The sequence below is a fragment of the Argiope bruennichi genome, chromosome 9, assembly GCF_947563725.1.
Source record: "Argiope bruennichi chromosome 9, qqArgBrue1.1, whole genome shotgun sequence".
NCBI classification, from domain to species: Eukaryota; Metazoa; Arthropoda; class Arachnida; order Araneae; family Araneidae; genus Argiope; species Argiope bruennichi.
The window spans coordinates 51,552,740-51,696,918 of record NC_079159.1 but is presented as its reverse complement, the minus strand read 5'-3'; the positions used below and the strand labels follow the sequence as shown (position 1 = coordinate 51,696,918).

Here is a 144,179-nt window from a genome sequence, read left to right as displayed (position 1 = left end):
TTTTTTATCCTTTAACCACTTTGCCTCGACGTGTGGCGAATTTTACATCCTGTAGTTCATCCTAAGTGGATAAAAACATGTTGGTAAAAATAACAGGAAAATAGCAATCATTATCATTGACTTTACAGGATACGGTTTATAATACTTTTTAATATCTTAAAAAGTTATTATTTACACAAAATTACCACTAAAAATGTGAGGAAATTAAAAAAAGGGAAGTAAAATTCCTTACGTTTTTAAGAAATAAATACTCTGAATCTTTTTTTTTTTAATTTTATTGTCGCCCAGGAGACAGCGGCTTGATACCTTGCAAATTCTTTTTATCCATGCGACCTTTATTTTTTGATTTTTTTTGTTTCACATTCTTACGAATAGGTAATATATATATATATATTTGAATTGAATTTGTTTATTTTGAAAATGGGGCAAGTCCATTTTTTGTTATTGCGAGATATTTAAAGGTTTGCTTTTCAATAAATTTAAAAATATTGGTAAGTATTAATTGATATATTTTTTTGTATTTTGTGGTACCAGATAATGTAAGTTTATAATCCAATAGTGTTTACAGTGCTGACTAAAAAAATAAGAGTTTTATTATAACTAAATAGATTTGCCTCACTTTCAAAATTAATGAATTATTATAAACGTTCATTTAATTGAAAATATTTCAGTTACATCAGTTTGCTTTTTTTTGATAATAAAAACAAAAATACTATTCAAAAATTTATAATTATTTATTCATTTGATAAAAAGCGAAACAAAATAAAGAATATTCTTGTAGAAAATATTACATAACAAAAAACAATTCAGTTTTATTAAGAATTTTAATGAAATTCTACATTTTCAGTTTATACGTAGGTATAATTAAATTGAATTTTAATCAGGATTTAACATTTTGAAATGTTCATGATGAACAGGAGGTATATATGGTAATACATCCATCATGTTCTTGCATTTTTCAGATGTAATAGATCTCCCTTTTTTCATACATAAAAGATAATTTTATATTTCTGAAATGACTTGGTCTGCCTCGTTGTGGTGGCAAATCCATAATTTTAAATTCAGTATCTCGTTCTATCAAAGTTTTGTAGAATATTTTGTATAATGTAATTTTGTCCCTTGTAAATCTGATCCAGCATATAGTTAAACAATTCACGGTTTTTCCATCGGTATTTTTATTTCTTTTTAAAACCGCTTTTTCCAGAGGTTGGGTTGAAAATAAATATCCGCGTTTCATTTCATGTATTAAACATTTATTATATGTTCGACAATTTCGTATTACTTTATAATAATCCTGGGGAATATACAAAGAACTGGTTTCCTGACTGCCAGTTCTACCACTCCAAAATCACGATCGTTCGGTAAAATTGAATGTCCTGATAACACAAATTTGTGATCAATTATATTTATTTCATTTTCACTGGACTGAACATTCGGTGTTGGAAGTAAACATATTATTATCGAAACACAAAATTAAGATATATATTTTTTAATATTTATGAACTACTGTACAACCACTGATTTTCATTATCAAAGAGAGATAGATAGAAACGATAGATTTCAGACATGATATCAAACGGCCACATTTGCTTTACCATACAGCAACCGGAGCTAAATTTTGCCGTAATATATTCGGTCAAAAATAATTTCAATCTATGATGGACTTGCACCACTTTCAAAATAAACAGATTTTCAATACTGTTAAGAGCTAAAACTTCCATCTTCATAATACTAGAATCTGATTATTTTTTTTTTACTTTAAATTGTTTAAGCATAAAAAGATCGTAACAAGTTTTATCTATAACCATCATTATCTCCATTTTTTCCAAAAATGGACTTGCCCCACTTTCAAAATAAACGGCTCATATATATATATATATATATATATATATATATATATATATATATATATATATGTAATATTATTTGTTGTGAAGCATGATGCAGTTTGAAGACAATGAAGATACTTTTAATTCTGTGACGTCGTTTTATTTCATTTTGAAGAAGCAAGCGTATGTACAAGCGACGAGCACACAGAAAAGAATGTGGGAAGAGCTCTGGGACATTTTATCCCTGGTCTTATATAACCTATGATTTTGATAGGGAAAATATTTCTTCATAGTACTACTATATTACGAGATTTCGATAGGGATTTTCGTTACATACGCGGAGAAGGTAGGGGAAACACAGGGAGATTTTAAAAAAGAATTTGCCTGATCAGCGGTATTTTATCTCTTCATGCGTAGTGTGGGAAAGTTAGTTTTAGCTGATTCAACAATTTAACAAAGCTTCTCTTGAATTAATTAAGTAGAGACAGTGGAATTGGATCACGAAATAAGAGAATATTTTTAGAATGAAGTTACTATGGGCTAAATTAAGATAAAATCTTGAAAATTAATTAAATTGAAATTAGAGTTAAAATATCATTACATATATATATTTGATAGAAATCTACAAATTAAGAAGAGAGATCGAACACCATATTTCAATAATCATTTTAAGTTATAATATTCACAGACAAACGGACAGACAGACATAATTCCAATAATTTGTTTTTCTAACTCAGGGTGTTCTGGAACATGGAGATTTGTCTAAATTTCCATATTTCTATTTTTTTTTTTTTTTTTTTTTGACGATTACAATGCCTTTTTCTTGTATACTTTTATAAAAGAAAGTAATACAAACAAACTATTAGGAAAATAAAATTTAGAATGCAATTTTGACACAAAAATTGTTAAATCAGAGTTTATAAGAAATCGATGAAAGAGGAAAAAATCCAAAAATCCAATTACTCCATCCTTTATTCCTCCATGTGACGAAGCTAAACGAAAAACACTTGTCATTCTGTGTACATATATAACTAAGGAAGGAAAAGAATCCTGTCACTAAATAAGAGATATATCATGATCAGACTGCAATGTTCTACGATAAAGTTTCTTATTTGAATTTCTAAAGTAATTTATGTCCACTCGACTATATAATTAAAGCTTTGAAGACCGGCATTACAAATGGCTGCGGCCTCTTTCTATGTACTCAAATAAATTGTTAACATGAAGCAAAAAATATGATTCTATCATTGAGGCAAAATATTCGAACTGGTGAGAACGATTCCAATAGTATAATCAAAATTTAATTATTCTAATTAAAAGTTTATTAATTACTTTCAGGATGATGGTGAAGGCATGGTCTACAATTACTGATGTTAAACAAAATTTAATGAATAGTGAAGCGGATTCATAAAAACAGTGGAAAAACTTCAGTTGTAATTTTAAGAAAGAATTTATATTTAAGAAATTGAACATCTGGTCAAATGAATCATGTTTTATAACAGCATGAATAAATGAATCAATATATAATTATATTGTCAGGCTAAAACAAAAACAAAAAAGCAACGAATGACAAGGATTGATGTCGTTCAGACTTACGCGTTCTTTTCTCTCTATCTCTCTTTAATTTTCTTATATACGAAACAAGGTTAAAGAGAAATATTAAAAGTATCAAAAAAGAAATCTCCGTATTTTGGTGAATTTCCTTGCTTTCAACATTATTAATTGAAAAAAAAAAAACCTAGCCTCCTTGTGATTACATCATCTAACTATCAAAAAATAAAGAGCTAAACAAATTTAATATCTTCTATCTTATACTTTCATTCAGTATGAAGATGTTGTGAAAATCAATATACGATCATCTATATGTTTATAATAATTAAGAAGACTCAAAGAATCAGCCCCCCATTTCAAGAACATGGGTCTGATTTCGTCAATTTTTTTTTTAATTGAAAGGGCATGATCCTTAGATATGTCAATGGGGATTACCTGCCTCACACCCTCTCTTTTTCATTTTTCGAGAGCAATCTCAAAAATATTTCTCGTTTTATATCCTCTATGTAAAAAAAAAAAATCCACCATAGAGCTCCCCAGTTCCATTCATAACATCGATTTCAGCGATTTTTAATTTCATTTCAAAGCTCTGACATTTAGATAAGTCATTAATAACAGCCCGTCCCTTCTGTCCTCCCTTTTCCAACAATACCGCAAAATAAAATCTTGACCAGCTTCAATAACTAGACCGATTTTGCCAGTGGACTTCGTCGTTTTGCATGCATAGTTAACAAAGCAGAAAGTTTTCTGACATTACTGAATTGGTGAGGTGAGCGAATAGTTGTTAGTTACAAAAAAAATTCTAAATCTGCCTCCAATCTTGGATCAAATGTTGTAAAAGATCCATAATGCCTACTGTCAGAAGTATATCCTTTTTCCAACCGATAAGATGTGCAATGGATTCCAAAATAAAATAGCTGTGGTATACATGAAGTACATTATGCTAAGAGGAATCTTTGGATGGGTATATTTATTTAAATTCTCCCTGTCAGAAGTATATTATTTTTTAATTATTAACTTCAAAGAGTCTATAATTTTTTTTTATTTTAGACTGAGAATCTGCTATTATGTACAATACTTTGCTATGTAAAAGCTTTATATACTTTTTTACAAATTAATTTGAAATGAAGATAATGTACTGTAATAATAAATAAAATTCAGATTTTTTTTTTTTTTTTTTTTTTTTTTTTTTGTTATTCTATAAATAAAATAATTTCGAATTATTTATTCCGGGCATATTTAAATATGCATCATATTTTTTTAACAGTTTTTCGACTAAATTTAGATTTTTGGCAAGTAAGTAAATTCTGAAGGTTTATGATATAATAGTTTTGTTTTAATTTTTATGGTAATTTAATAATCGTAGACGCTTATTATGCTTCTTATAAAACTGGACCAGCTGGAGTGGCCTCTTGAAATTTTCTAGAATTCTTCCTAATAGAGGCGTAATTTTCATCCACGAAGTTGTAGACCTTGGTCAAAGTCAGGCAAGTCACAAATGCTCAGATTTTTATTTTCAGAGTCCTTATTTAAGGATTTTGTGCCTCTAAGTATCTGAAGAAAACCAAGAATGCGTTTCGGGTTTCTTTTTTTTTCCAATCGAAAGAAAAAGAAATTTGACACAAAATTATAATTTTAATAATAATATTACATACCGAATTCCATTTATCTTCGTTGTTATGTTTTTGAGATTCGCACGTATATGCATTCAATAATACAGGCCGATAGATGGTGAAACCTTGTCGGCTTCAATTCAAAATTTGAGATAAATCTACACTTCAGATGATAAATCAGTGTATCTAATTTTTATTCAACTAATTCTTTACGTTTTAAAGTTACTGTGTTCACTTATTCTCGGACAGCCAGACAGACAGGGTACTTGTGAATGGATTTCTTCCAAAAATTGATGTAATGACCAGATACAGAATGATTGAAATAAGGAGGTTTCGATCTCGAATTCTTGGCTATTAAAAATAATTTCTTTTATTTATACTTCATATGCGACAAAAAAAAAGTAGTAGTCAGTTTTTATTTTTTAATTTCAAATAACGCTGAAAAGAAGTAGAAATTTTTTCTGGTTACTTAATAAGATTAAAAGGGTTGCTGGCAAGTATTATACAGCACCCGATCTCATATTATATACAAGGGGTGTTCAAATGAAAAGATACGAAACAACACTGTGGGTATAAATGAAGACTTTATTAAAAGTATACACCATAAGCCTCAGCACAACGATCCCATTGATTAACGAGCCGCAGGATTCCTTGTTCCCAGAATTCCTGTGGCCGTGACGAGACCCAGTCCTTCACAGCATTGAGTTCGCCCTCCGGGTTGAAGCGCTTCCCTTTCAGATGTTTTTTCAGGGGACCAAACACATGAAAATAGCAGGGTGACATGTCCGGGATGTTGGGCGGATAGCCGAGTTGCTCCCACTTAAACTTGGTCAGTTCCCGTGTGTGACCGTGGAGATGTGTGAACGCACGTTATCATGGAGCAGAACCACACCCTCCGTGAGTAGCCCGGGTCTTTTGTGCTTGATGGACCTGCGAAGTCTTCGGAGTGTCTCACAGTACTCATCGGAGTTAATGATTCTGAAAAAAACATCTGAAAGAAAAGCGCTTCAACTCGAATGGCGAACTCAAGGACTGGGTATCGTCACGGTCACAGGAATTCTGGGAACAAGGAATCCTTCGGTTCGTTAATCAATGGGATCGTGGTGTTCAGGCCTATTTTTTATTTAATATTTATAATTTCTAAACAGTTTTCTTAATAAAATCGCTTGAATTTTGTTCTTAACTTCATTTTTTGAAGAAGGTACATTGATTTTTATATTTGCAGAATTTGCGATTCAGTGCAATTTAACATCGTGAAATGTTATCCTCCCAAAGTCTAAATTTCGGTAAAATATTACGAAAAACCTCATAAATTAAAATTTAAAGCACTTTTAGTTCAATTTTGATTTCAAAAATTTTCAATATTTTTTTGCAGTTTTTGAATTAAAGAACAAGAAAGAGTTCAATTAGAAATATTTTATAATTATTTTTAAACTTCAAAATGCAAAAAAAAAAAAAAAAAAAAAAAAAAAATTGAAAGTTTCATATTATTTATCAGAAGAACACCACTTGATAAAGATCGGATTGAAATGCTGCTTAAATTTTGTGCAGAAACTAGATGATATATTTTTTTGTTAGCTACAATATTTTGAACAGATTTTGATCAATTTCTAAACTATCTATAATGAGATATGATGGAAGTTTTTACTTCATATCTATTTCTAACCATCCTTCATCCCAAAAATTTATATATATATATATATATATATATATATATATTGTTTCATCGGTGTTTTTTTTTTTTTTTTTTTTGAATTTTGACGCAAAAATTTAAAAATTTAAGGATTTATAATATTTTTTTTTTTTAAATTCTTCCTGAATATAATCATGTAGAACGTAGTCACCTTTTAAAGTGATTTGATGTGTAGCTCTATCCCATGCTTCTTCTACGTGCTAATTCATTTTTTTTTGTCTTCTATCCTCGTTTTTATTTATTCATTTTAATTGATCTTCGACTTCTTCATGTGAAAAGGTTACAAAGCAAAATTAAAAAGCAAAGATCAATTTTTTAAATAATATCAGGTTCAGAGCTAACTACAGGTCTGTAGTTCTAATGGATGAGATTCTATTGATTGAATGCAACAATTCTAACGAAATAAAAGGTAAAAAGGCCTTTATTAAATATCTTTTGGAGCACTGTTCATTTCAGAATTGACGAACTGCCACTGCTTCCACGAAGAACCCTTTTTTGCGAACGAAGTTCAATCACGGCCCATTGTTGTCGCGAACACTGTGAGGCCGGCCGATCGTGTTTTCCAGAGATTTGTCCTCTTCCTGAAACATTCCGTTGCGGTTAACGGATGTTCCTCTTCCATTCATCCCTCGCGTTCATTTTGTGGGCAAGAGCCACCCATCGGAGCGAGCATTTTGTCAATGACCTGCCCGCCGCCTGAAAAATACGTCTCACCAAACAATGACCACTGACGATAAAAAAGGCAAGAGGGAACCGACAAAGAGCTGCAATTATTTCGATTATACTCATTTTTTAAAAAAAAGAAAGAGGGACCACACAAAAATAAGTTTGGAATGCTTTGTATTCGAATGACAAATTTCAATTTGGCCAATTTGTCTATCTTTAAGTTGAGTGCCCACTTTTTTTTCCTTTTTTTAAATTGTGGTTCAATGCTTTGACAAGAATTTTCAGTCGGTTAGGTTAAAATGGTTGAGGACTATTCATTTGGAATTGTTGCAAGAGAGTCATTGAGAAAATTATTTTCCGTTGATAGACTTAATGGTGGATAGAAATGAAAATAGGTTGAATGCTACAAAAGAAGAGAAGTTAAAATTGCGCACTCGCATTAAATTTTGGGGCAATTCAGAAGGTAAGTACACAATATGACTGTCAATGGCTCCAAATCGAGAATACGGCCCCCAAAAAAACTATTTTCTTTTTTGAAATTATACTCTGTCTTACACGTTAGCCACTGGTATAAAGGTTCCCAACGAACGTGGTACACTCCCCTTCCCCCTCCAGTGGTCGCAACAGCTTTCTGGGGGGGGGGGGGCTGTGGAGGATCTGAAGGTAAATGAGGGGCGTTAAGAAGTCAAGGGCAACCGTGGCGTACATCCATGTTTAGAAAATTAATATAATAAAATGCTTGAACTAGTAGACTTGCGTGTCAACTACTGTTACATGAATATACAGAGATGGATTTTACAAATACAGAATAGCAGAATCCATCAAATTTAGAAAAGCAGTTGGCTGATAGAACACACCATCAATGAAGAAATAAAAGTAAAATTCAGAAATGGATGCCAAGAGTTGTGGTTTCAAAAATCAATACCAACTCTCTGTCTTAGACTAAGGGCCAAATTCAGAAATTTTTAACTGCTTTTCCTCCTTCACGTTTGACTGAAAGATGATTAAGTTCAAAAGTCAACCAAGGGAACAGACTACGCAATTCTGAATGCAATAATTTGCGGTTGATAACGAAATCGCAACCTGAGATTAAGAAACTGTTGAAAATCCTCAGCATCAATCAACTTATTAACTTTATTTTTGATTGATTATGTGTTTATTTTTCAAATTTTAATAAACAGTTTCTTACTACATTTGATGATCATTTTTATTTGTACATCGTGATTTTACTGATATTTAAATGGACAGATAAAAAACTTACAGATAATATGCAATAATATTTTAATATCGGGTATTTTTAATTGTCACGGAAAAGACGCGGGTACCAGTTTTTTTCCCCCGTAAATGAGGCAATTGTCTTAAAAATACTGAGAACATCTGCACTAATGTGATTTTGACAACTTCTTTCTCTTCATAAATGAAATCAGTGATTGACTTCCGCGAGCACTACGACAATAAATTTTAATATAATAAATTTTGGGATAGGTTAGTCGCATACTGAAACGAATTCAATAAATATTTTATATCGCTTCGCTTTGAAAAATGAGTCAAAAATTTGGTGTCAATATTGTTGCGGAAAATCGAAATCCTGTGGGGGTACGGGGAAAAGTTCAGCAAGAGTTCATTAATGGATTTCTGAGCTTTATCCCATGCGAAAACATACAACACAAGCAAGAAAACACAGATGATGTGTATACAAAACAACACTTGCAGAAATCAATAGTACATAAACAGCATCAAATTGTTATTAAACAATGGCAACAGCACGAAGTACATAGAGAAAACTCGTTGGTGATCAGTATTCTAGAGAGAGAATCAATGCGACAACTCGTTTGGGCTCAACTCAATTGACTCGATTCAGATTTTTATAGCTTCTGTAACAGGGCATCAAGCATTCTAAAGCAAGCATTAGAACTCAAGTCTTAAGGGAGGTATCACAAAGATTCTAGAATACTCTAATATCAATACTAGTAAAGTAATTGCTCAAAGAAGTGACAATACAAAATCATTACAATATGCGATTTTAGTATAAAAAATCGTTCAATCAATCAGCACGTTTTGGTTATGGGTCATCATACTCAGGTTAACAAGGTAGACAAACAAACAGGCAATCTTTGTTGATGGATTAATTATGATGGAATTAATTTATTTAAGAATTTCGTGTGAAGACTGAAATTAAAATTCCATCTATCCAGTTTGCTATATTTTTTAGTCATCTGTTGAAAAATAGTCAACCATTTGATGGATTTTGTCTAAGATATGACACAAATCTAAACTTCTAGAGCGGGGGGGGGGGGATGTTCATACAAACTTCATCTTTCTTTCCCAATATACTTTTGAGTACTCGTGTTTAAATACAAGCTGACGAATAGGAAAAAAGACTTCCATCGAATTGTAATCTTCCGAAATTCGAAAGATACTTTGAATAATGATACTAAGCTCATAAGTGAAGCTACATCAATTCTGCTTATTATCAACTCACAATCATGTAAACCGATATATTCAAAAAAAAAAAAAAAATATTTATTCGATCTCGACTCAAATTTTCCTGACAGAATTCTTTGAAAAAATTCAGAAATAGAAAAATATGTAAAATAAAAGTACATTCTTCTGATTTTATTAATCAATCAGTATAATATCACTGCAGTAACAACATGTTATAGATTATATTGGCTAATTATGATGGGTTTTTTCCATCAAAATAACATTCGATATTCAAAATTAAATTTTATCAAGATATAGTAGTTAAAGCAGTTAAATAATAATAGTTAGAGCCGTTATTTTAAAGTGGTCATCTTTTTTGTGATAATCCATTTATAGCCATCATAATGAAAACTAATTGTACTTTCGTAAAATGACTATTTGCTCATTTATAAAAAGTAAGAGCTTATTTTCTTCTTACGGCTTTATGATTTATTGATATCGAATTTTAAAAAGTTGACATTACTATTTCGCAGGGAATTTTTAAAACTTGTTTAAAAAAAACTCTTCGATGCGAAAATCCCAGACTATGATAAACAACAACAACAAAATGTGGCTTATAACCCTCACATTACAATGAAAAGGTAACATCTAACTGATTTTTTTTATCGATTCATTCGATATACACTCATATCTTCCTTTAATCGATATTATTTTTATAATACCAACATCAAATGGCATTTTATTCCTTTCAAATGACAACATTTAGAGACTTATGAACTATCATTTTATCGCCACCTGCATTTGATGGCTCCTAACTCCAACAGAAAAGTGCCATCAACTTATGTAACGAAACTGTTAAAGACCCACTAACCATCATCGCTTGTTCTTTTCAAAGCCATGATGACTGTCGAAGAATACTTTCTCCAGTTTTACTTTAATTCATCAATAGTGAGCATGAAAAAGATACGTCCTGAATGGAGTCATTAAATGGTTACTACGCCTTAAAAATTGGACGCCCATTAATTGACATTACGATACTAAGATGAAGATAGCATACAACCATAAGGCTTAAAAAAAGTCATGTGGTTTTCTAAGTAACGACAATAATCCGCTTTGCTACTTCAAGGCATACCCTGAAAGCTGCCCTCACTGGAAACACGTTCCTTTCTATACCTCCCATCAATTACCTCGTTTCTTTTTAATGGTGATGGATAAAGGCTATTTCTATCGAAGGTGAACGTGCTAATACCTCGTGATAAAGGTAGAATGACCACCAGCTTAGCGTTAGGATTGGTCCCGAAAGTAAACACGTGGTGGGGTTCTTGAGCTGTTAAGATAATTTAAATGCTGATTGAGAGTCGCAGAAAAATAGATTTCACCCTCACCTTATTCTCGATGGGGTCGATTCATGGACACGAGATATATTCCAAGCACTCCAAGTTAATTTAGTTTTGTAATTTATTAAAAATGCTGCAAAATAAGGAAAGAGTTGCTATAGTTAATCGATTTAATATAATGACAACACGCACAGCTTCAGTCCGTCCTTTTACTCTGCAGTTGCCATAAAATTTAAATATTAACTAAATAAATCTTTTGCTAGTGCACTCAGTTTTCCACACTAGAGCCAATAGATGTAAGCTTATGATGTAACATCCCTTTTTTTATTCTCCACTAAACAATGATGAATTAAAAATAGAGCAACTAATACTTGAACACAAAGCCAGTCATCAAAATATGAACATCTTGTAATGATGTGCAAGGAATCAAACAGGTTTGATTTAACTGCCTCTAAAACCTAATAACTTTCCAGTTATATATAGGAACCCTATCAAATAAAGGTTATTTAACGGCAAATAAATTGTGAAATTCTTATATTTATGAATAGGAAACCAAACCATATAAAGGTATTTAATAGCAAATAAATTGTGAAAATCTTACAAAGATGAATAGGTGTCTGAAGTGACGGTCCTTTGTGTGTGTTTTATGCTCCGCTAAACAATGGCGGGTAGCAGCAATTGCAATAGCAAAGTAGAACAATTAATACTTGAATATAAAGTCAAACATCAAAATATGAAAATCTTGTAATGATATGCAAGAAATCAAATAGGTTTGATTTAACTGCATCTAAAACCTAATAACTTTCCAGTTATATATGGGAACCCAGGTTATTTAACGGCAACAAAAATTGTGAAAATCTTATAATGATGAATAGGAAATCAACCAAGTAAAAGTATTTGATAGTAAATAAATGTGAAAATCTTATAATAATGAATAGGTAGCTGAAGTGGCTGTCCTTTATGTGCAAACACACAGGACAGCCACTTCAAGTAGCCTTTTGATAGCGAATCATAGCGTGGATATAACTAGCGAGAATGATCTCTCGCTCGTTATATTATGGATGTGTATCATTAATCAAATCTATTGGTGATTGCAAAAATGACTTGTTTTTGCACTTCTGACTTACTTTTAATGTTTGTCCCAAGATTTTAGTAAAAGCCTGTAGGCTTTCTTCCAGACAAAGATAACATATTTTGTTGAGTTGAGTCAGTTTAATTTTCCTCTCTGAAATTACACGAAACCTACATTAAGATAGATTACATACTTTTGAACCTTGGTGAAATAAGAAAGACTAAAACTGAGTCAGTATCTGCTTAGTAAATTTCCACACATGATTGTGATAGATTTAACCGTCACCAGGCCTATATTAAGACAAATCTCATACTTCTGAATCTTGGTGAGATGGCAAAGACCACAAATTGAGTCAGTATTTGCACACCAAATTTCCTCGACTGATTCTGATAAATTTAATCGTCACCAGACATACATTAAGACAGTTCTCATGCTTCTGAACCTTGTCAGTATCTGCACACCAACATACACACAGGATCCAGATAGATTTAACCGTCATTCGGCAAGTGTGCAAAACGGATGTTTGGGTAATCGGTTAGTGAATCTGCGTTCTTCAAGCTTTGAAATCGAAACTGCCCAGAGGTGAGTCTAGATGTCATAATTTTTGAAAGATATATCATCGATGGTATAAATTAAAAGTCTTTATGACTACGTTATATTTAAATGTCATGATATCGGACGATAAAAACGATCCTGTAAAGTAATTAATAGATCCTAATGATCATATCATTATATACTTCATGCCAATGACATTATAATTTGCTTGAGAGAGGGATAGAGTTAGTATCAGACTGGGGGGTCCCAAGTTTGAGACTGGATTCCATCAAATATCCATTTTTTTTATAAGTATAGCAGGTATTAAATCTGACATCGAGATTAAATGTACTTCCGCTGATATGACATGGAAATTTTGAAAAGTATTGCCAGCTCAGATGAATACGTCATCATTCTGCTCACAGTGCAAAAAGACGAGAAGTCCAAAAAGAACACTCGTGCTGTTCTAAACAAGGATGAATTTAATACAATTAAACTAAATAATATATTCCATGTCCATCGTTTCTAAAAAAGGGCTAATCATTTTAAAATACATACATTTTTTTAAAATTTTTAACAATAATATTCCACTGCTATATACTATGGTAATTAATAAAAAAATATGCAGCTCAAATGATGCGTTTAACGTTCGGATAATTTACTTCATAAACACAATTTCTAAGATCGCTTAATCATTAAAAAATGTAATTATTAAAGAAGTTAATCAATAAAATTTTTCTTCAATAATATTCTCTTATTACAAATTGCAATGAATGATTTTAAATTATTCAAGCTCAAATGACGAGATTATCATCCCCCCCCCCTTGCCATTGATCATTATTAAATCCCCAACAAAATGGCTTATCTATTTTCTGCCTTCCTTATTATTATAAATCGATCTCAATTCACCGAATTCTCATACACACAAAAAAACTTCTAATGAATCTCAAGACTGATTAGTCAATTTAAATATTTTTTAAGACCCACGAGTTACTGCATTGAAATCAAGAAAAATCCATTTCATTAATTCAAAGTCAAGGCAAGCAATGAAAAAAAGTAGCTGAGAGAAAGATGGGGATTTTTCCTAGAGGCAAATTATTTTTTCTTACCCTTGTCCCCATTTTTTATGAGACGAGTTTCATTCAGGATAATGATATATGCAAATGAGAGCGCGAAAGTCAATGAGGGAGTCTTCTACAGCTATGCTTTCTCTTTGAGACAGAGTTCCATAAAATTGAAGTATGTCCTTTCCCCGTAACAGCAATAATAAAAGCAGCGACATAAAATTCTGATGTAGCTTCGCTGCTGCCGGTTTCGAGTAAGCATATGCTTTATTTTTATGATGAGTATTTTAAAAGGAAAAGAAAGGTGTTCCTTAAAAAATAATAGCTGTTTTAAAAAGAGTTTTAGGGGGGAGTATAGCAAGCGCGGTACCTATTCTAAAGAAACGCTTTGAAGCATAGAAAGTGGTTAAAAAACAATGATCTTGATATTTAAATTATGTAATTTTGATATATATATATATAATGATATTTCTGAATCAAAATTAAATCCTAATTTAATTTCCTAATGTTTATCTTAAATTAGTCCATGCTAACCTCATTCTAAAATATTCTCTTATTTCCTGATCCCATTCCACTTCCTTTTTTACTTGATTAAGGCAACAGAGCTCTGTAAAATTGCTGAAATCGACATGTTTCCACACTCCGAGTGAAGGGATAAAATATTTGTCTATCTAAACAAATTCTTTTAAAAGATCCCTATAATTCCCTTACCTAAATCGACACGTGTAAAGAAATCCATATTAGAATCTCATAGTATATAATTAAGGGGATAAATATTTAGTTGGTGCTTTTTGCTCTTGTCTTGTGATGCAGATGTACCTTGTCTCTTCTTGCTTGTACATAAGTTATACCTCCCGGGGTGGAATAAAGTGAAATTTAAAAATTCGAAGTATTTTCTCTCTTCGGCTACAAACTGCTTTAAAATATATGTTTTACACATACACACACACACACACACGCGCACACATATATATATATGGAGAGAGAGAGAGAGATTTTATATATATTTTAACAGATGGCATGGGCCCCATATAAACGAGATTGTATTATTTGGTTAAGTTAATCCGTATTTCGTCAGGTTAAACTAATCCTACCTAATTCTAATTAGTGTAATATCTGGTGGGCAAAGCTTTTGTTTTGTTTTGATTATTTCTTTGCAAATGTTTCACTTTTTTATATATATACAGGAAGATTGTAAAATCTTCAACTATAAAAAAATATTGTGAAAAGTTATTATATTATAGCATACGCTTGTTCCGATATATTGCAAAGGCATTTCCAAAGTTTTTAATAAAACCACTTATGTCAGTAAATTTCAATAAGAGCACTTTTGGTACTTCAAGAATGGCAAAGCGGTATTTCGACTTTCGCGAAGAACCATAATGCATTTCGATTGTCATACCAGAAAAAGTATCTGTGATCCCAATTTTGAGTGCACCAATGTCTTCAACAAATATTACAAATTCTCTGTTTAGCCCAAAAATTCACACTGAATAGTAACAGACAGTTTGAATTTCTTGAACCAATGAACACATTGAGCGTTTTCATTCGTTGACGTCATTTTGATGACAATTGAATGGAATATCTTTGTTCCTACATTAGTTGAGTTATTTGTTGGAATAAAAAAAATAAAGAACGCGGCAATTAAATGGTAAAATTTTGATAATATTATATTTGAAAATTTTTTTCTAAATATATATATATATTTTTTTTTCTTTTCTAATCAGGGGGGAAAAAAACATTTTCTGTAGTACGCATTTCAGCTATCAATAACAACAGCATTGTGTAATTCTTTCTAGTTCTTTTAAAATCCTTTTCGATAAACCTCAACTAATTCTACTCAAAGGATGTTGACAAAGACCCTGAAAAACTCGAGTGATTTTTTTAGGGCATCCCATTTAAAACTGAGCAGGAAGCCACCTTGAGTGTCTTTATTACAAATCAGCGAAGTATTCCCTTTCTCAGGAGGGGAGTGATTGATTGACCACTTGTTCGGGCATCAAGGTCGAGAAATATACCGTGAAGACAGCTGAAATTTTTAATCGAATAAATGGCATGAATACATGTAGTGGAGATAAGAGGGAAATCCAATGATCTCTCTTTCAAATAGAGTCTTAAGCAACTCTAGACTTTTCCTTTTCTTTTAAAGGACAGCTAGTCGCTATCGATGCCTGATAATTCCTTAAAAAATTAATTTTATTTTAAGGAATGACAGACAGTCGTTACTAGTACCTTGCTTGCTTAAAATGATAATTCCTTAAAAAATTAATTTCCTTTAAGTGATAAAAGTCGCTACTACTCTTTTTTGCTTGCTTAAAATGATAATTCCTTAAAAAATTAATTTCTTTTCAATGACAAATAGTCTCTACTAGTACCTTGCTTGCTTAGAATGATAATTCCTTATTTTTTTTTAAATGATAGATTGTCGCTACTAATACCTTGCTTGCTTAGCATGTTAATTTCTTTAAAAAATAATTTCTTTGAAATGACAGATAGTCGCTATTAGTATCTTATGTGCTTAGAATGATAATGTCTTTAAGAAATTTCTTCTAAATGGCAGATAGTCGCTACTAGTACCTTGCTTACTTAGAATGATAATTCCTTAAGAGATTAATTTCTTTTAAATGATAGATAGTCTCTACTAGTATTTTGCATGCTTAGAATGATAATTCCTTAATTTCTTCTTTTAAATGACAGATTGTCGCTACTGAAACCTTGCTTTCTCAGAATGATAATTCCTTGAAAAATTAATTTCTTTTAAATAGCAACAACAGAACCTAGAGGATGAGATATTAGAGGTTTTTTTCTGGATAATCGAGTTTATGCTTCTAGAGCTTTCCAGTTTAGTGCTGCCATTTGAAGAAATTGCAAAATATGAACATGCTTATCTATCTGGAGGCCACAATTAAATTAAGAGTAGAATGAAGGCCGCTGGTAGTGATCACTTTTAAGTCCAAATCAAAGCGACTATTGCATCCGAATGACCAGCACTTCCAATATGCTTTAAAAATAATATAATCCTCTAAATATATATAAAAAAAACAGCAAAAAAACCATGTCATCATTTGTATTATTATTTATTTGTTTTAATAAGATGCAAAAAACTCATTACAATGTACATGATTGAAAAATATTCATATATATTTAATTGTTAAAAGTTTCTTACTATTGAGTTATCAAGCATTCTTTGGGCATATTTCATAAGACTACTGCTCAGCAAAAGATTTAGCACGGTATCAGGCTGATATTCTTAAAGTTTGAAGGGCTTATAAAATTTCGTGGGCTGATGATAGTTTTACTTTTAGTTGTTCTTCATTGTCATTGTCTTCATGCTGTATGCCATTATTCCGTCAGTGCATGACAAATTGTTCCATCTATAATGTTTTAGTTATCTCTGAATTTATTCCAGGTTTCATTATTCTTCGCCGATTAAGTCTGTAAGTTTTAATGAATCAGGATCATCCTCTTGATTGATCCTAATGAAATCTTCATACCGAAAATATAATTCATCGAATTTGATCACTACAACGAATAATTAATCACAAGAATCGGCGGATTTTCTATGTATAAAGATATGGAAGTTTCGTTTGTCATTATTTAGATCAGTAGTAACGATTGATCGTTATATTTGTGATCTCTACAAGCGGTGACTACTGACCGAAAATTATACTGTTTATTTAAAATTAAGATACATATATTTCTATGTTAAAATAAAACAACCTTTAAAAATTACTATACGTGTTGCCACATGAAAGATTATTTGCCTGCCTGTAAGATTTTTTTCAATATATATATATGTGTGTGTGTGTGTGTGTGTGTGTGTGTGTGTGTGTGTGTGTGTGTGTGCGTGCGTGTGTGTGTGCGTGTGCGTGTGTGTGTGTGTGTGTGGATTCTGAGTCTCAATTTTTTTTTTTAAAGTCTGGAATCCTCCATCCGTTTTTTTCCCGCGTGTTTTCTTTATCTTCATCCTCTTCCTTCTTCTCGTCATCATTTCCAGTTTATGTTCAATTATTATTATAATTATTTGGCCATTTAGAGACAGTATAAAAGAAACCGGATTATCAACAGTTGATTTCAATAGCTTATATCATTTCTTTAATAACCTGATAAAGTCGCGATTGTCTGATGGTAAGGTTTCGGATCCAGAGAGTTTCAGGTTCGAAATCTGATTCAATTGATGAACCATTGCATAAGTGGACTTGGTGAGAGTTAAATCCGTTGTTTAATCTATCCTGTAAATAGAATTGGACAAACAACTGCTCGCCCATGGTTATAGTTATGCCAAATGGGCAATAGATCAAATTGATATTGTTACGATTGTAACTTTATTGCTACCCGTTATCATGATTTTGAAGAGGAAATGACTGAAGTTGTACGCCAAAATTCAAACTAGCTTGTTCAGTGTAATAATATTATGCTAATTCTGACGCCAAATCTAGAATAATACTTGCAGAAATACCGGATATTACTCACTGATAAGAGTAAGAGCTTATTTCAGGTTAACTCGAGGCAAAAAATATTTAAAAACTGGTTCTTAAATTTGAGTAGAAGCATGCTTTCATTAAGTAGTGTATCGAGCAGCGATGTGAACGACTTTAAATCTGAGATTCTTGCTAAAATCTTCGTCAGAAAGTTAATACACTCAGTCAAATTGCTGACAGCAATTTATCTTAGACATAAATTTTTACTTCCTCATATACCAAGTACTCAAATTTAGCTTAGTTATATTAACGTCTCTTTTTAAAGCAGCACTAAGGCTATTTTGGGACGAAACTCGTAATTTTGAATAGCGGTCAGATAACGAGGACGACACCTGACCAAGTACTCTGAAAGAAATGGTATATTAATAGACAAAAAATTCAAATTTCGAGATTATGACGAATCTCCACGTTCAGACCAAAAAACGCAATTTTGGTATTATATCTGTCTGTCAATCCGTGAACATGATTATTCAAATCGCTTTGAACTAAATGGTTGAAATTTCGTATATAGAATTATAACCAAATTTGTAGATTACCGTCGTATTTTGAACGCAATATATATTAATTGGTCTATCTTTTTTGCTGTTTGAAGTGAACTCAATAACTTCAAGATGCAAAGAGATAAATAAATAAAATTTAGCACACAGGTTTCATCTAAAGTATAGATACTTATCAAACTTTGAACCAAATCTATTAAACAGTTGACTTCTTTCGGCCAGTATCTTAGCAGGCATGTAAAAGCAAAAAGTAATAAGTCATAAACATAATGATTTAAATCAATGACATTCGGTATGGTACGACTACAACTGTTGTTTTGCGAACATTTTAGCGCCATTCAACCAACAAAAAAGAAGACCAAAATACATATTTTTTCCACAGATTTTGTAAAAACGCGGGATTCATTCCATGGATTCATATTTCGTAACTATCTTTCATCAGTACCATTCGAAGAGGCCTTATCCAAGGTACATACTTTTATTTAGATAAAGGGGGATCTTCATTAGAGCTGCAAGAAAGTTTCGTGGAAACCACTTCCATTGGTATATTAAGTATCAACTGCATTTTGAAATGCCTACTTTTAATAGTTTAAAAGTTAGCTATTAGTCCACGATTAGATTGACACCCCACATAAGACTCAAGCTGAAGAAATATGATTACAATTAAATTCGTGAATAAATATTTAAAAACGCCCGAATTTTTTACAATGAAAAAAAAACCCAATCCAAATATGTAAAATAAATAAATACAAAATATTTAATATTTTGTATAAAGTATAAAGAGGAATATTTATTTATTATTTTGTTCAAATATTTTTTTTTTATTTAGTATAAAGAACAAGAAGAAATAGTTTAAAAATCACAAAATAATGCTCACAGACATTACTGTCCTAAGTTATATAAGAAAAATTGAGTCCGTATCAAGTATTCATCTCTTCCGAAATTATAAATGCAACACACGGATGTTTAAAATAAGAAATAAGTAGCATAATTCAATAAAAGTTGAAGAATTTAAAGAATACTGGACACTTAGAATAAAACACTGTTATTTTTAGTAGCATCAATTGGGGAATTTAACCTCACGCTGTAAAGTAAAAAAAAATCATAAATATAATGTGGCTCGTTTCCAAAATTCTCAAGTGACTGTAAAGCTTTCCCACGTATTGTGAAATACTTTCACGTACAAAGGCAATTTTAAATTCTTGAAAGGTTAGCAACGTAGGGTTACATATCTAAAATAAATATGAAAAAAATTTCAACTGAAAGAAAATCCATCATCTCGAATGCTCTTTATTTAAAAGAATGTGTGAATATCACGAACAATAACAAATGATGCTCACATAATCTAATGTTTCAAAAAGTAACCACTTTATTCATGGCCTAACGAAAAGAAGTTACTTCTTTCAGGGAGGATGGGAAAGTCTGCCTCATAACAATCTTAGGAATTATAGCTACCCTAAAATATTAAGCTGCTTAATGCCTATTCTCAGATCGGAAATCCCCAATGCGTTTGCGCATGCGTCAATAGTCCTTGATTTCATTAACCTGTTAACTGGTAAATAACTCTTATTCAGTTCGTTTTGCGTTGAAATGTTCTGTCATACCCAGTTAACAGGTTAAAATATGGATGGGATGACAGATGGAGGAGTCTATGCATTGTTTCAAAAAAGAGATTCCGATCAAAGTACATTAAATCAATTAATTTTTTTAGCGTCACTTATGTATAAAGACTTATTTTAAAGAAATCATATCACATTTGATTAATTATTTACCATGTTGCATATTAAAAGAATGCATCAGTTTTTTTTTTTTTTTTTTAAATTTTGGTTTCAATAATTGCTTTTTTTCTAGTTTCTTGCTCGATTTTCGTGGCCAATTGTCTTGACTAAGCCAATTCCTAAAGAGGATTCGCGCATAATTGTAGAATCGCTATACAAATTTTAAAATAAAATTCAGTAAAAAAAAATACTGTCTCAATACTGTGGACGATACTGAGGGCATTCTAGTGCCAAAGAATCGTTCGGAATCATTTTGGGAGTAACTCCACATACTTTTCAAGGTTTTAGGCCAATTATCTAAGTAGTAGAATTCTCGTTTTTTCTCCAACAACTCTCGTTTTTCCTCATCCCAGGTGGCCAACCCTCTCTTCCCCCCTTTTCGGACAACTTCTGGACAAAAGTCATTTCTCACTTGCGAGCCCTCCCGTGGATAAGTCGTGTCCCACGAGAACTTGTGTCAGGTCGTCCACAAAAGAGGGAAAGAAATGGATGAATGCAGGTGTGTCACATTCCTGCCCAGCAGCCTGAAAAGGCAGTGAAATACGCAATGCCCATTAAGCTGACGATGCCTCAACTTCGCTTTCAATAGAGGACAAGAATAATTAGTGGAACTGCCCCGTGGTATCAATGGAAGAGTCGTGAACAGGGCGTAACGGCGAAATGGAAGAACTTTCTGACAAGGGTATAAATTTATTTACAGCTATGCGGCATATATATATATATATATATATATATATATATATATATATATATATATATATATATATATATATATATATGCCGCATATATATATATATATATGCTACCGTTAAAGTGTAAAATAATCTATATCATATATCATTGCTTCAAATGTATGGAGCCTGTCCATATATCATGTTCGGAAGATTATGTTTCAGAAGATGAAGTTGAGCAGAAAATCTGCAAATTGTGTTTTAATGAACTTAATGTTCAAAGAGAAAGAGAAAAGTCTAAAAAATGTTTAGAAATTCAAGCGAAAAAGATGAAATGAATGTCTGATAAATCTCATTCTGAAGCCTCTGTGGGGTTTACCGTCCGTATACCAGTGCCTGAAGTTGACAGAGGAAAAGGTGATGCCAAATCTATTTTAGCTATCATCATAAAAATAACCGAAGAAGGATTTTTCCAATTGGGCACAAGAAACGGCCTCATAAAACAATTATATTCCCGATCCCAGTTCAATGTCTGCGAACAAAAATTAATTAAAATCGAAGAAGTACCGGATGTAGAAATATCGCTCCGGTCGGTTGCTACAGCTCAAAGTGTAGGTACTGGTCAGGGATTTAAAAAAATGTTCGTGTAAAACCCAGTGTGTCAACAAAAAATGTTTTTGTTTTAGAAATAATGTTCTTTGTAATTCCAAGTGTTATTTTAGTAATCCTTGTTTTAACAAATGATTTTATGGTACGTTTCCATAAATACCATTTATACGCTGCATAAATTAGATAAATTGCTTCTTTTTCATTTTAATTGTCTGTCATTAGTTTAATTTCATTTTAGATAAATTGTTTATTTTACACTTTAACTGTCTCTCATTAGTTATTTTATAGAATACCTAGTTATTTAACAGAATAACTAGTTAAAGTGTCAAATTAATAACATATTACACACTTTAACGGACACGATCAGTTATTTCATGGAATAACTAGGTATTCTATGAAATAACTGCATTATATACTTTAACGGTAACATATATATAAAATAAATTAGTGTTCCTTCCTTTAGTAATACAAGTGGTATAATAAAGGCAACTTGCATAAGGAGCATAAAATAAATTTTTTGCCCCTTGAAAATGATGCTATTTTTTTGTCCCTTTTTTTTTTTTTTTAAATGACGTCCTTCTATAATATTTCAGTAACAAAGATGATAAAAACGCACTAATGTTTTAACTCCATTAAGCCTCTTATGACTGGAACCCAGTGCACTAATATCCCTTGTCTCTCGGTGCTACACCACTGATTGACACTTCATAGCCGAATTATCGAATAAGCAATTATTTAGAGACTCCGCAATTTTATGGAAAAAGCTCTATACCTCCAAAATGTTCTCTTTTTGGGGGGAGGGGGGCTAAAAAAGATAATCTAAATTTGTATTCGAATGCAATTTATGTCATGTCAACTTATTCAAATTAAAATCAAGAACCATTTAAATTCCAAAACAATATTCTTGAGATTTTTTCTTCTCTTTCAAATTCGCTTACAGGCCAGTGTATCCAAATTTTCGCAATTAGCTCACTGGCAACCTGCTGAATGTCTCTGGCCTTAAAATATCTAGATCATGTTTAAAAAAAGTTTATAATTTATTCTGTTTTTTATTTAAAATTATTTTTAAATTCCAAAATTAGTTAATGAATTCAATTAAATTAATGGCAACCTTTGTTATTTAAGTTTATTTTGTTATTTCAGTTTATCATAATATAAAACGCTTCTTAGCTCTTGACATAAATACGAAACAAAAGTCAATAAATAATATATAATTTTGAAAATTGAGAAGGGAAAGGGGTGGGATGGAGACATATATTACTTAAAGGCAATTACAGAGCTTAATCCTACCCAGTGTCATTATGAAACAGACTGCGTGTGTTTGGCTTCGTAATGGGGAGTCGAGAGTGTCTATAATACTTCTAAGTGAGTAGCACAATACAAAACTTGAAAGATAAAAAAAATTGTACCAAAATCATATATCATATTTTAACCAGATTAGAAATAAATATTAAATTTAAATTGCAAAAGAAAAAAAAAGAATGACGAATTTGGCTTGAAGACTTTATCAAGGCTCATCCTCAAGCAGGGATTCAAATCAGGGATTTTTTCCGTGAGGGATCTGTCTTCCTTTAATTGACCTCTCGTATAACCCAAGAAATTGAGATTTTTGAAGATAAGAGTTAATACACACAAAGCAATGATATTAAAATCAGACAATAACAAACAGAATTGTATACATAAATTATTTCAAAATTCAAATCCAAGCAAAACCAAGTCAAACCAAACCATTAGAAGACAGTTATCAAACTATATAGCTAGGAAACATGACTATGATATAAAAGCAAAGAACGTACCAGTTAAATGTAAATATACTCCAAGGGAGAATAAATTTACTGCACAGTATTCATATTTTTACATAATATTATATAAATAGACGTTTGGTGTTTATAAATACTGCAATAATTAATTATAAAAGTAATGAAGCAGACTGAAAACCGATCAATTATACATGACAAAGAGTTAGTATTGTTTTTATGTATCATTATTTTTTACAAATTTATGTATATGGTCACTAGGCTGATAGCATTATTTAATTGACCTCCCCTAAGATGCTTTGATAGCCGTTTAACCTGCCTAATCTGAAATCAACCTTTGCTGACGCAGTTTTTAGATACCAAAACGCTCATATCTACTTGTGTCGAAGTCTTTAATATTGGGCCTGCTAACCTCGAATGCATGGGTACCTCGAATGTCTTCTCAGAACATTCCAAATGTTTCAGTGGATGACGCTTTTATAGCGTTGCATATAAATCGCAATATTCATGTTAAAATTTTAAAACTTCATTCTTCAAAATATTTTAACTTACTCACGCACTTTACACATGAATATATGGATAAAATTTTACTCATGATAAAAAAAAAATAATAATAATGAATTCCTTAAGTGGGTGGATTATCAGGCTATCAAAAGTAGATAAAAAATCTTGTTTTAAAGTATTTTTAAAGATATTCATAAATAAATACATGCCGGCGTCCTGGTATTGGGGTAGTGCATCTTCCCCGTGATCTAGGCGTCCTGGGTTCGAGTCCCGGTTTGGGCACGGTTGTTCTTTCGTTGTTCTATCTGTGAATGTGCCCTCCAGTAAAAAGGGGTTGTGCAAGCGAATGGGTGATGCGTGAGTAGCAAAGTCGTATTCTTGGCCCTAGTTGGCGCTACTACAAAAACAAGAGACGCTCCTCCACCGGCTTAAATCGCTGTCTTCGTAACAGAACAGCGGGCTTATCCATGGCAAGTGCCATAAGAAACAACAGCAACAATAAATACATTCAGTCGATCTATTTTTTATTTATCATCTAGTAATGTTTCACTAACTAATTTTGTCTTATTTATATGCTCACTAAACAAACGAACAAAGTTTCGAAAGAAGATGAGGTTGCTATTCTTTTTTTCAATTAGAAAAAATAACGATGACAAAAGGTTTAAAAAAAAAACCTGCTTTAGAAAACGCTGAGAAAAATTATAAAATGCAACCGGAGAGAAATTTTCAATCTTATTTTATTTCGCTGACCGACTCATAAAAAGAGAGATGATAGGACAAGGAGTTCGCAGAATCAGCTTTTTTCAAACTGATTCAATTTAGGAAATTTTACCGATTCGATATTGGAAATAAAACGTCTAAATTTCATTTTCAGAAATTGGATTCTATGTTTTTCTGTAACCACTAAAAATCACTGAACAGGGATACAAAAATTTGTGTACAATGACCTGTTTGGAAAATGCGACCAATCAACCGGAATTTTAAAAATTTTTCCCTAATCGCGATCGAACTTTCCCCTAATCGATCTATATATATGATCTATACTGGTCAAAATACTCTGAGCCCCTATCCTTTCACTTCATCTATGTATGAAACATTTTGCGTGGATCTCAGGCATATTTATGTAATTTGGAGTAAAAATATGGGGATTTTATATTATACATTAGAGATAAAAATCCCTAATGCTTGCAACATTCTTACAAAGATACCTAACATTTCCTTTCTTAAGACAAGGTGTCAAAGAAATCCCTATCAAAATCTCTTAGTAAAATGAAGGGAAAAAATTATTTTTGCTCTTGTGTCGCGATGTAGACTAATGTAAGGTTTATTGCTTTTTCGCTATTTGAAATCAGTCCATATTATTTTATTCTAAAATTTTCTCTTATTTCCTGATCCAAATTCCACATTTTTTTTAAATTTTAATTTTTACACGTTCTTCAAGAAGTTGACAGCTATACAATTCTCTCGGTACAAGAGCAGGAATAAAATTCCCTGATGCTCACGATATTTCTTCCAAAGATACTTAAGATTCCCTTTCCTGAATCGACCTTGTCGAATAACCTATAAGAATCTCAGTAAATGCGCTGGAGGGAAAACGCTTTTTCTTTTGTGTCCATCGGTCATCCAATGTCTTAACCATGCCTTCCAGTAGAAAAATAAATAGAAATTAATTCTAAAGTTATCTTTTCGACGCCCTAAAATCTAGAAATATATATATATATATATATATATATATATATATATATATATATATATATATATATATATATATATATATATATATATATATATATATATATATATAAAGGAAATAAGAAAGAAAGAAAAAAGGGAAAAGAAAACAGAGGCAGTTTCCTGACCTTGAACTTTCTCACATATTAGCACAATCCGGCAAGTTTTATTTGTAGTTTTGTAATATAACGGTATTTTGTAATAATAACCAATCGTATACATTTTGATTATTTTTCACTGACCGATTAGCCCCCGCAGTTTGGTATACTCGCTCAAGTTTGATGTCAGAATCAAATACTAAATGGCATTTATCTTGTCTTATGATTTCCGTTTTTTGTATTCATAAGCATACGGGCAAACAGAGATCCTTTCCGCAGACGGATTTCACCTAAAAGTTTTTACAAATCCATAATTTTGATATAATAAAAAGACCTTATATCGTTCTTTATTCGGTTTACTTTTTTAAAGTATATAACAAAAACTCCCACTGTCAATGAATTTGCTGCTTCAAACTTTACATATGGAATCAATAAGTAAATAAGTTTTGAATTATAAAACAATTGGTACAAAATTATTTAAATGCTCTACAAAAAGGCATCTACAAGCCAAAACAGGTATTCTTCTTTAATATTTTAGTGCATTGATACAAAATTAGAGTTCCAAAAAAATGCCATCTAATTAGGAGACATAAAAAAATATCAAAGGATCTAATAAATTAATAAAATGCTGCATGAAATATTCAGCTTCAGACGGACAAAAGTTACAGCGGTATAGGTCATATTTTCCAGTGACGCAAAAAGTTACTGTATCATTCTGGAACAAAAATGTTCTCAAAGTTAATCATTTTAGTGATTTCTTTAATCGAACTTTAACATAGGAGTTGGAGTTAAATTTGTGTACTCGTTACAATTTTAATTTTAGAAGTGACTTACACCATTGCTACTCTAATTCAGCCATATAGTCAGTATTGTATTGCATATTTGTTTCTTAAGTTACATTTTTCCTGTTTCTTTATGATTAAAAAATTCTATTGAATGAATTTGAACCGGTTTATTTTAAAAATGATTTTATCAAACGCAAGGCCACTTATTGAGTATTATCTCAATTTTATTGACTTATGATTTGATATATTCAGATAAATAGTTGCAATACTATTCATTAAAAAATAGTCAACAATAACATGATTATAAATCTAAGCAATCTGAAATCCGTGCGTTTATATAAGGTCATATACTATTAAAAACCGGCTACACTAGTTAAAATGTTATACAAATGAAAGTAATGACTTTGTTTTAAATCGATTTATAAAGCTTTATTTCAGTTTAATTGTTAATTTTGCAGATAATCTTATTTTCCATCTTTATTTACCTTAATGAAGAGAATAGAATAAAATAACCGGATTATTTTTAGCTAACTTTGTCTTGAGGTAAATAATATATTTATTTTCATTTTTACTTTTTCGTAAATGAAGCATACATACGAAAATACTGTAATCATCAAAATACTGTACCAAATTGATGATCGTAGTTTTTGATGATGAAATTTCGGATCAAATCGGTTGACAGGAAGGCTACTTGTTTGTGCCGGATATGTATGGAAAGGATAGTTTAACAGCTCAAGCAGTTAATTCAGTTATATTAATGTCCATTTTAAAGGAACGTTAAAGCTATATTGGGATTGAACTCGTAATTTTAAACCGTGGTCAGGCGACAAGGACGACTTCTCAACTGCAATCCCCTGAACGCACCATCCCAGCAGGGAAACGTTTGACCCCAACGAATTTAGATTGCACCAGACTTGTTTACACAACTGTTCTTCGGTGAAATCGAGTCTCGAGCCTGGCACCCTCCTATTCCAGTCAAGACATTACCGCCAGGCCACCACGATCCCTTATGCAGTTAATTAAATAAAATTTAGTGTGCGGTATTTACACCATATTTCTAGATCTGCCTCAAAATTGGATCTACTATGCTACAGATTCAAATACTAAAATGCGCAGTCGTTTCTTTAAGGTGTAATGTGAGGTTAAACAAAATCAGTTATATTGAAGAAGTAGAAATTTAAGATTGAACAGATGCTATTATGGTGTCGGAATTTTTTATTAAATGAAATAATTGACCGTCAAAGATTAGTACTTTTTTCCCGTTTTAATGTCGAATAATAAGTAAAGCATTCAGTAAGGTTAATCTAGTGCTAAGGTGCACAGTGATGAATATTCCCATTATTTCTTTAATATTTTTGGCCTAATAAGAGGATTTTAAACAAGAAATTAATATTTATTAATCGACAATATTTTTGGCTGAAAGCAGGAATTGTTTTTTAAAAATAAAGAAATTTCATTTAAACTACAAACCTACTTTAAATTCATGAATCTTATTTAAAAACTTGCGGAAGTGGTCTTTTCTTGCATATTTCATAATAAAAGTGTTATCCGCCTTCCTCTCTGCTCAAAGCTTGGACAAGGAAAAGGTCATGAACACAAAGAGGGCTCAATTAGTTAGCTATATTAACGTCCCGTTTAAAGCAACACTAGGACTATTTTGGGACGTACCTCGTAATTTTGAACCTCGGTCAGATAACGAGGACAACACCTGAGCTGGCACCCCCTCTCCACACCACGCCACACCAGCGAGAGGACCTTTGGTCCTGACGGATTTATCGTGCAACAGATCCCCTTACACGTCGGTTCTTCGTTGGAATGGCGTCTCGAACCTGAAACCCTACGGCTCCCATGAGTGCTCAGAGTTTTACTGTCAATCTTACACATGCGCTTTTTGTGTTTCGTTACATAGTAATGAATATCGAGTATACATTTTGGTCTTTTTTTATCAGTCAACAGAAACCAAAATTCGACACTGGATTATAATTTTAATATCAAGATTACTAATCGAATTTTATATAACTAAGTAGTTGCGTTTTTCAATTATCACGCTTACATGTATAAGAATGTGCAGACAGACAGATGGCCAATACCTTAATAGATTTCATTCAAAATTTGATGTTGGTCTAAACCTTGCTAAAATTCTGTACCAATTTTTATCCAACAAGTTATTTGTGCTTTGAATTTATTATGTTCGCTTACACTCGACTGACATATAATCTTCCTATGGCGAGATTTTGTTCAAATTTTGATAAAATTTTTTATATTAGTTGTAAAGATTACTTACCAAATTTCATCCATCAAACTCGACGTATTTTTGATTTATCGTGGTCACATGCAGGCAAACCTAATTCCAAAAATATATTTTTCAGAGTATTGAAAGGTAGAGATTTTTCAAAATTTCGAGATCGAATTTTTCGACGATTACATTATTTTCCTCGGTTTACTTCAAACACCGGAGAAAAAAAATCAAAATTAATTTAGAAAATAATTTTTTGCTTTTATTGATATAATTTTACACCACTTACGCTAAAAAAAAAAAAATAATGCATTAAAATTTAAAATTTGGTTTGTAAGGCATTAAGAATAAAATGTAGTCATTTTAATTATATTCTGAACTATTATTTCTGTATTGAAAGAAAATATGTAATAGTCAAGTCTTTCTTAAGCTATTTATTAATCTTTTATACTTAAAATTTCCTAAAGAACTGTAATCCTGTATATAAAGGCGGAATTGTTGTTATGTTTCCATAGTCAGGATGTAAGATTTAACAGTGATTAAATTTTGTGATACATACATTTACTTCTTTAAGATTTTTTGAACTGAAAAGATTTTTCTTTTTCAAATTTTGCACATATTTTTATTTAGTAGTATAGAGACGAGTGGATGAGGTGCAAATATATTCAGCAAAATTCTGGAGAGCAACAAGGGCACCTAAGTATTTTTGTTCTTTTTTAACTGCCATCTATAGTCATATTCAGTTTTATAAACTGAAACAAACCCACTAACATTTTATCTCTGTTTGTCAGCTTGATTTATACATCATTACACCAATAGAGGGCGCTGTTAGGGAGAAAAATAAAAGAATGTGGAATGCTTATTTTACATTTTAAAGCCAACTACAATCTAGAGAAGAAAAATGTCAGATTTGTGATCTTGGCTACGTTTAATTAGCCTTGTTATTTACTTATTTTGATTGATTTGAATTCATAATAGGTCTGGCCATTTTTTAAAATCAAAATTTAAACTCTGCTTAAATATACAAATAATTAGATGCATCCAAGCTAAAAAAATGTTAATTTTTTAAAAAAAATGTGAAATGTTAGAATTGTTCTCCAAAGGAGCACAGTTCTAGTATTTTACATTTTTCATAGCGCATACGTATTATCATTTTACATTTTTTATAAAGCATACTTTTCAACTAGATTGATGCAGTATGGCCAAATCTTGCTCTTGTGCCACATTAATATAAATACATATTTTCAGATTAAAATAATGAATATGAATTTATGTCTCAAATGAATGAAAAATATCCATTAATTTATTAACTAATTATTCTCTTCAGAGACATTTTTTTAAATAAAAGTGGGTTTTATTGCCGTTTAATTACATTTGTTTATTTTATGCCGGCTGTAGTTTGAACCCGCTGTTCTGAATTTTTATCCAACAAATTAAAATTTGTTTTCTATAGAATAATTTTAATTCAAAGAAAAACGAAACATTTCAGAGTATAAAAAAATGAAATATTCATTAGAAAAACGTCTGCCATTATTATGCAAATTTCGAAAAGCAATTTTCATTTAGTTATTTTGCAATAGATTATCAAGGAAAAGAGTTTCCTCTGAGACAATTTTAACACGGATCCGGAAAAGTTCAAATGAGCCAACAAATAATTCCGAAATGCTTCCGTTATTGTCTAATCCAAAACCTTTTTCTAGCGAAAGTAATCTCGAAAGAAATTCCGGGAACGAAGAACAAACTCAACTGCATTCGTGTCCAACGAAAATATCCACTTATTGCGAGCAGAAAAGTGCCTCTTTCTCGCCAAGGGAGAAAATAATTCAAAAATCTCATTTGGCGACTAACGAAGAGATGATAAACATGGCAGTCCTAGCAGGTAGCTAGTAGCCCCGCGTTTACAGAAATGCTCTCGAACCTGTGGATCAAAGCATTCAGCAGTTAGAGTGGTTCGTCACGAAAGCTAGTGATGTGGTTGTGGAGTGGAACCCTCTTGCATACGTGAACGTAAATTTTGTATAGTTGAATGTTTTAAAAAAAGAAACGAAAACTGCTGTTCCAAAACGAAACTTTCAGTTATGGATACGATATTTTCCCGTCAGTGGAATCTCAAACTGTGTTTAATTTTAGTGTACCTTTGGAGTACTGTGCTTAATTCTTATTCACAAGGTAAGTCGTGATCACTGGTGCATATAAGGATGAAATCGTGTGTCTGGAAAAACGAAAAATTTATATATCTTAAGTGCTGTAGACGTGTACAAGAATATTCGCCGTGTATTGTACGAGATGCCGACAATTGATTCTTCCTGGTATTGACAACTGTCAGAAATTGGTTTGTTTAGGTTTTAAGTAATTATGGATTATCATTTCTCGAATGTGTGTTTCGAGGTGTATCGCGTTGAATTTCATGGATGGAATTTAACCAACTTCACCAGTTAATCCAAAATTCAACTGTGGATATAGTCGTTTTCATTTATGTTGTATTTTATTCGTAAAGTTCAATGACATTCGCGTGGATAGCTGTGTTTTAAGTTGTATTTTCGGCGTACTCGTTCCAAGAAATTTCTGGCGCGCTTAATGCAATTTTAAATTCAGTTTTATTTTAAAAGCGTGCTTCTTATACCTGTGCTCTGGAATGAACAAAAGCAATACTACGACGTTTGATTTTTGTATTATCTAAGTTTGTTTGGAATTTTTTCGTTTCTTCTCGGATAAAAAAAAATAGTTTTGCTCTTTTTATCCGAGCATATCTTTGCACATATTTTAAAAAGTTGAAATTGTATAATTAATTAGAGGAGAGTTAAATGTTCATAAATTAAATTTTTCTCATAACTGCTATGTATCAAAATTTTGATTTTTTTTTTTTTTATCGTATGATTTTGTAACAGCGGCTAGAAAAAAAGACAATTTCGCAACATTTTTTTTTCTTTTAAAATATTGAAAATTGGGTGTGTGTTTCAAAAAATAAATTATACAGAATTTTTTATTTTTGATTATCTTCTATAAGTATATTCTTAATATTTAATTCTTATTCTTAGTACATTTATTCGAATTGAGGAAATTTTTGGAAGGATAGTAATGATATATTTTATACTTATTTAAGTTTTAGAAAATTTAGCAATTTTCTCAGGAAATTGTATGTAATTTTGTGAAACTTAAAGTAGAAATAGCTGTAATTTGCAAGTCAGAATTTTTAAAAGGCATTTTTATTTTTCAATTCGAAAATGCATTATTAGCATTTAAATAAAATTTTCATAACTAACAACTAAAATTGAATAGGACTTAAATGTGTGAAAATTATATATTTTTCTTTCTATAGAAACAGCATTAAAATATGCATGAAACATTTTTTCTTCCTTGTTACAATCAGTTTTAAAAGTGATATAATATAAACAGTATTTCAGTTAATATGAATTAATGCTTCCATTTTCTCAAAATGAGCAAAAATAAAAATTCTTAAATAAATGCTGGATGAAATTTCTTAAAGTCTATAAAATGCATATTGTATATACTAGCAAGCATGCACGTACATTAAAACTTTAAAGTACTGAAGTTTTTAGGAATTCTTACATACCTAATAATTTTCATACATGTGAAGAAAACCTGTAAAGTAACAAAAATAAGTAGAAATTGTTACATATATGCAGTTCATTGCTAGTTATTTCACAAAATATTAAAATGTTTTAAACTAAGGATTTTGAGATAGTAGAAACTTATTTGGTTCCAAATTATTTGTTATATTTTATATTAAAATTGAAGTACCAATTATAATTTTTTCAGATGACATTTGCTGAATATGCATGTTAAAAGTCAGAAAAGGAATATATTTGTTTTGGCAATAAAATAATAAATACCTTTAGTGTCTAATTAGAAATTATTATAGTGCGTAAATATTTTTCTTGCGATACATGTTATTACATTTTACACATCCATAGTCTATCAATTTACTTCAGTGTTAACTTCATAATATTTAAAATAATTGCATTTATATATATGATGTTTGAATTATGAAAGTAAATTTACTCCAGAAAAATATTTTAAATTTAGTTTTATTTTGTACATTAATTTACAAAAAATAATGTATGAATTATTCTGACAATAATTAAGGGGAATTCATAGAGAAATTAATGTTTCTGAGAGGTTTTGAATCTGTGTTTTTTTTTTATTGTTAAGAGATTAATTGTAAATTGGTCCGTTTTTTTCTTGTATTTTTGTTATAAAATTTTTTTTTAACGCAGATCCTATATTTCGAAAAGGCAAATGTTTGCTTGAGTTATTCGAGTAAAATATTCTCAATATATTTGATATTAATCCTAGTGATTTAATAAATATATGTTTATTGATTTCATTATATTCTGTTAATTGAAAAAAAAATTATTGAAAAAATTTATTGAATGAATGTTTAATTAAAATTGGAAAAGTTAATTTTGCTTAAATTATCTAAATTCATTTTCACAGATTAAAAAAAATTGGTTTACCAATGTATTTTATAATCTGATTTTGGTATGTAACAATTTCTTAATCTTTTAAAAATGAAAAAGTTTATAATATTGTTAAATTGCATTACATTTAAGGGGATATTTTTTTGTCTTTGGATTTAGAATTGGATATCCTCGTATTAATCTTTATAAATTGCTTATTCCATTTTTTTTTTTCTTCTGTGTAAAAATAAACTTGTCTAAAATAAAATATAAGCAACTAATTGTGTAGTGAAATACAGCCTTTAGTTAAAACCTAGATTGATTGGATTTTTTGATTTTTTTTAATTGGATTTTTTAGTTAGATTTATGTTAATGCTTAATTTTATGTTAATTGCTAATAATATTAATTTATAAAAAACAGGCTGAAGTTTTTTAAAGGTATCAACTTTTTGAACAGAAAAAATTATGACCTATTATTGCCATGCTGCAAAAAGAAAAAAAAGAAAAGAAAAGAAAAAGGCATATGTAATGAATTTGTTAGAAGCATAGTTTTTATTCATAAATTTCTTGTGAAACACAATTTATAAAATGTATGTCTATTTAATAACCATTAATACATTTAGGAAATGTATTACATTTTTTTTTAATTCTAAAGACAGCTGTATGTTAAAAAAAAAAAATGTTAGTGCAGTATGTTAATTGCTGATCATGTGCTTAGTTTAATACTATTAGAATGAAAATTAATGTCATTCTAAATTGTAAATAAAATTTTCTCAATAATTTAAATTGAAAAAAAAAGAAATTAAATTGTATTTTGTAATTTTTTTCTTCTTCTATCACTGAAAAAAAAATTGATTTATTAAAGTATTTTTTATTTAATTGATATTAAATTTAAAGCTCTGAAAATATGTTGAAAATCGACCGCTTTTTTCTTTATGCCTTATTCTGTAAATCGCGCGTTCTTGAAGGTCAGAGAATTTTATAGATGGTATTGGTGTCGAAGAAGTTTCTATACTGCCGCTTTTGAAATTTAATAATTGTAATAAAATTATCAGGAATAATAGCTACTTTGACTAAACATTTTCATTAAAAAAATATTGAATAATTAGTTTGAATTGTATTCTAATTTATTATTGATGCTTCAACGTATTTTCTGATTTTTTGCAGCGCGGCGAAAATTAGATGCTTAATATTGATAAAGTATTTTTATGTCTAAAAAGGGGAATTAAAGCTAACGAAATATTGGTTTAAATTAATCCTTTTAATTTATGGACACTTCAGTCAGGAGTGGATTATCAAATAGGCAAAGTGCAACCCTATCGAATTTTATGTTTTTAAAGGGTCCTACATTCAAATGTATTCAAATTAAAATAGAAATTATTATTAGATTTTCAAATATGCTTTCAGAATATTGCAGTTATTTGACTCGCGACGGCACCGGTCAAGTTTAACGCATTCTGAATACTAAAATGTACAGAGTTCTGTAATCCCACCTCCCTTTTTAAATTACTTCTAAATCAAAATTTGTTATATAAGAAAATATTGAAACCAGTAGTTAAATGTTACTTGCAATTAAATGTTCTGTTAAAACCAACATGCCATTTCTGATTTTGGAAGGGAACCGTAAAAATTTGCGTTGAATCTAGATTCTTAAACTTAATCCGAGCCTCGGTGGAACGAGCAACATATTAATTAAAAGTAAACTGATGCTTTAACAAATATGTAAGGAAGTAAAGGGGGGAGGATATTTACTGATTCGTCCACGTGAATGCTACATCAAAGTCCTGAGACAATACCTCGACTAGTAAGCAGCTAAAATTATGAAATTCCACGAACTGCTTACCTACGCATTTACGTACAACGCACTTGATGTGAATGCATGATTCTATTTAGCTTACAAATTTCAGTAACACATTTTGTGAATGAAATTCATGAAGAGGTACCTATTTACTTTCTGTCCCATCTGTCAAGAAGTATATTTTATTGCCTTGCAGATCTTGCCATACTCTTAAAAGCGGAAGACAGATTGACACCTTTACTTTTTGGAAATATTTCGCCATCTTATCTACGTTCGGGAAATATGGAAATGATCTTTTTTTCATTCTGAAATCTTTGTTCTCAGTGTAGTGGGACGTTTCGTAAGGCCGTGACCTCTTTCGGCATATCTATATTTAAACTGGGTTTTCTTTTCTGCTTTATAATAAAAAATAATAATAAAATATACATCAAAGACATGCATACATGCTGCTTTCAGATGAGGGCGTGTGTATGCATGGGCATCATATTTTGTGTTGACATTTCCACTTGGTTATTATTTTTACAATTAGAATTCAGAATTGTGGCTTTTTTTAAAGAATAAGTTCGAGACAGACGCACCTCATAAAAAAAAAAAAAAAAAAACCGTGTAGGTTGGAAGTTGCGTAGTGAAAAAACCAGTTTTTTTATACCCTCTCTGTATTTGACCGCGGCAGAAGATAAATTTACGTTTTACTATTTAAGACTTGAAGAGATGTTTAAAATTCCTTCCGTCTTAAAGTATGCTTTCGTGTCCATACTTTACGTTTTTCTTTCATAATATGGATAGAAATATATACAATAGATCAATTTCAAAAGTAAGCAGACGATAATTTAAGTTGAATTATCATAACATTTTTACCCAATTTCATATCTAAATATTTTTTTTTTCAAATGAATTAAGATATTGAATTGACCAAATTAACTACCAACGTGTTTTCCGTTATAAGTAGTCATAAATAAAATTGGCAAATATTTATTTACTCCTAAAAGTAATAAGTATCTGAATTATAATACGAGAATAACTATATAAACTATTGCAATGTATTGCAATAATATACATTCGATTGCTGAAAATTATTTGAATTAAATGATCAACCATTTTGTATCATTTTTCTTAAATACGTTATAGCGTAAAATGCTCGAAAATTGTTTAATTTGTTTTTAATAGAAGTAGAAAACTTGCCTTGAACCCAATCCACTTATTAAAACTAAATATTACATTTTTCTTCTACATGTTCCCTAGAATTTCTTTAATGCAAATCCATTAACTTCACAATCGTATTCAATGAAATAGTAAGTTTTTCATAATGCATAATTTTAGTTCCATATTAATACTAAAAATCAATTTTACTTTCCACAATGGTTGTCAGCCTTTGCCTAAAAAAGGAATATTATTAATCTATGGTATGTTCTGGGCCAATGTCTTGACAACGCGAGGGCAAAAAATTGTATTCGTTTCTTTTTTTATTGATAAATTTTGAGAGCCTTCAAGAAAACAATATTCCGCCCTGGCGCCATTTATTTTAGCTATTACACTGCATAGTAAACAAAATATGAATCTCAAATTATTCAAGTTAAAAGGTTGTTTAAACTAAGCAAATATCGCGGAGAAAAATCCATTAGTCCATAAACACCTGCTGACAGTTTTACATCATTTTTTTTCGTATTGCAAATATTTTTCTAATACAACAGAAAAGTTAGTCGTAAAGTACTCGATCAATCTGGCTATAAACTTGTAAATGTTTGCTATGTCAATATTTTTAATGTAGTTTGCCATAGAGATTGCTTTTAATATATATTTACAGATCAATATCGTTCATGGAAGTTGAAAAGTGAGGTGATATAATAAAGTTTAAGACAACGTTATTCCTGCTTCACAAATTTTTCAACTTGCACGATTTCGTTTGATTACTAAGCATTAAATTTTTTTTTTATTTACATTGTTCTTGAATTTTAGTTTTAACAGTGTCATGCAAATGTAAACATAGAAATGCAAAAAAATTCGAATTTTTTTTAACATAAATATACAATCTAATATAATAAAATAAAGTCCTTTATGAGTTTCAAATGCAAATATAATGAGTTGATGGAAATGTTGCATGTCAGTGAAAAATGATTTAACAATTATTTGAAAATGGTAGTAGATTAAAATTTCAAAAATTTATACTGTTTGATTTTTAACCGGACAGTTTGAGTCACTTTTTTCAATCTTTAAATTGAATGTTTTATTAAAAAAAGCACTTGCTACGATTCAGCAAAATAAATTGAAATCCAGTAAATTAATAGCAGTTGTAAAAATATCTTACAGAAATATTGGATAGCAGCGTTGTTAATAAAGGAAGTTTTCTGTTGAAATAAACATTAAATTTTTTTTAAAGTTGTTTGTACTGTGCCAAAGATTTTGTTTGAATTGATAAATATATATTCAAGAACATACTTTCCAATTTGTGCAAAATAAGTTTGCAAACTAAAATGCAATGAATGATTCTACTATTTTAGTTTACGCCTCGGCTAACCAATCCGCCTTGTAAAAATTGACAGCTTAACAACATCAAGTTCATTTCTGTGTTAAAATGAAAGGATTCGATAACGTTTCGTCAGTCGTGATCAAAATGCAAGCGTAATCATGGAACGAAGGTTCTTAATTTCCCCTCGAATTTTTTGCTTATTTTTATTTTATTTCGTGGCTGGCAACACGAATTACCTGTTTAGTTCATTGACAGCTGGTTCCATCTCAGAGGAAACGTGGTGCAGAGTATTTGAATTTCTTGTGGGTTGCGTCGAAAATTAAACACATCAGAATACAATTGAAACTTTATCATCTTTTCGGTTTTATTTTTAAATCATTCAAAAATAAATGTTTGTATTGTATTTTTTCCGTTGGCAATTGATTAACAAAGTTATTTTTTTTAAAAAATAAGTATTGTGGTATTTTTAACCACAAATTTAATAGGAAAACGAACAGCTGGCTTATTTCTGGAATAAAAAATATAATCGGAAGTATATCCTTGACGGCCTTGTTAAGAAGTCGTGTCGCTTCCATGATTTTAATTTGAATTTTAGATTTATAAAGATTTATTTTAATTTAAGTGACCTTTTAAATTAATCCTTATTCTGAAGAGAGAGATTTAGTTGCATGTTGGTAATCTATTGGTTTGGTTTTTAATTGTACAGAAAATATTAGTCTGAAATTCATAGAAATTTACATATTTTTTTACATAAAAATAAACTAATACAATTAAAATGTGATTTTGCGATTTTGAAATTGACTTGATAGCTCAATCAATATACTCAGAATTCTCAAATAGGAAATTTTATGAAACATAAGACTAATTGAAAGAATATTAAATTTTGCTGCTTTCTTTTAATAGATAATGCAACATAAGTCGTATACTATTTTCATCTCTTTTTCAATGAAATTGTCATTATTGTTCTGTTCTTTTAAAATGACCAGATGCAAATGTGAAGTGAATTGTATTAAAACTTTCGACAAATCTACCTAATCATCCTCTAAACCCTCACAATTTCTTAGAATCTAATGAGAGAGCATCCATGAATACCAAATTGATGTCTTCTGTTTTAGATAGTTGTAATGTATACACATGTACATTATTAAAAAATGATGTGCTCTGCTTTTGAATGAATACACGTATTTCATATGAGAAATTTTGAATAATGCATATTTTAGTCCAAGATCCCATTCTGCTTGAATGGATGATTTTAAGTATGAAAGACTTGAATCAGCAGCAGTTTGTGTTGACTTTGTTTGTTTTGAAACTAAAGGAATTTTAAGTTAACCAACATTCGTATTCTGTCTGTAGCTACTTCCAAATATGTGATAAATTTATTTCTTTAATTTTCAATTTTTTGCAACATAATTATTTTTAAATTAAATTTCAAAAATTTACTTCTCTCTTGAGCTATAAAGTTTACATTTTGTAAAAGTCCGAATATTTTTCCATAATTACGAATTTAATGGACAATGCGCTTGTTATTCTTGCACAAATTAATTCTAGAAAAATTTATCTGAATTTTATTTAGAAAACCTTGTTTTTAATTCTTGAACGTTGTGATTTGTATCTGTTTGCAGAATTATTCTGAAGCTAAGATTTTAGAGATTTTTACTGTAGTTATGTTTTGAATATTAATTGTTTTTAAAAGCTATATACTTATGTTTTTTTTTTTTTTCTCTTGTACCAAATATTGTAATGTTCAAAAATTCAACTTTAAAATTTCGGTCAATCTCCGTGTTTTAAGAAGTCTGAGTCCAATGTTTAATATATATATATATATATATATATAATGAACATAGTAGCTCGAAACGCAACAGATTTTATGAATGGAATTAAATACGTTGTCTTGATACCAAAATGAGATATTTCTGTCAAGTTCTGAATAAAATGGCTCTACGGGAAATTTGTCTATTCGCCCGTTTCTGTGTAAATACGATTACTTTAAAGTGTCATAAGCTAGATAGCGAGGGATATGATTTTAATTTTGGAATTGGAGAAAGGCATCAAATTTTGGATCTAATTTGTCAAACCAGAACTATATAGAAAATGAGACTGTTACATATAAATTCTGCAAAATATTCTAAAACCCTATTATCCGCATCATCCTAAGACTGTGAATTACCACATGTCTTAATTTAATAATCCTTTCTGATAACGCTGGACTATATAAGGGACCCAATTTGTGCATTGCCAGTTTACTGTACTCGGATTTAGTTTGTAGTTTTTGTACCTAAATAGCAACTTTTTATCAAATTTTGAACCCAATTGATCAAAGACCAAAATGAATTTTGGCCTTCTTTCACTCCAAGAACTAAAGGCACCATATTAATGTAAGTATCAAAAGAACATCCTCGTTAATTCAAGCGTTAAAGTTTTGTTAACTGTAATGCCTCTGCCCGACGTTTTTAAGAGCAGTTACGTATTTTATGGTTGTTTATTGTTTTGCTTTTTGGCACGCTTGTTTACGTGAGTGCAGCTAGTTTTAAAGCATCATCCATAAGTGTTTTTTCTGACCGTTGTAAAACCATAATGCCCATCTGCGATGCATTTTGCCTGTCCAATATGTCATGCATTGCAAAAAAAAAAAAAAAAAACTCATTACTCAGACGACTGACGCTCGAATGTACCTTTCGTTTTCTACCTCGGATTTTTCATCCTCTAATAATCACTTTACTTCCGCATCTTCATACTCAGTTTCTGATTCATCAGTTTGTTACTTACTCGTCGTCGTGTTTCTGAACTTGACAATGCTGCACGGTTAACTCGCGCAAGAGCAGTCATATGTTGATGAATACCTTCATATCGTTTTATTTTTTATGTGTGCTAAATCAGTTTCTGATTCATTGGTTTGTTACGCAAAATTACTGGTTGTTTGATAGTGATGTTCAAATAATTCGAGCAAAAGCAATCAGGTGTCGATAAATGCCTTCGCATTTTGCATTTTTCCCCCCTTTATTTTCGTGTAACTCTTCTGAAAGTGCCATTGAATTGCTGTCGTGTAAGATATCCTAATTTTTTCGTGTTTAACTTTATAATATAGCAACAATAAAGTAGATTAGAGAAAAGGATATACAATATATGAATTCTCGATGCCATTAAGATAATATTTTCACTTTTATTTTATTGCCGGATGTTAATAACTGGGGCGACATGTAATAAATTTTTTCTCGGGCACCATTTACACTAAATCATCATTGTAAACAACTGGCAGATTTCCTAGTAGGCAGCTGTTTAGGGCACTCACAGTAAACAAAGTTACTAAATTCGCTTTGGAAAGTTTCTTCTCTTTCAAGCTCACATTTTTGAAGGAATTTTAATTTGAAAACCGAGAACATATCTTCAAGAAAAATGTAGAAGAGATGTATAGTTTTAGTGAGCAGTAATTATTTCATGAATTTTAAATGATAGCGCGATTAAAAACTTTTTAAGATGCGACATACCTTTGTGACTGAAGGTTTTGTTTTTAAATTGTGGCAATGATTTATCTTTTTTATTTATTTATTTATTTTAGCTCGTAATGATGTCTCCAAATGTTGCTTCATTTCGTAGTTGTACGTAATCGGGGAAAAAAGTACTTAAATTATTTGCTCAACAATTTTTTTTTTCCGTCTACAATAAGCATAATTATTGTCTGTTCAATTCATGTTATTGTTATCTCACGAAAATATTCAAAACAAATATATATTGGAGTGTGATAATCATTCTTTTTGTCTGTTTGTTTTTAATTAGCAATGAGAAGATTAAATATAACGAATTTTTCATTTACATTTGTGGAAAAAAATTACATCACGTATAAATTATGAAATCAATTAATAACGACTTGATAAAATAAATAGTGCAATACCTTGCTCTTAAATTCTGTACGGCCTGAGATTTACCTAATTTTATTTAATTAGGAGGATTCTTCGGAATTCTTTCAATCGAATCTTACATGATTTAAAAAATTCGTTTGTTGGGAAAACGTAATTACCGGAAGGAATTTCAAGGTTGACGAGGTTTCCATTGTTTCCAGGACTCTAAGGAATGAGGGGGTGTCATGTTTTTAAGAATTTTATAAAAAAGAATAAAAATTCATTCATTTCGTAGCTTTTCTTTAAATCGATTGAGATTAGGCTCAATCACATTATATTTTATTTCTTTCGGAGACGTCTTTTTTTAGATACGATTTCTTATATATTTCACACATTTTAGATGCAGTTCATTGGAAAATTTCAGTTTTTAATTTATTTTTTTAACATCGCAGTGATATTTCATCTGAGAATGTTAATTTTATTTTTTATTAACATATTACGAACTGGTTCACCAGAAATAGTGGTTAATTGACGTTGGCGGGTGTTGGTTCACTGGAGTTTTCATTTAGTTTGCTTAAACGGAGCTTCGACAGCACAAAAATCATCTCTTCAGTCTCGTAATCACTCAGAGATTGCTTTCCATTATGTCGTTAAATTGCCAGCCAATAAAGCCATGTTATTTTGTCTTGCATATGATCTGTTTACTGTGTACTTGAACGTTTCTAATCGAAATCAATTCCATAGCATCATAGCAGTATTAAAAGCGTAAATGTCCGATTCATCTAAGTTTACTGCTATTGTAACTTCTTTTTATTTGCCCTGTAAGCCGCATAGATATGAGAGGCCGCGGTGGCCTGGTGGTAAGGTCTCGGCTTCGGAACCGGAGGGTTTCAAGTTCGAGACCCGATTCCACCGAAGAACCGTCGTGTAAGGGGGTCTGTTGCACGTTAAATCCGTCCTGACCAAACGTTCTCCCGCTGGTGTGGTGTGGAGAGGGGGGTGCCAGCTCAGGTGTCGTCCTCGTCATCTGACCGCGGTTCAAAATGATGAGGTCCGTCCCAAAATAGCCTTAGTGTTGCTTCAAACGGGACGTTAATATAACTAAACCAAACCAAACCGCATAGATATGAAATTGAATGTCTCTTTAACTTTCAACTGTTAGAGGAAAGAAAGTACGCGATCACATATTTGAAATAATTCAAATGATTTGGGTTTTCATTTACAGAAATAACGATATTGTTGTGAAATATACTTAAAAATGTTTAAAAGTTGCTGTGTAATTCTTTTGTTTATATTTAACTAAGTTGACACCATTGAAAATATATTGATTTTGAAAAAGATAATTTTTATGCGGGAATATTTTTGAAACTTATCACAGAAGTGTCAAAATATAGCGTAAATTTTAATTAAGATTTCAAAAAAATTCATTTGGTGGTACAAATTCTCACCCTTCAAAGCATATTTATACCAAGCTTATAAGCTCTAGTGAAGCGACCTGTCCTGTAGGACGCCAACATGCACACAATTTCATCTTTATTATTGGATCATTTTTTCGTGTTGCCTTTAAATCGCATCGCATGATTTTCTCCCACTTTTGGAAGCTAAAGAAGCCCTTTGTTCAACCCTTAACGGCCGTAAATCATTTCTCACATGATAACAATGCTTCGTCAATTATTTTATGTATAAAAATCTAGTGTATGTATAGTTTGCAAATTAAATAAAAAAAAAATTGTTAAATATCCCGAAATTTTAGAAAATAAATAAACCTCTTATTTACGTTATAAATAGCGCTATGATGTCATGGGACTAGTCTCCATTAGAAAGGTAACGTGTTCATATTATACAGAACATATGCAAGAAAAAATAACATGGCTTTAAGGTGTGATAATTTGACGAAATCAATCATGAAGGTATATCTTAATGATTTAGCGGAAATTAAATTTGACTAATAGCGACACAGCGAACCTACTTATGTCAAAGGCGACTAGTATACAAATGGTTAAATTTATCACGATATATATATATATTTCTGAAGTAAATCAGCGGGGAATGCTTGCCACGACTTTTTCGTATACTTCCGCAGTAGGGCATGTTTTTTAGATTTGGCTTAGTCGCAGAGGGAAAGGGCATCCGATTATGCATTTTGAAATAGTAAATCTTTTCCGTTTACCATTTGAGTTCAACATTTGATCCAGATTTCAATTTTGGCTGTAAATATAATTCACCTTTAACTTTTTTGGGCTGTATTCGCATTTATATGAACATACAAATCTGATTTCATCCAAAATATCCAGCAGGTCTACTATTTCGACTACAACTTCCTTTTCACGAATTCGCTCCAAAACTGGATTTTGATCTAAGATTTTAATATAAATGCTCTTTATTAAATTTCATTTATCTAGTTCGCTAGTTCATTCCACTTTAAATTATTTTATTCTTAGACATAATTTCAACCCCCCTCCCCAACTTTCCGAATTTTGGGATGTCTAAAATATGCAGGGTCATTAAGATCTTGAGGTCAAAAATTTGACAATTATAAATACTTACTTTTTTGTGCGGAAAGTAAAAACCATTCGATTTGTTGACGATTTAATTACAACATAAGCTCATTATATATATAAATATACCATCTATTAAATCATCTCTTTGTATGAAAATAAATATTTGTCTTTAATACAAATCTACAGTTTTTGTTCGATCTTGATAAAATTTGGCGCATGCGCACTTTAAAATAAAAGGAAGTCATTCTCAACCTTTCACATCTCAAAAATTGATTTTTAATTAACATATTTTCATTAAGTTTTTCAGTATTTTTAACCATATCTTGAAACTCAAAAAATTGCTTTTTTTAATGACATCAATCCCATTTTTGTACAATTTCCTTCCTTTTAATACATTTTTCATTGTTTATTGACATTTGTAACAATGAAATTAATATTTTCAGTTTTCTCAAATACCTAAGTGAAATTTTAAATACGTTTTATATTAATTTCGTATGATTTAAGTGAATTGTTTGTAATGTCAAATATCAACAGCGTCACAATATAGTTTTATAAAACTATATTGTGACGTTGTTGATATTTGACATTACAATTAACTCTTCTTTGCATGATTTTTTCTTTTTATTGTGAAATAAATCAGGGGGTGATTATAATTCATGCTTTAGATTAAAGGAAAAATGTTTGTTTTATGATGCATGTTTTTTTGCATGATGATGGAATTATCCATCATCATGCAAATTTACATGTTAATCTTAGTACAAAATCTTCTGTGTCATTCTCTAAATTTCTGCACTCATTATCGTTTTCATTAGACAAAAAAAAAAAAAAAAAAAATCGCACGTTTCTTTCAACCACAATAAACCGCGGAATGACAAGTTCAACCCGCTGTAATAATTGTGTCATTTAATTTTTTACAGCTACGTTCCTTATTACTCAATGGGCCGCGGTGGCCTGGTGGTAAGGTCTCGGCTTCGGAACTGGAGGGTTTCAGGTTCGTGACCCGATTCCACCGAAGAACCGTCATGTAACGGAATCTGTTGCACGTTAAATCCGTCATGACCAAACGTCCTCCCGCTGGTGTGATGTGGTGTAGAGAGGGGGTGCCAGCTCAGGTGTCGTCCTCGTCATCTCACCGCGGTTCAAAATGATGAGGTCCGTCCCAAAATAGCCTTAGTGTTGCTTCAAACGGGACGTTAATATAACTAAACCAAACCAAACCAAATTTTATTACTGAATAGTCCTGAAAATAGTTGTCAGGAAGAACAGATTTAAAGTACACCCGTTTTGAGTACATTTTTTTGTTCACTAAATGTTATGACGAAAATTTCCATCATCATACAAAGGGTTAACTAGATCATATGAAAGCTTTTCGAAATGGTAAACTCAATTCCAACTCTGAAATCCCGTGTTCTCCTCAGCCATTAGATAACATAAATATAATCCCTGATTTTCCTAACAATTCCATCTACATTTTCCCACAATCTATTCGTGTTCAACATTATATCGGTCGATCTACTTCAAAAAATGCAAATTCATTCTTATCCCCTTGTTTCTAGAAAACCCAAGTTTCCTAACCTGAATATTTCCAGTGCCGGCAAATCCTCGATATCTTTCCCTCCGGTTGACAAAATACCGAAAACTGCTTTCTCGCATTCTTATCCACGCATCAGGATAATTATGCGTCCTATATTTTCTGACAGCTTCCCGACAAATCGTTGCTTAGCAACCCCATTTATCCTTCCAGTAACACCAAAATTAATCTCGCCCGCCAGAGGCGGCGTGGATGTTAAAGGATTGTTATCCTTGAAACTGTTCGAGTCCTCGGATGTGGATTCATTCCACTTTTAGAGTTTCGCTTCGTGTTTCCTCATCAATTACTGCCGTGCTGAGTAACAGTGTTCGGTGGGTTCATTCGAATTTGTGCGAGATTCCAATCTTCGATAATTCTACGCTTAGCGCTTTTCATTCATCATTAAGTGGGTGATTAATTTGTTGAGGGTTTGTATGTAACTGAAGCAGCGGGTTGGGATTAAAAGGGTTATTGTATGTCGGATGTTTGGTAGCTTTTAAAGCTATTTTGGTGGTGGTAGTTTCATAGTTAAATTATTGTCGAGTAAGGCTGTGAATGAATCGAGTTATACATGTTTGGCGTTGGCAAATTGATATTTCGATGTTATTTCTATAAAGCTAAAGCGGGAGTCTAGTCTGACGCTGAGATATGGCAATTTATTTATCTCTGACCAGGGGTTTTTAAATTTTTTTTCATTCATGATCTTTAATGGAAAATCTGGATCTTACTTTTAATGAAATTTGACACTCCCAGCATTGTGATAATGAAAAGCATTAAATTAATAGGATTTGAATATTAAACAATCTACTGGCGCCGCTGTGAGGATTTTGAGTTGCATGCATACTGCCGGCTTAAAATACATAATTTTTTATTTTTTATTTTCTCGTATACGTAATATAGAAAACGTATTAATAATCAAAAATTTCGAATTCCTGATTTTGACAAGTCTCCGCGTCAAAAGGCAACACAATTACTTTGAATAACAATAAAAATTAGTAACTGCCATCTCCATAAACGTCTATATTTGAATTTTAACCAGTGGGTGTGATCTTTCCAAAACTATCCCGCATTCTCTCTAATAAGTTTGTCTTGTCAGAGAACGCCTTACATGGCATTGGCCTACAATAGTTGCGAAATATTAAATTTGGCGTGAATTTAGCATTTTTACTGAATTTGTCATGTTATTCTTGGCAAGTTATTTGGCGAATTCTCCTTTGCACACGGTTAATAGTATCTGAAAATCGAATTTGTGCTTTACATGCGTTTTTCTCAATCGACTGAAAGATTTGACACAAACTGCACTCGTAGTCACAAAATCCCATATCAGATTTGATATATTTAAGTCACTGCGTTTTTGAATTATAGCGTTTACATGTCTCTGAAAGTATAGTTTTATATAATTATGGTTACAGACAGTCTAACCAGTATTTGGCCTTGGCTCAAACTTTGATAGGTTCTACAATATAGATGTTAAATGTGTGTACTGAATCTTATTTATCTAGCTCTCCTCGCTTTGTATTTATCGTGCTAATTTATCTTTGGACAGGCGGAATTCCGCAGAATAGATTTTTCTCAAAATTTGATCGCAATTTACAAATTTGTGTAAAGACCGTATACCAAATTTCAACCATGTAATGTTTTGAGTTATATTTGTCACAGACTGACATTTTCCAAAAAATGTGCTGTTCGAGCTCAGGAAGATAAGAAGAATAAGGTTTAAAGAATTTAACAGACGAATGCGCCCAAATAAAACATAAGCATCTAATTAATATTTGAATTTTTCAAAGGAGCGTTAAAGGTTGAATCAAAATAAATTAGTTTCATGCAATCTTTAGTCTATGTTAGTATTAAAAATCGCGACGTATTTGAAAAAGTCACTTTGTATTTTGAATGTAGTATTTTAGATCCGGAGGATAAGGACGTAGGAGGTCACAGTGATGTATATTTGAAGTTTTTTTCCTTTGGATTATGAATTTTTATTAACTATTTTAAATCATTTTTCTTAAACTAATTTGCTTTTAGCAATCTGACTAAAGATAAAAAATGAATTGAGATCGGTGAAGTTCTCACGTTTTCGCCCACTTTTGTGGCTGTGTTCAGGTTCAAAAGGCTGCCTGGCCTGAGATAATGATATTCGGAAATCATTCAACTTTGTATCGATAAATAAAAATAGTATGCACGCCATTATACTTTATTGAAATTAGTATACCGGTATCTGTATTGGCTGCCATTGTCCAAACTTCCTGTAGAATATAGTCAGTAAATATATATGTGTTAAATTGACAGATACATATCATAGCCCATCTTTTTCGTTATTTCTTTCTACTTTTTCGACACATAGGTTCCTTTGAAATTGGAATGCTGGCTCCAGCTTGTGTAACTTCAGAATTTGGTAGTGAAGAAGATATTCTTATCTTTCGTACATGAGTGACATGGGGCAATGCTTATTGATTAGTAACTGAGGTAACTAAGACAATAAACATCCGTATAAAGTAATTTTTCAACCCCTCGTCATATTTTGCGTTATGAAATAAATTATTCTTCCGTTTTGTCTTCGATTGTCATCCCCAGATTGTATTTGGAGGATATATATCACCTCGACCCTTCACTTCCTCCTTTATTTTAAGCCAGTGAACACACTTTTCCACCCCATCTCTGATATGACGAGGCTTTGCAGTTTGCTTCTCATTCAGTTGACTTTTAACTCGTTACTGAGGCTTAAAGAATATTTTGGACATGCAAGATCTTATCTGTGACTATTATGTTTTACACATAAGTTGATAAATTAACTTTGTTGTTAAAATCAGAACTTTTTTGTTATTTTATATACTTATTACTTAACATTTTTTTAAATAAAAATTTGCTACTCTATTTTGTATGAAACAGAAGATTACAAAAACGTTAAAAAAATGGATTGTGCTTGTAAGAATAAACAATGGGAAAGCATCTCTATGAGGGATGTTGTTTCTGAATTTGAAAGTTCAAGGTCAACTCCATTGTCCATTAACGAACATAATGATATCTTATTTGTGTTCTAGTTTGTTTAAAGGAATACCGTCTTAAAATAACAAAATCGTCCTTTTCCTCCAAACATCAGAAGAATTTCAAATCCTTTTGTAGATTTATTTGAATGTGATCATTTCTTTGTTCTCCAATCTGACAATATCCATTATCACTTCTGTTCAATTTGTGAGGAATTGTTTTTTACGCACAACTTGTCTTGAAACAATTTGACAGAATTTTCTTAAATTTATTATTCGACACGATTCGAAAATGATCGAAACTAAGCTGAACAATACTAAGCCGGATTGTCCCGAATTTAAATTAAGTTTCTGAATTTTGCTTAAAAATCAATAATTCACGTTCGAAAAAAAAAGCAAATTTCATTTAAAATTATTTAAAATATCCATTTTCAAGCAAATGTTATAACAAGATAGTTCTCTTTTAATCATCTAAATTTATTATATCCACAAAAATCAAACATACGTACTCAAAGTATAAATATTATATCCAACTATTAGTAAAAGTTCGTTAATGTAGGTACGTGAGGCATGTTCTTTCTTTTAACTCGTTGCCGACTTTTTGTAGTGTAACACACGGTGTTACTTTTTTAACAATATTAAGTAAAAATAAATTATCCTTTTGTAACTCTTGATAAACATGTAAAGTGATTAAATGTTTGTAATAAAATGGGGCTTTGTTTCTCCTTGAAACATTTTGAATTTGAGGCGCCTTTATTTAAATATTCTGGAGTGACCTGTTTTATGTTTATTAATAGATAATTCATTTTAAAACCTGAAGGAATGGTCTCTCCGAAACTTTATCGCATACTGCCTTATAAAGGTGTAACCCACCTTCATTAATTTGTGCTTAAATCGTGAACGCCCGTAGTACTCGGATATTTATTTTCAATTCTGAACCTAAGAGTTTTGTGCTGCATAGTGTAGTGTAACATAGATACTTGACTGGCCATTTTGGGCGCTTTTTCCGAACAAATGTAATCAAAAGTTGGTGCAGAACTACAATTTGAGTTACAACACCTGCTGACAAATTTGTCTGCGTTTTCTTATGTTATCGAATTTAAATGCCTGCGAAAGTATATACCGAGAGACAGACGTGACGATTTGATAAAGGTAAGTACTTCAGATGCTAAATCAGTGTACCGAATTTTATTCATCTAGCTCTTAGTGTTTTGTAGTTATGTTTACCTATATCTGAACATATAATGTATTGAACTTATTTCGTTCAAAATTTGACAAATACATAAATTTGATTAAAGATCGCTTACCAGATTTCAAGAGAATAGTTCAAAACATTTTTTAAACGGAACGGCTGACAGAAGAGATATAATTCCGAAAAGTTTTTTTCACTCCCAAAAAAATTGGAAACGCGGAATTTTGTTAAATTCTCTTTTTATACCTCGTATACGAGAAAGTAAGAAGATTAGCATTGTTCGATTTTTCAATAAGTTAGTTTTCGAAAAATTCTGAATCTTTTTTTGTATGAACAAAATGATCATCCTAATGAAATCGAATTACTGGGTCTTTATTTGCTACTATGAATTATTTATAATGTCTTGAGTTTATCAATAATTCATAGCAACATATTACGATCCATTTACCCAAATTTTGACGAATTAGAAAAGCTGCTTTAACTTTAAAAACACCATATATCATATAATTTTTTCAAAAATATCCAAAATTACTAATTTCCTGAACCATTCAATTCGTCATTCTCTAGATAAATGAGTATGATATAAATCAAATGTAACATACATTGATAAAGTAATTCCTAGTTTAGATTTCTTGATTACACATGCAATTACAATAATTAGCCTGAAGGAAAAAGAAAAAAATTACAAAAACAATAACAAGAGACTTTAAAATCCAGTCATTTAACTAAAAGACTGATAGATTTACAAAAGTATCTTGTTAGCGGAGGCTCATTAAAAGAAGTAAATTTAAATAACAAAACATATAGTTATTGCACAAAATATTTGAAAATATACAAAACAATGAATGAATGAATACAATGAAAATATGTGATAAAATAAAAAAAATATAGTTCAAAATCTGAGCAATAGCAGATTGTTTACATTGAGGCAAGGCCAGTGACATCCTTTTGCAAAGGCTTGGTTTCTATTTTTTTTTAAAAACCAATTGGCGTGGTCACCACCCAAATTTTTTCGTATAATAGTCTAATAAGTGTTATATCAGAGATGAAATTGGCGTAGAAATATTTTCGGAATATTAACCTTTGAATTGAATATAGCATTTTTACCGAATCTGTCGAGTGTATTTGGCAGTTAATCCCGGGCATGCGGTTAATAATAAGCGATTTCTCTTTTAGACGCGTTTTTCACTACTGATTGAAATCAAAATTTGATACAGAATGACAATTGCAGTCACAAAATCCCATACCAAATTTGATATATTTAAGTCTGTGTTTTTGAGTTATCGCGTTTACATGCTCCTTGAAAGTACAGATCACCAGATGGTTAACCCCTCAATGGGTTTGGGTCAGAACTGAAAGATATCTATATTATAAATGGTAAATTCATGTATCGTTTATCCAATTAGCTCTTTGTTTTGTAGTTAAGTTCACTTATGTTCGGGCAGCCGGACGAGACAGACTTCCTCTGAATGGAGTTCCATCAAAATTTGATAGAAGTTTACAAATTTGATGTAAACATCGTATTCTAAATTCCATCCATTTAGCTCAAAGTTATCTTAGTTTTAAGTTATCTTTGTCACAGATGGACAGACGGACATTTTCGAAGTCAGGGAAGTCTAAAATGTGGAGATACGTTAAAATAAGTTTGAATTTTTTTGATGAATACAATCACTTTCTCTATACGAGAAAGTAAAAAAAAAAAAAAAAAAAAAAAAAAATCTAAAGTTGCTGGACTGTTTCATTGCTTCACATTTTATTTTCATACTTTTTGGGTTTAGTTTAGTTATATTAACGTTCCGTTGTAAAACAACACTAGGGCTATTTTGGGACGGACCTCGTAATTTTGGACCGCGGTCAGATGATGAGGACGACACCTGAGCTGGCACCCTCTTCTTCACACCAGCGGGAGGACGTTTAGCATGACGGATTTAACGTGCAACAGACCCCCTTACACGACGGTTCTTCGGTGGAATCGGGTCACGAACCTGAGACCTTACCACCAGGCCACCGCGGCCCCATACTTTTTGAATTTTGGCCTGTATCAAAGGGGTACCACTTGTATATTCTCCTAGCCAGCATTCCAGTTTGCTCATTTATCGTCTAGAGAATTCTGTATTGAAGTTCAGGAAGTCTGATCATTTTATTGAAACGGAACAAAATATTACATTTATCTAAATTTCTTGGGAAAGCTGCCTATCCTTATGTCCAGACTATGATCATAAGGCAAATAAAGTTGAACGAGCGAGGAAGTTTGCGCTTAGTAACCTGATATCCATTTATACAGTCTAGACTAGAGATTGTTTTGATTGTGCCAATGCATTAACCTCTACAGGAACAATTCTTCTTATGAGAATTCGATGCAAATTTTTCTTTACTATGATTTTTATCGTGTATCGTTAAGAATTCAGTGAGGCAGAAAAAATTTAATGTATTCCTATGGATTCTGTAAGACAGATTTAAATTTCTTTTCATCTAAAATAATTGGAATTTAGAGGTAAAATTAAGCGTACACATGTCTTAAAACCCTAGAAAAGATTAAGATGCAATTGATAAGGCAATACTACACGACATGTGTATTAGGAATGTTTCTGAATATGTAGGTTCATGGTGTAATCTATTGTTCGTAAAGGAATAGCTTCTTAAATTAACAACCTGCTAAAAATTTTAATCATTTAATAATTATTTTCTGTATATTTAACATTATAGGCGTTAAAATTTTGGAGCATTTTCAGATAATCATGACACGTGGCATCCTCTAATAGTACTGTACTACTGTACCTTTTTTACTATTGTTGATTTCATTTAGCATTGATTTTTACACTGTCGTTTTCAATGACTGCTGTTTTGAAAAATATTAAAACTATTGATGTCGATTTATGCTATCATGGTAGTCAGTAGTAAATTGATCTACATATCGATTTTCAACCTACTATGGCAACATGGCCTTCTCCACCCATCCACTTAGTGGTTTAACAATAGGATGTCAGAACTGGAAAAATATCAAGCGCTTACATTTTAAGGGCTTCTACTCGGGGTGTTATAATTGCATAGCCACCTCCACATCGCCCCTGCTCCTGCTTTATTCTCCATGACTAAAAAACTAAATCTGAATACAAATAAAAATCATTGTGGTTTTGTGTTCCACATTTCCTCCTGAACTATTGTGCCAAATTTTGCACACTCATTCTTTAGAACAAGAAAAAGAATACCATCAGTTTTTGAAAGGATGAATGTTAAATGCATATTAAATTAGAAATTTACCGAAATGTTGCCGTTTTTCTACTTCAACTTTGGAGCAATTTATTTTACGAGAAATATTTTAATATCTTATAACTCAATTTCACTGTTTCAGTGATGCCTAATTCCTTTCTGTGCAATGGTTTCTTCTATTTTTATTCTTTTAAAATATAACGCTGATGGTTTTGAAATACATCAACAATATCTGAACTACTGTCGCTACTTTAATTTTTTTTTCTTTTAGAAATTTTTTTTTATTTATAACGGTGTTTCTAAAAGAACTGAAAGAAAGATCTCGTATACCATTTATCAGTGACCAAAACCCGAGGATAGTGGAGTGTTATGACAAAAGGATTATTTCGAGTAGTACCGGCTATATCAGCTAATTAACTAATAAAATGAATGCCATGCTGAATAGCACGGAATTAAATTACATTCCTCTACCGGCACGCTTACAATAAATGTTTAGAGAAAAAGCTATTGGTATACGATGGCAATCAATGTTGACTTATTTCCAAGTTAAAAAAAAAAAAAAATTTGAAATGACCACAGCAGTGGCGTAGCAAGCTGAATAAGTCTTCTTGTCTCTTCAGTGATTTGATTAGAATAAATGCCTCTAGGGAGCGATTGTATTTTTTTTTTCGCTGTCTGATCATATGACTATAAAAAATGACAATATCCATAATCGTTTGTCTCTGACATCGGTTTCCTCCTTGTTCCTTAGTCACTAAACGAGTCACCATTACTTCTATAAAGATTAAGTATTTAAAAAAAGGAAATACTTTTTTAATTCTTGATGAGTGAAATTTTCTAAAGTAATAACGTACCAATGACCAATAACGTAAAGAGGCCATAGATGTCTCAGATATCAGTCTTGAGGAGTGCCATGGGGATCAAGCATTAGTATGTGTATATCATAAGGCAAATATCATGGGAGGCGAAAACATTTCATGTCCCTAATAACATACCTTCATTACACCACTTTTCCCTGAACATTGCCAGTACCCCATACTGACTGGTTACGCCACTGTCCTCCCCTTTCCCCTCTTCCTCAAAATTTAAATGTTTCGTGTTGAAGTTCAGAAAACCTGATCACCACTTTACATACAGGGCAGAAACGTGAACCATATAAATATGCATCACTGCGCGTTGTGAGATTAAAATAAACGACATAGAAAATACGCTATTTAAGATTTGATTACTTTTCTTATGCAAAGAAATTACACGTATCGCTTCCGTAATTTTCTGTTCCACGACTCGATTATCTATATAAAAAAAAAGGTTTAAAATTGGGAAGTAGTTTTTCCTCTTCTCGAACGCTTCGTTTACTCAGTCTCGAATCAGTTTAATATTTTTATTTAACTCCTAAATTAGCCTTCTTTTTTTATTTTAATTGAACTACCACGACCTGATAGTCACCAAATAAGAAGAAAAAAAAAAGTTATACTGGAAGCATGCAGCAATATTGGTCATGTAAAGAAAGAAAAAAAGGACCAGTAGTAGAACTGGATACGCTCGTCTTCACACAGCTAACCAGACATCAGAGAGACAAATCAGCGCCTGCAGCATATTGATGTGCTCATCTCATCCAAGTAATTTTGATGCTGTTATGCATCAACTATTTCAACTTGTCTCGCGGCTACAGTTTCTTAACCCTTTTTTTTTCTTTCTATCTCGGGTATAATGTTATAATATGTGGCGTACTTATCGAATTTGTCTGGTATTTTTGCAGGAAAATGACTTATAAGGATTTGTTTGGGCGTATTTTTTGTAGGTTACTTGTGACAGGCGGAGGCCACGTGGCTTATCTCTATAAGTATGTTTTTCTCCCGACGTTGTAACAATTTTGGTGTTTAACTAGCCATGTGCTACGATTGAATAACCGTCACACTTATGCCTACTTTAGTATTTTATGTAGAGTATGTTTAACGTCAAGACCAATTGGAATTCTGTTATATTTATTTGAACCTGTCAACTTTTGCATGTTTTTGATTTCTTTTATGTTTGTAAAGATGGTGTTTAGTAATCGATTTTTAATTCGTTTCTTAATGATGTGCTAAGTTTTGAAATTTTATGGAGTTGTGCATTTCTGCTGACAAAACAATCTATTTAATGAAGATGAATGTTTGTGTCTATTGGCGCTCTACAGATCGACCGTTTGACCTAGAGCTACTATATTTGGCACATAATATACTTTGGAGGACAGAAATGTGCATCTCACATCGATTATTTTTGAAATTTTATTAAAATTTTAATTAAAAATTAAGTGAGTTGCTGGCGATTTTCCGCGATAATTTCCGAAAATATTACAGGAAAAAAAGTCATTTTTGGATAGCCTTTTCTTTCATACAATGTTCAGTTTTGGATTGTTTCAAAAAAATTGAAACATGTTGCAACACTATATTTCATTTTTGAAGTGAAATTCAATAATCGTTTTCATTTTGCTACTAATACTTTATCTTAGCCTTACCTCTCCCCCCCTCCATTTTTTTGAGGTTCGAATTATTCTTTATATTGAGTAAGTTTCAGTACAAAGCTTGCTGTTAATAAGAGTTTTGAAATTTTGTTGTACCTACAAGTAAAATTTAACTTTTAAGAATCAAGCAATTTTGAAATTTTTTTTAAAGTGTCCAGTTTTAGACACTATTTTTCTCTTGCAGTATAATTGAATAAATATATAGACAGAATTTAGTAAAATGAATAATTCAATGAACAAAATGATGTAAGGCTTTTGAAATAGTATGAGTTTTCTGTTTATCAAAATTTATCTGAGCCTATTAAATTATTTTTAGTTCATATAAATATATAATTTTTAGGTCCATTTTCCATTTTTTTATTAGTTAAATACATTATTTTTGTAATTTATGTTTATACAATATATCTGAACATAGTTTTTTCCCTGCAATTTTATATTTTTCTCATTTTGACACTCTTTCTGATGTAGATGCCTAATACACTTTTAATAATATATAGGGAGAATGTTGGGATGGATTTTTTTGAAAAACATCACCATCCTTATCGGGACAAACAAGGTATAGTAGACTCAAGTGCAGCCTTGCAATTTTTCCTAAATTGGCCATTTCTTTTTTACTCGTTTTTCGAAGGGTACTGTTTAACGCTCTAAAAATTGAGAATCCATTATCTTATTTCAAAGGATAATAGCTCTTAAAAGCGTTTTAAGATTTTCTTATTAAAATTGCGCCTATATTTCTTGTGGAGTGAATAATAATGACAAATCCAAACAACCACGAATCAACTGCAGCTTACTATAAACCTGTAGCATTTTATCCGCATAATTATTATGAATTGGTTAGATTTCAAAATGGAAACTAAATTATAAATTTACCAATTATCATGAAAGGTTCAATAAATATACAATAAAATAAATAAAAATATAACAATCTATTCTCAATCATGAAGGATTTCAAAATAGTTGAATATTCAATGAACTTGGATATGTATTTACATTCAGACTGAAAATCCATTTGCATTCAAATCCATTTACATCTGTAAAAAAAAATGTATGAAAACATAATAATGTTCGATTGCCTGTTTATTATTTTCTTTAATATCATTTTATGGCTTGCAAAATAGTGAAAATTCTGAATGTGAAATAAAACTATTGACGAAGCTGAGATTAATAGTTTAATATTAAATAAATTATCTGACTTGATTTTGTAACCAGTATTAATCTAGATTTTTGTTTAGAGCAGATTAAAATCATTTTCACTCGAATCTCTAAATATCACTGGTTTACATTTGCTGATGAATAACAACGCTGTTGATTTGACTAGCTGTGCTATACAAAATTCAAAATTAGCTCCAAGTGCAAATTACAATCATTCTTTGTTTGGTCAGTGAATGGTTATTTTGTTCGTAAATGTTATTTTTGAATTTGTCTTTTAAGGTATGATAATTGTTATCGAATTTGTGGAAATAAGTTTATAACCGTTTATTGAATTAGTCAAATGATTATACTTTTTATATTTTCGCATATAAAAACCAGATTTCATTCACCTAATCGTTCAAAAATGCCACTTTTTGCAAGAACATTTGAATATTTGTTATTGTCAAAGATAGTACCAGTTATCCTGCTTTCTTTAATGGAATGTCTGAAAGGTCTAACTTTGTTTAGATAAAAGAAACGTCATTTTTTGGAAATTTTTCTTTGCAAATAGAATCTCTCGAATTTATGCTTATTATCTGGTACTTCGTGTCCAGTTCTGCTGTTTCAGATAATGAGATTTATCACAGTTTTGCGCATGCGTAATCGATTTTTATTTCATCATAATAGGAGTGAAATTAGGAGGAGATGCTTATTTTTTACTGAACAAAGAATAGAATCATTACACAATTTTTGAATAATAGCGGAATATTACTTATTGAAAAAGAAAATGAATATCAACATAAGGCATAAGCATATGAAAGGAAAACACTCTAAATAAAGAACCGAAAAAATAACTCATTTCCTATAACCCTTTTGCCTTGCAAAATCATACAAAAATGTTGGGAACGGGATTTTAAAACTTAATTCATTTCTAATAGTAAATGGTTATTTTAGATACCTTTATTAATTTATAAAATAATGTGTTTTTATTTTCTTGAAATGCAACAAGAGATAGTTTTGAATTTTAAAGGAAAATTTTGCTCATACGAGAGATATTGCTTGTATTCGAGCGTATCTTGGAGAAACGTAATTACCTGGAATTATTCAAACCCAAATTATCTGTCCATATCTGCAAAAATCAATTTAAATTCTTAGGAACCTGTTTGTTGGTGATAAATTACTGCTTGGCAAAGTGCCACGTATTATTTGAAAGACATTTAATTCTTTACTTCCAATTAAAAATTTTTTTCGCAAGTTTATTCTCATGGCTTTTGTTCTACGATGAACCTAGTAGATGCTGCTGTAATTTAATCGAATTATTTATTTTCGGATGGATTTCTACAACTTAAGAATTGTTCTGAAGTTTATTTTTGTGGTAATCCAGATACTTAGAAGCATGGTACTATCGTAATCGAGAAATCGACTTTTCTATGCATAAATAGACACGAATTTTTAGAAATAATTAATAATAAAACTTAAGTCTTATTTGAGTATTTTACTATCTTTGCTTCTTCAGTTTTTTTCTGTTTAGCATGAATTTCTCTTTGTATATTGCCTTTATGTATCATAAATATTCAGCGTTATTAATTAATCGGTGACGGCTTGTCTTCTACTCTGTCTTGTATTTTCTAGTTTTCTCTTTCACTTCGTATCATATTAAAATTTTTGCAAAAGTTTGTTCTTCTGGAATATTGGTGGTATTTAATTTCAGACAAATCACTTACGCTTTATTTGGTAGTCACGATATCCTGAATAAACCTTTTTAAAGCATCCTGTTGTGACAGCATTAAAGCCTTATTTTAATAGCCTTACACCTGTTTTATTTATTCAAGCCTTGCTATTTTGATAGTCTAACACCTTTTTTTTATTTAAGCCTTGTTATTTTGATAGCCTAACACCTTTTTTTTATTTAAGCCTTGTTATTTTGATAGCCTAACACCTTTTTTTATTTAAGCCTTGTTATTTTGATAGCCTTACACCTATTTTATTTATTTAAGCCTTGTTATTTTGATAGCTTTACACCTGTTCAGATTATTGTATAATGAAGTCGAATCCTATGACATCGTCTTATAGCATTAAACCCTAGAGTATTTGGATAATTTATTTCAAATTTTGAATTTTGGTGTAGCGCAGTTTAACTTTGATTTCTGATGTAAATTACACATATAATAAGCAGAATATTTCTTCCTTAGCTTTCATGAACGAAGAAATAATACGCGATTAAATATTTGATAACAGTGAAAACGGTTTGAATTTCATTGCAACAATGAAATATATTTTTGAAAACTATGCAAAAGAAATTTTTTTAAAAAAAATGCCTAGATTTAGAAAATTCCACGACAATTAACTTTGTATCAATTTATATATATATGCCATTTTAAAATTTGAAAATTATATAAAAATAGTTTTACAGGATATTTTTGGTGTAATGCTAAGACATAAGCATGTATTTAATAATAGTATTCAATAGAATCACAACATGTCCGCAAACAAAGTAATTTAAGTTCAGAATTTATTACGGAAAACGACATTTCTGGTTAATTTTTAATTAATTGAATATTTAATTAAATTCTGCACTTGAGGAAGAATGCTCTTAACTTAAGTAATACATTCAGTTGAATTCAGCCCAGTTGCTTAGAAGATGCTAAACGTGTACCCATACTTAGCCGGAAAGATTTATTTATATTAGGCTTGGGTTAAGTGCTTTATCTTGTAAGACATTCTGGTGAAAAATTAATGGCTTTCTCAATGGTAATTCACCAGTGAACTGTACTAATGGACTGATCACAGTAATGGACTATCAAGATTACTTGAAAATAAGATAAATCTTTAGTATTTTATTTAGGACACTAATGTTTTTACTATTTTGAGTGTTTCAATAAGGGATATATTCCACGAACTGCAATCTATTAAAGATTTTTCGTTAAAATTTCTTGTAATAAAAAAAATAAACCTTAATCATTGTGGAATACATGACATGAATGTTGTGTAGAATTTTTATTTCTCAATTCTAAGAGCAAAATGATTTTCTTCATTTTTGTATGTATTCCTTGCTTTCCATATTCGTGAGTTAATCGATTACTGCCCACTCGTATTCTTAGGGCTCAGATATTGAGTTTTTAATTTGGTTAATTAATTATGGCTCTAAAGCCAATTCCGTCTATTCTGCATTAAATATACATTTAATTGAATATTTGTTATGCTTTTTGAATGATAAGCAGATCGTAGTTACCCTGGTCATGTCAAAGCATTTTGACTATCGTGATGATAGATAGCACAGAGGTAAGAATTAAGGTTGAGTCCTAATGACCGCACAGGTCATGGCATCCCAGGTGTGTTAAGTATGTCCCATAATTGGTGTGGAGGTAACTCGAACCCACAATAATAATAGCGAAAGGAACAAATTCCATCGGACCGTTTTTTCTCATCCTTATATCTGAAATGGCCGCTAGTGAGTTTTGTTTGAATAATCGTAGATCGACTTAAAATACTCATAAAATCATTTCATTTTTACTTTTTCGTATACACAGCGAAAATAGCATAATCTTCAACGAATTCAAACTCGAGATTTTGACGTATCTCTAAATTTTAGACCTCCCTCAATCCCAAAAAGGCATTATTCGAATTCTATCTGTCGCTCTGTCTGTGAACACGCTAATTCAAACGCTTTGAGGTAGATAAATGAAAGTTCTCATGTGGTATTTGGTATTTGCACCAAATTTGATTCCTATCAAATTTTGAAAAAAATATATACTATCAGAAAGTATGGCTAGCTGTCCTAATACAAGTAAGCAACTTAATTATAAAACATAAAGAGCTAGATAGGTAAGAATTGTTTAGGTTTAGCGCCTGAAATGTCGATATCTGCTACAATTTGAACGAAATCCGACAAGGGAGGTGCCCATTTGTCCGTCTGTACTTTCGTATACATACAAACGTGGTTATTAAAAAACTCTACCTACATAAATGAAATTTGGTAGGCGATTTCGTCACTAAATTTAATTCTATGCCAAATTTTGTTTTTGAGTCTGTCAAAAAATGGGTGTTCAGTGAGCGTATTCAGTTATATTTAACTTGCAATAAAGCACATAATTTTCATATATCGGATTAAGAAAATAAAAATGTTAATCCTTCTGACTTCACAGCTTTTCCAAAGTTCACAGTTTTATGCGAAAAGAAGAGGGATGCGAGAAAGTTTCGAGTAGACCACTTCCGCTAGTTAAATATAAATTCTTTGCCGAATGCATAGATATTCTATGTTATAATATTAACATAAGCAATAGTAGAAATTTGACCGAATTGTTTATTTCCGGTGAACCCAAAAGTACAATTGTGCTCCATTAAATAATTGTTCCTTGGGAAGTCGAAAATGAAAGCAATCAAGTGCTCCAGCGAAAGTTAGAAAGCGCGTTTTTGTGCGATTGAATAAATAGCAGCAGTGTACGGAATTGGTGTTGGCAATTATCAAGAAATCAGCGAGTTGTTTAACATTAGAAAGTGCGTAAATGCCCTTTGTTGTCTACGAAAGAATGGTGAACTTGTTGATTGATTGCAAAAGCTACAAGAGGCCTAGCTTTTCACTGTGGAATAGTTAATGGTAGAATTAGTACCGACTTCTACAGTAAATGTTTCACGTCATTTTTCTATTTGCTGACAGGTCTTTACTGTTGTTTCTGGGCTCTGAAAAGGCTGCGATTTTGCAAGTTTTTTTGTTTTTGTTCCTTTTCGCCATTTATTTTTCACCCTTTACCGGAGACAAGTGTGTGAAATGCTGCCATTCCCTTGAGCTAAATTACTGTGTATTTATCTCGGGAAAAAATGTTTCCATTCTCTTTCAGAGGTCATGCTGTCTGCCATTGTTGTGATTCGCTTTTGTGTTTAAGGAATTAAAATAACAAATTCATTTTTTTTCTTAAATCTTGGTTCTGTTTTTCTGCTGTTCAAGATTTTTCAATTGATTTAAAAAATTTCTGAATTGCGAGTTTAAAAAAATTCATTTTTCACTATCTCAAAAATTTTTTGTATGAACTTGTGTACAAAAAAAAAAAAAAAAAAACCATATAAAAATACGAAGCATATAAAAAATATAATCGTCAAAAAAAATTCGGTTTCGAGTTCTTGAATTTTCGTTTTGACTTCCTAAATTCAGGGAAAAGACACTTTTTTTTTTAAGTGACGCCTGTATTTGTAAACCCGATTACTCAGTTCAACAACAAGCTGTACAAATGAAATTGGCAAATAGTTTAATTGCAAGGATTTAAAAATGTATCAAATTTTCTTTACTACATCTGTCGATGTGCTTTTTATATAACTCCAAAACACAAGATAATTGTTAGATTTTGATCCACTAGGTTTTACTATCTGAAGTAAATGCAAAATTCTCTTATACTATTCAGCGAAGTTAAACACATGACCTATCTTATTGTCTAAATATACAAGAAATTCGATTGTTTGAATATACAAGTAATTCGAGAGGCGAAACTTCCTGTCTTTTGTTGCTATATTACTACGTAAAACTGAAATATACATAGAGCAGGAGTGTTTTGCTGTATCCTCTCCCCCCCCCCGTCTTTCTTTTCTGTATCATTGTTTATAACATCTCAGTTGGAATAATAGTTAATATTTTAGCTATGACTTAAAATTTAAAGCAAATATGAGTTTCGAAAAAGCGAAAATAAGTTCATACTTCAAGTAAAAAACGTTTATTTTATACATGTGAGAAATGACTAAATTTCATATTCAGTATTCTCAGCGGTGGATATCTGACTAGACAGCTGCCTATGTCTGTTAAGCAAGTAGTTAATTTGAAAATATATATATATATATCCTAGCTGCCAAATAAATAAGTTTGAAATATAAAATATAAGGACGATATGAACATTTCTTCAAAAATAGTTGTCAGTTTTCTGACTTTAATTTAGTTATCTTTTATAAACATGAATTGTTAAATTAGATATAATTGTGCATGAACATGGATATTGCGCAATAAATTATCTTAAAAACAAGTTTAAAAAACGCAAGCAATTTCAGAAAAATAAATTAACCTAAAATGTGTGTATTCAGTTAAAAATTTTCCGAAATGGGAAACTAAATTAGCTAATTTATTTACAGATCCTCATAATGCTGGTGGTAATTTATGTCTATTCCATTTATTAGTTATTGCTTCATATGCATGCAAAAGTACATAACGGTAAATTATCAGGTCAACAGATGTGGTAAAACAGTAATAAGTTTTTGATAACAGTTTTGATGCTAAACCTGTGTACTAAGTTTTATGTACCTAGTTCTTTGTTTTATAGTTACAGAATTTGCTTTTCTCGAACAGCCAAATTTCTTCTGAATGGATTTCTTTCAAACTTCATAGAAATTTAAAAAGTTTATCAAAAATCTATACACCAAATTTCACCAGTTTAGCTCGAAGCATTTTTGACAAAATAGTTAGAGACAGACATCATGCTAAAAGTGTGTTTTACGAATTCGGGGAGATCGGAAACATGGATTCCTCAAAACCTCGAATTCGATTTTTTTTTTTTTTTTTTCTATTACGATTGCAATATATTTTCCTTATATTTCGTATACAAGAAAATGAAAAAAGCAGGATTACTAAAGGTGACGCATTACAAAGCAACTGTTTCATTGTTTCATATTTTGCATATGTTTTGGATTTTGTACTGTATCAAAAGTGCCCCTTGCGCATATTCCTAGCGAGCGTTAGTGTGCTCATTTATGGTCTGGAGCATCCTGGATTGAAGTTCAGAAAGTTTGGCCATTTTATTGAAACGGAAAAAAAAATATTACATTTACCTATATTTCATGGGAAAGCTACCTATCCTCTTTACCAGACTATGATCACAACGCAAATAAGATTGAAAGAGCGAAAAAGTTTTTAAGCCTGATATCCATTTATACAGTCTAGACTAGAAAATATATTCGTAGGCAAGAAAATAATAAACATTGCCCTTTGTCCTCTATAACAAAAGATATTTTGCAAAGCAGCTGGTGACTCTTTTCAACAATATTTTGCCATTTGTACTTGGTGTCCATTACAACGTACCGATATATTAATCGGTAGTCTTAATAAATAAGATCGATAAGTAATGCATTTTCCCATACATTTCTAAAAGAAATTTTTTCTTTTTCGAATTTTGATATTCGAATTAATTTTGGACTAGAAATCGGTTAGAGAGAGGGAACATTTCGCGTGAATCTTCTTGATATTCTTTCTTGCGAGCTTTCGTCAGTGTATTTATCTGTCGCATCTATTCGTTATCAGATTGTTATAAATCTTTTGAATTTTTTTTTTTAACACTGACAGCACGAAGGCGCGGGTCTTTTGAGTTGTTAATTAATCGGTATTTCTTTTCGTATTATCGATGGTAATCAAGTGTTGATTTAGATTTCTTTTAAATAATATCATACTCCTAATCAAAATATTTTATTCTAAGAATCTTATTTGCACCCTTTTTATTCGTTTCATTATTCCGTTGACGTTTTTTTAATCATTGCTGTTTCCTTGTTTCTTTTTAAAAGCATGCATTCATTGTAAAATTTGCCCAAAGATCCTTGATCTGTTGATTCATTAAATTAATGTACATTCGTTAATTTAATAAACCATTTTTTTATATTTCGCGTAAAACTTACAATTCTTATCTCTCTGACTTTTAACTGATTACTTTTTATGACAAATGCTATATACAAATCTTATGAAAGTAATATCTGTTTTGCAGTTTTATTTTCCTTTTAAATTTTGTGGATGTATGCATGCTGTCTTTGACCTTAAATATCTTTTGTGCTTTTAAAATGTGGCGAATGCAGTATTTTGTTTTCAAAAAATGTCCTCTGTTGTATTTTGTTTTACATTGTTCTGAGACCTTCAAAGACTTGAATGATGCTGGAACATTAGAAATTGAAAAATGTGAATTCCTCGAACTATCGGTTTTTGTTTCAATTTTTTTCCCTTTTGTTTGAAAATAAATTTCATTTCTTTCATTGTAATATTTATTTCAATGAAAATGTTCATATCTTTCATTGTATAGATATTTTATTGTACATTTTTAGAAAATGTCAGCCTACCTGACGTCTAGATAACTAGATAAAATGCATTGAGCTTGACTGATAAAATTCCATAGTTCTTTACACCAAATGTGTAGGTTTCTTGCAAATTTTGAGTAAATTACGCTCAGAAGTCCGTCCTTTCAGCTGTTGGAATATAATTTAATAAATTGCAAAACGAAGAGAGCTAGATAGACAGATTTAGCATTTTTAGTGTTGACATCTGGGAAATTATAAGTCAAAACCAACAAAGGTTGACTGTTTGGCGGTCTATACTTCCAGAAACATCTAAACGTGATCATTCAAAAACGCAATGATTTAAATATATCAAATTAGCTATGAGACTTTGATTGCAGATGCAGTTTTGTGTCAATTTTTATTTCAATCGATAGAAAAAAATATGCATATAAAACACTAATTTGATTTTCTTACTCTTTTAACTACATGCCAGGGATTAATCACTAAAAATAAAGCGATAGATTTTGTAAAAATGCTAAATTCACGGAGAAAAATATTTCTTAACTGTCAAAATTAAGATCTCCATTAATATTTCGTACGTCAATGTGTCATGCAAGGCCTTCTCTAGGACAACTTCTTTGTTAGGCTTATGCAAGAAAATTTGAGGGAGACCACATCCTTTTTTTTTTTTTTGTGATATTTTTGTGTTTCTTTAGTTTTCGCATTATTCAGTGATCTGTGGGCTATAGGTTTTTGTAACAGAGTTGCCAGATTTGACCATTGATTGATCACGAATCGTACAGTAAAAAGTATATATAAGCGTCAGATTTATATATTAATCAATTAATGTATTAATCAATTAATTACCTTTAAGAAAGGAAGTATATTTTTCTGTTTGTTATCCTCTAACATTTCTTGTAAATATTGAAATGCTATTGGTCCGATGTGAGCATGTTGTTTAGGACTAATATTTTGTGCATTCATGTAAGATATGTTTTATAGTTAAAATGGAGTTACATTTAATGCATGTTTGAAATGTTATGTAAAGTTATGCTTTTCTATTAAATATATATAGTGTGTTCTGTTCTGAGATATATAAAAGCTTTTATAAAAGTCGAAATATTATGCCATTCAATCATTTGTTTATATATAATATAAACACTGTAATTTTCTTTCGAAATTATGTAATATTTCTTTTAGTGAATTTTGACTTAAAATGTCAAATGTGGAATAATTTTAGAAAACAAATTTTATACCTAGAGAAATTATAAAGTTCGGATGGATATATTTTTCAGATGCCGAATTATTAAATGTTTGAAAATTTAAATTTTCGACAGATACTCTAATAATTGTAAAAATATTGTGTCTTTATTCAGTTTATATTTATTTCCCACAAAATAACTTTTCACATTCTATTAAAAGAAGCGTATTCCAGTTTCATTTAAAACTTAGGGAACAATCAAAGTACAATATGCCAATTATTAATCACATTATGAGTCCTTAAGAGTCTATTTCGTAACTTTGAACCAGTGATGAAGATTTTGAAGGAATTTTCTCTTCTTTTTCTGCTGAAGGAAGGACGCGGTTTAATCTTGTGTGGAAAAACTGTGGCCTCAATTTAAATGAACGGAGACATGGACATTACCTCCGCGCTTTAAACGTCTTTTTCCCTTTCTGCTGATCCCAAGTCATCATCTTTTGACCTTCTCCATCTCTCCACAACGTTTCAAAAACAGCCTTAATATGCGAAATCCTTTGCCATCAATCACGCGTTGATACATGAAACGAGTACGCCAACAATGTTTCCGTCGCCCATGTTGCCAACTCTCAAGGTGAAATAACCTTGGCGGGAAAAGTTCAGCAAAGGTCGGGTTATGCAGTTCTAAACTTGGGCTGTTAAAGGAGTGTGGTCTGTTAGGGTTAGAAAAATAAATTACGTACGTAAATAACTTGCTTGACATCGCTTTTTGAATAATTACTTTTGCTCTCATTCTGCGCTATTAATAGCATTTTTAACTTTTTTTACTCCCTTCGTTGGGGCATGTTGGTGGAAATTTGGTGTTTTAATTCCATAAACGTAAATATTCGAGAGAGATGGAATTTTTCTAATCTAGTTACAATGAATGAATGAATGAATTCAATGTTGCGCTAGTATAATAAACTTAATTATGTCGAAAAATGTGGCGTTCTCCGTTAATAAATTTCGGAACGATTACCACATAAAGATGACGTTTTCTTCATATTAAACTTCAAATTATATTGTAATAATACCAATTTAATAATTGTGCTTCCTTCTAAAATTTGACAATTTAAAAGAAATACATCTATCTTATTACTGCAATACTTTTCACTGTCGTAATGAAATTTGAACCTTTTCCGTTTCAAGTTCGAGACCCGATTCCGCCGAAGAACCGTCGTGTAAGCGGGTCTGTTGCACGTTAAATCCGTCGGGGCCAAACGTCTTCCCGCTGTGTGGCGTGGAAGTTTGCAGAGGGGGTGCCAGCTCAGGTGTCGTCTTCGTCATCTGATCGCGGTTCAAAAGTATAAGGTCCGTCCCAAAATAGCCCTTGAGTTGCTTTAAAACGGAACATCAATATAACTAAACCGAACTTGAACCTTTTTCATTGTTTCTATAAGTATTTAATCATGCGTTTTTCTTCCACTCCTGCTGCTTATTCTGCCTAAAAATTCTTTTTTTAAAAAATGTTCTTTGAAATACCATGATCAATGTTTATTTTAGTACCTGGGAGACCAAGTTTCCCTCAGCGTTTTTTTCCCCCTAAAATTGTAAATAAAATGCTATCTTATAGCTAGTTTAAAGTTACTTGCGAAATCTAACTGAATTGATAACGCGGAATCGAAAATGAGAAAAATGCATGGGAGTTCGAAGTCCTAATCACTACTCCATTTCTGATACAGAACGTATATAGCCACATGTCAGAAATTAGTTAGTTAATTAATTATTATTTTTTTTTTTTTTTGTGTGTGTGTGTGTGTGTATGTATGTAAAATCGCGTTTTTTCAGGAAAGAAACCTATATGGATGAACTTAAAGCAAAACCTTATATAAATATAAAATTTGATCTAAATAGTTGGAGTATTTCCAAGATACACGAAATAAACATAGATATATACAAGAATTGCTCGTTTAAAATTATTAGATTTCGAATGTATCACTGTTATTTGGTTTTCATTTCGTAAATCTCTTTTCCTGTACATTCGTGTGTATAGAATCGATTAGCGAAGCCGTATAAGATATTAAGCAATACATCCTTTATGCTAAAATATTTAGCTCACTGTTTTTTAGTTTCCTTATTAGCATCTTTCAATTCACCTAAATGCCGGTAGTATTGCTCTTATAATCTAATAACATGCGTCGTGTCATTTTAATATTAGAAAGGAACGCACATTTTATACGGGAAATAAGAAAATGAAGTTGCATGTTTGATGACATGCAATTATGTTAGCATGTGAATATGACATAATTTGACTTGTCTACTGAAGATGCTTATTTACACATTAAATAGACCAACTGTTAGGCTGCTAAAATAGTACGATTTAAGTTTCTATAACAGTTTGATGCTTGTATTTTTTTAATAAGTTATGCGTAAGAAGTTTAGTTGAAATTAAAGGCAAAATTAGTATTTTTGGTGAAACAGTTGTTCTTCAGAAATAGTTAATACTGCATATACAAGATGTTCAGTTGCTCTGGTGACAAACTTAGATTATTAACAGATGTAAGAAAACTGTCGTTTGCGATTCATTACTCTATCATATTTAGATAGCAAAAATCATTTGTAGTGCGCATTTTGGAAATTCTTATTTGGGAGGGGGGGGGGATGTTTAAATTTGCTTTATAGGTCATTCAAGGGTAATTTTTAAAAGCATTTAAAGCAATTTCCGATGGAATAAAGCAAACAGCGATGTTTTGAACAAATCAAGACCATGATTTCAACTAAAATGCATATTTTGCTCGCATGTCAATTTTGCCTGTGCTGTAACTTTTGTTTTAATTGTTCAGTTTCGATAAAAGTTTTTAAATATGATGCTCTAATATATTTTTTTGATTGCTGGTAACCGAAATTGTAAAACGCTAAAAAAAGAAATTGAATTATTAGAAAGATGCTATAGAAAATGCGCACATATGAACAGTGTATTCAATAAATCGTATAGTTTGTTAGTCTTTTTATAAATTCTTCGTCATTTTCAAAATGTATGAAATTTTACTTTATATACTTTAACTTTTCAATTCGAAGCAAATTATGTTCCTAAAGTTTTTCAGTGTTATATTTTTAAATGTAATTGTTATCGTTATTAGTTGAATTATTGTGTTCAGGTCTTGACTTAATTACGAGAATTTAATATCGAATTCTCCATGGTGCAATCGCATATGTATGGATACACCCGAAGACGAGCGACAGTCATTTTATCGATTTATTTAGAGAGTTTTAAAAATGCATTTTATTTATTTTTTGATGATTTATAGATTTATTATTCTTTAAGCATTTAAATCGCTTTTCTTACTGTCATTCCTAATCAAATGATGAAGAGTACCTGAAAGGGGAACGGGTATTGATATCTCAAGAGCAGTGGAACTTAAATATACTCGTATAATAATAATAATAATAATAATAATAATAATAATAATAAAAATGTTCGCTCCAACGCCATTTACTTTCGTACATCAGTTCTCACAGCAACCATTTAACATTTTTACCATTTCTCTTTCGATTTTGTACGGATTTGTCGATTTTAGGGATGTGTAACGGAGTTCCTGAACTTAAGGTTCTTAACCTCCGGACTGAACAGGGCGTTAACATGGCACTGAAGTACTTAACAAGTGGCTGTGCTTTATTAACTGAATATTTTTCTTAGAATACTTATCATAACTTATGTTTCGGAAAAGATAAAGGCAGAATATTATTAACATTAATATTTTTTCAGCAAAATCGATTCACATTCAAGACGGTGTGGCAAAGTTATTACAAAAACGTAGGCATGAATGGGATGGCGAGATCTCTTAATGTTTTTCAGAAGTATTGGAAGAGGAAGTCCAGTTCCTCCTCTTGTACTGTATTAAAAATAAATCATTATTACTTTTTCCATTTAGAGAATGTTCAGGCATACAGTTTAAAGAATGTTCTTAAGCATTCTAAAATTTGGCCGAAAAACAGCTAATTTCGAAACATTTAAAGCAAGGCGTGTGTTTCCAGTTGAGTAAATAATCTAAGTTATACAAAAATTATATTATCAATTAACATACTTCTGAATAAAAATTACAAATTCTAAACTTCTTTTGTTTCGCCTAGTCATATTAAGTATTTTCTCGACATTCTAGTGATTTAAACTAGTCTGACATAATTAATTTATTTTTATTTGTTGAAAAATCGTTGATAATAATTATAGGTAGGATTTTATTTCTTTAGCTACCTTTTCCTCTGATATATTAAATAAAAATCTGCGCATTTTCACAAAGCTGCTAATGGAAATTAAGCTTAAAATCAGAGGTGAACAAAAATTGAATTAAAAATGAGTTAACTCATATTAAAATATTAGCAATCAAAAGAGGGAACTTATAATGCGTAGTGTCTGGGACTGCCCAAATCTGCATGACTTTTAAGAACTACTTTTTAAAGCTCCTGGAAATGCATTAACTTAATGATATTCCCAGTTTCGGAATCGATTGATTATAGGTTCGATAACCTTTTCCGCGAAAAATCCACCGTGTAAATGATTTTGTTGCACGCAATGATAGAATAAAATCGTTTTATTCATTATCATCTTAGTCTTGATGAGAAATGCTTGTTTTTAATGTTATCTTGTAAGGACTAAGAAATTCAGCGATGAAAAGATAAATAAATAAATGACTTGGAAAATCAATATTTATTTAATCAATATTTCTAGAAAAAAAAATGAGTTTAAAAAATGAGAGTTGTTAAAATTTGTTTCCATTTTTATCGGAAGAGACGCTTTTAATCTGGGTTTATTGCATTTTCTATATATTTTTCCAGAAATTTTAATGTTTGATTAGTTTCTAATTATTATTTTTTTTTTCGCGCACGCTCTCTTTGACTTTGAAAATGTTTCTGTTGGGAGTTTCTCAGTTTATAATAATGTAATGGTAACAAGATATTTTGAATGGAGAATTTTTTCCTTTAAATTAGTTGTTAAAATTTATGATTTAATTTCTATATTTTAATTTTCACGACGCTCACTGACAAATATTTGGGTGCGAGAAATTTCACCCAATTAGCTCCAAACAGACATAATGCCAAAAATGTGTTTTTCGAACTCGAAGGTCTAAAAACTGGAGATTCGTCAAAATTACAAGTTCACTTACAATTTTTTCTCTATAATACACATGGGAAGGAAAAAAATTGTAGTTGAATATACCTGAAGTAAACATGCGTGTCTTACCACTAAGTTCACTGAACAATTGGAATATCAAATGAAAATAACATAGAGCAAAAGAATTATTTTGAAAATAAATCATTCTGTGTGGAGAAAACAAGATTGGTCATGGCATACAATTATATACAATTCTATTCTTTTCTTTCTCCGAATTATTTAATCCTAGATGTAATGAAACTTGGGGGCAGTGTTGAATAATGCAGTCAAAAATAACTATAAAAAATTTTTAGAGCATTGAAATTTTATCTAATGTTTTTTTTTTCTTTGTCCTTTATGAAAGCGTTTATTAGGTCAAATTCAAAAGGAGCGGCCGTAAACACTGATTTTATAATAGATTAAATGAGTCTTCAGTTCCGAACAGGTGGTTCCGTTAATGTTCCGAGATGTCAAGGTCACTTTACTTGTTATTAAGTTAATCGACGCATTTTTTTCACCCACACGATAGTAATAGCTTCCATGACATGTATGAGGGTTCTTACCTTTTGTGTACTACAAGAGTTGATTGATAAGATCCAGGTAAAATTCTCTTCTCGATGAAAGATGTTAAGTGAGATATGGATTCCGTGAGATATATAATATAAGGTTTTTTTTATGTGTATTTGTACTAAATTTGTTTGATCGTATGAAATTGAAATATTTATTCTTCTTAATATAAGATTTTGTGACGTTCAGGGGAAATATAAAATTCTTTTGAAAATTTTGAACTTCGATTTATTCTATACCGGAAGGCATATTATATATAAAGAATAAGTGGTCAGTCTACATCGCGACACAAGAGCAAAAAACAAAAAAGATCAAAATTTTCCCATCGGTGGTTTTTAGAATGAGATTCTGATGGGATTTTTTTTTTTTTTTTTTTTTTGACACGTGTCAGTTTAGGAAAGGGAAATTTAGGTATCTTTTTAAAAGAATGTTGCGCAGACATTTTTTTTTTTTAAACCGTTACTCAGAGCGTGAAAATCTGCTGAATTTACGGTTTCCCAAAGAACGTGTCAAAAGTAATTAAATAAAAAATTGGACTAGGAAACAAGAGACCATTTTAGAGTGAAGTTAGTATTCGCTGAATTAAGATAAAAATTGGGAAATTAATTAGGATTTAAATTGGATTTTAAAATATTATATATATCATACTCTTTATTAACCCTTTAACTGCTCTGCTTTCTTTAGAAATTTATTTGGATATCTTCTGTTTCGGGAATGTGCTGTCTTAAAGAGTTATTTAAGAAATCCAAGGAATACCTCAGTTGTTTATAGATTGTATGCATTTTTTGCATTGAATTATAGGGTCTTGGAATGATTTGATATCTTATAAATTTGACGGTAAAGTACGAAATTTCGAAGTTTGTTTTTGTTAACTACCAATCCGCTACCTCTAAAACTAACAATTTATTATGATTTGCCAATTAATTGTCAGAAATTAATAAGTTTAAGAATTCTTTGCCTTTATGATTTATGGGGTGTGCTGACTAAGGGTAAAAAGTGAGCTATTTCCTAACCTTTAATGCCCGTTTTATTTTAAAATATCGATTTCGCTTTCTTTTAAATTATGTTCAGATCACCAAACTAAAATTATATCAATTTGCTTAAAATTAAAATTTCATTCCTATTGCTTCTGGTTTGCTATTGGTGTAAAAAATCATTAAAAAAACTTTTTATTGATATGTGATAAGATTTTTAAAATTTAGTAAATTATCAAAAAATAAAATTTTTGAATTCTTTGCATTATTTCGAAAATAAATCAAAACAACGAATTATGTTTCACATTAACTACATTTTGACAACAAAATCTTGTTATAGGTGTGTGTATGTTCTATTTGAAATTACTTTAAAAGTGCAGCAATTTAGATAACTGAAAATTGGTATGCGATCCTACTCCAAAATTTGTAGTTTTGTACCTGATTATAGTTTCAAATGATCGGGGGGGGAATGGGGGAAGCGGGCATTCATAATACACTCTCGATTTTCTTCTATACTGAGCACTGAAAGTATGCGGAACTCTGAAAATAAAAATCTGAGCGTTTGTTGCGTTCAGTGCTTCATCCGAAGTCCATAATTTTATGCAAGGGAGGGGGGGAAATTTCTTTATTAAGGAGTATATTTGAAAGTTTCGTGGAGACTACTCTGCCTAGTTTTGTTTTGTTTTGTTAGCATAATCTTTTAAAGTTGAGGTAATTATTTGTAATCACCCTGTTCATTTAATTAAAAAAAAAAAGACAAGCATTACGTGTCTGAACTATTCATGTATATTGGATTAACACAATTTTTTTTCAAATCTTGTTGCTTATTTTCTGTAAGATGTAGATTGATTCGACTGTTGTTAATTTTAAAAATGATTCGAAATGGAATTTTAAAAATACTCATGCTAGCTTGCTGATGATGAAAATTCATACTTTCGACATGCAATTCAAATTAAGATTCATTTTGTATATTTGCCTGTAAAACGTTAAAGGGGTTGTCTTTCACATGGTGGATGTCGCACTTGCTATGTGGTCATTATTACTCTTAAGTCCCCTGTAATTTTTAAAGGAGGGGATCTTATTTGACGACCTAAAATTTTGTTTTGTATTTGTTCTGAATGACTTTTTTTTAGTGTCTGCCTCACAAATAATTGACTATATAAATAGCATAGCTATATAAATAATTATATAACTAGCTATAAAATTAGTTTTGTTTAGATTATTTGTTACATATTCCCCTTCATTTTGGGGTGGGAGCGAATTGACGCTTTTCTGTTGGGTAATTAGATAAATACTAAGCTTAAGTTTATTCATTTCAGAATAATAAACTGACTGAGAACCAGAAGTCAAATTAGAAAAAAATGCAAGATATCATCCTATAGTTAAACAAAGAGTTCAGTTTTTGTATTATAATGATAATTGTGGTTGTTTCTTATTCGCTAACTGAATGTATTTTTAAGCAAAGCTTTATAATGAAAAATGATTTAGAATGTATTCTGTAACAAATTAGTTCTTCAAATGAGGAATCGAATACTTATGACTAGAATATAGAAATGTTGCGAGTTGGTTACCCTTTTACGATGACGGGAGGGCCGGTGATACCCCTTAAGACTCAATCTCAGTTCTCACCAATGCTATCGCAGAGGTCTGCTCATTTCGTTTTATCTGTGTGTCGGAGGGTGTGTTATGTATAGTACGTAATTGGCTTTTTTATTTAAGAAATGTTGACTTTTAGAATTTATGAATTTAATACATTTTTCTTGCTTTAGAATCAGCAATGATAATTATGTGCATTAACTCATTTTCATTCAAAGCATTGCCGATAATACTGATCTAAGAAAGGGAAAATCAATTTCCGGATGCTGTTATTTAAAGATTATGCACTGAAGAATTAAACAATAGTATACCTCTCCGTTGTCACATTTTCGAATGCTTTCAATGGCTGTAATTCCCTTTTCTTGTTTTTGAATATAAGTGAAAAACCATAAATGGAATTGGCGATAAGCACCTATAGTCTAGAAAATGAAGGTGCTATGTAGAGATTGAGGGGGGGGGATGGCAAAACAACAAATAATCACGGCGAAGCAATGGGAAAGCAAGGTAGTTTGTTTTAAAAAAATTTCACCTGTGTACAAGTGTTATATTCATGTATGCACTTTATTTTTAAAATAAAACGCCTGACTGGTTTTAACATGAAAGGGATACGACAGTGTGTGTGAAGGAGCGTGCGTGGAAAATTCGTGAAACCTAGTAAAAATTTGTTTTGCATGTAATGCCTCCTTTTAATCCATATGCCGTCACCTGTAATCTTAATATCTTGCTATGATTCTCTTTTTGATTTAGTTTCAATTTTTAAAAATATTGTTGCCATTTGTGATTTTTAAAGTTTTGTAATTGTGACTGTAACAAGATGATCTAGTGTTTGTCATCTTTTTACAGTGGGATCGAAAATTTCATCCCATTTCTTAGACCGTATGGCCATCAGAGATTCTTATATCGGCAATTTCTTTTTAATAATCGCCTTTTACATCTGATTTTATCATATAAGAGCATGATGTTTTGGTTTGAGAATTTTGAAGCCTCAAAAGCAAAAAATTGGCGGTTTATCACTTTTGAAGCATCAATTTTTCGCTTTTAGGGTTATTAGAAAATGATAAAGAAGGTTGTCACATTTGGCGATTTACTGCCAACAAAAAGCTACAACTTGGCATGAATGTCCACCATGTACTCGATTCTGGCCGATAAAGGGCAGGGTCGTAAGAAGTTATTGGGCGATGAAGCAAAGAGAAGAAAATGGGAATGTACGCGAAACCACGAGGAGAAGTATCGAAAGTTTTATATTAATTTGTTTTTTTAATTATCAATTTTTCTAACTGGCTAAAAAAGTTCAAGAATTTGAACGATATTGAGGGGGAAAGAGTCATCGTTTTCTACATATAGACGCATGCGTAATCTGATAGTGACGTGATTGTTAAAAACTGATATAAACTGAAATTTTACGAAAAAAAATTCTGGCCTTGAGAAAAAAAAATTAGATTTAAATTGATTTTGAGATGGTCAAAAACCATCGCTTTTGTAAATGTTGGTGATTGCGAAATACGAGTCATGTGGAAAGATGTTTTTCTGTCGGATTGATGCCGCGTGATTAATTTTCTGTATTATAACTTGAAATTTGCGATAGCAGATTTAATTTATTTCATTCGTGTAGATAGAACAAACATCATTAACTAGACGCATCTTCTTACATTGTTTTCAAAGTATACACCTAAAATCTTTTTTGATCTTTGTTTTTACCGAACAGTTGAAATGAAATGCTATGGAAATAGCTTCTTTCTTTTTATAATTTATTACCTTCGTTGTTTCCTTGTTTGTTTCAAAGCGAAGTCGATTGCCTACGAAATGATTTCTTTAGAAATCTTTCTTCCATTCTTCTTGTTCTCTTCTAAACTTCTTATTGTTATTCCGAAACTCTTAAAACATTTATAATGTCTGCACGTTTTAATTATAATCTTCTCAAACTACAAAATTACATTTTTTTTTCAGTTATAACAGAGTTTTGAAATACTCATTTTATTACTCAGCATGTTAAAGTTTGGTGCAGCCTGCCCTCCATTGTGCCTTATGCCGTAAAATTCAAAATTTACCTTACGACTTATACACAAACATGTTGTTTTGCTAGACATGTTAAGTTTACGATAAGGACATGTCGAACATGCGATTCTGCCTAATATTATGCAATGTAAAAACTAACAAAAATGATGTTATAGTAAAAGACTCAATGACGGATGTAATATTTTTAGATTTCTTAGCATCGTTATTTAACGTTTGTATGTTATGAGTCGAAATATAGATTTGTTTCATAAATCTACTTTGGAAGTACACCTTTGTATTTTAAGTCTACCAATGGCACAATGAAGGGTGTCTCATGAGAACAGAGATCTCGGGAGACAATATTTTGGTGAATTAGACTGAAGGAAATTGAAATATATCAGGACGTTGTTTGTTCCTGCTGGATCAATCAACCTTATTTATAATTTTTTTAAATTTTAGGCCTCCTTCAGTCTGAAAAACGCAATTTTGGAATTGTCTGTCTCCAAATGCCTAGTTCAAAAATGAAAAATTCTGAAATTCGAAATCATATAAAAAGTGAAATTTACATATGATCTTTGAACCCAAACTGTTGATTTCTATCATATTTTGCAAGAAATTCATCGTCTACAAATGCGTTTGTGTATGTGAAAATAAAAACGCAATGAATTGCATAATTCACAGTTGGCTTTGACATCGAAGTTGCTAGTGCGTGTTAAATTAGACCCAATAATTAGTTTACAGGGAAAGTTTAAAATGTTTGCTCGACTATTTTCGATATTCTATAAAGCTATTTACAGAACGTGGCATGTTGTGTTACTAGACCAGAAAGGACTATCACATTGGCTTAGTAAAAAGTGCGAAAATTCACCCCTTTTGTCATATTCATTTACACTTATTTATCAGCTTAATAATTAAAAATTTCACTTATTCAATAAACACAAGTGTTCTTTTCGAAACTTTTTCACTTACTCCCAAATAAAGGTGTTATCCTCTCCTTCTGCCCCTACGTAAAATTGTGAACTTTGATCCAGGTGCGAATGTCACAAATAAGTAGATATTTATTGTTAAGTCCCGTGCATGAGAGTTTTGTGCTTCATAGTATAATAAAGAAAATCGAATATGCATTTAAGGCGCTTCTTTTTCGGTTGATTAAAACCAAAACTTGACATAAAGTGCTATTTTAGCAGCCAAGGTCATATATCAAATTTCATTTATGTAAATCTTTGTGTTAATGAGTTGGCAACTCTTAGCGGATTTGATTCAAAATTTTGATACAGATCTGCCCTTTAGATGCTGAAATTGTACACCAAATTTTATTTATCTAGTTTTTTGTGTTTTGGAGTTATCTTGTTCAGTTTCACTTGGACAAACTTCTTGTGAATGAATTTTACTCAACATTTGATTGAAATCTACATCTTTGAGTTTATGGTCACATGCCAAATTTCATCTGTCTGAGAACATCTTTGAGTCTTTCAAGCTCCGTTCCGACGGCCTGTGCGCGTCTTGAGACAGGCACATTTTGCCTTCTTTCCTCTGTCTTAGGGTTTTACAGGTTTGTTTGATGTTTGCTCATTTTACCCAAAATTTGAGGGAAGCTCCCAATCGACGTCCACAGGTGGGGGGTGGTCCTACAATGGGTCAGATGGCAGATTTACGACCATATCTTTAAAGAAACGGATCGTCGGAACAGAGCTTTAGACTGACTGATATAATTTTAAAATTGTTTTTCGAACCCGATGAGGTCTGAAACATTGAATTTCAACAAAATTTCAAGGCCTAATTCTTGGCAATTACAATACTTTATGTGCTTCGTATAAGCAAAAGCAAAGCAAGGAGAAAAAAAAGTGAAACTAGACGTGCTATGATTTATTTTCGGATTTTTTTTTTTTAATGTGATTCTACTTTAGAATAAAACCTAATGTTATATCATATTTATGAACTTATTCTCATTTCTAATTATCTACTTTTCAATGAAAGACTTATCAAAATGATATTCAAATTTCACCTTGCCGAATGAATATGCGACAATTCGTGAAATCTTTGATTGAAATATTTTAGATTACGAATCGAAACGAAGCCGTACGAATGATTACGAACACAAATGCCGAAGAATTCGGAAGCCCGTTGAAGAAAATCCGATGCGGCGTCAAAGCTCTGTTAATCGCATCACCATAAGCCAACCGTGCTATGATTATTAGGAGAATCGGCTTTTCTGAAAGATCTGGAGTGGTATGATATGATTAAATTAAACAGATGATCGCGTCACATTTTAAATAAAATACATCGTAAATCATTTGCATAATGGTGCATGGTTCAAAGCATTTGACTCGATTGGGTGAATTTGTTTGTCGCCTAATTACTCCTCAAAAGCATCTGGCGGATTGTGTGAAATTCTGTTAGATTATTTCGATCAATTTGGCCCGGTGAAGAACAAAGCAGATGCTTTAATAGCAAGTAAGCAGGTGCTATTGCATGGCGAAAATGAAGTCGAATTTTATAATCTTTCTTTGCTTTCAACATATTAGAAATTTCTATTTCGAATTATATGCTATTTTCCCGTTTAGAGCAATCCATATTTATTTTCAAATAATATACAGGGTGTTTATAAAGTCCCGGACCCATTTTGATGTTTAATAACTCATAAAGTAATAAAGATAGATTTCAATTAATAACATAAATGGTTAAATAGACTCAAAAAGTTTCATGACCCTTGTCAATGAACTTCCACGTGTGCCCCCTTCGTCGCACGGAGAATATCAAGTCGATAGTCAATTTCACGCCAGGTAGCGACAAGCATGTCGGCATCCACAGAGCCATTTGCGCACTTTATGGCGATTAACAATGCCAGAAACATGAAAGGATGCTTCATCGGAGAACATTATGCTCTTCAGAAAATCAGCAGCATCTTCTATCCTCCTTAGCATATCTGTTGCAAAGGCCATCCTCTTAGGCCTATCGTTCGGTTCCAAAACTTGAACAATTTGAACTTTGTATGCCTGTAGTCTTAATTTTTTCTTAATAACCTTGTACACCGTCGAAATTGGTATATCCAATTCTGTTGCCGCTGATCTCACAGATATTCTAGGATTGTGTAAAAATGTCTCTCTGACACGCTCAACATCAAAATCACTTGTGCAAGGACGTCTGGAACGTTTCTTATCTTCGATACTTCCAATTTCTAGAAAATTCTTTTTCCACCGCAAGATGCTGTTTTTGGATGGAGGATATTTTTGGTAAATTCTTCTGAAATTTCTCTGTGCTTGCACTATCGATTTCATTTCTATGAACCACCATAAAATCTGTGCTTTCTCTTGTGGTGTATGCATTCTCCTTAATATCCTCTCGAATAAAACATCACATACAAAAGTACTAGATAGAACAAACACATCAAAAGTAAACATAACATTGCAATAGTTGCCAAAAACAAAAGAGAGAAAAATGCAATTAATAAGCAGATAATATTTAGAAAAGTACAGATATTTAGACTGGAAAATGAAATTATCTGAAATTAACCACACGCGCAGACGATATTTACAAAAGTAAAAATATTCAAACCTGAAAAGGAAAATATGAGTTATTCCATCAATAAATGCCATAAGTGTGTTTATATCTTTATTATTTTATGAGTTATCAAACATCAAAATGGGTCCGGGACTTTATAAACACCCTGTAGATTACTGTCTTCCCCTTCCAGTTCGTATCTAATTCCTTTGCAACGGAGAGGTCGTAATTCAAACTGATTGTACGACAGATTTGTTTTTTCAACATTTTCATTTGAGGTTATAAAAATTGTACTTTAAATACCAAAATTCAATGTACACGCATATAATTATTGTATATAATGTGAAAAGACATAAATTCTCTCTATATGTATATACTGTTAGCAAGAATATAGCCTAAATTCCGATTTATTTTGAAATCAATTTTTCCCTCCGTGGTTGTAAGTTGTATATGTCTTAAATTGCGAAAAAAAAAAGCGTACAGTTAAATATTTTATTAATTTTAAGTATTTAATAGTTTGCTGTTATTTATCCGTTACATTTCAAATCATTTTATTTTTATTTTAATATTTTTATTTATAAGGAATTATCAAGAATAAAACATTGTTAAAAATTTAAATAAAAAAAACAGCGGGTATGATTTTTTTAAACTCTCTAATAAACTTGTCAAGCCAGAGAACACCTTGCATGGCATTGGCGTACAATAGTTACGAAATATTAACTTATCTTGGGTTTAGCATTTTTACTGATCATGTATCATGTCATCTTTGGCGAGTTGTTTGGCAATGAATCCCTGGCATGCCGTTAATAGTATACGAAAATCGAATTTGTGCTTTAGACTCGTTTTTCTCAATCGATTGAAACAAAAATTTGACGCAAAACTGCACATGTAGTCGCAAAATTCCTGATAAAATTTGATATATTTAAAACGCGTTTTTGAGTTACTGACTTTACATGTTTCGAAATTTCTGACCGACAGGTGATGAACCCTTGGTTGGATTTAGCTCAAAATTTGGTATGTCTACAATACAGATATTAAATCTGTGTACAGAATCTCATCTATCTAGCTCTCTTCAGTTTGTAGTTATTGTGTTAACTTATATTCGAATAGCTGGACTTCCTCTGAAGAGATTTTCCAGATTTCTGTCAAATTTTGCGTAAATTTGGTGTAAAAACCTTATGTTTTTCGAATTGAGTGATGCCTAAAATGTGAAGATTCGTCAAAATCTTGAGTTGGATTTTTTTTTGATGATCATTATACATTTTCTATATTACGAGAAAATAAAAATGATTAATAATTATTAAAAATAAAGATGTATTGTATATGGCAGTATTTAATACTCTGAATATGTTTAACTGATGTTGCTTTTCTTTTTTTCAGAAACCACATGCTCTCCGGAAAATTTTCGGTGTTTAAATGGCAGGTGTATTCCTAGGCGGTGGGTGTGTGATTATCAAAGAGACTGTGAAGAAGGGGAAGATGAACACCAATCATGTTGTAAGTTATTTTTTTTTTTCAGTTTTATATGCTTGTGAATTAGTACGTTATTATTTTAATGCTGTTGCGCTTAAATAATTGATATGCGATTTCCATACGCAAGCCTAAATAAAAATGATTAATATATAATTATGACAATTCCTGTGAATTGCTAGATCCTTTCTTTACGTATAAAGGTAAAATATTATTTAAAACATTCTTATGTTGTATGGAGCTATGGAAATATCCACTTAGTCGCTACCGTCGCCAAATGTTTGCAAAATTTTTAAAAAAATCAGATGACTCGCTATATTAACAGGTGTTAAAAAGAGCGGAAGATTTGCCAATTTGGCAAGGATGCAGTACCATATTCTAAAGTCTTATCTGTTCTTTGTCTTTTCGCATTTAGTGGGGAAAAAATAAAAAATAGCAGTGTTTTTATGTTCACTTCTCTCTCCCCCCGTACCGTTTTTAAAATTCACTCCCCTATCAGTACAAGATATATAGTATAATATCTCCGCGATGTTTTAAATGCCGACTAATGATATCGTAATAATGTTGTGGGCATTTTGTGCTAATAGGTTCCCTGTTTGTAATGAATTAGATTAACCCTTTACGTGCAATGGTAGCGTTGCAGTTTTGGTTTCAATATATCTTAAAATTGAAAAAAAAAAAAAAAAAAAACAGTGAAATTCCCCAAAATGGGTTCCCCTATCTGTTTTGAATTTTGACCCCAGATTTTAGGATATACCGACTTCTACAACAGTACGAAAACGCCACCATTACGGTGGTACCAAGGGTTAACATAAGTTTTGAAGAAAATTGTCTTTTATTTGCTAATAGCTTTTTTAGATGCAAGGCGACGTTTTTTAGAATTATCAGTTCTGTTCAGATTTTAATGTTTATTACGAGTCATTAAATCTAAATATGCAGAAAGTTGTCTTCAATTTCTGTGTAAAAAAAAAACTTTAATGAATGCGTTCTTTAAGCTCTACAAATTTTTATCTTAATTAAGTCATATTTCATTTAGAACATTTAATATTTCAGTCCGTACAAGAACATTATGCATATCATTGATTTTTACTAGCAGCTTTTACTTATACATGAAATCAAGGAATTTATATTTAATTAAGTCGGATACGTAATTGTATGCGAAATGGGTCGTTTAAAAGGTAGGAAAAGGTAAATTTGTAGAAAATAGGGATACAGTTCATTATTATTATCTAGTATTTCTTATTAAAATATTGTATATAATTTTGATATGATTATCTATTTCAGCGCCTCCTCAGTGCAATCCTAATCAATTTTCATGTGGCCATTATGTTTTTAATCAATCCTATTGTATACCAAGGTATTGGAGGTGTGACAGGGTCGTAGATTGCGTGGACGGCACCGATGAAGGCGAAACATGCAGTAAGTAAAATTTGACTACTGCATTTTAAGCAAAAACTAATAAAATTACTAATTAATAATATAATTAATGTATTATCTGTAATTATTACTATTTGTAATGTATTATCTATCATTGGAAATTAATTTTTCTTTTCAGATTACAGAAACTGTCTGCCAACCGATCACAAATGTGGTAGTGGACTGTGTATTCCTATTGAAAAGAGATGTGATCATTACTATGATTGCAGGGACGAAAGTGATGAATCTGATGAATTATGTAAAAGCAGTAAGTATATAAATCTGCACTACTCTCAGATTTCTGTTTTTACTCATATTGACTGTGATGGTTTATTTAAGATAAAGAAATCGTGCAATCTACTTGAGGAATAGTAAATTGTGTTATTTGCTAATTAATCATGGAATCATATTTAATTTTGTAGTTAAAAAAAAGCCTATGCTATTATTTTAAGCTTGTATTAGTTTTTTTTTTAATTTGTTTTCTAAAAATGTACAAAAAGTAACAAGTCTATTTTTAAGGCTAATATCATTTCCTATACTTGTAGAAGTTTATATTTAAGGACATAGTTATTTTCTCTTAATTTAATTAATTGATTTGACTAATTTTAAGTGTATGAAATGCCATTGCTTCACGATTCTTACTTGATTGGTATATGAATCAAATGTTTAGTTGAATCATTTGAATATTTTTCTCTCCTTTTCAGATACCACAAAATGTAGACTAAATGAATTTCGGTGTGCGAATGGTGCGAAGTGTATTGATGAGAGTAAGAAATGTGACCATTGGAATGATTGTGGTGATAATTCTGATGAAGCTGAATGTGGTAAGTAACAATAAATTTTGTCTGATCCTTATTATAAAAAGGCATTTTTTTGTGTACAGTTTTTAAAATTTATTTTGTAGCTGGTAGAGAAATCATCCTAAAACTAATTTAAGTAGCTTGGAACATATCAATTAGAGGAATGAACACGCTAAGATGCATGATGAATGTACCAATGCAAAACTCATGCAAATGTTAATACTATATATGCTTAAGTCAAAGAAATATGAATGCTGGAATGTTAAAATTACTTTATTGATTTGAGGTTGTAAAGATGACATATGTAAATTATAAATTACTATCTGACCCGGCAAACGTTGTTCTGCCATATAAATTATTTCTAGTGAATATTTTGGTTGTTAGTTAAAAAATAACAAATGCATTGTAAGTGTGTGGGGATGGGATCCATGACAGAAAGGGGAATGGAGCGCTGTAGACGAGGATCGCCGATAAAAACAAAAAAACACCAACCATTTATTTTCTCAATACAATGTATTTCATTAACGTAACGAACATATACATTGTTTGATCTCTTAAAAGTGAAAAAAGTAATATATTTTTTTATCCTAAAGTATAAAAATGAAATAAGGAAAATGAATATTCGTTTCGAAGAGCAATTGAGTGTACGATATTCTTTGTCAGTCCGTCTTTAGCCAACGCAAATAAGCTCGATGGCTTGCCCACGCGAGAACATGCCGCGATGGAAATCCGTGTGAAAAACATTGTGTTCCCAAATCTAAACCACAAACAGACATCGTTTGGCCTTGCGACTTATTGATTGTCATTGCGAATGCCAATCTAATAGGAAATTGAACGCGTTTGAATTCAGCTGGCACATCTATGAGAATCATTGGAATTCGTGGCAGCAAAACATTTTCGGCTCGGAATTTGCCATTCAAAATGGTGGCTTCAATAACGGTTTTCAACAATTTTTTAATGACCAATCGCGTGCCATTGCACAACCGTGGTGGTTTCAAATTCCGAAATAAAATAATTGGAGATCTAACTTTCAGTCGTAGAAGGTGTAGTGACATGCCTGGCATATCCAGTGAGTTCAAAGTATACCAAGTCACCTGGCAGCGACTGCTGTTTTTTGAAGTTTAAATCGTCGATGTCCACATTTTTTGCTGCCAAAATTACTCTTTCTGCCAGCCACGCATGTATTGTGTGCATACATCTTGAAATATGCGGTCAATGAGAGCATTTTGCGAATCAACGATTGTGCAGAAATGAGTGGGCAATTTTATGCATCCAGTATTTTTATAGACAGCAACTTTTCCATCGCCGATATCTAACAATTGGTCCGAGAATGTGTTAGCAGATGGATCTTATAGCTTTTGGATGCGCATGTCGACGGGTTAATTATTTGGATATAGTTCATACAAAAATACTACAATCGCGATTAAAAAATGGATGAGTGGGGTAGGAGGAGGAAAATTTGGGGTTATAGGTATTTTTTGATGCCAAATAAAAATACAAAGAATTTTTGCCAAAAAAATAGAAAAAAATTCTGGATAGGGACACCCTAATTACCTAGCGTTATGAAATATGCTTTACGACCTATTCTCATACCTACCAAATACACATAAAAAAATTCATAAAAATCGGTCGAGCCGTTTCGGTAAGAACACAAACACCGTGACATGAGAATTTTATATATTAGGTTTAAAAGAATGGGCCTGGAAAACTTAGATTGCCATTAGAGGATTCTTATCAAGTACATTAGTAATGTCATAAGTTAATAAAAATTAGTAATGTCATAAAAGTAAAGTTAATAAAGATAATTTTGAAGTTATATTTTTACCAAAATATAATTGATTTTGATATATATTGCTATTACAGATGGAAATGCTTCACAAATTTTATAAGAGCCCTTGACTTTCATCTTCATAGTGTAAAAAAAGCAATTTATTGCAACTAGTGTTTCAGTGTTAAAAATAAATGTAGAAAGAAAATATATTGAATAATGAAAAGATAAATAGGAAATATTTCTGTTTCTCTCTTTTGAGGGACTTTAAAATTATACTCATATTTTATCTGATGATATTTTTCTGCAGAATTTCCTCCTTGTAACTCTGGGCAATTCCGTTGCACAAATGCTATCTGTATTCCTATGAGGTGGCGATGTGATGGACATGCTGATTGTACAGACCATTCTGATGAAGTCAATTGCAGTAAGCTACTAAGATTAACTTTTTTGTACTTTTAATTTTACCTTATTTGCATAATAAATCAAAATATAATTGTCTTGTTTTTAATTTTAGCTTTGATATCGTGTCCCGATTCAAGATTTTTGTGTCCAGCTGAGAAAAAATGTATTGATAAGAAAAAGCTGTGCGATGGTGTGCGTGATTGTGATGATGGTGCTGATGAAAAACATGCATGTTGTAAGTTAATAACTTACTCATTATAAATTGTAAGCTGCATTTAATCTTAGTGAATTCCTAATTCTCTTTTGGGATTTTAAATTGAAGGTGACATTGTATATTTTTTTAACACTCATGATGCTTTTTATTATTTTACTGTTTATTGCCTTTCACTTCTGAGAGGGTGAAGGAGTTGCATTTTCTGGAAATTTCCCTATGTTTTAAAAATCAAAACTCAAGACGAAGTATTTCCCAAACAAATATTTGGTGTCAAATTTGATTGCCAAAAATGTTGCCAAGTTATATATATAATAGTGAATCATTAAGTTGACTTTCATATTATTTATTGGACACCCTACTTATATATAAGATAAAGTCTTTGTTAAAGTAAGATTGTTGTGAATTATTGGAAGAAGCTAGAAACGAGAGTACCAATGAGGTTAAATATTATTACTGGTTAATTCCATCAAAAGTCATTAACTTAGAGGAGGTTAAAATGTGTATCTGAAGGAACTTGATGAAATCAACATATTGTTGTATTAATTGTGTTATAATAATTTATTGTCTTTTTATGTTGAATTCTTTTCTTTGCATTTACAAATATGGCCAAAGGACATAAATTCCTAGAATTTTCTATTGCTTTAGTTATAATTTATTATATTGTAACTGTTCCACTTATCTATCTTTATATATTGAATAAAATTTAACCTCTTAATTATCAATAACTCACTGAAATTCTTTATTGAAACTATAGAAACATGTATAAAATACACATTATTTAAATTCTCAAAGGTGCCAATAACGTTTGAATATAAAATGTGATTAGCTAGTTGTTATTGCTAACATCCGGGTGAAGATTTACTTTAAGAATGACTTTTATAAGCATCAATAATTTTTTTAAATGGTTTCATTTTCATGCTAGCTTTTATTTACTTTGGGAAATTTATGGATAAAATTATATATATTTTTGAATAGCATCACAATTGTGTGCGTCTTTGCGATGCGAGTATGCATGTCGTGCATCATTAGAAGGAGGTGAATGCTATTGTGGACCTGGTATGAAAGTAGATCCAACTAATTCTCAAAAATGTGTAGGTATGTATTGTTTTGAGTTCATTCTTTCATTTTTAATAACTGACATTAAAAGTTCAAATTTGCTAGTAATATTTTTGTGTTCTTTCTATAATTACATTACTCACAGTAAAAAAAAAATGTAAATATATTTTTATGTCTCAATGTTTTATGCAATTGGGGAAATTATATTTTTAATTTTTTAAAAAAATTTGTTACTGTAGATATTGTTTTATGTTATTTCTTCATTTGATTTTATGATATAAGTAACATCCATGTCATTTTCAGATTTAAATGAATGTCTCGAATGGGGTTACTGTGAACAAGTTTGTTTTAATACTGTGGGAAGTTACATTTGTTCCTGTGTTGCTGATTATACTCTTGTACCACCAAGACATTGCAGGGCTCGAAACAGTAAGAAATTTATTTCAACAAATTATATACTTTGTCATTTAGTATTCTTTATATTGATAAGAGTAATGTTGTTTATCTCCTAAAACACTGATGATTTTATGTCAACTCATACATAGATTTGCTTTTATAGGCTCTGCAATGAGACTCCTTTTTACTCACCATAGTGCCATTTACAAAGTAAATTCTGAAGGTTCATTGTTGGAATTAGTGACAAATACTACTGCTGCTAGTGGACTGGATTTTCATTACCAAAAGAATTTATTATTCTGGTCAGATACTGTGACTCGAAAAGTATGAATTTCTTTTACTTCTGTTTAAACTTTTTTTTTAAAAAAAGTAATTGGTCTATTGAAACCCAAAAAACTCAGGAAACTTAACTAAACTAAACTTAAACTTAACTAAATTCAAACTTAATTAAAAGTACCCATAGAAATAAAGTTAGGAATTTAAAAGGTTCTTTGTCATCATGCATTACAATCATGATAACTGATTAGAAGTGATGAACAACTTCCTCTAAGAAAACTTACCTATATTGTTATTCTACCATCAGGTTGGATGTGCAGTTTAACCTTAAAAGGCATTTTCATACTCGAACATATAATAGCTTACATCAAACTAATCCTAATTTTAGATTTAAAATCAACAGTTATACAAACATATGAATTAGTAAATGGTTGAAAATTATTTTGCAAAATGAGATTAATTTAAAGAATTTTGGTACTTGTCAGTTGTAACATTGACCAAAAAGTGCCAAGAAAAAATGTCGCTAAATTGGCAGTTTAATTCGTCAAATTAATTAGCATGCGATTCGCATATGATTTGATCTATATATATGCATTTGAGTATATTTTTTAAATTTTGCAAGATTCTCGGTGCTTTTTGGTAGTCTTTAAAATCAAGTACTGAAATTTTTTTTCTTGATGTTATGCTAAAAAGATACCCTTTTGCTGATTAAAAGAAAATTTTTTCTAGACTCTCATACAGAATTTTAAAGCATGATCTGAAAAATTGATTAAAAAAATTAGAGTAAAAAGACTGAAATGATTCTTTTGTATTTTAAAGGCCAAATTTCAAAATCCCGATGCATTTCTTATGATTTCTATATGGTATGATAAACTGTATTCAGATCTTGAAAATTATTCTTTAGATTTGTATAAAAGAAACCCATTTTTCATTCATAAAATACTGATTTTTATAAATACTGATTTTTATTTTTCATAAAATACTGAAAATTTATACTGATAACTTATCATGTATCAGTTTGGTTTACATGAGTTTTGTTAAATTTAATAACTTTTTGATTATTTTAAAACTATCTGCTCTCTTTTCTTTGTAGATTTATTCCATTAAACTTGATAATTGGAGAGACGCTGAACATATTCCTGATTTTAATGTTTCTTTTCCTTGGAGTCCAACAGCATTTGCAATCGATTGGATTGGAAACAAACTTTATGTTGTTGATGCAATTGGACAAAAAATTGATGTAATGGAATTGGATGGAAGTCGACACACTATACTTATTAGCCGAAATTTGTCATCTCCATTAGATATTGCTTTGGACCCACACTTAGGGTATGAACATTTCAATTTCTTCAAGTTTGCGTAAAAAAATTATTTCAGTTTTGTTCTAAATATTTGCTAATGTTTTATGCTTTTTAAAATTTTATCATGATAATATGCTAAACTGTGAATATATATCTGTAAATTATGACTTGCATATTGAGAAAATTGTTCAAAACATTGTACTGGATACGTTATTAAATCTAAAGCTACTGTATTTGGCATATAATTACTTCATGGATTGTTCATGCTATTAAAGTTTTTTTTTCCCAAAATTAAAATACAAATTAACCAATATTTTTACATTTTTTTCCAATAACTTTGAAATATCATGTAATTAAGAGTAAAAAATCTTAACATAATGCTATATTCTGTTGAGGCTCAGCTCTCATTTTTTTTTTTTATTAAGATAGGCCTAAGATAAACCTAAGAGAAGATTAAAGATAAACCTAAGAGAAGACAACCTATTGAATAATGGCATTGAATTGTTTTAATTTTTCGAACCTTTCTGTTTGCTCTTTATTTTATATAATTTGCATATTACTGGCATTAATGTTGTCATAAGCAGTGTTCTGATTTTATGCATTTTGATGTGCATTTTCTTTTCCAGATTAATGTTTTTTAGTGACACTGACAATATAGATCGCGCTAATATGGATGGTACAATTAGAGTGACAATAGTGAGCAATTTCATCTATAAAGCATCTGGATTAACACTTGATTATGTGGCAAAGAGATTGTTTTGGTGCGATTCTCAACTTGATCAAATAGTTGCATGTAATTATGATGGCAGTGGAAGGTAAATATTATTAGTTTCCGAAACATTAAATGTATTAAAGGAACTTAAATATTTTATAGTATATATTGTTATTATTTGCTTACTTAATTTCAAATTTATTTTTAGAACTTCAATCATCCGGGGAAGCACTCGTGTTCCATCTCCAAGCAAACTAACAATGTTTGAAAATTTTATTTATTGGACTGATAGTACTCGACAAGGCGTCTTGAAAACAGATCTGTATAATAATTCTCAGACTGTTGAGACGATTTATAGAGACCGATCATTGCTGAAAGAACCCAAAGCAATCAAGGCATACCATTATCTACGTCAACCTGTTGGTAAATAATGCATTGCTGTTAGATGTTAATTATTTTGATGACAACATGTTGGTATAAGATATTGTGCTGTATCTGTACAATGTTATTTGGTATTCTGAATGCTGTACAATATCATGCTGTAAGATGTAACAATATTGTTAAGTATTTTGTACTAATGGGGATTACAGTGTATAATCATAATACAATCAAGTCTAAATTTATATATTAAAAAATGGCTGTAGTATTTTTTTATTAATGTTGCTTTTGCTTTATAATACAAGTATGTAATATATTCTTATTTTAGAAGAATTTTTAAAAAAATCTTATGAGGAAATTTGTTTATTTTTACTTAATATTACATAATGAAGAGTTTATCTGTAACGTTTATAATAAATACTGCAATTTTTTATTTTTAAAAATTAATTTGCATAATGTTACTTATTGCTTTTCCCCATATACTTGTGGTAAATGTCGGAAATATGATAGATTGAATAAAATGAACATACTGTGTATATATATATATATAATATATAATCTTTACTGTGCAAACAAATTATTAACTATTGCAATATTAGTTTTAATTTGTCTCCATTTTAATAGCATGAATTGTAAATTTAATGTAAAATGTAATCTTAATTTCTTAAAATTACATATTTTTTTTTATATTTTCAGTTGTGAACCCATGTTATTTTAGCAATGGTGGATGTGAACACATGTGCCTTCTGACACGTTCTGCTGATAGTTTTAATCTTGGTTACCGTTGCGTCTGTAGCATTGGCTATGAAATATCACAAAATGAAAAAACTTGTAGAAGTATGTAATTTATATTTCTTCTAACTTACTGACCTATTAGCACTATTATATGTTCAATTCTTAATCGTGTTCTAAATTATTTGTATGCTTTATATAAAAGTATTTAGTCTTTTTTGTTAAAAAACTGTTTCAGAATATTTTATTGATCAGTATTTAAATTATAAATGTTGTATATAATTTTAAACGATTTCTGTTTCTTTTTCTCATTCTTTTATCTTTAAAATTTATATTTTTAGTTAAATAATATACTTCTTAAATCAAGCATTTGTATATATTGTTATTATATATTATTTTACATTGAATATTTTGACTCTTGTATGTGAATGCCTTGTCATATTGTTTTTTAATCCTGATTTCATTTTTATTACATACTGTAATTTGCAATCTTCTGATAGTAATTAAAAAATTAATTTAGAATTAGTATTTTTCTTTAATGAAAATTGTTCAAATGATTCCAGTATTAGTATAATTTCTCATATAATTTTCAGAAAGTTGTTCCCAAAATGTATTATTAAAATTATCTAATTTCTTATAAATATTTCAGAGGTTGAAGAATTTCTGTTGTATGCTCAGCAGAAGTTTGTACGTGGAGTGGTACTGCATCCTGTAGCTAATGGATTTCCTGATGCAATGATTCCTATTGTTAGTAAAAGTGCCAGATTTGTGGGTCTTGATTTTGATGCACAGCAAGGGTTCATATACTATTCTGATGTCATCTTGGATGTCATTTATCGTATAAATGTTGATGGAACAGGTGAGCTTGCATATTTCAAAAAATTGCTGATTTTATGACGGTGAAAATTTAAATCTTCACATAGTTGACATATTTTAGATTAAAATTATACATTTAATATTACAAATATAACTTTATTTATATATGTGCTAAAAGAAACACTTCTTGGATATTTGACAATGCTTGTTCACAGATTTCATATTTGATAATTTTATTATAGTTATAAATATTACAGATTTTCTGTTGTAAAATTTTTTTCTGTAAAAATTTATTGTGTAGCAACATTTTTTAGACTAAAGAACTGAGAATAAGAAATTTTTAAGACACTGAACAAATTTTTTCTAGAAGCATTTTATAGTTAGTATATTATTTAAATGTTAGTTTCTATTAATAATTTTATTTTTTAGGACAAACAAATGTTTTAGCTTCACAGAATGAAGGAGTAGAAGGTTTGGCTTTAGACTGGGTATCAAACAATTTGTATTATATTGACAGCCGAAAGGGAACTCTGAATGTGATAAGCACATTGAATTTCCAATATCGCAGGACACTGTTAAGGAATCTTAAGAGACCTCGAGCTATTGTTGTTCATCCAAACAAAGGGTGAGATAATAATGATGTATTAAATTTGTTATAATAATGTATTAAATTTATTTAATTAATGTAAAATATTATTTGAAATTGATGAATTTATAGAATATTAATATTCTAAAATATAAGAATTATGTTCAAATGTGCATAAAAAAACCATTGAATGAAATGAATTACACCTGCAAATTTTGTATTTTTCTACATCTAAATTTTTCACATACAATACCTAATTGATCTTGTCCAGAATGCTGACAATGAATTATTATAACAAAAATTTGTATTTAAAGTTATAAATAATGTTTGAAATATGATTAATTCAAATTATGTTCTTGGACTAGAAAATTGCTCTATTCTTAACATTCAATGTATCACATTTGTTCTCAGTTTTGCTGTTAGTAATTTTTCTGATACTTTTAATTCATTTTTTACCATTTTTCTTTAATTATCAGAATATTGATTATTTTTAGTATTAAGCTTTCTGCTCTCATGAGTAATTTTACATATGTTTTTTGTTTGATTTTTTTTTTTTTTTCTTCTTTTGCAAGAGTTGTACTTGGCCATATTGTACCAGACATATATATATACATTAGAAGTATTACTTTTCAAAAACTGTCTTGAAATTTAAATATTCAGAAAATTCTTTTAAAAGTTTTTTTTTTTTTATTCAACTAATTCACATTTATTAAATTATTATTTACGAAGGTTTTCAATTTCAGATACGTCTTCTATTCAGAATGGGACCGTCCAGCTAATATCAGCAGAGCTCATTTAGATGGTTCTCATTTGATGGTTTTCAGAGGTGTTCTTCTTGGTTGGCCAAATGGCTTGGCTATAGATTATCAAAAAGATCGCCTGTACTGGTGTGATGCTCTGTTGGATCACATTCAGCATGCAGATCTGGACGGAAATGATGTACAAACTATAACATCACCAAGAATTAAACATCCTTTCTCTCTAGTCATTCACCATAGTGAGTTTTTAATTTATTTTGTTTCAAATGTTAAGTGGTCTGCATTTTTCAAGAATGCGGTATATTTTTAATGACAACCTCATTATAAATTATAATGTACATCAGTTTTGAAAATTTTTTAGTTTTTTTTAAGTTCATTTTTTTTATTGGCAAGATTTTTATGTGATTTAGTTCATAATTAAATATTTTTCTGTTGTAAATGCAACTTGCTTGAAAAATTCATGAATCACTATTATACACCTGGCTGTAATATTTTACATAAATTATTACTACAAACAATTTCTTTTTTAAAAATTGCTTTAAATTAGTTAATCATGTGAAACTTACACTAATAAATATTTATTTACAATTTGCATAAAGTGATTCTGCTATCTTTTTTATCTGTCCTCAATATTTAAAATTATGTCGAATTTTTGAAAAATTTAATGTCTTGAAATATTAAAAGTGCATATAGTCTACACTTAGAAATTTTTTATAAACCATAGATTTATTTTGTTTTTAAAAATATGCATACTTGTCATTTATGTTATGTATGCAAACTAATTTCCTTTTTCTTTGAAAGACTTCTTATATGTAACTGATTGGAGGCTTGATGCTATTTTGAGAATGGACAAAGAAACTGGTGTTGGAGAAGAAATAGTTGCCAGTGTTGAAGAAGGCAGCCGTTTATATGGCATTAAAGTTTTTAGTCGAGAAAACCAAGCCATTGATCGTATGTTCAATTTTTCACATTTCTTGTTATTGTGTTTCTACGTTTGAATAGATCGTTTTTAGTCAAACATTTATTCCCTATATTTGTAGATCGCCATCCATGTTACAACAATAATGGCAACTGCCAGAAATTCTGCTTTCCAATACCAACTAATAACAGTAATGGTCCTGGACTGAAAGCTTCATGTGGCTGTCCATATGGGGAAAGATTAGCTGAAGACCATCGAACATGTCAACCGGACCCTGATGCTGAACCACCTGTTCAAGCATGTCCAAATTCCTGGGATTTCACTTGTGACAATCAGCGTTGCATTCCTAAAACATGGGTTTGTGATGGAGATGATGATTGCTTGGATAATTCTGATGAAATGCAAAATTGCTCAAGTAAGGCATCTTTTGAAAATATACATAAAATTTGTTATATTTACTTTATATACTTAATATGTTATTATAATTGCTTGATATTTAATTTAAAAGTTGTGGAGCTCCACTTAGTATAATTTTATTGTTTTTTTTTAATGTTTGCATTAGATATTTGTCTTATATGAATGACTTAAATGGGAATATATATTTCTTATAAGTAGAGATAGGACATTGATTTTATTTCCTACAGAAAGTACCTGTGGACCCCGTGAATTTGCATGTGCTGGAGGCAGATGCATACCTCAATCATTTAGATGCGATTCTGATAATGACTGTGGTGATTATTCAGATGAAATGGGATGTGGTAAGTTATATTTCATTTGAAAATATGGATTTTTTTCAACCATATCTTCTGAAATTTTTTATATTGCTTCCTATACTGATAGTTTGATCAAAATATTTTTGTAATAATAACAGTTATAAGATACCGGCCTTTTTTTATGTAGTGAATGTTACATGTGAAGCAACAGAATTTCCATGTGAAAATGGAAGGTGTATACCCAAATCATGGAAGTGTGATTCTGAAAATGATTGTGGTGATGGTTCAGATGAAGGAGACTTTTGTAGTTAGTATATCTTTTTATACATAATAATAATATATAATACATACATTACATTCATTATTTATACATAATTATTAATGACTTGTTTATTCATAAAGATAGGATTGCATGTTCATGGTAATAATGTAAAATTTTAGAATTTTTGTAACTTGTAGTATAATTGATAAATTTTAATCAAGTTAGACACTTTACTTCTGATAGTAAATTTGGAAATTAATTCTATACCATTTCTTGTAACTAATTCTATAACATTATATATATATTTCTTTAATAAAATGGACTAATAAGAAGTAGAGTACTTCTGAAAATAAAATTTTCTTTTAAATAAAATGTTTCTAAGCCATTTATTAAATTTACTATATAAAGCTCAATTCATTTTAATTTATTATATAAAGCTATATTCAATCTTTATATGAATATTTATATTACTTATGTGTTATATGATTGCTTATAAATTCATACATCCCATTTTTATAATTTATTAATCTTATCATAAGTATTATTTACGAAATTGAATTGATAAATTTTAAAAACTCTATTGCTTACACAATTGAAATTTTATTCATTAAGCTAAATTTTTAATCGAGTTACACAGTCTTGTTCGAAATGGCTGATTTAGCTGTAATTAAAAAATTAGTCTGGATTTTAAAATAAAGGAAAGTTTAAAAAACATTCCTTGATTTTTAGTGTCTAATCATAAAAATAAACATAATATGAGATGACACTTTGGATTTGTACATAGATTCTATTCCTGATGCGAGTGATATTTATTAAGGCTTCATTTTTTTTCTCTATTATAAATCATCTTTTTCTTTTTCAGCTGAGAAAACATGTGCTTACTACCAATTCACCTGTCCTGGATCGGGCCATTGCATACCACAAAGCTGGGTATGTGATGGTGATAACGATTGTTTTGATCAAGCTGATGAACAAAGTTGTCCTCCAATATCATGTACTAGCTCCCAATTCCAATGTGCCAATCTAAAACAATGTATACACGAGAGTTACCATTGTGATGGAGTATCAGACTGTCAAGATGGATCGGATGAAGTTAATTGTCGTATGTAATTTTTTTGTTTAGTTCTTGTTACATTCCTAAATTTTCAAATGACCCAACATTTTTATGAAAGGAATACTCAAATAAGTTACAACATACAATAAAAAATCTTTAAATAATTTATAATGATGTTGAGCATTTTTTTTATTATGGTTTATTAATAAATGGAATTTAATTTTTGAAATTGATCTTTTTATATATTTGTCTTTTGGCAAATGAAAGGTTAATTATACCTTGTTAATTTTCTTATTTTAATTTATTAATTTTACAAAGTGTTGTATGATATTTAAATATTTTTAAGTCATGCCATTGTACTTTATTCTTTAGTTTATAGTAAATAATGTAAATGGTTTTTCTTAAAACAAATGTAGACTGGATATTATTTTTGTCATGAATAAATATTGTGTATAAAAATATGGAAGAACCTTTAAAATATTAATTATTATATATTGCACAGTACTTCATTTCGTGAGGCATATTATTTTGGATTAAAAGAACTTTAATTTTATTATTGAATAATTGTTATTAAATATGGTTTTTTTTCTGAATGTATATTGCAATTTAATTTTTATTCTAGCCTCTAGGGCTCCAGACCAGTGTGATCATGAGAAAACATTTCAGTGTAGAACATCTCGTATTTGTATACCTAAGTCTTGGTATTGTGATGGAAATGCTGATTGTGAAGACGGAAGTGATGAACCAAGCTCGTGTGGTAAATTTAATACATTATCAGTTTTGAAATTTTAAAAAGTTTCTTGAATATATAAATTGTATATAAAGCTGATTTTTCCTTCAAAAGATGGATATTATTATACATTTGTTGAATATTTCTTTCATTTTATAATAATGCACTTCTCTTCTAACTTTACATCTTGTCAAACATGACAAATAGTACTAAGTTTTTTTTATCTTTTTTACAAATCTTATTTTTTAAGACACAAATCTGTAGTTATAACATGATTTTTTTTAAATCTTTACTCATTGAAACTTTACTGAATTTTACAGATACAAGTTATTTTTATTAGCGGTAATGCTAAAAAATTTAGGAAACGAAATTTTTTGATGGTCTAAATTACTTTTCTTTGAAGTGAAAATAATGCATACATTTTGTTGCAAGCTAATTCTGATATCATTACCTATAAGAATGTTTAAACTATATATTTCTAATATTTTTTCCTGTTGCAAATCCTTTTTTCTTTTAAAAATGTGCATTTTTTTTGTACTAAATAATGTGTTTAATGCATCTTAAACACATGTTCAAAAAAATTTCCTATCAATTTATAATGGTGTATAGTATTTAGTTAATAAGTTTGTATATTATTAAATAATTTAATTGTAATATTTCTCAGGTGAAATAGAATGTCCTCCTAATCACTTTAAGTGCAATAATACTCGCTGTGTGTTTAAATCCTGGATATGTGACGGAGCTGATGATTGTGGAGATGGTTCTGATGAAGATCATCGACATGCCTGTGGTAAGAATATTATTTCAATATATTTTTATATCGAGAAGTCAATCTTTGAAACCTATTCACATTGTGAAGTTAAAACTTTTTTAGATTTTATCTGATTCATCAAAGATTTTAATATAATAATTCATGACTATAATTAAATTTTTTAATTAGCCTGATGGTTTAAATTTTTATTATGTTTATCATACTTTCCTTTAATTATGACCTTAAAATATTTTTTTTTTTCGTTTTTATCTTATCACATTAACTGTTTTCTAGATATTTTCAAGGTGCATTTTCCTCATTTTACAAAATGATTTAATTTAATTGTAATAACATCTGAATTTATATTGAAATCATAAACTGCATTTAAAATGATCAATATTCTCTTCCATAGGTCCTGCTGTTGAAGGATGTCCGAGTGGGGAATGGCCATGTCCAGGAGTTACAGGGCGTTGTATACCTTTGACCAAAGTATGTGATGAAAAATCAGACTGTCCTGAAAGCACCGATGAAGGACCTGGCTGCAGTAAGCTATTCATCAGTTCTTGTTTCCTTTAATTAACTTACTAGGCAAATTTAACTATTCTAACCAAATCAAATGTCTTAATCTAGTAATATTTTTAATAATTTTTAGCATATATTATTTATCCTAGTTTTTAAGAAAAATATGAAATCAGAAGATTGAATTGGTTATGTAAAATGCATTCTTCAATTTTAAAATTTACTTATTACTATTAACAGCTCTAGAAACTTGCTCTACCAAAAATATGGGCTGCACACATAATTGTTCAGAGACACCATCAGGACCCATTTGTCTTTGTCCACAAGGGAAAGTATTGAATGATACTAAAACATGTATTGGTAAGTTTGTTGTTTTTACTATATTTGTTTCTAAATTTCTTCAACTTTTTATCTTAATTTAATTTTTTTAGCTTCCCAATTTTTTTTTTCATTCAGTGCCGTTCTGTCAAAGCTTTGAAACAAAATTTTTAATGAAAACTAGATATTGGTAACTTTTTATACACATAATTGCTTGCTTGCGATACATTTTTTTTGTAATTGTTTCAACATGACTTGAAATTTAAATTAAAATATGTATTGAAATATTTTTATTAACACTTTTATTGTAATTCAATTGTACTTTCTTAATTGCATCTTACTCTTGAATCTAAAGTATCAAAAGATTCATGAATAAGATGTAATTAAGTGTTTATAAAATTTGTAGAAGTTACTTTTCTATAATTTAATAAATATTTCTAATTATTGTTGGATGTTAAGAACTTGAATATTTACTTACAGTTTCTTTGAAATTCTGCACATTTTAGTATTCATATATTTTGTTTTCCGCATATTGCAGATTTTGATGAGTGTGCTACTCCTGGATCTTGTAGTCAGCAGTGCATTAATACCAAAGGTTCATTCAAATGTCAATGTGCAGATGGATACATACTAACTTCTGATCGGCATACCTGCAAAGCATTAAGTAAGTTATTCATTTTAGGATTTATAAACAAGAGATTAATTTTTTAACCTTTGAATACAAGACTGATTTAATAAGACTTCAGTATAAAAAGTTAAAAAATAATAGATGGTACTTTCTTTTATTCTATTTTTTTTATTGTAAAAAATTAATGTTTTTTTAATAGATTGGACAAGTGCTTATTTGGTTATTTCCAATCGACGGTCCATATTAGTTGCCAATTTGAACACAACAACATTAGAACGAGTCCCAGTTAGAGTTGAAAATGTTGTAGCTACTGCTTCTGAAATGTCAACTGGCACAATTTATTGGTCAGATATGGTCTTAAAGAAAATATTCCGACTGAAGAAAGGTGGAGAACCTGAAATTGTAAGCTTTGCTTTGAATGTTATCATAACTTTAAACATTTTGCAAGTATATTAATTTATGAATATCTAGTAAGCTATGATTTGCATAGCATATGTGTATGGAGATTTTTAATAGAGAATATTTATGTATGCATCAGATGCATACATGATTGATGAAATGGTTTACTATCATGCTTTATAAATAAAATATTATTCAATTCAGAAAATCTTTCCATTAAAGAAGAAATTTTCCATGGAAAAATCTTTTTAATTGTCCAGTATCGAGTATTCTTAATAAATTTAATTGTTTCGTTGAATAGTACAAAGATAATAATTATACCATTTTCATGACTTTAATTTGATTACGTTTTATATTATCTGTAATTAATGGCAGTGTTCAAATATAGAAATTTGTCATACTTTTGCTCATTCACCAGTCTGTTTTAATTTCACTAGAACATGGGTGAGACAAAAGGAATTGAGATGTGCATTATTTCAGAAAAGAATATATATTATACATGAATATTACATCAATTTTGTGTAAAAACAAAAGGAATTAATAATTCAAAAATAAAATAAAAGTTGGCTTCAAAAATAACAGTGGCTGAAAGAAAAATGCACTTAATAAAGAGTTCTGGAAAAGCACTCTTCTTACTCATTGCATTTCTTCCCTTAGCAGAATAAAATCATCCAAAGTGATTCGTTTAAGATTCTGCTGAAAAACACTATCAAAACATAGGCCTCTGAAATTTTTTTTTCTCAGAAATTAAATTTAAAAGCTATGTATGTTAATATTATTTAAAGCTAACGAATATTTCAATTTTATTATTTATAATTTTTAATATGTTGTCTTTTCTTTAAATGTTTGATAATGTTGTCTGAATTCTAAAGTGTTTATTTCTATTTTCAAATTAAAGATAGTTGGAAGTGGTCTGGATTTAGTTGAAGGCCTTGCTGTTGACTGGGTTGGTAAAAATTTGTATTGGGTAGATTCTAGACTGAAAACTGTTGATGTTTCAACATTAAATGGAGAGCATCATATGGTTTTACTGAATGATAATATCAGCCAACCAAGAGGTCTCTCCATTGATCCCAGTGAAGGGTAAGTAAAATTACATTTTGTAGTTAATTTTAGTGTTAAAAAAAAACTGAATTATTCAGATAGAAAAATTTAAAACATATGATTTGTATGGAATCTATAAATATCTTTCAAATGTTCTTTTAATATATATTTTTTTTACCGTACAAATTATCTACATATTTTTTCTCTTCTACGGTCATTTTTTTATTTTGCATTTCAGGGATGACTTCTGCAAAGTACTCCATTAAATATTTGTTGTTTTGATAATTTTAAATAGATTTTAAAGATTATATTCACATTGTACAATGGAACTTGGATAATTTGAAGCTGTTGGGGCCAAAATAAGTCCGAGTTAAGTAAAACTGGGTGCAAGTAACATTAATATTGTTAAATACGAAATGGTATTGGGATAAAAATCTGAATTTCTGAGTTCCATGTTATGAAAATAAAAATTGAAATTATTAGATTTTTATCTTATTTAATATTATACAGATTACACAGAAATAAAATGATTTTTTTTGTATTATAATATTCTAATTTGTAAACTGCATAATTATGCTATCTATTCATTTTTTATAGAGCTCGTATTATGTTTTGGACTGATTGGGGTGAGAATCCAAGAATTGAAAGCTGTGGTATGGATGGCACCCTAAGGCGTGTCATAGTTCAGACAAAAATATTTTGGCCTAATGGACTCACGATAGATATTCCTAATAAGCGTGTTTACTTTGCTGATAGTAAATTGGATTATATAGATTTCTGTAACTATGATGGTTCTGGTCGCCACCAAGTTTTGGCTAAAAATCATGTAAGCTTCCTCTATTTTATTTTTATGTATGTAATTTCTTGAATGTTGATTTTCATTTAAACTTGGCTAATAATACAAATTTTTCTAATTTCTTACAGTATCTCCTACATCCTCATTCGCTTACTATTTTTGAAGATACTCTATATTGGACAGATCGACAGTTAAACAGAGTTTTGTCTTGCCATAAGTATAAGGGAGTTAATCAAACTGTAGTGTCTCATCTAGTCAGCCAACCTCTTGGTATTCATGTTAGTCATCCTGTGCTCCAACCTCCCTGTAAGTATTTATGTACTATTGAAATGTTTAGGGAAATTATATATAACAAATTAACATTATCATTTTAAATAGTTGCACGTTTTTAGACAATCTTCCAGTTTTCTTGTTTCATTCTGGAAGATGGTACTATGCTTTAACTTCCAACATTTTAAAATCATAATTTGTGCATGTCTCGTATCACATATTTTGATTTTTTTTAATGAATTAATAAATATTAAAATGTGAGGGAAATTATATGTTCAGGGAATTAATAATTTTTTAATTATTAGTTTTTTTATAAATATTATACATTTCAGCAGGCATATTTCCTTAGAAGATCCTAATGAATTTCTTTGTATATTACTCATTAGCTAGAGAAATTAAATAATCAGTTATAAGTGGTAACTTCTGAAATGAAAGCCAAAGCATTTTTAAAATCTTAGTATTTTTGAGATAATGCATTTATAAAATCAAGAACATTGTTTACTTTGTTATTAGAAACTTTTTTTTTGGCAATTTAGTAGTTTTAATGGGAAATGTGTGTGTTTTTTTTTAAGCTGTTAATCCTTGTGCAAATGCCACATGCAGCCATTTGTGTCTACTATCACCGTCACATTCTTCTGGTTATACTTGTAAATGTCCACCTGGATTTGCAAGAGACACTAAAACAGCTGAAGGCAATTGTGTTCCAGGTTTGTAGTAATTATATTCATATTTTAAGTTATTTTTATTTCTGTAGCCCTTACTTCACTTATTCACATTTTGTTCCATCTGTGTTATTTTATTCATTTCTTGTTCAGTTTCTTTTAAGTTGCAATAAGTGTTTGTTTATTTTTATTTCATTTAGGTTTTATCACTAAGCTATAGATATACATATTACTAAGATTTTTTTGCAATATATCTCCGATATGGATGGTATAAAGGAGATTAATGTAATCTAAAAATTGCCAAGTAAATCTGGGCAGGGGGAGGGAGGAAATAAGAATAAACCTGTAACTTGCATTGCGCATGCACATCTAATGTAATTTTAACCCTTTTGAGATAGATTTCAAGCAATTCCATAATGTATTAGTGCAAGCATGCCGTATTAGGCTTGAAAAGGTTAAGGACTATCATGTGAATTCAATTGCTATAGTAAATTTTAACCTTGACTTAAATTAAAACATTGAAATACCTTGTGTATTATGGACTTATTATAATTTGTTCTAGTTATTAATATTTAATTTTGGCTTAAAGTGCTATTAATGAAAGATTTTTTTACTGTGGAATTTAATTCTAAACAGAAAACTATGATCTGCTGACTTTTTTAAATAGTTTTTTTACTGCAAATAGTTATGCTTTTCTCTTTATATGTGTATTGCGTATGAAAGAAAGAATAAACAATTGTGGGATCAAAACTGTATTATAAAATTGATACATATGTGCTAAATTTTTAACTCTTTTTACTTTATTTGTAGTTCCTCCTGATATGTACATATTTGTAATATCATGTACCTTTTTATGTATTTTATTATTGCATTATTTTATACTTTGATTCCATCTTGTCCCCAAAAGTTCTGCTGTTTTGTGTATTGCACAGCAATAGAATATAAAACATTTATTAACACATGCACAAAGAATATCAATTTCAAATGGTCTTTTGCAAACAAATGAGTTGCCTCTAAAAAACCTCTTACTTGCATATTGAACAATGTAAACTTCTCATTTGTTAAGAAGCATTTATTTTATTAAATTGTAGTGTTAAATATGATTACTTTCTTTGCCATGTTGAAGGCTTTTATTAATAATTGCTTAAGAATTCCAGTAATATTTTTTATTTCTGATTATTTACTACACATAAATATACAGTTTATTTTCACATTTGTGAATTTTAAATTTAAATATTTTATAACTTAAATAATATAAAATGTGTTTGAAGGTCAAAAACTTCAGGAAAAAAAACTAAATATCTGCATGAATATCTGATAGTTTGTTGGTATTCTATTTACTATGCATATTAAAAGCAAAATCGTAAGAAATCTTAATATATATACCTTTTTTAAAAATTTTTTATGACATTTTTCCCCCCTTCTAGTGGACAATCCTTACTTAATGGTGATGCGGTCTTCTCAGTTGGTTGCCATGGGCTTAAATCCCAATGATAAAACTTCTGGCTTCTTTACTCCTGTTATTGGTATAGAAAATGGTTATGATTTTGATTATGATAAGAAGGAAGGGATAATTTATTACATACAGCTAGAAGAGGATGATAAGGAAAATGTAAGTCTAAACAATTCTTCTAAAATTTACTTTTTTTACTTGATTGTTAATCCTTTCTTTATCAGTCATGCATATGCTGTACTAAATTTTTTCTTTGCTTAGGGAATGATGTAATTTCTTTGGCATGAGATGATTTGGGATTTCAATGGTGCTTTTTTTTAAGTCTTATGGCATTGTTTTATAGATCTGTATCTCTTTAATGATTGAAACTCTTTATCTGTGCAATTTTATTTAACAGTAGTCTTATTTGAAATTGTCTCAAATGATGTGATTTCTTAAAAGTTTAAAAAAAATTAACTTTATCAAATTGCATTTTTTAAACACTTTGCAATTTATTGTGCTCTGTAGGATATTCAGCAATTACAAAATGTTCATCAATACAGATAAAATTGGATAGCTATATACTTTTTGTAAGGAAAAAAAGGACTTAAGAGTTATAACAGTCGATTTGGTAGATATTGTTGGTGGGGAATATATTGAATATTCATTCATCACCAATAAAATATTGAAACAAAAACTTGCAAAATATTGAAATAGAAAATAGTTCAGAAAACCTTTTTAAATAGAAATTATCTTTTGTAGTAAGAAAATAACCTTTATATATTATTCAAAGTAAAATCTCTATTCTTTGTAAAATAAGAAATTTCATTAACTTATTTTGTTACTCTTCATTGCTTATATCATTTGGCAATGAGTAATAATCGGATGTTGTTTCCTTTTAGCATTATAGAGAAAATACTGAGAGAGGCAATGATTACTTATTTAGAATAAAAATGAATTCTAATATATTTATTCAAATTTACATGGTTTCTGAACTATATCCAAAAAAATTTCCTGGATATAATTTTGTAGTCCTGAATTTTGTTTTAGGAAACTCTGTCCATGACTTTTGTGTTACCTTTAGTTTTTTCTTTGAAGCCTTTTCATGTATTTTATTATTAACAATGTATATACTATTTTAAAATTCTTTTAGGGAACAATATACAAAGTGTCATTATCTGGTGGAAATCAAACCAAGTTTTTACCAGAAGCTTTTGTTGGGGCTCCTTATATTTTGGCTTTTGACTGGATTGGTAGAAATCTTTTTGTTGGAAACAGGAAAGCTTCAAATTTTGAAGTAGTCAAAGTAAGTGATACATTTCTTAACTTGTTAACCTATGTTTCTTAACTTGTATAATAATAACTTACCAAAATGAACTCATATATTTGACATCTTAACCTTTATCCGACATTAGATTTTTATATACAATATAAAAGTCAGAGGTGAATTATCACTATTAAAGATTAATCTTAAATGTAACTGAACTGTAATTTGATCTTTAACAGTCTTTGTTTTCAGAAAAACAGAAAGCTGATTTTACATTTTATTTGATTTTTTTTTAATGTTATAAAACAGTGTGGACCATCTTTATTACATATGCTTAATATATAATCCTTTGGGTTTTCTGAATATTCTTTTTATTTACTATTGAATTTACATTAAATTTTTCAACCAATGGTATTGATTATTCTAGAAAAATCCAACAATATATTCAGAAACTGAAATAGTTGCACAGAAATATTCATTACAAAGTTGTATTTAATAGAATTAATTTGTATTTTAAAGATATTTAAAAATTTTATTTTATTTTTAAGATATTTAAAAAATAACAAATTTATCTTTTAAAACTTTATTTAAGCTGTTGCAGAATTTGTCGAATCATTTTTTCGTAACAATGATTGAGGTGAGCTGAGGAATTTTATGACCTTTTTATTTAACATCATGTTAATAATAAATTCTCTTTTAGGTAGATGGTGAACAAGACTTCAGAAGAGTAATTTTGAGCAATGATGGAACTGAGTATGGAGTTGCAAGACCAAAAGCAATGACTTTAGACCCGGAAGGAGGGTATGTTTCTATTTTTAAAAAATTATTAATTTGCCTTATGAAAAGCAATTTGAATACAATTATAAAGACAAGCTCTTCTGTTGAATTTAAATCTTCTATCTACACATTTCTTTTATGCATTTTAAAATTGAGTGATGGATTTTGTGTGTGTAGTTGAATATAACAAATATGATTCTTCAATCGTTGTATCTGAAAATTTTCTTTCAGAACAATCTAATCTACTTCGATTCTACAAGGTGCATTTCTTTCTAATATTATGGAATTAGTAATACATTATAATTTGTATTAATTTGTTAAAATATTTTTTCATCAAGGTATCATTGTTCATGTAAATAAACTAAGATCAAAATAAACTGTGAAATGATTATAATGCACATATTTTGCTTTGTTATTAACTTGAATCATACTTTTAGCATGCTTTATTGGCTTGATGAAGGAGGATTTGGAGTTAACGCTAAGCTTGGTGCTGTACAGATGGATGGAAATAATTCCCACATTCTTTTAAAAGATGGTATAAACTATGTGGAATCTCTCACTATAGACTTGTTTAATAAACGCTTATATTGGAGTCAAAGATCAGATGCTGTGGTAAGTTGATTAAATATATTTTTAGAATAATTGCAATTCATAATTTAAGCACTGTTTTTTACACTCAAATAATATTTAGTCTCAAAATGTTATCCAGAATTTACATTTATCTTCATCATTTTTGCGTTCGGTATTCTTATCCTTTCTTTAAAAATATGTATAGAAGTGATATAATTCATACAAAAAATAATTTGTTTGTGCGACAATGGATTGTAAATTTTTTTTCAAAAAAATTGCAGAAATTTATTTTTATGCACTTTATATTGTAAGCTTATTATTGATGTTTAAATGTTTTGCTACATTTCTTGCTTCAATTTTTTTTCTATACCTTATTATTTTATTATTATTTCAAGATTTACAGTATATCAACCGAAGGAAAGGACAAGAAAACTGTTGTATCAAGTGGTATTTCAAAACCTTTGGGTCTTACTGTGTACAACAACAAACTCTATTACTTAGATCCTATATTTGAAGTTGTTCAGCGCGTTGACTTACCAGATGGTAATAATCCTGTTACTCTTGAAAGCAATGCATTGGGTCTAATAAATATGAAAGTTTACAGCAAAAAACCATGTAAGTATATATATATGCTATAATGACATAATCTTTTGTTAACAGATTAAATTTTAAACTAATGTTTATGGAAATTATTTGTATTTTGTTTTCTGTATAAAGAACAAAAAAAAAATTATTTTTGCTTTAATAAAAAAAATTTCTGCGTTAAATAGAAGAACATACTCGATTAATCATATAATTTCTTATTTATATTTAAATAAACACTTACTTTGAAATAGGTTTTAAATACTTTATTGATCATTACTATATTCTAAAAAATCAAAATTTTCATTTGTAATATTTCTATAATAATTTCTCCAATTCTGTGTGAAAAAACTGCTATAAAGTTCTTGAACTTATATATATGTTAGGTTTATGCATTGTATTCTGAAGAATTATATAATCTTTTTAATATGTTACTTTCTCGTATAATTTAGCTCCTGAGAATCATCAGTGCAATAAAAATAATGGAGGTTGCCAGCAGTTATGCATTCCACTTGCCAATAATAAACGTCGATGTATGTGTGGCACTGGATACCAGTCTGATGGAGAAACGGGTTGCAAAGCATATCAGTCGTTTGCTATTGTTTCTGAATTAGAAAAAGCCAGAGGATTCAGTTTAGAAGATCACAGTGAAGCTATGAGTCCTATTTCTGGTCCAGGTAATTGCATTTATCATTTTAAATTACTTGTAAAATCTATTTTGTTAATATTTTATTCAAAATCTTTTTTTAAAAAACTGTTTTAGTTATCATTTGATTTGTCATTTTCCTTTTATTTTGTAAATCTTTAGACTGTTTACTATGTAATCTGTAATAATTATGAAGTATGTGTTTTTACAAAACAAGGTAATTAATTTTTTATTTCCTTTTTGAGAAAAACACAATGTAAACCTGCATGTGTAAAAAAAAAAAAAATTATACAAGCTTCTATTAGTGAAGATAACTGAAGATATAGATTTATAATATGAAAATAGGATCAGATGTAAATAATAAATATGGTGGACAAATTCTTCTGTAGAGTATAATTATTTGTTTAAATTTAGTGGGATTTGCTAAAAATGTGATCATAAGTTGTGAAACTGACTGTATCATTTGAATCTTCTGCAATTCTAGGTTTTTGTAATTGGTAATGTTGTAACTACAGTTTCTGTAAAATTGCAACCTAGCATTCCTATAATATGTTTAAAAAAAGTGATAACACAATATATCTAATAAAAATATTAATATTTACCATATCGCAAATAGTTTGCAATTTTTTTTTATTTGACATGTAAATTGAATCACTTATTTTAATTACTTGATTTTATTTCATTAATGATTATATTTCTTATATCTAGGTCATAACATTCTTCATTTGGATATACATTATGCTGAAAATCATATTTACTGGGTTGAATTCAACCAAGGAGAGAAAAATGGAATATATCGTGTTAAACCCGATGGAACTGGTCTTGAACATATCATTTCTGATGGAATTGGAAGCAATGGTATTAGAGGACTAGCTGTGGATTGGATTGCTGGTAAGTAATTAACAAGGAACTGAATCCATTGATATCATCCATTAATAATTACTTTATGTTTAATCTGATAGTGTTAAGTGTATATACAATTAAAGTCAAAACTTTTATTTATAAAAATCAAAATGAAATGCATATAATAACAATAGAATCCATTTTTTTTTTCAAATTTTTGAAGCATACATCTATATTGAATATTTTTTTAGTGTTTCCTGAAAAAAAAAATTTTAGATTTTTGTTGGATAAATATAGCATTTTAAGCAAACATTTTATAGCTTAAAAGCAATTATTTCAAACTGTGGTTTGTAAGATATGCAACTTTATGATAAATTGGTGCTAAATTAAATCTAACTACTACAAATATTTTTGTCTTTGTTTTAATTTTTTTCATTAGTTAATTGCAACAAAATACATATTAAAATTAGAATTTTGAGTTTATATTATGTTATGAATAGTTTATCAGAAATTGATTTTACAAAATTAATGTTTAGATTTATTTTAATAATGTTATTTCTATTATCAGGAAATCTATACTTCACTAATGTGTTTCCTCACGAGACATTCATTGAGGTTTCATGGCTTGATGGCTCCAAGCGAATGGTTCTTTTGAAAACCACTAGGGACTCTCCCAGAGAGGTTGCTGTTAATCCAATTAAAAGATATCTGTATTGGATTGATTATGGACAGTATCCCAAAATTGAAAAAGCTTTCTTAGATGGAACTAATCGTGTGCCTATTGTGGTGACTCAAATCAGTAGTCCAAGAGATCTAACTATTGATATTGAAACGCATGATGTTTATTGGGTAGATTCTAAAGAAGATGCTATACAGGTAATTTTTACATTTCTTAACTATTAATTAATTGCAGTTTAATAGTTTGTAGATACGACTTATATTTTATGGCAGGTTATAAATATTGTATAAATTTATAAAATAAAAAAAAATTTAAAGGGTCATTTTAAACTTGCCACTTCTTGTATATATTTTATTCATGTATATCTAGTAAATACTTTATTGCTGAATATATGTATTATGTAAAATCTGTATGATTTAGTTTAATATTCTGAATGCTATATGATACTGTTAGCATTTTGTACTGTTAGGGATCTGTCTAAGCTTTAACTACACATAAAATCATATAATTATGAATTCAGATTGTCTATATTCAACTTAAGTATGTATATGGGGTGGTGGGTATAATTAATGCTTACCTTAGTTTTAACTTTAGAAAGATGATATTAATAATGAACTTCAGACTGGCATATAATGAATGGAAAAAATACTCAGTATTATCTTGCAAATCATTTTTCTATTGTAGACCCATCTTATTCAAGTGATCATAAACAGATTATACTTTATGGCAACTGAATTTGATACTAAGCACAAAGCTTCAAGTAAATATCAAAAATGAATGTCACCCATTCCTACATATCTTAATACCTTAGAAAGGGAACCAGGAGACTAAACAAATTTCATCACTTGCATCAGAGTACTGATGTTTGAAATTGCATCACTCATAAATGTAGTAATTTCTTTTAAGAAATCATATTTGAAACCAATTAACTAGACATTGATTGCATGAATGACTTTCCCTATCAAATAGCCTAAGCTGTTATTGATTAAAGAAATTATTTATTATATGGCTGTTTAAATTATGTTGGGTACATTTATCTCTTAATTAGTAATTTTCTATTTTTTAAACTGAAAATTTAAATTTTTTTCTGATACAGAATACTATTGAGTAAATAATCAACGTGTTATGTTTATAAAAAAAAATTTCTTCAAAAGTATTTTTCTAATTAAAAATTTTTTTCAGCGTGTAACCTATGATGGACATATGAGACAATATGTCTATAGAAATTATCCTAATCCAATGGGTGTTGCTATTTATGGCTCCAAAGTTTATTGGGTGGATCGAAATCTTCGCTCTATTTACAGAGGTGACAAAAATCCAGGAAACGATTCAAAAGTAGAATCCATTAGAGCTGACATGGATACTTTGCGAGACATTGTTATCTTTGATAGCAAGAATCAGCCATCTGGTAAGCAGTTAAAAATATTAATATGAAGAATCTTTTACTTACTTCATTTTATGAAAAACAATTATAAATCCATTTATATTGTAAAATTGTTAGTAATATTGAAAATTTCGTACTTGAACAGCTCCAGATTCACCATGTGCCTCTCATTCATCTGCAAAATGTGAGCAATTATGTTTTGCAATGCCTGATACTTATACTAACAAGACTTTCAAGTGTGCTTGTTCTTCGGGTGTTCTACAACCTGATGAAAGAAAATGTGGAGGTGAATAAACTGTTATCTATTCATTTATATTTGTATAATCTGCTCTTTTTTAAATTGATGTCCGAAATTATAAAATTTAGAAAATATCTGCTGTGATATGGGTGTCTAATAAATTGTCATGTGATTTATTTTCTATTTTCAAAGTATTGTTTTAATTTATGATCTCACTAAGATTTTTATTTTTAGATTTGAAGGAATACATTGTTTTTACTACAAGAAAAGAAATAAGGAGTTTGCATCTGGATCCAAAAGTAACAAGCATTCCGTTCCCACCCAAGACTAATTTATCAAATGTTGTTGGACTTGATTTTGACTATAAGGATAAAAGAATTTTCTTTACTCGTAAGTGGCATTATTTTAAATGTATGTTTAAATTATTTGATATTGATTATTGTAAAATAATTAACATGAAAAGTAGTCGCTGGAACTTATTTATCTTTTGTTTATTATTTATATTTATCACAAAATAATTCACTAAACAATGAGTAATTGTTTACCTTTTTCCCCCCTTACAGGGCTTAAAAATATTTTCTATATATATATATATACACCATTCTAAATTTTCACCAATTTGATTTTTTGAAATTTACATTTAATTTCATATTTTTTATTTTAACATGAGAATTGCATATTTTTTCTTTAGGATTTGTATAATTGAACAAGATTTTAATCAATTTATGTTTTTCTAGAAATACGTCCTGATGGCAGCATATCATGGGCTAATCTTGATGACATGAATAAAGTGAATGTCATTCTAAACAAGGGGATAAATCCTGAAGGTATAGCATATGATTGGACAAGGCAGAAAATTTATTGGACAGATTCTGGTAATCGTAGTATATATGCCATGAATATGGATGGCTCATACATTGTAATGATTACTCGTGTGGAGAGACCCAGAGCTTTAGTACTTGATCCCTGTGAAGGGTATGTTTTTTAAAGTTATTATTCATATTATGTCATAGTAATTTCAAAGTAGTGTTATTTATTGCTTGGGTATAAAATATATAAAAAAATGTGTGATTTTAATAGAATACTTAATAAGTGGAAGAGAGGATGTTATATGTAAATATATAATGACATTTCTGAGTATAATTTCATTTAAAGTTTCAATTTTGTATGATTTTATGTTCTAATATTCCTGCATTTGACTTCATTTTCTATTGTAATTGTTAATATTTTATTATAGATGACAATACTTTTTTGCATGAAAACTTTTAAAATTAATATTTTTGATATGTCATAACTAATCAGCTTAATTCTTCAATTGAAAAAAAATCATTTTCCTAATGTATTATAGAAGAAAATAGGATGTATATATGTTAACCCGTTCTACAGTATCTTCAAAAAATTAAGTTTATAATTATTTTATTTATGAACTTAAGGAGAAGAATTGAGCATTTTTCACAAACTTTTTTAAGATTTCCGATACCTTTTATTAATTTATCGATTTAATACATTTGCAATTTCTTATTAATTTGACAAAAAAAGTGCTTAACTTGTGCTTCACGTGCATGCATTTTTTAATTTTTTTTTTTTTTAAATTTTTTTGCATATTTTTCTGTTGAATTTTTGTAAATTCTTTTCATTTCAATTATTTGTTCTTTTTAGATATATGTATTACACTGATTGGGGACGATTTGGAAATGCTGGCAAAATCTTCAAGGCTACAATGGGTGGAAACAACAAAATAGCTATACATGACACCAATCTTACTCAACCTAGCGGTTTAGCTATTGACTATGATGACAGAAAGTTGTACTGGACAGATGCTTTAAGGTAAATGCTTGTTAATGTATGGAATACTTCTTGCATTCTAATGGCGATTCTAAGAAACGGATTTTTCAAAAATATTTGTATGATTTCAGAGAAAAGATTGAAAGATCAGATTTGGATGGGTCAAATAGAGAAGTGTTGGTTTCTGCAACAATTTATCCATTTGCTATAACGGTGTTTGGAAAATATATTTACTGGACAGATTTGCAATTAAGTAAGTAGCCTTGAATCTAGAAAAAATTTAAGCTTAAATTATTATAGCTGAAATAATTTATATAAATGGAACAAAGCAACTTTTGAAATTTTGCTGAATTTAATTCTTAGGAATAAATGTGATTTTTTAAAAATGAAAAGAAGATATTTTGTAACTATTATATTCAATTGCTTTTTTCCTTTTTAGAATGTTAATATATCTACACCGATTTATATTCATATAAAATTTTTCTGTAGGAGGTGTGTATCGAGCTGAAAAGCATACCGGAGCTGGTATGATTGATATGGTAAAAAGGTTGGAAGAATCCCCTCGAGATATACATATATTTGCACCTGATCGACAAGCATGTAAGTTTTTGTGATTTTTCATTTTATTTTTATTTAATATTCTTTAATTATTTAAATGCTTCAAGAAGAGAAGAGAGAATTTTTAAGTATTTTGATTTGTTTGTTTTTCATTCAACTGTATTTGTGTGCTATACAAGAGTTATTATATATCTTGATCTCCTTCTGCAATTCTTTTTAATGTGTTAAAATGTATTATTTTTCTATTAGCATTTGTAAAAACAATGGAGGCACAAAATAATTATAATTAATAGTATGCCAAGTAGGCTAGTTTTTAGTAACGTAATCAGGTTTATTAATTTTGAAATATTTTGCTTCTTTAAGTTATTAACATGCTTTAAATTTATCTAAAAAAATTAATGTATGAAAGTATAATGCATTTGATCCAAATTAATATATTTTTTAGTCACAAACGTAAATTTGTTATTGGATTTTTTCCCCAAATTTAAAGATAATATTTTATGTAATTTTTTATTTTTTATTGTAGGTACTAATGATCCTTGCAAAACCAATAATGGAGGTTGTGCTCATTCTTGCCATCAAGCACCAAATGGTACTGTTGAATGTTTATGTCAAAAGGGATTTAAAGTTGTCAATGAAGGTCGAATGTGTGCAGGTAAAAAAATTACTGCAACTTGCATTCAGTTGTATCTTTGTGTATTCTACTATTGACAGCATAAAAAAACTTGTATATTTGCACTATAAAAGATTTTTTGCTGTATCTTTGTTTTTTAAAAGATTAGAATGATATTTTTATAAATGCCTATTTGTATATAATATTTAATCATATGTGAATTAAAAAATAATGAACCAAAGCTTAGTTAATTTGTATTAACGAAGTAATAACTAATTAATTGGTTAATTGTATTTATATCAATCGCTGTCACCCATTTGAATAATGCAGTGTAATTAATTGATACAATACTTCTCTTAAATACCACATTGTTTGTGGAATTGCATGTAATAATTAACATGCAGTTTCTATGTTATGTTTTGCTAGATACTGATGCATACAGGATTTATTTCAATTCTTTTGTTTTTTAAGGTTTTAAATTTTTACTCAAATTATAGTTAAAAAATTTTTTGAACTTAGCTAGTAAAATGTTGTGAATTTAAACATGTGTTTTAATCACAAAGGACTTTATTAAACGATTACATTTTTTTCTAGTTTAAGAAGAAAAGATTTATAAAAAATATTTTTAGTTTTATCATTTTTTATAACATAAAAATTTATTTTCAGCTGAAAATGTAACATGTAGTGACAGTAAGTTTACTTGTGGAAATGGAAAATGCATTCCTCGCTTGTGGGCTTGTGATGGTGATGATGATTGTGGTGACAATACTGATGAAGATTCTAAATTTTGTGGTAAGTTGCTCTTAACAGTATATATTTTAATTTTATAATTCATTAATAAATGTATCAGAGCAAATATTTCAATTTATGATAAAGTTGAATATCTGTTAAGATTTTGAAACCATTCTGAAATTCTCTATCTAGTGGATTTAACCCCGAAAATAGTTTTGATTGTTGCTTTTGCATTTCAGCTCTTCATACCTGTAGTCCTGATTTATTCCGGTGTGGTGTAGGTCGATGCATTTTTAAGACTTGGAGGTGTGATCATGAAAATGACTGTGGAGATGGAACTGATGAAATGGATTGTGGTTAGCGTTTTTAATTTTTTTTATTATAGTGTTTTTGAAATTTTTCTATATTGTAATTCAAAATACATATTAAAATCTGTTTAGAGCTCGTATAAAAAATTTTAATTATAAATATGCATATTGGATTTGTAATGAGGTAAAAAAAATATGCTGAACCTTTATTTTTCTATTTTTTTATATATTTTTTTAACTTGCTTAGTTTATCAATGCTTATTATTTGTAATAAATTTTTTGTTTGCAAAAATTATGAATATTTATATATTAAATCAGTAGTTTGAAAAAGGTAATAAATCCCCCCCCCCCTCCAAAAAAAATTTTTTTTTTCTTCAGAAATGCTTATAAAAAATCATCTTATTTTAGTTTTATAATGTTTTTTACATTAATGATTTCTATGCAATTTTTACTACTATCAAAGAGCATTTTATATGATTATATGCATTTGCTGTATGAAGGGGGGAGGCAAATGTCGATTTAAAAAAAAATATATTATTTTATTTATTTGGTTCTTATTCTCTTTTGGAGTTTGCTGGTTCAATCATGGTTACATAAAAAATAAATCTTGCATTGCTAATAAATATTAATGTTTCATAAACTAAATTCTTTGTCTTTTCATTTGATATTTTAAATTTAATTAATATATATTTTTTTCTAACCAAATGGTTCAATATTATGTTTGTACTTGCATATTAAATCTTGCCTAAATACAGGTATGCAGATATCAAATACTACTTTATACAGATTTCAAAGTAAATCTAACAATTAGCATTTGTTAAATATCTTTTAAGAATCTTTTTTTTAATGATTTCTTATTATCATAAGAGTTGTAATATATCTTTTAGAATATCCTTCATGTGCTGATGGAGAGTTCACTTGTGCCAACTTCCGTTGTATCCCTAAGAGTCAGCTGTGTAATGGGATCAATGATTGCAAGGACAACAAAACATCTGATGAAAGCTTAGAGCATTGTCAGAAAAACAGAACATGCCCTGGAAATCATATCAAATGCAATTTAACTAATATTTGTGTTGAACCTTACTGGCTGTGTGATGGAGATAATGATTGTGGAGATAATTCTGATGAAAATCCAGCTTTATGTGCTCAAAGAACTTGCCCACCCAACAGTTTCAGGTAATTTAATAAGAATATTAAGAAAAATTTAAATTGTAATTAAATATCTTTTTATTTTCTTTTAAATATTGAATCTAAAAAGTAATTTATTAACTGTTAGTGAAACCTTTAAGAGCATTAGCCGCAAGTGTTCTTAATTTTATGCGTGAAGACCTTTATTTTTACACTTTCTCATTGATTATGATTTAATGATTTATGATTTATTTAATGATTTATGATTTTAATTAGTTAGCTTTTTTTCAATGAAATTTTTTATTAGTTTCATATATTATGAGGTAAACTATTGTTTAATGAACTGTTCTTTGAAACTATTTTGGAAAACAAAACATTAAAATGTATTTAATTTCAATGAATATTTGACATGATGTGCAACCATATAAGAGTTTGCACTTGTTAAACACTGCTGTTGGACTGGATTTTAACATTGACCACTGCTGTTGGACTGGATTTTAACATTGACCACTGCTATGTATTCTGAGATTATTTCAATTTATAAGAGCCTGCACTGTGTTAAACGCTGCTTTGGACTGGATTTTAAGAAACGATCATACCTTTATATTGCACTTTTCCAATTGGGCAAATCTGGGGATAAGACTAGCTTGGATACTTTAGATCTTTGCTGAGAATATATGACACTCCATTTACTTTGAATGGGTCCCATTCCACATCAGACTGAATTGCAATGAGCTAATACTGATGCCTTGGCCAAGGCTGTGTGTGCTGAAACCATGTATACTAAATTTTAAAAATTCAGTATTAAACTTAGTTAAAAAAAAAAATAAACTTTGGAATGCTCCACCCAACCATGGATCTATTATTGTTTGATCCTGGGGAGTTTCTTCAATTTAAGAGTGAAAAAAAAATGGAATTTTTTCATAATTTATTGATGGACACATCAATGTGCTTACTATACAATATGGTTGGAAGATCTTTTCACAATGTCACTGGGGGGAAGATGAACAGACATCCCTTACCGACATTTCGTTGTTTGGGTTTTACCAAAATTAATCAGTGTTTGGGAGATTTTTGGATTAAGATTTATGAAAAAGAAATTGGATTTATGAAATTCTCGGTTAGTTACAATAATAATGATAGTTACAAGTTTGAAATTAATAAATTATTTCAATAATTCATTTTTTATAACTTTTTTTAAAAACTTAGTTGTTTTATTATTTACAGTTTAATAATAGATTTTTAACTAATGCATTTTTGTCTTAGGTGCTCAAGTCACAGATGCATCCCAGCTACTTGGTATTGTGATGGCGATGACGATTGTGGTGATGGTGCTGATGAACCTGAAGAATATTGTAAGAGTGAAAAGAAAACTTGTTATGGTGACTTATTCACTTGTGACAATGGAAATTGTGTTCCTAGAATTTATATTTGCGATGGAGATAATGACTGTTTGGATAATTCTGATGAGGATACTCGTCACCAATGTGGTTAGTAATTTTGCAAAAGTTAAATAATTTTTTAAAAATTTATAAAAAAGATCAAGTTTTTTTAATATGCATTTTTATTGCATTTAGATAAGGAAGAAAGTAATATTTATATGAAGTGTTACTCTCAGAAACATGGCATGTTTTTGTGTAATAATAATATTTAATTTTAATAATAATTTTTAATATTTAATAATAACAGAATTGTAAATAAAAATAGCTGTAGTTTTAACATCTTAAAATTAATATGCATTCATATTCCTACATTTAAAACTTGTTTAACTTTTCAATATCAGTTTTTTTCTTTTCTAAAATTAAGAAAATTTTGAGCTCTAATGTCTAAATAAAGTGTAAATAGCTATATTCTGCTAAAATAAAAACAAATTAACTGTAAGCTCACTTTCTGAGGTGGGTTTTATGCGTCCCAGAGTCTTTTTAAATGGGACACATGCGTCCCATTTGGGTTGAATTGACCATATAAGACTGTGAAAAATTGAGTCTCTAGTTTTTATAATATTTTAAAACAATTTTATTGCAAGAAATCTTTTACCAATCATATATCCAACATTATTCATGAGCATCACTACGTATGATACATTGCAAAACAGTTTTTGCAGAGTAAAAATGTCACGAGAAACTGTCACGAGTGCAACTTTATTCGTGACAGTTTCATTCGGATTTCTTTATTACGACGTTATTACAAAATGTAGTTGAAAAGATTAAGAAATAAATAAAAAATTTATTAAGATTTTCAAGAAATACGATACTGGAAAAATGTTTGAATTTTGCAACTGAGTAAGTTAAAACTGATTTGCACTATTATCATTACAGTGATACTTAAATTATGTAATTTGAATAGATACTGCTGATCGAATTTAAAAAGATTAGATAAAAGAATTTTATTATTAGAGAAATATAAGACTTTTGTTTGATCTCTCAGATAATTTTGTTAGCTTTGCAATATTATTCATTTCAAATTGGAACTCCATTTCTTGGATGTATATTGTTGTGTATTTAAAGAAAAACAAATTTTAGTTTTAATTTTTAGATAGCAGTGTAATTTTGTAATAAAATCTTGAATGATAGTTTATCTTTTATCTTACAACTTACTAACCTATTTTTATTTTGTTTTGCAGAAACCAGAGAATGTGATCCTGAAAAAGAATTCACATGCCCACAAAATAAACAGTGGGGTCGAGCCTCTTGTATACCAAAACGCTGGGTTTGTGATGGAGATCCCGATTGTGTTGATGGTGCTGATGAAAATAGTACAATTCATAACTGTCCTCCTCCTGAGCCATGTGAAAACAATCAATTTCAGTGTGATAATAGAAGGTGCATCAATAAAGAATGGGTTTGTGATCATGATAATGACTGTGGAGATGGATCTGATGAACCAAAAAATTGCAGTAAGTAGTTGATCATTGTCTACAAATTTTTTCTAAAAGGGATCTATTAACATACTCATTAATTATTGAGTAGGAATTTGAAAGAATTCAAAGCTAGAAATTTACCTCTCATTTCTGAGTTAATGAGATTTTTAACTGTTCAAGCAGACATAAAATGCATTTTTATATTAAAATTGCAAAAGTGGACTTTCCCATTAGCAGCACACAGTAAGTTTTCTATTTTCTGTATGCTTATAGGGAATATCTTTAGTATATATAGTGCCATCTTTAATGGAATATTATGTAACATACTATGGAATTCTGTATATATATGCAAATATTAATGTGAATTTTAATGTGCTAGTCAGAGAACAGGAAGGAATGATTGACATAATAAGGAATTTTGAAATTGGCAAATTCTGAAAAAAGTAATGTGTAGTCACAAATTTTAATTTTTCCTAATATGATATTCTTACATGAAACAATGGAAATTCTTCTAAATAATGAGTTTAATAATTTAAATTAATATATTTGCAATTCTAACCTATTTTAAAACAATCATTTACAACAATTATGAATCAACAATTACAATCATTATCAATCTATTAGGTGATAAATGAATATAAGTATCAACTCTGCAATATTCAAATATTCTTAGACTTATTATGATTTTTTGACATTATTTCTGTCTAATGGAGCATTAATTTTCTGCTATATCACTTTTGATAACTTAAAAATATTTATATTGAATAGCAGATTAATGGAATTTTATATTCATATTGTTTGTTGGTTTCTAAAATTGTACATTTAACCGGTAACATAGCTCTTATTTTTATTTAGAATGTTATATATATTACTGTTTTCTTATCTGGAATCCCAGGGCTTTAATTTTGATTGTGTAAAATTTAAATTTAGAAGTAAAAAAAAAATGGTTTAAAATACTATTATACAGCTAACTAACTAAAAAGAGTTAAAAACTAGTTTTAAAATTTTCTTTTTGTTTTTAGTTATCTTTAACTGAATTATTGTATGTTATTTTTACCTTTGCAGCTTTCCGAGCCTGTACTGATGAAGAATTTACTTGCCGCAATGCAAAATGTATTCGTAAGATGTATCACTGTGATGGCGAAGATGACTGTGGTGATGGGAGTGACGAACTGGCCAAAGACTGTGCTTCAGAAACTCCAACATGTTCTGGTGCTCAGTTCAGATGCAAAGGTGGTCAATGTATTCCCTATGAGCGAGTCTGCAACAAGCAAATTGATTGTGAGGATGGTTCTGATGAGCCAGCTCATTGCCACATTGATGAATGTGCCAAAGTTGAAACAAATCAATGTGAACACAAGTGTGTCAACACTCTTACTGGCTTCTATTGTGAATGCAGTGAAGGATATGAATTGGCCAAGGATGGAAAAGCATGTAAAGATATCAATGAATGTGTTGTGAAGCCTGAAGTATGCTCACAATATTGTTTCAATACACCTGGCTCTTACTATTGTAAATGTAATGATACATATTATGAAAGAGAAACTGATGGACGTACCTGCAAGAGGAAAGATAGTGAGTTTTATTCCATAATTTTTAATAGTGTTTTGCGATAAGTATGCCATATCTAAATGTAAAATGTTATTGAATTGATGGTTTTATAAATTTTTATATCGAATTCATGCAAAAATCCTTCCTTTTATCCTAAATTAAGGAAAGGATTCTGAACTTGTTTTGAAACCCATATCTTTTATATTTGTTTTTACTGACATATGAAATATCATAAGCAGCAAATAAAAAAATGAATTAAAATTTTAAAAAATGCTACTATTTTAAGAAATAATATTTAATTGATTTGAGACTTCATACATTTCTAAAATTATATTAAATTAAATTTAATCCATTAGTTTTAATTTCTGCTTATTTATTTGTATAAATCTGAGTTTCTGGTAAATTTTCTGATTTACATTATGATAATTGTTTACTTGGCGATTCTTTTTTTATTGAATTAAGGTCACGAAGTTCCATTAGGCACAAGATGGTTGCATTCCCGAGTTTATGACAATTTATTACAATGTCTTAAAAACAAGTACCGATTTTATTAAAATAATTTTGTTCTTAATTCTCAGACCAAAATCAAATAGGCCATCAAGTTTCTTTGGTTTAAGTGTTTAGCAATTTGCCAATTTGTAGAAGAAAGTCAATAAAGTTTGTGTATAAAAGATTTAGAGTTGTTTATAAACATCTAGCAGATTTGATCTGACAGACTACACTTCCAAAAGCCTTAATATTGTTTAATTGTGAATATTATAAATTAGATGAGTTTATTGAATTTTTGAAAATGAAGTGTGTACAAGCTATATTTTTCTAAAATACAAATTATTTGTGATGTCTAATTATAACTGAAACCAAACATGATAGTCTAGATTTAATTTATATTTCTTTAAGAGTATTCATTCACTGCAAATAATTTGTTCAGTTTTGCAACTAAACAAGACAGAGTTTTTATAAGTAGTTAATATTTCATTAAGTTGTATTTTAAATTTAAAATATTACATAAAATCGTTGTTAGTTTGTGTGTGTGTGTGATTTTTGCTAACACAAATTAGTATTGTTAAATTTCTACAAAGAATTTTATAGATGAAGGAACGAAGTTGCACAGGTAATATAAATAACATTAGCATAATTATTGTAAATATAGATTTATGCAATATATAAAATACAATAAAAATATTTTTCCTATATTCTTGACATTTTGATAGCATTGACTTTCTCTTTCAGATACTGAACCATGGGTTATCTTCACAAATAGATATTACCTTCGCAACATGAGTATTGATGGCAGTCAGTATAGTCTAATAAAGATGGATTTAAGAAATGTAGTTGCTTTGGATTTTGATTATTTAGAAAGTAGGCTTTATTTCTGCGACGTTGGAAACAAGACAATAAGTCGTATTTTTATTAATGGTACTGGAGAAGAAACGCTTATAAAACATGATACTCAAGGTCTAGAAGGATTAGCTGTTGATTGGATTGGAAGGTAATTTGCTTTTATTTTGATTTGTTATATTATATATAGTATTTAAATGTTTCTAAATAGTGTATTTAAAAATTTGTTTATTGAATATGAAAATTTTACTGGCTCGAATGCTTGCTTAAAAAGGAAATCATTCTGGGTGATAACTATTTCTTTATATACATTTATCTTTCTTCAGATTTACTGCTTCTTTCTTTGATTTTGCGAAATAATGCCACTAATTATGGACATGTTTTGTCCCATGTCTGGCAATTTACTTAAAACTTTTGGTGTTTATCTAGAATTTTCTCTATCATTTTATTTTCAAATTTTAAGTTTTTTTTTATTTGAATTTGGATCTCAGTTTGAAATGGCGACTTACAATATTAATTTTCAATTTCTAGTATATACAAATTTGTAACAAATGAAATTAAAATTATGCAAAGAAAATATATAATTAAACATGCTCTATTGATTTACATTACAACTATTAATATATTTATAATCAAATAATATTAGTATGAAGTTTTTGAATCACAGCAGCAATGGGTTTTAGGTTTTGTTAATTTAAATGCATTTAATTTGTAATGGCTAAAAGTAATTGTAGTTCCAACCAATATGTGTTATTTAATATAAATTTAGTTTTACATTTGTTATTAATATACCTATAGGAAAATCTACTGGCTTGATCGAACATCTAAACAACTTGATGTTGCTGAATTGGATGGCACGAGCAGAAAAACTTTACTAACGCATGGAATATCTGATCCTAGAGCAATTGCAGTTCATCCTGGTATTGGGTAAGACTAAGGATTTTTTTTTCTGTGTGCTGTCAAATAATGCTGTAGGAAACTGAATTATGTGTGCAAGAAATGACTATTTAATCTATGCATTCTGAGATGTAAATGATTTCTGATATTGTGGATATATATAAAATGTATGTCATATGTCTATGTTGCATATTTATGAATATCTACAATTTCATGATTTTATTAAGAAAATAAATGAAAAGACATTCTATGAATTAGTGCAAGATGAAGAGTGGATTTGTATTTTTGGCTCTTATCTAATATAGCTGATATATCCAGTTATATTAGCTAGCTGCATAAAGCTCATCAAACTGATGCTTAATTATTTGCCATATTCTTTGTAATATAGAATGAATAGCTCTTAATAACATTTTCATGAACAACAAATAAAATTAAATCTGATAGATTTTAAAAAAATTGAATGGTCTTTCCCAATTATCATAAAATTACTTTACAATTTTCCCGTGATATTTCACAGATTCTGAATACTGTTAATACTATAGAAATGTTATAGAATTGTCTATTTAAATTTGTTTTAAGTGATTAATCTGTATTTTCAACCTTGGTATTCTCAACATAATCCTATTAAAAAAATACATCCCTGTGATGCAATTTATATTGTGCCTTTTCTTTAATAGTATTTGGAGGGGAGGGGGGAATTCCTTAACAAACTATTCTTTATCTAAAAGATATTTGAAATACACAAATACAGTGTAATATCACAAACATTTAATTTGTCTCACATATTCATGTTTAAAAACAAAGCTCATCCACAATCTTTTAGAGAAGGATTTTTCTGATTTTCTATAAATATTATGAAATTATAGATAATGGACCATATTATGCTACTTTATAAATGCATTTTTTGCTTAATGTTTCTTTTTAATAATTTGTTTCTTATTATCTTGCTTTGTATTCCTATAATTTTATATCTGCATTTTCTTTATTTTTAACTCATTTTTCTTCGCATAGGTATCTTTATTTTACTGATTGGGGTCATCATGCATATATTGCTCGTATGGGAATGGATGGCACCAATTTTTCACGTATTGTACTGTATGAAAATAAACTAGTATGGCCTAATGCACTGACCATCGATTATTTCAGCAATAAAATATTCTGGGCTGATGCACATTTGGACTATATTGAGTATGTATAATTATCTGTTATAATTTTGAAATTTCTTGTAATGACAAATTTAAAACTACATTTTTTCTCATTTTATTACATATTCTGGTACTAAATACTGTTAATGTGAAATCCTGTGGTAGGAAACTTAATTGTAACTGTTTAAAAAGATGAAGGATAGACGAGCAAAATTAATTTTTTTAAAAAAAGATTATAACCTAAATATATTTTATATTAAAGTTTGTATAAAATATTTACTATTCATTTAAAATATTTAGTTAATAATTTTTAAAATTGTTTGTAACTGATGTGTAAGTAAAACCCTGAGCTTTTAATGAAATTTTAAGAATACATCTTTTATAAATTTGTCCCAGTTTATATAGTTTATTTTCATTTTAATCATTTCTTAATACTTCCAGATTTGCAGACTTTGATGGAAAGAATCGACATCAAGTGTTGGCAGGCAACTCTGTACCACATGTATTTGCCATCTCTGTATTTGATAACTATATTTACTGGACTGATTGGAACATGAAAGGCGTTTATAGAGCTGACAAATTTACTGGTGAAGATTTGCAAGTTCTCCGAAATACATCTCATAGGCCTTATGATATTCACATCTATCATCCATTGCGCCAACTGCCTTGTAAGTTCTGTGAATAAAATAGAATTTTTAAATTATTTTCATGAAGATGCCCTGGTGTTCAATAAACATTTACTATGATACTTATGTTGACTTATATTTGGTTAATGTGATCCAAATATTCAATACTAACTGCAGGAGTCCATGTTTTAAGAACAATATTATATTCAGAAATAAGAATTTTTTGAACGTAAGAAGCTTGATGCAATTAAAAAAAAAAATGCTGTGAATATTTCTGTATAAATATACGAGTCGAATATTTAAAAAAAAAAATTGGACATACTTTATTTGGCATATAGCATAATAACAGTTAATGTTATTATTACATTATAATCATCATTTTTGCTTATTATGACATTATACGATTGTTTATTTTTTGGGGTGATGTCTTGCTTGGATATTTAAAGCAGTTAATTATCTGCATAGTTCTTCTGAAATCAACCTTATTTTATATTGAAACTGTTAATATCCCATGATTCAGTTTTTAAAATTTTTTTTAATGATGCAAATATTATATCTGAATCTCTTCCCCTTCCCCATTAATTATGGACTGATACAGACATATCACAAAAGCAATAAATTTTCACTGCTGTTATAGAGGTTATACATGGAAAATTTTTAGTACTTATTACATTAACTTGATAATGGAGAAAATAATCTTCATTTTAAGAGGATATTTCTTTTTAGATTTTTTTAACTATAATCTAAACAATCAAATTTAAAATAAAATTTCTGATATTAAATTTCCATTGATAATTATGTATGTGTTAATTTTTAGAGAAAGTATATTGTTTAGGGATGTTCAATTTTAATTATAATGAGACATGAGTTAATCTTTCTACTATCTCGAAATGATATGTTAGAAGAATATAAGTAACAAATTACTTAATGAAATCATAAAATATTAAATGAATTGTTTAAATACTTAGATTTAATTTGTTCCAACAAATATTATTATTGACATAAATTTCTCATTTTTGTAGATACTAATCCTTGTGGACGAAATAATGGTGGATGTTCAAATCTCTGCCTTATTGCTCCAGGAGGTCAGTCGTACACTTGTGCTTGCCCAGATAACTTTGTATCAATACAGAAATTCTACTTGGAAGATTCATCCAATCCAGCTACTTGCCTTCCTAATTGTACAGCTGGTCAACATAGGTGTGAGGGCAGAGACTCAAGGTGCATTCCTATTTATTATCGCTGTGATGGCAACAAAGATTGTAGGGATGGATCTGATGAAGCTGGCTGTCGTAAGTTGTCTATTTTTAACATTTTATAAGGGATGCATTTTATTAAACTGAAGTTGAGTTCAGATTTCTTACTTTTTTTATTCTCGCTGACTCATAAATATTCAGTTCATATGCTTGAAAAGTAAAATACAATATACATAATAAGAAAAGTAATGTTTTATTTTGCTTGCTAGCAATATAAGTTTTCACCTTGTTGATATTTGGTATTAGGGTGCAAAATCTGGATTGAATGTAACGTCTTAAAAATAACCTGTTAAATGTGAATTTGAAATTGGTGTGACAGCCAATAGTAGAATCTTGCAACTTCAAAATATAGAAGCTTGCATCCTGACTAAACAAATGTTTGGATAATGGTGCCAACTATAAGAATAATATAGCATGTAGTAGTTCACAGTATATAATTGTTTTGTCAGTTAAAACTTTTGTAATACAAAGTCATTGCATCTTTATTTCATTTTATAAGGGATTTTTAAAAAAAATATTAACTCCCAAATTTTACATTCTAAAATTTTTATACCTAAATTATTATCACTTCATTTTGGAATATAAATACAATCCATTACTATAATTCTTTTGAATATTAGTTCCTATTATATATAGGCTTATTAGTGATAATAATGGTGGTGTGGAGAAAGATATTATTGAAAACACCAAGTACTAAAATAAAATGTGCAAGATTTATTATTTGTTTGCTAATTAAATGTTATGTGGCATTTCAGGAATGAGAAATGTTAGTTAATGCAAAATTATAATTGTTAATGACACAGTAAAGATGAAAATTATGAATTTTTCTTTCTTGTCTAATAGAACCTCTTCTTGTATGAGGGGGAAACAACCTATTTAAACATTTAAAACTTCCCAGACTGCAGTTAAAAAAATTGTAATTATGTTTGTATTCAAAGCACACCATTTTAATAACACTTGGATTTCTTTTGCAGCACCTTTTGTTTGCAAACCAGGACAATTTCAATGCCGTAACAACCAAAGCTGCATTTCTCGAATCCGTATCTGCGATGGCACTGCTGACTGTAGTGACAAATCTGATGAAGAGTTTTGTGGTAAATATTTCATACTATTTAAAAATATTGAATGTGCAATAAATTTTAATTTTTATTTTTTTATTTCAAATATAAGTTTTATTTATTATCTTAATGTTATTTATTTATAAAATTTTCTTTGTTTTAAAAAATGTTATTAGTAGTAATAGTTTAAAAAATTTTCATCTGCTGAATATTTTTGCTTCTAAAAATATTTTTATGAAATTCTCAATGAAAACATAAACTTATACATAGTATAGCATTAAATTATTAGTTAATATACATTAAACTTATTATTATGTTATAGATATATTTAGATGTTTAACACACCTATTCTAATTTTTTGATTTTCTATAAAAAATAAAACCTTAATACTAATTTTGTCTTTTAGTTCATGATTGTGGAGAACATGCCTTCAAATGTAAAAGTACTGGTCGCTGCGTGTCTGAAGCATGGCATTGTGATGGAGATGAAGACTGCCCTGATGGTTCTGATGAAGATCCAGCTCTATGTCGTAAGTTATTACTTCCTTTCATTTAATCTAAGTTTCATTTAGTGCTAAATTTTCAGCCATTATTATTTTTTAATAGAAATGCACAAAAAAAGTTGAGTGGAAACTCTTACTCTAAAAAATTTTAAGAAACAGAAATCGATTACTATTAATTCTTTCTTACCTGTTTTGCATAGATTTTATAATGTTGTTGAATATAGACAGTAACAATACAACATTAGTTATATTCTAATCCTACTTATTCAACAACTCATGAAAGATTGCTAAATTTTCTGATCTGTGCAAGTTGGGGGCACTTAAGTAGCAGACCTGGAATCAAAATCTTAAGTTTGCTCTAAAATGTAGGTCTAGGTTACATGTCTTCAGGATTCCCAGAAATAACTGTCTCATATTTATGCTTTGCCTGGATGACTATTTCTAGCATTCAGCACAAGAACAATCTGCTGTCCAAATGTTCTTTGGTTTACAATATTTTAAATAATATTGATCAGAAAATACAGCCCCAAAACATTCTTCTAATTCATATTTCTCAATGTCTTGCATTAACTCTTTTAGGATGTAGGTAGTCAATAATGGCATGAGTTTGATATCACTAATACTTAGCATTATTTACTGAATGTAGCACTAGTGTAGTGAATGATATTGTATCAAAAAGTAAAATAATAAATCTTCAATTAAATTTTTTCCCCTTTAGATAAAAAAGAATGCGATCCTGAGACACAATTCAAGTGTAACAATGGCAAATGTATACCGAAACTGTGGTATTGTGATTTTGATGACGATTGTGGCGATAATTCTGATGAACCATCTCATAGATGCAGTAAGTTGATTTTTTCCTACTGTAGTTTAATTATATTATGCAACTCTGAGTTTCAATGATGAATAATCTTTTCATGTTTTTGAAAGAAATTTTTAATTCATGCTTATTGAAAAAATGTAAGTATAAAAAGAAATATTTTTAAAATGATTGCTGGTTTATAATACAGATATTAAAATCGTTTCTCTGTTAAGGATACCCTTTTTAAATATAGTTTAGACAAGTGTCAAAATAAAAGTTATTTAACCCTTTCTAAGACTGTAGGCAGTTTAATTACTTCAAAAATCAAAATATTAACACTGTATGAAAAGAATATTAACTAATGTAGATTTAACAACCCAATTGATAATCAGTTATCTTGAGGTATGTGCTAGTACTTAACACTGAAAAGAAGATTCGTTCAAGTTCTCAACTTTATGTTTAAAAATGTAACATGAAAGCTTTTATTTTTCTGAAATAAGAAAAACCATACTTGATATTTTTTTTTTTTTTTTTTTTGTTATTCAATTTTGTATTTTCTCTTTAGGAAACAGGAACTGTACAACAGGATGGCGAAAGTGCCCAACAGTCGGCAATTATCGTTGTATTCCTAGTTGGCTGTTCTGTGATGGAAAGGATGACTGTCGAGATAATTCTGATGAAACGGATCCTGTCTACTGTCCTAAGTGTCATCAAGCAGGTGACTTTGAATGCAAGAACAAAAGATGCATACCTCTGCGGTGGCGATGCGACTTTGAGGATGATTGTGGGGATAATTCAGATGAAGATCCAAGCATCTGTAGTAAGTATTTGCTTTGTTAGCTAGTGTTTTCATTTTTAGTAATTCTTAATGGTTGAATGTTTCCAATTGAACACATATGGGATATCATTGAATGACAACTCCAGCATCATCCACAGCCAGCACTGATCGTCCCAGTATTGACAGAACAAGTACAACAAGCATGGAACTCCATACCTTAAAGTGGCATTTGGCACCTGTATGACACAATGCTTGCGCGTTTGCAGGCTTGCGTTCAAAATTCTGAACGTTACACTGGCTATTAATGTAACATCATTTCACATTTGAAATGCATTTTCTTGAGCTTATATTAACCTGTGATCTTGAAAATTTAATCAATTAAACAGGTTAACTAGACGAATGCATTGTCCAAATTTCATTACTGTACTATAATTTTTTCTTGGTGTTGGGGTTATTTTTTTCCCCACCATTGTATGTTTAAGAGATGTAGAACATACATATATAGCCACAATGTCTGTTATTTAACTATATTAAGATGAGAATTTTTTTTAGAGGGAATATACACTAAATATAACTTTATTTTCTCATGTTTCTTGGATAAGATATTCTAATCTTGCTCAAAATTTAGCAGCAAGACTATTTGTGCTTCTGATTAGAAGTAATGCTATTAGTGCCCATTTTAGAAAAGTGCTTATGAATATATTTTGTAGAGTATGTGATAACTTCTTGTTGTTGTTTTTTTTCTCTAGAACTAATTTATTTTCTTATTTTAATATTTGATTTTTAATTATTTTTAAATATTGACTAAATTTCTTTGTAGCTGAATTATATCGTGAGTGTACTGAAAGTGAATTCCAGTGTAAAAATAAAAAATGCATCCCCATGCGTTGGCGTTGTGATCATGATGACGATTGTGATGACGGATCTGATGAGGAAGGTTGCTTAACTTATGAATGTGCAGTAAGTTGAATTTATTATTGAAAAAGTGATCATTTGAGTTAGACATGATTTATTCATGTTTGACGTTATTTTATAGTTTTTTTAAAAGATTTTGATAATTGAGTGAAGATTTTTAGTTATTATAGCTGTATGACCATAATTTTTAAGAACAATTTTTATAAATATAAAAAAATTAATGTTTTAATCAATAATTGAATTGCTTTTCAATAATTTTGCTTTAAATTATTTAGTTATTAGGTTGTTAAAATGTTATTGTTCAATTTATGAAATACAGGCTTCATTTTTAGGGCTAAAGTTAAGAATCGGTAAAGATTTAAAGATTTTTTCCCCCTCTTTTGATACTTTTCCTCTTTTGAAAAGGAAATTGTGCATTCCTTTTCAAAATTACATTATTTTTTTTTTTCTATATTACTATTTTGAATGTTCATGATGCTCATCAGTTCTATAAAATTAAAGATTCTTTAATTGTTTGGAATTTAAAATTATAACACTGTTAATATCTGTAGATAATCTACTTTGCATCTAGAATGATTCTTATAAATTTTTATTTTATAGTCTGAGCAATTTAAGTGCAATAGTGGCCACTGTATTGCTAGTCGTCTAAAATGTGATGGCAATAAGGACTGTAGTGATGTATCAGATGAAATTGGATGTCCTCCAAGATTCCCAGATGGAAGATATTGTCAAGAAAATATGTTCCAGTGTAATAACACAGTAAGCAAAATTTCATATAACATTCTAACTAAGAAAAATTGTAATCTTGCATAAATTTTTAAAATGCAACAATTGTTTGACAGGTTTGTATACGTCGAGATTTCCTGTGCGATGGAGATGACGATTGTGGTGATGGATCTGATGAAAAACCAGATATGTGTGGTAAGTTTTTAAACATGTTTTACATTCATAAAAAAAGATGCATTTTTCAAAACAGGTTTTTGTCTGTTGTTGAATCTACACTTAAAAGTTTTTACTGTTACTTGTTATCTTGTCTTTTCATTGTTTTTACATGGAAAAGGATTGTTGACTGTTTTGAACTCAAACATTTTATTCATTTTTAATAATTCATTACATATAATTCATGTAATATATGATAAATTTGTAAACTTTTTTAGGTGGTATTGCTTGTGATGTTAGCCATAAATTCCAGTGTGCGAACCATCGTTGCATTATGATTTGGGATATATGTAATGGTAGGGATGATTGTGGTGATGGTTCAGATGAAAACAACCATACTATGTGTGAGCAACCTCCAGTAACTTGCTCATCTGATGAATTCAAGTGCCTTACTGAAAAATGTATTCCATTGACTGAAGTATGCAATTTAGAAGATGATTGTGGTGATCTTTCTGATGAACGTGGTTGCCGTAAGTAAAATGAATGGATATATTCATAATGAAAGTACTGTAAAATTAATCATTTATATTTAACAATAACATGTAGATGCTGAATTGTTTTGTGTATATAAGTAATATTAAACATTATTTTTCATAAAAATAAGGGAAATGGAACATTGATTTGACCAAGCAATGTTATATAATAGTAAAAAAATTTCAATAAAATTTATAAAACAAATAATCTGTAAATATCTTATGCATGTACTGATTTATAGGCTGTGTTAATTATTCAAATTGCATTAAAATAATAATTATAAATCTGATTTATGTTGAACCATGTGTTTGATGCAGAATAACTAAAAATGGTCCATTTGTTGCAAAACACAAATTGAAAGACATAAACCACATGAAAATAGTTTTGCTGTCCACTAGCATCAAAATTGAAATTTGCATTTTCATTTTTGATTGCTTGAACCTGCAAGTGTTAAAAACTTGAGTATTGCTGCTCCTCTTTTAGTTCTTTAGCTCATGAATATGAAGAGGAACATCATTACAGTTTTCATTGTAATTAGTTGCTGCTTCATAGTTTTAACTTTTAAAATTCTTTTTAGATCTTGGCACATGTGATAATGTTAGACGAGGAGGTTGTCAACATAATTGCACATCTTTGACTGGTGGAGGTTACATCTGTGTATGTCCTAAAGGTTATAAAGTTAGCCATGAAGATGCGAAAATATGTGTTGGTAAGTTCATGAATTAACCTTCAATCAGTTTTCACGAAGATATTTCTCACTTCAGATTGATAACGATTTATCCAAATATTTAATGTAAAACTTCTTAATATTCTTCTAATTTAAATCATTAAAACTAAGCATATTGTTGTTATTTAATCATAAGAAACTAAATTTGTATACCTTTTCATGATACATTGTCTTAAACTTATTACTTTATTTACTTTTGTGAAGGTGAAGACAATTTTAAAAACTATCTGAAGCTTGAAATTTAAATTATGGCTAGCAACATAGTCTCAAGCAGTGTAATATATTAAGCAATGCTGTTTTAAATGAATTTTGGTACCGATTTTATCTAGAAGTAGTCTTATAAATATTTACAAGCATTGCATTTTTTTAATTACAGAATTGTAGTATTCCCCAACATTTTTTTCATTTTCTATACATCATCTGTTAAAATTGCACTTTAAATCCTTGTTCTGTAATCAGTAAATGAATCATGAAATTTCTGACATGAAAAATAATTATATTAATGCAATGTTGTTTTAAAGTTGAAACCTGCGTAATTAAGCAGTTGTATTTTATAAAATAACCCTTATAAAATTTTTATGTTTTTGTGAAAATTTCTGATATTGTACAAATATTTTTTAACTGGTGTTGAAGAGGTATAATAATTTTTTTGTTTTCAGATGTTGATGAATGTGCCAAATTTGGTCACAACTGCTCTCAAATTTGCATAAATACAGAAGGCTCTTACCAATGTTCATGTAATTATGGATACGAGTATTACGGAGGACATTGTGCTGCAAATGGTAGGTAGAATTTTCATAGTTTGTAATATCTACGATGACAAATTTCTAAATAATCTGCTTTTTTTTTCCATTTTTAAAGAGCAGATTAGTTTTGGACCTATTCAGAAAATTTGTTGCTAAACAAACACAGAAAATTTATTAGTAAATTTTAAAAATTTAATTTTTGCATTTTTTTTTTTCTTTCAATGCAAATTATATAATTTATGTATAGTAAATAAGTGTAAAGTGTATTAAATTAAATTAAAATATTATTTTTAGTTATCTGCATATAGAATGGGTTGTAAAGTGTGATTACTTTTTTAATTAATGGGTTATAAATGGAAAAAACTTGCTATATTTTAATTTATTACATTTTCATTTAACATAATCGTGCATTTTATTTTTGCTAGCAAACTTTTTTTTTTTAAATTACTATATTAAAAATATCTGAAAAATATTTTTTTTCTATGTGGGAATTAGTGTAGAATGTAAAAAATGTGTTGCATCCAGATTTAGATATAGCTTACAGATAACTTTAATTTGAAATTATCTTATTCTTAAATCTATCTTATTCTTATTCTTAGTATCTATATATTCTTTTTGCCATATATGAATAAATAAAAAATTAGTTTTGATCACTGTTGTGTCAATTTTGTTATGAATTTTTTAAAAATAATTTTCAATATTTAATTAGAGCGCAAGTTTTCTCCCATGCATATTACTTTTTGTCTGTCATCTTAAGTTTCATTAAATTATTGTAGAAAGTTGGAAAAAATATTTTGTCTATATAAAATATTTGGGATTTTTTATAAACTTTCCTTGATATTTTCATTTCTAGGTGCTCCACCAATACTTATGTATGCATCTAGTTCTGAAGTAAAAGCATTCCAGTTTACAATGGATCATCAGTTTGATTTCATAACAGGCGAAAGCAGGATTCAGTCAATTGATTATGATGTAAATAAAGGTAATGCTTCAATTCAAATATTGTTACACTAAAAAATTGTTTGTTTGTAGTATATATTGTAATAGAATAATCAGATTCATGGATCATTTAAAAATATGATTATTTAATTGAATGATGTTCTTGCAGGTATATTGTATTGGACAGATACTTCTGAAAAAACAATAAAACGATCCTTCATTCCTGATATTATGTATCCAGATGAACTGACTGGTTATCCACAAAATCTGGATCTTAAAGGGTTGACTAAGCCATCTGCTTTGGCTGTTGATTGGGTTAGTGGGTAAGTACATTATCAGAATTATTTATTAAGTAAACCTCTTCTAAATTGTGTCATGAACTATTATATAGGCATATCTCAACTTAGGTCTTTGTTAATTGTGCTAGAAAATTAAACTGTGCATTTGGTTTTTAATTGAATTAATGAACTTTTTAGGAAAAGTTGCCATTGGTGCCGATTTTTACAAGTTTGTAAAAAAATCATTATCGGGTGATTTTGTATAACTTAAGAAGTTATTTAAGGAAATAGTTCCATTCTTCAACAGTCTTGTGTATAAGTTTCATGCATTTGCTAGAAAAAATATTACTGTAAATTTGTCAAAATTTCATAACAAAGCTTTCTTTATTTTTTTGTAAGTACTTTTAAAGAATCAGTGGAAAAATACAAAAAAAGATTTAGAAATCAGTATTCTCTAATCCTCTTATAATTTCATAGTTAATAAGTGTAAATATATTTTTATAATTTCAAACAGTGTTGAGAAACCAGGTAGGAAAGAAGTTATGACCAAAGTTAAATTTCTATTCAATGAACTTTAGATTGTCTTAGACAATCCCAGTTAAACCAGATAATCTATTTTCTTTTTTACATATTTTCCTGCTTTCAATTAAATTTTTTTGGAAAATTTGAAAGATATTATTGACAATATACATTTCTTTTTTTTATTTGTTGAACATTGAACTAAACCAGCATTCTATTTTTCTGGCCTAGAAAAAAAATAAAAATGCATTGTAGTTGCAATCATTTATTAAAAATATTCATAATAAACTGAAATTTTGAAAAGTATGGTTTGAAAACTAAAATTATCTCATTTAAATTTTTAAGAATTTTGGAAAAATTAACTATATTGGCATGTTTTATATACACATATAATTAAAATGTCTGTAGTTGTACTTTTAAAATATAAATAACAATTTATAAAATCCATGATTAATATATGTTTTACTAATTCTGTTTTCAGTCATTTATATTGGATGGATACTGATCTTTCAAGTACAAGACCCAAAGGTCGAATATTTGTCAGTGAACTAGATGGCCGCTACCGACATGCAATTGTCACCTATGGTCTAGAACAACCCACATCTTTAGCTTTAGATCCAGAATATGGGTATGTAAACTTTATGATCTACAATTTTTATGTGCACTTTTTAATTAGATTTTAGAAAGCTGACAATTTAATTATAATGAAACTGTATTGTGTTAGTGTAAATCCACTAAGTCAAACTTTGAGATGTCGTGCATTCTTTCCGAAAGTAGCATTTCTAGTTTATTTTGCTTTACCATTCTTATATTTGATGAGAGAGAGAGAGAGAGAGAGAAAATCTATTGAATTAAAATATTTCCATTCACAACTTAACTAATATTTGAGTTTTTAAAAACAAAATATTTTTACTCATAACTTTAAGACATCTCTGTTAATATCAAATCTTCTATCCTTGCTGAGTATACCAATGCATTCTTCTTTTTCAACACACAGAATATCAGTTTTCAATTGATTTTGAATATTTTCATTTGGCATCTGCAATTTTATTTAATGAATAAATGTATTGATAAGTATTTTTTTATTGGCAACTCGGTAGTAATTCTATTAATTTTATCTTTCTTTAGCTTCATGTATTGGACAGATGCAGGTATTGCTCCCAAAATAGAAGGCTCATGGATGGAAGGTAGTAAGCGTAAAATATTAGTCAGTGATCGTCTTGGGTATCCTACTGGCATCACAATAGATTATGCTGGAGGCCATCGATTATATTGGTGCGACACTAAACTGGATACCATTGAAACTGTTAAAATGGATGGAGCAGACAGAGTAACAGTTCTTTCAGGTAATTTTATGTAAAAATTCTTTCAGGTAATTTTATGTAACAATAGAAGTAAACAGTTTTATAAATGTGATCGAGAAAATAACTTGTGCTTTAAAATTTGATAAGTTTTATTTATAAAATTTCTGGTATTTATATATAAAAAACATTCTGAAGTAATTTTTAATCTATAAATGTATTGTGTACCAATTTTAGTAAGCAAGAGTTGATAAATTAAAATTATTTCAATATTTCCCTTTGTTATATGAAAAAATTTTGTGTTTCTCTTCTGCAATATTCCTATTTTGCCTTAGTTACAATTTCGTTTCTGTAAAGAATTTATCTTGATATCACAGCAGCACTGTGCTAATGTAGATGTAAATTATATCTAGATTTGATAATATTCACAATGTTGATAATGTGGTTATGATTTATAAGCAATTAATGCTAATATAATTTTTTTTTTCCTTAAAATAAATATTATAATTTTAACTGAAAAAATCTTTTTATTTTAGGTCTTAACCATCCAATATCATTAGATCTTTTTGAAGACCATGTATACTGGCTAACTAGAGATTCTGGTGAAATCTGGAAAAATGACAAATTTGGTCGAGGAGTCAAAGTCAGAGTTAGACGTGGCATTGAAGTGCCAACAGCTGTCAAAATATACCATCCACTTCGATATAATACATCTGGTAAATTATATTTTAACCTTTTTAAATTTTATGTAAAATACTTGAACTCTTAAATTATTTCTTTATAATAAATATTGCAGAAGCTTTTCAAAGAAAAGCAGTTTTATAAATTTTGCTCTGTTGAATCTGTAAAATATTGTTAAAATACGTGAAAGGCGAGCATTTTAAAATTTTCAAATAATGCCGTTAAATCTTAATTTAAATGTAGAATGAAAAAACAAGGGAATTTTTATTATGCTATTTTTTGTTTATGTTATCTCTTTATATAAAATTAATTAATCTTTTCGTTCTTTTTTTTTTTAACCTGTATTGTATTGTTATACTATGATTATGGGTTAGTTCACTATGATTTGGGGTATAATTTGAGCTTCAGGATCTTAGGGGCTTCAACCCCTATTCCATGAATGATTTCCTATTCACACAGATCTGATGTTCATTAAATTTTTGTCCTCCCATTAATTAGATGTGAATATTGGGAGGGGTATGTTATATAGATCAATTTCTTGCAGTATGCCAGCTCGGATACTGATCTCGTTGTTTGATCAAGGTTTAAAATTATGAGTTCCATCCCAGCATTAACTTCCATATAGTTTCAAAATAAAAGATTAAATTGAGAGATTAGACTAAATTTTCTAAATTTCTGTTACTGCTTACAGAGAAAATTCAAGGATTACGAATGTCTCGGGCATAAATTGTAGGGGAGATGCAAAGGCAAGATAGTGCTTTTACACTTTAATTCTAACATAAGTTTCCAATTTCATATAAAAAATGCTGCTTAATTATCCTTAGATACTTCAAAGAATCCATTAAAATATTATTTTATAAAATATGGGAAGAATTCTGTTTTAATTTGCAATGTTTTAATCTGCAGTTAAAAACCGTTGTCCCGAGGATGCCTGCTCTCATCTTTGCTTGCTCATTCCTGGTGGATATCGATGTGCCTGTCCTGATGGTTCTCCTATGTCTGTCCTTGGAGTTGTGTCATGCAATGCTGGTAAGATTCTAAATTGCAACGTTGTTTGTTAGTATATATAATTATATGGCTGTAAATATTTACAAGTTTTATATGGTTGAGCTCGATTCTAGTGGACAATAGGAATCAATATTAAATGTTGATGCATTCATTTCAGCTGGAAAATTTTTCAATATTTCAAACAAGAATAATATTTAATATAATGATTACATTACATGAAAAAGAAAAAAAAAATGAAATCTTTGTTTAGATTTGTGAAAAAAACATTGCAAGAAATTGAATTTTAATTAGAATAATAAGTGTTTTTAAATTACTTACTACTTTAAGAATCATTTAGTTTGAAAATAAGATTGAGTTGCATTGTTTTATATTAAGTACCAGCTAATAATTGCTTGACTAATACAGTATCTAAACAATATTTCAAGCTTTGCTGATAAAACTTTTAAATTTCTTAAATTTTTTTTTTCCTTAAATTAAATGTGTAGCACCTTTTTTTTCCCCTTGAGCAGAAAGCTCCCCCTTGTGGCATTTTACAGAAGCCCCTTGTGGCGTTTACAGACAAGCAGTTGAATGGGGGACCTGCATCCTGAGGTCGGGTTTTTTTTATGCGCAACCCTTGCGCTAACAGCGAATGCTTTTGGTTGGAAACGGGGGAATCCCTCCACCATACTGTTTACTTTAACTTGTCTTTGTGGGGCTTTTTTTGTAAATTTTGTAGTGTAGTTGTGTTTGTGCAGATTAAAAATATTGTATTTAAAAACCGGGCTGTTCAGTAGAAAGTTGCAACACACTCACTATAAATGTATATTTTGAAGTATTCCTTGCTTGTATCATATATATTTGATTCCAGTACAACAAAATTTCATAAACTTCAATAAGGACTCTTGGTGGGATCTTATCAAAGTATTAAGATCATGAAAACATTTTTTTGTGTATATATATATATATATATATATATATATAATATGAAATTCTTCCATGTTTTAGACAAAAAGGGATAAGCACACACACACACCTAGAATTAAGATTTCATTAAAATTCATTTGGATAGAAATCTTTAACTCATTTAATTTAGAACTTAAGAGTTAAAATTTTCTTAAATAAGAAAAAATTACTTTTATTTTGTAAAATATATATATCATTTTATGAGGAAATGTTAAATTGTTTCACAAAAATTTTAAAGATTTTACATTTTTACCTGTTTGAGAGATATTGTTAATATTTAAGAATTTGTTGTGCAATGAAGTTTGAATAGTTTTCATAGACAAATGTTGTTTAATGCATCCATTAGTTGATTGTTACCATTTTTTTTTGGGGGGGGGGGGTCTATACATGGATGCTGATGAATATTCATTTATTTTAGGTTTGTTGCCATTTATTAATAAGCATTATATGCAGATTTAAGAATTTTTTCTTTCTGTTTTCAGGATTTGAAACACCCAAACCTCAGCCTTATCGCTGTCCTTGTAAAAATGGAGGACATTGTCATGCAGATGAAAACAATAAAGTAAACTGTCTCTGTGCTGAGAATTTCAGTGGCATACATTGTGAAGAGTATTCTCCTACTAACGAAGCTCATTCTCATGTACAAGGTGGAAGTATGTATTAAATTTATGCATATATCTTGAAGATTACTTAAAATTTCTTTTAATGTATAGAAAGCATTTAATTCATGTGAATTGAAGTAACAACATTTGATAATACAGATATGAAAAAATGTGTTAAAATCATAAAACATTAGGATCTAGGAGCATTTGTTTTTAAAAATTAATACAGAATTGTCCTATTTTTATACTTTTTAAGAGAGTCAGAGGGGCCGAGGAATAATAATATAAATCATTGAAAAGGAACTTATATAGATGAAAACGTTCAGGGTGAAGGGATAATATTGTTTTATAAATGTACATAATTTATTTTATGAAGCATTCCTCTTTCATGTATTTCAAAAAAGCCTCTGTTGTAATTTAATTGTCGATTCTACTGTATAATATTGTAACTTTAACAAACCGAAATACTGTATAATATTGTAACTTAGTGCATAAAACATTTGAGAATTTGAATTAAAATTAAATTATATTTTAGATTGTAACTAAGCAAATTAAGCTCTTTATCCCAATTTCTTTTTTTCTCTCAATTAAATGAAATCGCTATAAATGTGTTATTTAAAACTTTTATAGGTGTTGCTGCAATTGTCATCCCCATTTTCGTAATATTACTTGTACTCCTTGTTGGTGTGTTCGTCTTTTACTTATTTAAGAAACGCCATTTGTAAGTATCTTTTAGTTGATTTTTTTTTCTATCTATTTATATCCATGTCATTTTAAATTATTTTTTGGTTAATATTTTTTGTTAGTTTTAAGGAGAACTTTTTATTTATGATTGAAACATCTGAAGTTTTATATATAATTTAAGACGCTTCATTGCAAGACATTTTTTTTAACTGCAACTAATTAATAGTATTTTGAAAAATTGTAAACTTTTATCAATGTTAAAAAAACTATTTATCAATGTCAAAAGGAATATTTAACAGACAGTGCAAATTTTTAATTTAAAAAAATTACGTAACATTATTTCAGAATTCATTTCCTAAAATAATTTTTCTGACAGTCATAATTATTTTATTGAAATTAAAAGATGAACTGAACTAAAAGATATGATTTATGTATAATAGAAAACCTGGTGGTTTTGGTGGCAGCAATCAGAGTGTGTCATTTAGAAGTGGAACAAATGTAGAGTTCTCTCCCACTTTTATGGGTAGAAATGGACCTGCTGAAACTATGACAGAGGTAAGGCAGAATTCAGTTGCATCACTTTTGGTCATCTCTAATTTGTGTCATAACTATTGTATTGTTAAGTTGTATCATTAAATACTATACTATACTACGTACTACTATAATATGTTATAAAAGTTTTAAATAGTACATATTTAAAATTCAAAGTTTTTAATTTTTAATTCAAAGTTTTTTTGTTTGTTTCATATAATGCGTTCATTCTTATTTAAATTGGAATTATGTATGTTCTATTTTCAACTTGAATATTCCTTGTGTCTAGGTTCTTTATGCAAAAAAACCAGTCATATGATCAATTTTTACTTGATGAAAATTCCATTTTAAGAGTATTCATCTTTTAAATTAGGAAGGTGGATCTTTTTAAAGTTGTATTTAAAAAAAATTATATGGTAGTATTTGGTTAAAATTTAAAGAAAAATCTATGTTAAAAATATTTGCACCAGCCATTACGATTGGATTATTTTGCTTAGGATTCCTTGTCTGTTATTGCATAAGTTGGATATATTCTACTAGTAGTTAATCTTGGGAAGCATTCAGTATTAATAAGAGCTTTTCCTAATATGCATCTTTAATTTCACCTCCTAATTTGACAACAAAATAATCCTTTTTATAGTTTGTTTGCATCACAGTTTTCTAATATATCTTTCTCATGAATATCTTTAACCAAATAGAAAATTTTCAATTTGATTCACCATTTTTTCCCACTTAGTCATTTTAAAAAATTTATCAAAACACTTGAGCACAAGAAGCTATTCCTTTCTGTAGCCAATTAAATCCACTTTTTGTATCTAAATAAGGTAAACCTAAAAGCTCAAATTTAAATCCAAGTTACATGTAATGAAGAATTGCTAAAGTTTTTGGAACATAATCATATTTTATAGTCTGTAACTTTTGTCTAATATAATGGTAATTTTATTTAATAATCAGCAGTAAAATGAAGTGTTTAAAAAATTTTTTCTTTAATTTTCACATTTTTATTCTGCAGGAACCTCTTGATACACATTTCAATCTTGGTGACTTCGACAAGCCCACCGATTTCAGTAATCCCATGTATGACGTAATAGGCACGACACAGAATGATAAAAATTCACAACTGTACGAAGTGCCGTCTGAGGCCAAAGCAGCTGAAAAGACCAAATCATCTCCAGCTGTTTTGCAACTAAGAAAAACTGCTTTGGATCCTATGACAGTAGATACAGATAAGGATACTGCACAACTAGTTGTAGAAGACAAATCTGAGTGTTGACATGTGGACCATTTGAATATGTTTTAAAAAATAGTGAGTTGAAAAGCAACGAATATGCTAAATGTTCCAGAGTATTTTTTTTGACCAGTGGCTTGTAAATAGCGACATAATCCATTCCAATTTCCTATGATGCACGGATGTGTGGATAATGTAAAGTACAATATACAGCTTTATATGAAAGGGAAGTGTACAGTCAACTACCACAATTTGTGTTTTAGGAATATACAGCTGCTAGCTGTGGATATGACTTTTTATCATTGTTTTCCTGATTTTTTAGGAATTATTTCAAAACTTCCGAGATTGGAATATTTTACATTCTAAATCTTCAAAGTTTGGACATCATTTAGCTGTACATATGTGTTTACTTCTTTAGGATTTTTTAAAGGAGATATCTGCTGTATGCATTTATATGTAAAAAATGAAAAAAGTAGGATTTTTAATATATACTTTTTTGGTTGTGACATAACATTTTACTTAAAATTGCTGTCTTAAATAATATTCAAATTTTTTTAGAGAAAAGGGATTTTTTTTTAATGTATGACTGATACAAAATATGTATGACTGATACAAAAGAAAATCAAAATCATTTTATAAGTGTTGAAGCTTAGTGTTGTAGCTTTTCCTTGAATTTAGCTAATAAGAATCCCTTAAAGTGGATGTTAAAATGAATTTTAAAATTTTAATTGTGTGTTTTAATTAATTATGTCTGAATTTTTGCCTTGAATGTTTTTAAAATTTTCGTTTTGTTTTAAGTTTACACATTCCACTTTAATTTTTTTTAATCACATTATAAAGTTGTACATTTGTAGTATGTAATATGGAGCTATTTGTTTACACTACTAACACTAAGAGGGTATAATACTCATATAGCATTTATATTAATAGTTTTAAGAAACAAGAATCTCGTAAATGACAGTGTGCTTTTTCTTTATACAATGCAAATTTTGCTGCAGAAATCATAATGATATATCAGATTATATCCATCTTCTTACAGTAAAAATGCTCATATGAAGTGAGGATTCATTTGTAGCTTATTCCCAGTAGATCTGGGTCGGTGAATATGATGGAAGTCTTTCATAGTAGATCGTATAAGCATCGACTATATAAATGCAGTTCATTATTGTTGAGTGTTTTGATGGGCGTTTTATGTGTCATCTATTACATGATAAAGGTTGTAGTATTAAATATTTTAAGGTGTTTTTAGTTTGGTGATGATAATAAAAATTAATGTTTTTAGAATCAAGAAAGTATGCATTTGAAAATTGAGGGAAAAACAATTATTGCAAATTTTTCTTTTATGTTCTCTTGACAAAGGCTTTAAAAATTAAGCTTTTTGCCCCTCTGCCTTCTTTGTGCATGTCAATTTTCTGTGATAATTTAATTAGGTGTTGTTGTTTTTTTAATAATTTTCTCTTTAGTCTGTTTTATTAGATAATGGATTTTTTTAAAGTGCCATTAGGTTTTAAGGATGTATCTAAAATCGGAATTCAATGACCTGATTCAGATTTTAAATTTTGTCTCGTACTTGCAGTCATTTTTTTTTTTTATGTGCTTTGACTTTTACAACTAAAATCCTTTTTTTTTTTTATTTTGTAAAGTAGATTCGTAAATCAGTATTATTGTAATTTCGAGAAATTTTATTTTTTAATAGGAGTTGTGGAAATCTCTATAAAATAAACAGGGCATTAATTAAAAATTTGATTCTTAAATATTTATTATTAAATTTTGATAGTAAAAATATAATTGTAAAGATAAAATTATTCAAATAACTGTTAAACTATTTAAAATTAAATTATGCATTTTTATGTGATATTAGATTCAACTTTCCACTCTAATGCACCTATTATACTGAAAGTAAATTCATTAACTATTCAGTGCATTTAGTTAATCACTTTATTGATAATAATTTAAAAATAAAAATTCAGTTTTTTTTTGTGAATGTTGGATCATAAATCAAAGAAAAAGAATTCCCTCTCAATTAATTTGACAAATATGTAAAAGCAACCTATTTAAATGTGCATTTAATTTTCATTTCACATTTATTTTGTTAATATTTGCTCATAATCTCTTGCAAAAAAAAAATCAAAATGTTGTATTCTGTCAGATTTTATGTTGTGATTTTGAGAGAAAAAAAATTGTGTGTGATATATATTGAAATATTTTATCAATATTGTTTTGTCTTGTCCTTTCTGTAAATGTGTGCAAGACTCAGTGAATTTGCAAGAAACTGGAGTACCATCATATATTATAATGGCAGCTGCATTTTAAGCCGTCCATTTATTATATCAAAACGTTTAAATAGTGCTTCCACATTCCATCTCAAAGTATATACTCATTCTCATCATTAAATGATGGTGAGGTTTAGAAATAATAATTTTAAAAATGTGAAATATCATATAATGCTGCATTGGTTTTCATTTTTATGCAAAGGATTAATTTGTTTTTCCATTTCTCTACATTCAATCAATGATTCAAGGCTAGTTTTGTCACAAAGTAGAGATATTCACCATTCAAGTGTCCTTTTTGAATATTTTCCGGGTTATAGTGAAAGCCTTTGTAATGTTGAAAATATTCCTCATTAAAGAAATATATTTTAATAAAAGAAGCCTTTTCTTTATTTACATGTGTGTCTATTTATATATTCTACAAGATGGATTAATGTTCTACACAACTCTCTAATCACTTTTAGTGAAAGCCCTATCTAACCAGTTTTGGCGTTCAGCTATTTACCTACCATATTAATGGTATTAATTTAACCATATCAACCAGTTTTGCTGAATTACATCCTATCGCACCGAATGAAAGTATTTTAATTTGTGCAGGGTGTCCTAAAATTAACCCAAGATTTGAATTTGCTACCATTTATGCCACATGCCAGTGGGGGAAAAAAGTAATGAGTAGATCGCACTCTATTAATAAGAGTATTAGAGTACGATGTTTGGTGATTAATCGCTAAGATGCGATCAATACACAGGCACCTGAACATCGAATGTGTGTTTTGGACATCTTTTATTCAACCAATTAAAATCAATTTGACACAGAACACAAGTATAGTCATAAAATCATATCAAATTTGATAGAATGATTTTTCGACGATAAGCTGAATCTACAAATTTGGTGTGCGGATGATATATGAATTTCATCCGTCAAGATCAAAGCGTTTTTGTGTTATCCTCACAGGCAAACATATATCAGAAATATCGTCTCAGCGTGTATTGATCAAAATCTCGAGTTCAAATTTTTTTTTTTGACGACTACAAAACTTCCTCTTTGTATACTTCGTACACGAGACAAAACTACAATTATAGCTACAAAATCATATTCAGAATTTCATATATTTAAATAATTTTATTTTGAGTTATCGTATTTATAATTGCGATAGTGTAAAATTGATCTTGCACTTGCCGATTTATTTGCTTCAAATAAGTTAGCGAAGAAACAGCTTAAAATTATTCTCGTATATTTATCTCCATAATAAGTGGCATTTCAACTTTACTGAACCATGCTATGTTTGTACATTTGTTTTATAGTGAAAGGTAACTTTTTATACCTCAACAATTATACTGATGAAGAGCTTACATTGAAATTCCTCTCGTATTCGAG

At 29.5% G+C, this 144,179-nt stretch overlaps 1 protein-coding gene across 1 annotated transcript; it reads left to right on the top strand.

The window, feature by feature from the left end:
* Positions 1 to 30,837: 30,837 nt before the first annotated feature.
* On the top strand, positions 30,838 to 143,175 carry LOC129984396 (low-density lipoprotein receptor-related protein 2-like). Its single transcript, XM_056094276.1, has 79 exons — positions 30,838 to 31,100; positions 80,891 to 81,007; positions 82,265 to 82,399; positions 82,536 to 82,664; positions 83,101 to 83,220; positions 85,275 to 85,391; positions 85,482 to 85,604; positions 86,559 to 86,678; positions 86,943 to 87,068; positions 87,199 to 87,359; positions 88,405 to 88,640; positions 89,239 to 89,427; positions 89,533 to 89,747; positions 90,399 to 90,539; positions 91,084 to 91,293; positions 91,680 to 91,875; positions 92,580 to 92,833; positions 93,396 to 93,545; positions 93,635 to 93,928; positions 94,158 to 94,271; positions 94,414 to 94,533; positions 95,351 to 95,590; positions 96,165 to 96,299; positions 96,937 to 97,062; positions 97,436 to 97,567; positions 97,783 to 97,902; positions 98,399 to 98,524; positions 98,688 to 98,890; positions 99,786 to 99,970; positions 100,529 to 100,757; positions 100,856 to 101,033; positions 101,570 to 101,704; positions 103,087 to 103,271; positions 104,245 to 104,397; positions 105,059 to 105,159; positions 105,573 to 105,747; positions 106,101 to 106,320; positions 106,740 to 106,964; positions 107,642 to 107,824; positions 108,345 to 108,652; positions 109,638 to 109,863; positions 109,985 to 110,125; positions 110,312 to 110,467; positions 110,815 to 111,052; positions 111,737 to 111,904; positions 111,994 to 112,115; positions 112,352 to 112,462; positions 112,947 to 113,075; positions 113,700 to 113,825; positions 114,005 to 114,121; positions 114,961 to 115,249; positions 116,468 to 116,691; positions 117,825 to 118,097; positions 119,127 to 119,636; positions 120,843 to 121,101; positions 121,749 to 121,877; positions 122,859 to 123,035; positions 123,434 to 123,660; positions 124,641 to 124,910; positions 125,849 to 125,968; positions 126,339 to 126,461; positions 127,153 to 127,278; positions 127,802 to 128,056; positions 128,835 to 128,974; positions 129,530 to 129,688; positions 129,772 to 129,850; positions 130,087 to 130,338; positions 130,920 to 131,051; positions 131,729 to 131,851; positions 132,669 to 132,797; positions 132,924 to 133,077; positions 134,033 to 134,179; positions 134,680 to 134,897; positions 135,389 to 135,568; positions 136,440 to 136,562; positions 137,969 to 138,139; positions 138,719 to 138,809; positions 139,213 to 139,327; positions 140,316 to 143,175. Exons 1-79 carry the CDS (start codon positions 31,010 to 31,012, stop codon positions 140,574 to 140,576), a joined length of 13,707 nt encoding a protein of 4,568 aa, XP_055950251.1. The 5' UTR covers positions 30,838 to 31,009; the 3' UTR covers positions 140,577 to 143,175.
* The last annotated feature ends 1,004 nt before the right edge of the window (positions 143,176 to 144,179 follow it).

Coding starts and splice junctions, on each gene's coding strand:
- LOC129984396 (XM_056094276.1), top strand. CDS start 31,010: ATGGATACGATATTTTCCCGTCAGTGGAATCTCAAACTGTGTTTAATT. Junction 116,692..117,824: donor GGATACTCGTCACCAATGTG/GTTAGTAATTTT, acceptor TTTGTTTTGCAG/AAACCAGAGAATGTGATCCT. Junction 132,798..132,923: donor TGATTATGATGTAAATAAAG/GTAATGCTTCAA, acceptor ATGTTCTTGCAG/GTATATTGTATTGGACAGAT.